At 39.2% G+C, this 144179-nt stretch overlaps 6 protein-coding genes across 10 annotated transcripts in view; 2 read left to right on the top strand and 4 right to left on the bottom strand.

The window, feature by feature from the left end:
- The window catches only part of CRLF2 (cytokine receptor like factor 2), a 14578-nt gene extending 14109 nt beyond the window's left edge, over positions 1-469 (bottom strand). Inside the window, exon 1 of the mRNA XM_071455192.1 lies at positions 361-469. Within this exon, the coding sequence (XP_071311293.1) occupies positions 361-469 (109 nt within the window). The remainder of the gene's footprint in view (positions 1-360) is intronic.
- Positions 470-29553: 29084 nt separating this feature from the next.
- On the bottom strand, positions 29554-42651 carry LOC139604163 (interleukin-5 receptor subunit alpha-like). Its single transcript, XM_071455203.1, has 10 exons — positions 42549-42651; positions 42057-42211; positions 41775-41922; positions 41115-41223; positions 40839-41026; positions 38667-38803; positions 37056-37200; positions 33139-33226; positions 31875-31962; positions 29554-29676 (listed from the first exon to the last, which is right to left on the bottom strand). Exons 1-10 carry the CDS (start codon positions 42649-42651, stop codon positions 29554-29556), a joined length of 1284 nt encoding a protein of 427 aa, XP_071311304.1.
- Positions 42652-58646: 15995 nt separating this feature from the next.
- Positions 58647-84012, top strand: LOC139604179 (granulocyte-macrophage colony-stimulating factor receptor subunit alpha-like). Its single transcript, XM_071455230.1, has 14 exons — positions 58647-58686; positions 63307-63436; positions 63529-63704; positions 64431-64570; positions 65184-65222; positions 65950-66091; positions 75001-75130; positions 75222-75397; positions 76726-76865; positions 79723-79761; positions 80741-80870; positions 82127-82223; positions 82728-82809; positions 83612-84012. Exons 2-14 carry the CDS (start codon positions 63309-63311, stop codon positions 83684-83686), a joined length of 1494 nt encoding a protein of 497 aa, XP_071311331.1. The 5' UTR covers positions 58647-58686; positions 63307-63308; the 3' UTR covers positions 83687-84012.
- A 3393-nt stretch (positions 84013-87405) lies between these two features.
- On the top strand, positions 87406-105728 carry LOC139604177 (granulocyte-macrophage colony-stimulating factor receptor subunit alpha-like). Of its 4 annotated transcripts, XM_071455226.1 has the most exons (12): positions 87406-87529; positions 92017-92134; positions 92306-92442; positions 93408-93528; positions 94830-94959; positions 95051-95226; positions 96157-96296; positions 97980-98012; positions 98910-99039; positions 99636-99729; positions 100372-100453; positions 103119-105728. In XM_071455226.1, the coding sequence occupies exons 1-12, from the start codon at positions 87506-87508 to the stop codon at positions 103179-103181; spliced, it is 1248 nt and encodes a 415-aa protein (XP_071311327.1). In that variant the 5' UTR covers positions 87406-87505; the 3' UTR covers positions 103182-105728. The 4 variants fall into 4 exon arrangements, 3 of the variants coding, with proteins under 3 accessions (XP_071311327.1, XP_071311326.1, XP_071311329.1); XM_071455225.1 differs by lacking the exon at positions 87406-87529 and having other exon boundaries at positions 91899-92134; XR_011683906.1 differs by lacking the exons at positions 87406-87529; positions 99636-99729 and having other exon boundaries at positions 91899-92134.
- A 64-nt stretch (positions 105729-105792) lies between these two features.
- SLC25A6 (solute carrier family 25 member 6) lies at positions 105793-109512 on the bottom strand. The gene is made up of 4 exons (XM_071455229.1): positions 109320-109512; positions 107658-108144; positions 106853-106993; positions 105793-106439 (listed from the first exon to the last, which is right to left on the bottom strand). The coding sequence occupies exons 1-4, from the start codon at positions 109428-109430 to the stop codon at positions 106282-106284; spliced, it is 897 nt and encodes a 298-aa protein (XP_071311330.1). The 5' UTR covers positions 109431-109512; the 3' UTR covers positions 105793-106281.
- Positions 109513-112678: 3166 nt separating this feature from the next.
- ASMTL (acetylserotonin O-methyltransferase like) lies at positions 112679-138190 on the bottom strand. Of its 2 annotated transcripts, none has more exons than XM_071455190.1 (13): positions 138023-138190; positions 136895-137026; positions 135061-135108; positions 134364-134428; positions 133308-133369; positions 131284-131392; positions 126999-127419; positions 123915-124077; positions 121995-122179; positions 120164-120293; positions 118931-119074; positions 118303-118425; positions 112679-113003 (listed from the first exon to the last, which is right to left on the bottom strand). In XM_071455190.1, the coding sequence occupies exons 1-13, from the start codon at positions 138113-138115 to the stop codon at positions 112789-112791; spliced, it is 1890 nt and encodes a 629-aa protein (XP_071311291.1). In that variant the 5' UTR covers positions 138116-138190; the 3' UTR covers positions 112679-112788. The 2 variants fall into 2 exon arrangements, with proteins under 2 accessions (XP_071311291.1, XP_071311290.1); XM_071455189.1 differs by lacking the exon at positions 112679-113003 and adding an exon at positions 115086-116124 and having other exon boundaries at positions 138023-138187.
- Between the last annotated feature and the right edge of the window lie 5989 nt (positions 138191-144179).

Here is a 144179-nt window from a genome sequence, read left to right as displayed (position 1 = left end):
TCTCAGGAACAAAGTATTGCTGATCTTTTCCCATAGTGTTCATTCTTTTAGAGTACTAAGTGCAGAAGTCTTACCTTGAATGTGTCTTATCCTTCTTTGTTCATTGAAGGGTATTCTTTTTTGGCTGCAATCTACTCTGTTAGAAAACTTTCATAGAAATCTGTTATATTTTGTTTTTCAGAGGACCACTTTCATTTCTGCTGGATATTAATTTTTGTTTGGTTCAATCTTCTAATCAAAAAAAGCACTGAATATTGTAACACATGAGGTAAAATATACACAGAAATATTGCTATAGACACAGAAATATTGCTAGCTGATAAATCAATTTATAAATAAATATATGGGGATTCGAACTTACCAGATGATTGTGACTGTGAAGCCACCGTGTTGCCTAGTATGAAGATCATTGAATATGCTTGAAAGATGAGTCTCATGGTTGGAATGACTGTGAAGAGATGAGTAATCATAATCTCTGGATTTACTATTTGATCACTTTATACCAGATGCTGGAGGGAAGTGGAGGAAATGACAACAGGAAATAAAAAATGGCTTATCTATAGCTACAAACAAATTAGAAGTGCAGGACCTTCTTAAAAAAAATATAATCAGAACATGAGTATCTCTTTTCCCAGCTTTATCTTCTCACAGCTGTATCAATCAGAGGAGACCATAGCCCTGATGCAAACCAGGATGAAGCAGCTGTGCAGAGGTGTGACCACAGAGTATCACAGAATCAATCACAGAGGCACAGAACAGGCAAGTTTGGAAGGGACTGCAGTGGGTCCATCTGGTCCAATCTCCCTGCTCAGGCAGGCTCATTCCAGAGTAAATGGCACAGGATTATGCTCAGGTAGTTCTTGAGTATCTCCAGTGAGAGAGATTCAGCACCCTCTCTGGACCATCTCTTCCAGTGTGCAGTCACATGCACAGTAAAGTTCTTCCTCATACTCAGGTGGAATTTTCTGTGCATCAGTTCCTTCCCATTGTCTCTTGTCCTATTTCTTGTCACCCCAAGAAGAGCCTGGCCCATCTTGTCACCATCCCTTCAGAAGCTGACAGACATTGATGAGGCATCAGGAAATGTACAGTAACCTTCTCACACAGGGGCTCTCTTGGGCAGATGATCAAGTCAGTCATGGTGCGTGTGAAGTGCCCTGGGCACACACACCACGCTGCCTGAGACCCCTGAACTATATTTTGCTGCAAATTTCTCAAGAGTAGGAACTTGTCTGGCATGCCTGGTATGGATGGCTGGGAGTACACTCAGAAGTGCTGCCATGATTTTTTTTTTTTGGCTTGTTTTCATTCCTCTTAGACCCCTACCTAAAATGTTCACAGTCCCAACAGATCTGTTTGTCCAATGAGACCTTTTTCAGCTTAGTCACATCATCAAAGTCTGCATGTCCCAAAAATACCCATTCAAATCTCAGTAATTCTTGGAAACCCCAGCACAACTCTCTGACATACATACAGTATTATGTTAACTGTCTGGTCCCTGCTGTTGATCAAGTTCCTCCAGGGACTCATTAATTCCTGGAACTAAAGTAACAAGCAACACAAACATCAAATACTAAACTAGGTCGTAGGTGACAGTTAATGGAAAGATAATATCACTCATGGTTTCCACAGTTGGCATTGCAAAAGTCAGTGAGATAAACAAAGGCAAAGGTCCAAAATCCTCTGGTTCCTCAGGAAATGGTGACCCCCACATGTCCCCCTTTGGGTTAAAACCACATTTTTCTTCCAAAAAATGAGTCTTATCTGTCCTTAGAGAACATGTGAGTGTGATGGAGCCAAATTTGTCCCTTTCTTCTTTTCACACAGGTAAAATACACTGGACTTCAGAGCTCCTAAGGTAGTTCATTGTTAGGAGGGAAGGGATAGAGGAAGACAACAAACAAAGAAAAGATATCTAAAATACCTCTTGGATTGTAATTATTTTGATTTTGAGACATTACATCTAAAACAAGGTCTAATTCTCAAGCAGCAACACCACATTTTCACTCACCTTTTCCTTCCACTATGTATGTTGGTACCACAAGTAATTATCCCTCCCACCAGTCTTCTTTTTCATATACTGAGGTCAAACAAAAATGAGCCCAAAATCTTTCCTTTTACTACTTTGGAACCCAAACCTAGGGCTGAGGTCCTGCAGAATAAAAATGACATCTAGGTCAAAAAAGCTGCTTGCATTAAGCTGATGCACTGTTGAGCTATTTTTGCTACTGCTGAGAGAAATATCAGATTTGGCACTGAGGGATGTAGGGCTTTGGCACCTCCCACCTCCCTCCCATGCTGGCAGATAGTGGCCCAACCACCTACCTTAGGTTCTGTTTACTGGAAACCAGCTCTGATTACCTGATTTGATTTTTTTTCATGATCCCAGTCCGCAAACTGAACAGCTGTGAGTGATACCATAAGATCTGTTCCCCTGGAGGACTTTTTCTGCCTGCCTGCAAGAGTGTGCTTGATTAACTTGCCCGTGTCCTCTGGGTCACTGCTCTCAAGAGGACGAGGACAGAGAGTTCTCACAATGTGGGCCCTCTTCAGGGCTCACACACAGAGCAGTTGGATTGTTTGGACTGAGAAAACAAGATTCATCCTGCAACTTCAGGCAGGAGTAGGGAAAGCAAATGGTTAAGGTGAGATGAAAAGTAAGCAGCCAGGGGTTCTGATGCTGACTGCTGGAAGAGAAAATTCTTATCAAGACACACAGAGGATGAGAGCAATGCAAGTAATGCAAGCAAATTAAAAGAAGCCCTTTTGACTTCATATTTCATTTTGGATCAAACTGCACAAACAAATCTTGGCCCTCTGCCAGCTCATCTACCCACACCAGCAGCTCTTGGGTGGCTGCACTTGCGAGCTGCAACTTCCAGCACCCTTGCTAACTGTCATCAGTTTCCTTCCTCTCTTTTTATTCCTCTTTCTGTAATTTCATTGGTGGTGTTAAATGAGTCTTGGATCACCACATTGTTCAGCAAAGAAAATTGTCCCAGTTTAGCTTTTTCTTCACTTAGAGCCAAAGCAATCAATAGTCTGTGAGTAATTTTCATTGATTTTTACTTACTTATTCATGGCCTTGCTCATAGCCCCCACGTAAAGCCCTGAAAAATAGCAAGATTATCTCTTTCTGCAGAAATGACCCCTCTTCATTTTTAGCAGTAACAGGATGTGATTTCAGTGTGCTTTGAGTGAATGGGATAAAGGGAACAGTGAACCATTTATATGAAATAGTGAGTCCCATCACTCCATGACAAATCAGTTTAGTCAACTGGAGACAATGCAGCCCGTTGTTGTGACAGGAGAACCTGATTCCCTGCCTTAATATGCTGCAAAGTGCATGTGTAAAGATCTCTGCTGCACACTTTGGACTCATCTTCTACCCATGGGAAAAGCCTAGGGGAGCAATCTTCAAGTGTTCCTGGAATTTTAAAAATTCACACTCTTATACAGTCACTTTAAAAAGTGCCACTTGGTGGTCTGTCCCTGTATCATCATGGCTTGGCCTTTCCTGTTTTTTTTTATGAATGACAGGAAAGAAATGAGGGGAAAATACCAAGTGAAGGTGGCAGGTGGCCACTGCATGGATGAGCAAGGAGCTCCTGCCTAAAATCAGACCAGAAATGGATTCTACACACAAGAGGTGGAATCTGGTTGATCTTTCAGGGTCAGGGTTAGAGAAGTCAAGGCCAGCATGGAGTTGAATCTGTTAAGGGATGTGAAAGGAAACAAGAAAGGATTCACAAGTGCATAAACACTAAAAGGAGGGCTAAGGAAGAAAGACCTGCTGCTGAATGAATCTCATGCTGTGCAGGGCCTTTGTCTACACAATGGAAGTTCTTCTCTTTGTTAATGTCTGGTATTGACATTAACTGCTCCCATATGCATTTCAAATCCTTACCTAAAAGAGTAAGCATGCTTGGTCATTACAAAAAATGTATCAACATAAATGTTCCATCAACTAAAAAAAGTAGTCTTTAAAAATAGACTAGAATAGAATAGAATAGAATAGAATAGAATAGAATAGAATAGAATCATTGGAAGGGACCTACGTAGTTAGAATGACCATCAAGTTTAACTGCCTGACCACTTTAGGGCCCACCAGAAATTAAAGTCTGGTATTTAAGGCATTGTCCAAATGCCTCTTAAACACTGACAGGCTTGGGGCATTGACCACCTCTTTGTAGAAAGAGTCTGTTAAGTGTTTGACTTCCCTCTCAGTAAAGAAATATTTCTGAATGTCAACTCTGAAATTAAAAATAAACAACAGAAATCTGTTGGCCGGAGTTAAGCATCTTTTTAAAAATCAGAAAAAAGCAAGAACCTCTAAAAAACTAATAATTGAATAGTTGAAGTTATATAGCACTGAAATGTAATTGAAAAAAAAATAATGGATAGTATACAAAAATTTGTTTATTGGATGGGATAACCTGTTTAATTTTAAAAAAATCTTTCATTAGTCCAGTTAATTATGCATGTTCCATTTTTTAATACATTTCTTTGTTGAATTTTATCCTTGTTGTACATATCCTTAAAAAATATTTGTAACAAGTAACACATTTTTTTTCTTTAAGTTGTGCTTTTGTTTTCTGGGGAAGGAAATAATGAAATTATAAATTCAGGGATGCATCCTCAATTTTGGGAGTATTTTACATCAAAAGGAAACCCAACAGTCATTTACACTTCTATTATGTTTCTCTTCTCCCACCTATTTATGTCAAGGTTACATGTTGGGTCCTTCAGTTAAAAGTCAAAATGGCAAAAGTAAACTTTACCATATAGTCTATAAAACAATCTGTAGAAGACACAGTAGTTGTGTACAAGTAAATTTATGAAGACCTCTTGATTGCATAATGCTTAAGACTATGTAAGGTTAGGATTCTCATGATTTAATATACTTTAATATGCATTAATAGTTAATAAGACTTTGTAATTACATAACTGCATTATTACAGTCCTGTAATGCTAGGAAAGATTAGAGGCCAAATATAATTTCTGTTTCAGTTACTCTTCTTTGAAGAAGTCTGCTGTTTCCATCTGCCATGATGGAGTATTTTAACCTATTTTTGAGATTTCCAATCCTCTGGCACATTCCTTTTCAAAACACCCAGCACAGCTACCCTTGGTCTTTTCTGGTAAAAGGTGGGGCTCCTGTTGTCCTGGAATAATTTTGCAGGTGAAGGGCTTTATTCATGTTCCCTAAAATGGTAAAGAACTGAGAGGGATGCAACAGGAACTGATAGTGAACATATATATGGGAAAAAAGTCTGAGTTATTAAAGAATATATAAGCTGTAATAGGTAGGAAATGATGGTAGGTTGCATGGAAGAAGACAAAACCTAAATATTCATTTTGGAATGCACTTCTGGAAGAAAACATATTTCACTAAAGTACATCATTCTATCTAGGTACCTTTCCCACACTTAAATAAAAACAGAAGACAACAAGAAACTTCAAACTAGCCACTGGTGTTTCCATTGCTAAAAAGAAAGAGCAAGTAATGGAGGCAGTATAAAGCCAGTAATCTTTCCTGCTCCCACCATAAAGCTACTTGATCCTTGTACCTCATTTATCCGTGAGCCCTCACTTGCTGAGTGCAGTGGGCAGGAGACCATATCAGGAATATGTCTGGGCATGTCCTGGTTTAGGGCAAATTTGGGAGAAAACCTCCCAAAGGGGCCCTTCCAGAAAGCAAGCCCGCATGGCCCCTCCCCGCAACTGGTTCAGGAAAGATTCCTTGGAGGGAAGTGGAAAGAACCTGTTTATTTAACAGGCACAGCACCCCCAGCACACAAAATGAACAATACCTGATGACACCACTCTTTCACTGCTCTGAAAAGAGATGACAAATTCAGAAAGTCTCTCTTGGGGGTGGTCGCTCTGTTCTCAGTCCCTCCGGTGCTGGGGCAGCTGCTGCAGCCACAAGGTGCAGACTCTTGGTGTTCCCAGGTCCCAGTCCAGAGCAGGTTTGAGTAGGTCCAAAAAGAAAAGGAAAGGAGAAACAGTCAAGGGAAAGATTTGGACTGCTAAGCTAAACTAACTAATGAGGAGAAGCAAAAAGCAAGAGCAAGCAGAAGCAAAGCAGAAGCAAGAGCAAAGCCAAAAGCCAAGCAAAAAGCCAAAGCAGAACTATGTACTGCCCCGTCTGTGTGTCCTGCCAGCCGTGGGGGAGCAGCTGATAGCAAAACCAAAACAAAATATTCACTCTTCAGAGCCAGTCTTGAAGGCACAGAACATAATATCTGGTATAAACAGAACACACAAATGGGGATACAAGCATCATAAGGTCACCCTAGGACCATTATTAAATCCTCCTGAGTTTGAACTCCTTTGGAATACATACAACAAAACATGTAACGCAAAGTGGTGAAACAACTCTTAGATATCACAGCATGAATGGAGAACAACTGATGGTTAAATAATGATTTCAAAACTGGATCATAGTCTCTCCCATAAGTTACTTAGCAACTGGGGATGTGCTGTGGAAATCGTGGCCTGTCTTTCAAATCATGAGAGAAATAGCATTGTTTCTGAAAATAAACTTTTTGTCCCACACACCATGCACTGACCTATCTATTGCAGAGATTCGTGGCTATCACTGTCACGTTTTCACCTCCTAGAGTCCATAGTGGCATTCTCTTCTCACATAGCAAACTTGCGTGAAACTTGACTCCAGTGGAAGCTAAGATGTTAGAAACGGTATGGGAGGAGAAGAACAAGATTTAGTCTTGATTTACTTCTGTGTTTGTAGAGACTAGATACTGTCCCTAAGGGTGACATGGGAAGGATAAGACTGCAAGGAAAGCAATTGACAGCCAAAAGGGTTTTCCCGGCAACAGGTACAGCATGTCTAGGCCACAAAGAAGATGGGGCACCAGGCAGGCACTGATTTCATGCTTATATTCTCTGAAGGTGTCAAAGGCTCCTGCACTTATTGCTGAGTCCCAAATGGTCAGGAAACTCCATGAAATGCACCCTGGGATTTCCACCTGGCTTCCCTCCCCCTCCTCCCCCAGCTGCTGCAGACAGCGATGGGGAGGAGATAAGGATTCAGTTTAAGAGCTCTTCCGGAGAAGCATCTGCGCATGCAGTTATATAGGAGATACTAAAGTAAGATAAGGACATTAAGAATGATTTTTTCCACAGTACTTTTAGTTTCTTATGAATGCAGTTACTTTCATATATTATGACTAAATGCTGTTGTTGGATTTTTCTGCTGTTGAGTGCCAAATTTGACATTGTGAGTCAGATTGTTGAAGCAAAACTATTTCGCTGTTTACAACTGTTTGGGATATTCCTTGGAAAAGGACAAGTGACAGGCTGTTCCTGCCGCCTCTTGTATGACTGCAGTCATGAAAGCTACAGCACCAGCAAACCAATGCAAGATGTTAATTTCAACATAGACTGACAGAGCCTTGAAAAAGCCAAACCGCCAGATTTTACCCATTGATGATATGTTGGTATTTCAGAAGCTTGCCAGGTGGAGGATGTGTTGACACAGGCTGAATGCTTTCCACACTTAATGTCTGTGCTCAACTCAATAGCAAAATCTTGTGGCATCTGGAGCATTTTTCTTTTTTTTTTTTAAAGGACATAATAGCGTGAAGTGATGCTAGATCAAGTAGTAAATAATCTCAGGATGTGCTGAGATGACTGCAGATTCTTATCTATGAAAAGCATTTAAATCCTTGTCTCGGGTATTTGTTTTGAAAGACACAGGTACTGCACTCATTTCATTCCTCAGACAGTTTATTGTGTTGACTTCTATATATTTTTTTAGATAAGAAAAAGCTGCCCAAAATTTACACCATACTAAGAATTCTGTTCTTTTGAAACTACTGAGCAAGGAATATTGGAAACATTGGATTTTAATTTTTGAACTGGACCTGATCTCTCTTGGTGTTTTCTTATTGAAAATTTTTATTTGTTTTCTCATATCATAACAATTCTTATCCCACATGGACTTTGACTGAGGATCATCACTTTTCACCTCTAACATGCCTAAATCAAATCACAGAAAGGTCTTCATTGCTGGTTCTTGGAACTGAGCCCTGTGAACCTGTGATATACTGAACAGTTCATTCTCATTTTCATAATGGATTAAACCTCTCATGAACTTTCTACTCCTGAAAACCCCCACATTCCACCTCTGTTGTTGGCACTGTCCTAAAAATATTCCAGACTGCAATTACTGTTTAAATATATTTAGTGCTCTCCAGTTTAATTCTTGCACAAAATATGATAAAATTAAAGACTTTTTGAACAGTGTTCCCTTTACCTTGAAATCAGGTATTGAATTAATTTAATTAAGATTAAAATCAGCAAATGTTTTAGACCAGTCACAGGGCAGTGCAGGAATCAGAATATGAGAGTAAGGAACCATGAAGGAGAAATATACAGGGAACAGTATCTCCTTATGCTGATATTGCTCTCAGGAAAAAAAATAAACCTCAGTCACAGCAGTGGATTTATACCCTTGATTGAATAAAGGAAATACAAACAGATCCTTTTGTGCAATGTGCTGAACAAGAAGCATTTGCCACAGGTGGCAAAAATCCTTAATTTTCCAGGGTGTTGAAGACTAATGGGTTTTGCCAGAGTATAACACCTGAGAAGGGCTTTTTAATGGTATTAAAACTCTGGAGGACCCTCAGAAGAGCTACAGATTAGCTGTTAAAGTTTATCTAGAATGAGTTTGCTCTGAATATTGTTATCTGCACTGAGCAGCAAGCAGGGAGCAGAGATCCCTGATCTTGCAGACCAAGGAGACACCCACAGCATGTCATCTGAAGAGAGAAACAAGTTTTGTTCTTGCTCTAGGAAGATCATATTGTTTATTTTCTTCACTTCTTCACCCAATTATTTTAGCAGCAACTATTTTGAATGTGCCCTCTAGAACAGGCACATTTCCACTTTAACCTTCCTTGTGTTTTGTGAAGGGTGGTTTCAATCTAACAGCAAGGACTTTTCATGAAAGCCTGCTATGATTCCTAAAACAAGCAGTCGAGGCACCCTAGCAAGTGCCCAGCTCTCTGAAGTGTTGCTTGAGGCTGTCCAGGAAGGAGCAGAGCTTCTTCTCTAGCAGCAGGCTGGTGTGAGAGCTGTCATTGCTGGGGGATCAAGGGAAATCACATCTTCCAACGATGAGCAATAGCTGGGAAAACCTCCAGCATCTGGCAAGATAAATGCTAGCAGGTTTGGACTCTGATGGGTCTCAGTGGGGCTTTAATAAATGAGAACTACTGAAAATTTGCCAGGTTTGATATAAACTAACTAAAATATCAAAAGTGAGGTTTTCTAATATTCACAAAAGAAACATGAAACAACTACTTTTTATAACCTACCCGAGAAATTGTCCCTTATATGTTAAAAATAGGATCTTTTAAGGCATCCTGAACAAGACACCTGTCTTTCCACATTGTATCAAGGTTGAGCCAGTTTTTAATTTGCAAACACACGTAATAAAATTATTTGTGTCTTACAGACAACAGAAGAAGGAAGACAAGCCAACCGTGCCCCCTGGCTTTGGGCTGGACTCCCACTGACCATTTCCTGATGGATTATGAGGGCTTCATTCTGCACCCTGTTTCTGTCTTTCAGCTCAGGGGCTGGTTGTCCTTAGATCTTTCTGAGTTCTTTCCTGAACTCAGTTCTGAGACTGAGTTCTTTCCTAGTGTTTTTATGTTCTTGATTATGTGTGTCTGTGTGTGCCCTCACACACACATCTGTATGTATAGCTCCTATATAAATAAATACATAAATACATGTGTAATCATATTCCATGACAGATTATTGCTATATAGACATATGAACATACTCATGTGTTTTATTATTTTACCCTGGGATGAATCAGATACTAATAGTTCATATTTCTGGATCCAATGAAATCAGATATCAAAAGTGATTTCAGCACACCCCTCACATCTTATACCCTCCTCTGTCCTGAAAGTCTAATATGGCAGGAGATCTGCCCTCCTGGCTCACTCCCACTTGTGATGTGGGAGTGTTGAACACAACCAAATGCGTTGGTTTGCATTTGTAAATTATACACACACATCAAGTGAAAGAACTCTCATAGCAGGTGGAATCACTATCCATGCTCAAGTGCCTTCAGATGATGGACTTTATACCATAAGCATGGCTAATTGGACCCAAAACTGGGGGGTTTTTCTTGGGTTTGACCAGATGTGAAGCATTAGCTGACAACAGTCCTGACTTACTGGCTGTGCCAGGTCTCAGGGAGGCAGTGCTGTCCACTGACACCACCTCTGTTCCTTGAGACCACAGCCAGTGTGGGGTCAGGGGCAGCTCCGCCTGGATGGCAGCTCCAGCTCAGCACTCAGGCTTCAAACTCAGCCTCTTCCACGGGAGGACAAAGCCATGGAACACACATTTTCGAGTGTCAGAATGGGGATGAATTGTGTGGGGATAAAGTCCTCCACAAACTCCTCAAGAGAACACAGAATCTGCTTAAATTAGTACTCTGCTGTCACTACTTAAGATGTTGGATTAATGAGTAGCAACTTCATGGATCTAAAGTATGGATGCTCTGGGGAATACAGGAATATAAGATGGCTTTGAATGCCTGAGTAGTGAAAAGTTGAAAACCAGATAAATTTTAAAAATAAACATTTGATTTCATGCAGAGCTGAGCTGAAAAGTGTGACACAGCCAGGCACAGGCATTGAAAAAGCAGAATCAACTCCAGCTCTCCCAGTTTAGCAACACCAGCAAAGCTACAGTTATCTGTATTTCATCTTGTTAAATTACTCTTGTGCTCTGTTTTAGTCCTGTATTTTATTTCAGAATGAAATGAAGCACAGCTTCCTTTAACTCATTCCATCAATAAGGGGTTCAATTTTTTTAACATTTTATTGTAGATGTTGAATTAGCAAACAAAATTCATACATAAAACATTATTTAAACTTATAAATTTTAAATTTTAAAGCATTTAAATCACCACCTGTGAAGCTTTCAAGTGTTAAAATGTTAATTTCTCCAAAGTTCTGATTTCATTAAATGAAAAAAATTAAATTATAATGGCAATAACAGATTTAAATGCTTTTTATTAAAAGAGATAGCATGTAAGAATGTCAGTAGATGGGAGGGCCAAATACATAGTCCTCAAAAATATCAACTCTGTTTAGAGAACACCTTCCTCTGCAGAATGTAGCCATGCCTGGATGAAAACAGTGCAGCCTTTGCTTATTGAAAATGCTAGTGTTCTTTGAACACACATGGAAGTACACAAGCGCCATTTAGCTGACACAGGAGGACTGCAAGAATTATTCATGGGAACAATCAACAATCTTTTACACACCTGATTACAGGACAGTGAGCTAATAAAAGCAAAAATAAATAGACAAACAGAAGTAAATGCACAAGAATTCAGAATAGCATCTCAGAAGGGAAACATTTTTAAAGGTGAAGGAAAAGGATTATTGCTTTAGAAGCTTATGTTGTGCCTCTGTTTTGCATTTGGGTTTCAAATGTCTTCCAAAATATACTCATGGTTTCATGCATAATTGGTGTGACATGAAATTACAGTGACTGCTGATGCAAATGAGGTAATTGTGCACGCCAATTATGTGTAATATGCCTGTTGCCTTGTTTAAATAAGCAATTACAGAATTTATAGAGACAAGCATGTTAACTAGGAATGCATATTAGGCACAGAATTACCACCACTTAATTCAGAAAATCAGGCAAAGTAGAATTTAGCTGGGGGAATGGTTATGAATCTTGGCATTTTTCCTAGACATAAAATTTTAGTTTCATTATATGAATTTCTTGCATTTATACCAGCCTATGGCCAAAAGTGATTTAGAAAAGAAACAAGCTCAGTAAAATTAGACACAATGCCTAGCTAAGCATATGAATGGTCATTCCTATTACCTTGGCACCCCTCAAATTTTCATGCAAATCTTGCGGAAGCAGAGCTATACGTGAAGAACTTTTAATTTTCTGCTGAGTTGTGGTGCACCCCTGGCAGATTAAACAGTCCCACATTCTGCCTGGCAGAGGAGGAACTGAAGAGCCAACACACTACAACCAAATTTTTAGCCAGACCAATATCTGATGCTTTTTACCTTTGGATTTTTGGCATCCAGTCTAAGATGTGCTGTCAGACAACCCCACAAAGTCACTCACAGAGTGGTGATAATAACTCTTGGATCATCCAGAGTCTTTCCGAGGGCTTTGGCCATTGGCTGATCCAGATAGATTCATTGGAGGTGTCCAAGTCTCAAAATGTCACACATATCTGAAAACTCACTTCTCCGTAGAATTTATTATAAATGAAGCAGTAATATGCATTTGTCAACTTGAAAAGCAAAAGCTTGCATTTAATTGTTCCTGGTGGTGGTTTTTTTTTTTTTCTGTGTAGTCTCAATTCTAATTAGGTGTTGATTACTATAACTCAAATATATCAATATAAAGATAAAATTCAGAAAAACTTATTTTATACTTATAACCTATTTCTATTTTCATTTTTTAAAATGAGTGTTTCACATTCTTTTCAAATTACAAACAAGATATTTTATAAGCATTTATATCTATTCCAAGTGATAAAATCAATAATTTAATACTCTTTAAAGAACCCACAAATGAAGGCCACAGAACTGGCAAAATATCTCTTCCAGACTCAATATCACAAATTTGTTTTTTCCCCACTGAGAATATGGTGGTCCTTTCAACTGAGCTGCTTGCATGTGTAGACTGTGTGTGCCTATCATGAGGATAAGCCAAGTATTTGGCTTATCATTTCTGGTAACAGGAAATTGCCTGGAGGTCCAGATTATAGCTGAACTGTTTCAGCTATTGGAAGTTTATATTTTTTGTGGTTTCTAAAACCAAAAGAATATGTTGACAAAAACCAAGTCCCTGGAATATCTAACAAAGTGTATGGATTTGGGATCAATCCTTTAACCTTCATGGAAAGCTCAGCAGAAACCTGAAGTATATCACCTAAGCTGTCCTGGTTTTGGCCCCTGGTGTTGACGCCATAAACTCCCACATTTTAGCACCAGACATTCATGTTGCATGATTATTTTTTTAATACTGGTGGGCTTGCAAAGATGTGGAAACAGTCTAGTTGTCTCTTTTTAACAAAACAAAGCAAACCAAAACAAAATCCCAAAATTCCCTGTTATCCTCTCTCTTCCTTCCCCTTGTCTCCCTTCCCCTGTCCTCCAAGGCAAACATGGTGGGTCTGATCAACCTAAATTCTAATTTCATTTGTATGCAAAGGAGTCACCCTGTCTTACAATTGTTTCAGAAAATGCTAATAATAAATGCTAATAAATGTTTTGTTTCTCCAAGAGTCAGTCTATTTTATTCATTCAAGTTCATATTTAGCATCAGTTCCCTCTCTGCGTGGCAAGATTTGAGACCTTATCACTTCCTCCTGTCTGTTCACTACAGCATTCTGATGAATATACTTAACGTTAAACCCACAGCAATTGTTTGCAGCCTCTGTGAAGCCTCAGTTTTCCTGCGTCCACTTCAAGTTAACAAAAGGTTGCAGTGTGTAAAAGCTTCTCTGTGATTTTTTTCCAGGTCTGTGACTTTGCCTTTCCCAACACTTTGTCACTACATATTCCTACATAGACTTAAAAAGTGCTTTTTAGTATAAAAATCTACCTGATAAAAATGGGAATATGACAGAAATCTTTTTTAATGGGTAACTGCCATTTTCTTACTTCACTTGCAGAAAAGTTTTTGGTTTTTTTTTGAAAGTACTTTGCATTGTTGTGGTTTTCACAAAGACAGAAATGTTTCAAATCAGAAAGATCTGATTTCAGGTAAACTTTCTGAACTCTTGTAAAGTGCCACTCTGGTAAGTGTGTATATACATTATATAGTGTTTGGGTTTGTCATTTGGCAGCTTTTCCAGACTGGGTTTTGGCTGGAGAAGTTCAGGCATCTATATTTACCCAGCAGTGCTGCCTTCATAAAAATATGCAAGAATAGCACGTAAACATCTGTGTCTCGGTTGTTGAAGAGCTATGATTAGTGTTGCTTTTAATCTGTGTCATATTTTAATTAGTTCTATATTTCTAGAAAGTATAATTTAGTGTAATAGACCAGCAACAACTGAAATTTTTAGTGAAACACATCTCAGTGTCATAAGGTTTCAAAAACCTCAGACTTCTGTTTTACATACTATTGGTTGATGCAGAATTATGTTGATTCATGTCAGTCTTGTGGTGTTTTACAACTTCTTTCATCTGTTCTCGAGTGAACCCATATATATAAAAGTTTATGAACATAAGATTGGAAGGGAAAGTTAACTTCATGCATTCCATCTTACCTCTGGTTTGTATTTTGAACTAAGAAATCCCAACCAACTGTAACCTGAACTGTTTCCCTTTGTTTCAGACCATGGTATCAAAATGCAACTTTTTCAGAAGATTAAAACTGTGATGAAAATTCAACACGAGAACTTTTTTAATGCATATTTTTTCTTGCATCGTCATGAAGAGTGCATTGCATACTAATACTATGTATTTTTAAAAGTCTATACTGTAATTCAAGATTTGTATTTTATGACTATGTGTTTAGTTATAATTGTTTTTTTTTATGTGCGTGTGTCATTTAATAAGATTTTGTTTCTTTGTTTTCTTTCTTGTGTGGATTAGAGGTGAATTTCTAGTGTAAAGTTCTCACATCTAACCTCCAAGACTTTCTAAGAAGTCCCATGTCATATTCATCCAAAGTTTTGGGTTCCCCAAAAAATAATTCTGTCTCAACAGTCAACAGATGGCACTGGATACTTTGTGAGAGATTTCTATCCTGCCTATCATTACCTTAGTCCATTGTAGCAGAATGGGATATAGTGGCCTGGGGAGAGTTTGGGTTCTTTGCAACTGCGGAAGACTTTGTAGTGGCAAAGGAAGCAGGGCAGGCAATGAGTGCACACTTAATGATACTCCTTTACACTGGACAAATGGCTGCTCATTGTCACCTAGCTAAATATGTGTCTACTGCCTCATGTCCCAACTTGCCTGTAGCTCTGAAAAATTGTATTAAAATCTCAAATTTCAGAAGGTACTTGTTCAGTTACTCTTAGGTTATTTGTGTTCTAAGTAGTACTGAAGATTTAAATCAGGTCTGGAGGCAAGAGCTGCTCAGGTGTGGAGGCATGAGTCAAGTGAACTATTTATATACTCCATTGGTGATCCTACAGTAAAGAGGATGGAGAGGCCATCCATCTCTCTGGAGATCTGGCAATCCCCTGCCTTCAGGGAAGATAATTTTGTATCCAGAAAGATGGTCCATAGTGTTCATCTTTTGTTATTTTAACTAATAATAACAACAAAATATTCTCATGCCTTTTAATGACTGACTACACTGAAGACTGCCTGAATTTAGAAGAGCAAGGATGGGAAAATACTCAAAGCAAGGCAATATCTTAGGCCACTGTGTCTAGGTATAATCTTTGTCCGTTTTTTTTCACAAATGCCAATTGTTTTGGCCTGGAGGGGGACTCTTCAGCCTGGAAATTTTCTTGCGTTATCTTCTGATCCAGCTTCAGTGTCTAGTGACTGTTGAGAAGAACCTTCAGTACAAAACTAACTGGAAATGAGCACAAAACAATGTTCTTAAATGGGTAAATCTGCTTAAAGAAGGAAGGAGAAAGCCAGTCCCTACAGTCATTTGCACTAGTAGCAGCTTGTTTTTTTTCTCTCAATAGCTCCCATTTTATTTTCTCTGTGAGTTGTTTTAAAAAGGAAGCAGGGCCCCTTCTCAGAATTGTAGCAAATATAATTGAATTTAAAATGTTGTTTTCAAACAAACAAACCATAGAAAAGTTGAGGATGGGGAAATATAAGCAAAGTTTTCCAAAATGCTCTTGTGCAGGCAAACACATGTTTTGAGTTAAGTTGAGCTCATTTCTGGTAACAATATTAACTTTCTGATGGCCATGACCAGCAGGCATATGGAAAATGGGGGGTGGCGGTCTTTATCAAATTAGATCTAAAGAGGAAGAACATGTATTTAGGGTCTTTTTTTTTTTCCCTTAGTATTTTTTTAGAAGGAAATCTGGAAAGGGCAAGTAGAGGCTGGGAGGGCTCATGGAAAGATCATATGTTTTGGAGCTGGAAAAAAGAATTCTGCTTTTGTTGAAGAACATCTTCCCAAGATTATACTTTCTATTTACTTCTGTTTAAAATGTAGTACTGGTATGGAAAATCAGGCTGAAAATTTGTATCTGCTTTTCCTGAAAATTTTCTCTTTTGACTTGGTGTTTGGGTCTGCCAGAATTCCCTGTGTACATGAAAGGAAGCAAAGTAATTTCTATGCTACATTGATATTTCATAATTAGATATTTCATAATTATATTCCATGATTTTCTTTTCTGAAACCCATTCAGCTACAGAGAATTTAATGAATCTATGGATAACTGAAATACTGTTTGACCCAACCCTTTGCCCAATCCCAGTCCCTTACTGTAGAAGGTGCTTCAGTGATGTGGAGTAGACACAAAAGCTAATTTTGGAGATTCTAACTAAAAAGGGCTTCCTGGGATCACACACTCACGAAAAGCTGGAATGTCACATGTCTGTCAGTTTGCATTACCAATTAAAAGCACTTCTAAAGCTAACTAAGAAGCACTTCTAAATTCTATCTGTAAGAGACTTAGAAGTTATAAGTACAGGATTCCCACCTCTGCCCCTCTCCCATATAAACCCATTTATGTTGCTTTAACAGAGTGGCTTTCAGAGCAGAGGCTTTCTTGGTTCACTTATGTGACAAGAGGACCAAAGCTCACAGATAAGGAAGGGTCAGGCTGAATGCTCAGTGTGTTTCAGCGCAGGCATTCATTCCCTGCACTTCTGCATGAGTGGAAAATAATACTATAATGGAATTGCTTCAGTTTTGTCTTACCTTACCCTGGTGTAAATTGTGGCCTTTGGCACAAGCCTATGAAGTGAGATTTTTCTGGTTTTCTCACCGTCCTTCAAGTTATCAACCATGAAACTATGAAAGACAATATTTTCATCAATGTTTTCACAATATTTTCATTTTTCTGATTAAAGAAGCCCACCTTGTGCTGCAAGCAAAGCTGTGGGTGGCTGCAACCCATCTCAGCCACCCCTCTCACCATGGATAGCAAACTTGTCAGTCAGGCTCATGATCTATCTCAGTTCTGTGCTGAAGTGCAACCATAAATTAGGGATGAATACATTCAGATTAGTAGGGATGATAAACTGGACAATAAGAAGTGAAACTAATAAACTCTGTTGAAATCAATGTCACATTAAGAAAGAGAAGCGAAGTTTAGTGACGTGCAATACAAACTACTTACAGGGAAAAAACCAAACAGATCAAGATAGAACTTTTTTCTTTTTTCTCTTATCTCAAATTTTATTATCTTCTTTATCAATCGGCAAAACAGAGAAAGCGGAACACATTGAGCAAGTTTAAAGTTTTGTTTTGAACAAAATGGATTCTGTCTGTACCACATTCATGCTCAGGCAGCACTTTTCTTTTCAAGGGGAAAGGAAGAAGGTAGAGGAGGGAGTCAAAAGATGAAATGTGCCCACTGTTTTTGGGTGATATACCTCTGAGTTCACATGCAGAGATGGAAGCTGTTGCAGCCAGTGATGTGCCTGCACCCACAACCCAGCAGTAATAGCCCTGCCTGTGTGGCCATTAAAAAGGGCTACAGAAGGTCAAGTGTCCCTGCCCAAAATCATGGATGGCTGCTCTTTATGACATTGTTACTGTGCCAGATTATATTTTAATGATCACCATTTTTAGGAACTTTCTACAGTCTTTCATTGCACAGGTTCCCGGAAGAAGATACAGGCCACACCTACTCATACTCCTATCAAAGGTGATAAGCCTATCTACACTTCAAAGACTGTATATTTTCTATCTCTTGCCAAGAGGTGTACAAGCAAAAAGAGGTAGGATCTTTGTTCCAAATCTCTTCTCTGTTCCCTCTCAGGGAAAGCATGGCTTTGTCTCCCAAAAGCCCACTCCTCCCCAGGCAGATGGGGCAGATCTTTAGCCCCTCCATATCCGGTCTGGAAAACTCCATGCCAAAGCCGAGGTCCCAGTACAGGTGAGGAGCACATCTGGCACTGCTGAACCAGCTGGCATACCTGGAAAAATACCTGGAAAAGCCAAAGCAAACATCTAAGAAATGTATCATGCAGCCTCCCCCTCTCTGGTTGGCTAAGAAGAAAAATAAGCCTATCCCAGCCAAAACCAGGACAGTAGCTCAGTGGCTTGTTGGGTAACAGAGGTGTGTTTGACAGTTGAATTAAGGCTTACTGTAGGAGATTTTTGAATCACCCTTTGAACCCATGCCCATCAACATCCATAGCACTCCTTGGAAAAGGTTTTTAATGATCAGTAATGCATGTTGTTGGAAGAGAAGTATCTGATTTGCTTGGTTTATAACCAGTTGTTTAGTTTATAACCAGTATAACCATCCTTCCACTAATTCTGTTCCAGGCTGAAGGATCCTAAGCCACATAGCTCTTTCTCGGTGCGAGCTGCTTCACATCTTTTACCTCTGTTGCCTTTCAATTTATAGATCTATTTTGTGCTTCTAGAATGGACAAACAAACCTGCAGTCAGTTTTTGAACCACTGTTACAACCTGAAGTTTTACAATGTTATTATCATGCATTCTGATTTGCTGTTTTTTACCTCAGTAATTCCAAGAGTTCTTCAAAACTAGAAAATAAAGCATACTCATACAACAACATCAGAAAAAAGTAGATAGACCATCAGTTTGTCATGACAGGATGTTTGTGTTATGATTCAACAAATCAAATTGCTGCTTTATATCACGTATCATCTGGCTTTGGAAAAAAAGAGGAAAAAAAGCAACAAAACAGAAATAAAACCCCAGACAACCAACCTCAGCCAGATAACTAAAACTCCTATACTTTAATCTATTCTACTATGTGATTCTGCATTATTTAAAATTTGTTTCAAGAGTTTCAGATTTGTTTTGAAGTAGTTCCTGCGTACACAATTATACTGGCTTTTTTAGCCAAAAAAATATATCTTCATTCTGATGTCATGCTCCAGTGCCACTTACCTGTCCCTCCTCCTGTGGATGAGACTGGACTCTGATATCAATTTCTACCTTGCTGTGCTAAACAGCCAGACTTGCTTCAAGAACTATGTGTACTTCCCAGTGTTTCAATGGAATAAAGAAATTCCATGCAGTCAGTGAGAATTTTGCTATCAATTTCTTTGAGAGCAAGGTTGGTGTGCCCTCATAAGGATTTCATAATTGTTTGATTTGCATTCAGCACAAGTGCAAAAATTATATTTTAATGACAAAGCTGAACACATCTTTAGGATTTGTGGAACCACAGTAATGAGTTACATGCTCTTTAAAACAGATATTTTAAAAAAACATGTTATTTCCAAGCAGCTCAGTGTTTATCTCATTTGGTTTCCTTGACAATTTCCCCATTTTAGATGCCTTGTAAAACAATTGATTTTGTTTCTCAGAGAGCCATTTCACTCAGCATCACTTAAGGAAAGACCTTATACAGAGTGAAAAAAATCAGCAAATTGTTTCATTCTTTACTGATTACAAAAGAAAAATTTACTCTTCAAAGCTATAAAGTATGAAACGTATCAATCAGCTCATTAGCTGGAGATTGCTTAGTATGCATGAAACTGATTTAATTGAGTTAAATAAATATAACCAGACTATTTACAGGTCAGATTATATGCATGTGTTTAGTATTTGGATAATTTCATTTTTCAGAATAGTAGTGTGTCCTCAAGAACTTTGAGCCTGATTTATTAGGTAAATGAAGTTGGATTGATCCTGCTCTGTGTGTATACAGACCTATGTCTCTCAGTCACCTCTTTTTTCTTAATCTTACTTGCCAGATTCAGCTACAGTTTGACTGAAAGTAAAAGACTGATAAATATTCAGTGTTCACAAACATTAAAGGAGTAGTCATCAAGGGATGGGGCAGACTGTGACAGTCCAATTCATTCAACCTTCATAGCCATGAGAGGGTCCTCGTAGGCAAAGAATGCAAGAGCTCTTTTGTTATGGAAGAGCTCTTTTGCTCTACTTCAGCAGTAAAACACCAAATTGAGCTTTTCATAGCCATTTTGGAACAAAAGATCCAGTTGATAGTTTGAAAGGATATAATTTTTGCTTATGACTGGATCTCATAGGTCAAATCAGCTTAGTAGCACATGCTCTGGTTCCAAGTAAGGCAAAGACGACCCTTGTGACACCAGGTCAGTCTCAGGCTTCAAGCAGAAAATGAGATCAAAATTCACCCACTTCTCTGGACTGACTTCAGACAGAGTCATAAATGACCCTTTTAAGCACTCAGGAGGACATTTTTGGTTTTGGTTATCAGTCTTGTAAGTTCACAAAAGAATTATAAAAATAACAGTAATGGAAAACTGGTGGGTATATATGGTAAGAAGACAGGTCTGAAGACAGAGGGCACCTGAGCCATTTCCTTCTTCATCACTATAATGTTTCCTCTATCTTTGTATTTTCTACACTTTAACTATGCTTTCTATTTATGCTGTTTGATATACTAACTAGTGCCTTTCCCTTATTTATTTTCAACTGAGTTTATGTATTGAACTAGAGGTCTTGCAGTAATAGTAGGAGCAAGAGTGAAGTCTTGCAAATCCAGGGAGAAAAGAAGAAAAGAGCCATCCTCATGTGGCATGAGCCATCCTTTGGTGATGTCTGCTTTCTCCATGGGATATGGGGGTGTTCTGATTTTCTAACAGATGCACCTTACCTAAGTGAAATTAATCTGGATATAGGTGTTTGCTTGTTACTCCACACAGGACAGCTCTTATCTTGGTAGAAAGTTGTCATACAAACATATTTAACTTTCATTGATTTGAGGAGCTGCTGTGGCCATCATGATGATGTGGAGCTGCAAAAGTACCCTGAAGTAAAGGGAACAAGAAAGTGATCATGGTAGGATGAGAGGCACAGAGATGAGGAACTCATTTGTTGTTGCTTCTTTCTATCACCAGGAAAAAAAAAATTCTAAAGCCCTGATGTGAGATCAAACAAACTAAATAAAATACAAAAGACCCAAACATAGTGATGATCTAGACATCAAAGAGGCTGGTTCTCCAGTCCCCTTGCCTTCTGCAGTGACCTGTGCTCAGTCAGGATGAGTGAAGAGTGGGTTGAAAGGCAACTGCTCTCTTGCCCTGCATATGGATTTACTCTCTCACAAAATACAGAGTGCTGAAAAATCCAGCTCTGTTCTTTTAGTCTCGAAGTTGTTACCTGCCTTCTCTAATGTAATGCCCTCAGTGGTCCTTGAATCTGTGGACTGGCACATGGAGAGGGCTACACTAATCCAACATTTAGTACTCCAGGATCAGACAGTCAAGATCAGTATAAGCCTAGCCACCTGGAATATCACAGGTTGGGTGAAGAAAATTGTGTATTATGGAGTCAGTATATCATAAAAGGCATTCCTCCTCAGAGGCTCACAGCAGAGATGCAGTAATTTTAAATATATGTGTAAAAGAATAAAGATCATAATTATAAAATACATTTCTTCATGAACTCTAGAGTAGGTTTCCATTCAAGCTACACAGTGGCATTGTCTTAATAGTTCAGTATTTGAAATGACACACATATATGATTCCAGGAAAGAAAGACATTTAAATGTGTTTCAAGAATAGGTAATAGATTTTTGGAGGACTGTTGAGATTACTGAATCAAACTGTAGCTGAAGAGATTAATAAGAAACCTCAATACCTGCAAAGTCAAATTGCAGAAACTGTTTGAATGACCCAGAGGATATAAGTGTCCTGACATGCAGTGGAGCTGTGAGCATTTGAGACAGGCCCATGTTGCAATCCAAAGGGATGTGTGCCCAAGTCACACAGCAGAGATATCCTGGATATCCATGCTGGGAGCTGGGTGAGGACATTTGAGTTTGGGTCCTGAGGCAGTATGTCTGTAGTCACACAGCATGCTTAAACAAACAGTTCCCTTTGTATATCATTACTCTACAGAGGCAGCTCTGTTATCAGCATCTCTTGAGGTACCAGAACACTAAAATCCAGATCCACAAAACTGGAGATTCTCAATGTGGAGGTGTTTTAGAGGCCTGATCCATTGAGTCCAGTGGCTCTTGCTGCAGTGTGACACTGTGAAAATTTAATGTTTGTTGAACTGGCAAAAGGAGCAATACTCAAACTATTGGCAACATAAGCATTTTTCTTAAAGAGCCTTCATCTGTCACAACAGCTTTGCTGCAGACATAAGTTTGTATACACCAATGATGCCCTGTGGGGAGCAACCTCCACAGGTCAGGATGGTTTCTCTTGAAACACAAGTTTTTTAGAAATGGTACAGAAGCTGACATAGAATGGGTGAAAGAAAGAGGAATTTATTGGTCACCTGTAACATTAGACAACAGATTAATGAGTATTTTATCATGACAGTGCAAATACAACAGAGTATTCAAGGCTAGAGTGTGCAAGGCTCTTTCTACAAAAGGGTTTTCTTTATATTTCCAGGCTCTGGGATCTGTCTAAACAGCCCTATAGAATAACTGCCTCACCTGACATTGGCACAATTGTAATTATTTAATGTGTACATTATTGTACATTATCTCTTTAAAAGTTTTTTCTGCCAAAGATGAATGTGCTAGAGCTTGAGAGCATGCCTTTGAGAGGTGACTGACTGACACCTAGTGTTTAAAATCCAGTCACACTTAAAAAAGAAATGTACACATACGCACACAAAAAGCAACCAAAAACTTTTATTTCTAGCAAGAAGGGCTCCCATTTGTTTCAAAATACCACCTCATCAGCATTGCTCCAGGTCAAGGGCTGAGATGTTCCAAAAAGCAGCATTTAAAGTGACCACATGACATACTGTCTTACTAAGTCCACAATCACCACGGTCTGATGATCATCATGTTTCCACTAATTTAATCATCTGAAGTGTGCTGCCTCTACCCCAAGTCTCCCTGTGCTGGTACATCTCACCCATTGCTCTAGAGCTGGGAGGGAAGCAACCTATCATTCACTGGTGGAGTGGCCCTGGCAAGTCCATGCTCCCACAAAGCCCAGCAGTGCAGGAAGGTGGTTTCATCAACACTTTTATTACAAGTCCCTGCGATAGAAATAGGGCAGGAGAACAAGAAAAAATCCCCAAACAAGTTATCTTGAAGACTCTTAGTTTCAAATTACCAGCACTAGCCTTCTCACCAAGCACAGGCCTTTCCTATAACAGATACTATTTTCAATTTCAAGGAACCCAAAATATGTGCAATGTATGAAACAGGTATTCTCTTACTTTATTTTTTACTGGTTTTCACAAAAAATAAATTGAAGGATATAAGGATGCAAATAATTTACAATTTCTGTATAACCCTCAAGACCTCATGCTTTCCAAATTCTTTAGTAAAGCAGAGCAGATCTACAATGAATCAAAGCTGATTGTATTAACAGTATAATGAGTATATGTTACTGTAAATTCTCCCCACCTGCAGACAGTGGGCACAATTTTGCTTGTGTCCCTCTCTTTCTATTGTTGCCAGATGTTGAAACAGGCCATGATATATACATGACTATTTCTTTTTATTAAATGTCCAAAAGGGATCAGGGATAAAGCTTTTCCATCCTGTGTGTTTTAAATAAAACTTTTTTTTTTTCTATAAAAAAAGCTTGTGAATCAAGATGCTACTGAAATTATGCAAGTGGATAAAGACCCTTGCCAAATTATCACTGAGAGTCCAGGCAAATAAAGTTTGCCTGGAAGATGAAGTTCATTAGTGGAGATGAACTGGAAGACTTTATGAAGCCACAAAGTTCTGCTGGTTTTGGGGTTCAGGTGTTAGCTGAGTGACAAGTTTTGCTATTCTCCTGAAGACAGAGGTTGCATATTTGGTTCCAACATGAGCAGTGAGCTCATTAATCCCTCAGTCTGGAAGCACACACAGTGCCTCAGCCATTCCTCCAGCTGCTCCAAAGATATTTCCAGCCTTGACCTGGGGTCCATTTTCTCCCAGGGGGTGCCTGTAGCAGGAGCCCAGGGAGAAAGCAACAAGAGGACAGCAGTATGTTCCCTGTGTCTTGCAAGGTTTGAACAAATAACCACATGAGTCAGAACCACATGAGCTGATATTGTATCTAAAAAGTCTTTGATGGATATTTTTTCATGGTTTTGTCAAGTTTCCTTTTGAGTACATTTTCAATATCCTGTAGCAAGTAGTTTAAAACTAGAGAAAAGTTTTCCTGCATAGTAGCCTTCTGCACAAAATCAAGCATGAAATGAATATTTGTTAGCTATTGTGGTCTAGAATATTTACATAATCACCCTATTTCTCATTTTTGTCATTGCTTAAAAAAAACAAATGACAGCCAGAAGCCAAAACAAACTTTAAAATGCAATTATTTTTCATCTGTATGAATGCAAAGTGATAGCTTGCTGAATCCAAACTAATTTTGTGAGTTAATAAAAACATAATAATAGTGCTGTATGGTCTTGAATAGTAATTCTTTTCATTCTTCCCCCCTACTTTCATCTATTCTCTCCTTCTTTGTGAATGTCTTGCTTTGCCTATCTATTACACTTTGTATTTTTTAATCCTTGCATGTTTTGATTTCAGCGGAGCTAGACACATATGATTGTGATTTCTTTAGAAATTTACAAAATTAGAGAATATTAAGAGGAAAGTTGAGTAAAGCTGTGGTAGTTTTTACTCAAAGATGTCAATTGCTTTGCTGGTTCTGTGTATTTCTGTGTATTTCTGTGTATTTCTAAGTGTATTTCTGAACTAAATACCAAAGTCATATTCTCTATTTATCCAATGGGTAGGGGTTTGATTACCTGCCAGGTTTCAGGAGAACCAGAGCATGGTGACAGGCTTTATATGCAATTGGCATTCAAAGCTGTGACCTGGAATTTTTTCTGAGATTACCAAAAATAGGCTGATGAGATATTCTGACGAGATGCAGTAATGCAACTCTAAGCACAACCCTGTGCTGCATCAGTCACCAAAGCATTTTTATCTCCCAATGTCACCTTTATCTTTAAAGTTACTTTGTAGGAGCCATCTGGTTCTTTTCAATGTGAGTAGACCAAGTTTTATCAGTCAGCTGGCACTGGCTAATCAAATGCCAGCAGATAACTTGCACATCTGCAATGGAGAAATGCAGGGCAGAATGGTAAGAGCACCACATGGCCCATACACTTAGTCCTAAAGAATATTGGTGCCATTTTCCATACAAACAGCATTTCCTTGGCCATGCATGGGTATCCACATACATACACCCTCACATTCCCATGCTCTTCATGTGTTTGATGCATTTAAGTATTGCATTCTCCAGCTTCTCTACTTGATAGTGATAAGAATAAAATTGTGAACCCAGGCTTCAGATTAAATACTGTGGCCCAAGTTTCACTGTCCTTGCTCATGAACAAGAATGTTTCTGATCAAAACTGCTATTGCTGGCTAAATAATGCTGGTCTGAAACATTATGATATATGAACTATGACACCTTTAACTGTGCTGGAAACTGTGCTGGTTGTACAGCCAAATGCAAAGGCTGTAACTGCCAAGCTCTTCTTTGGCCAAAATATCTCCTTTCACTAGGGCAGAGAAAGGCAGAATAATTATGTCAAGAAAATGTGGGCAGGTACTCTGAGTCTGATCATCATCTAGTGTCTAATAAGAAAGAGGTGGTCATCCTGTCTTGGACACCTGTTCTAGACTGAGATTACTGGAGATCTTCTCTCAAGATCCCAGAGCCATGGCCAGTTCTGTTTGATTAGATACCTAAACCTAAGGAAGCAAAAATTAGAATCTTGTATCTTGTAGTGCATCTTGTCACTAAAGGACAGGACTTCAAGTTAGAGCAAGAGGTGTATTTCTTTAATTCTCTCAGTGCATTTAAAGAGGTGTATTTCTTTAATTCTCTCAGACTTGCTCCAAAAACTTGCTTTGAAAACTTGAGGAACATTTCTGACTGGAAGTAGGTTGTTTGTAGAGCAGGTAGCAGTGTTGGGTAACCAGAGGAGACTTTGTGCTGAGTCCCGAGGCTCAAGGCTGCTTTGCTGACTCCCATCATCCTCTTCAAACTATTCTCCTTTATAAGCAAAGAGAAGGGGCTATTTTTCCTCAAGGAGCTTCAGTAAGGTGTGTCTGATACCTACACAGTCGCTGATGTTCAGGAAGAAACATGGACACTCAGTAATGCTCCTGGACCCGAGTTCATGTGTGCTATATGTCCTTTACTGAAGTGGGAACTTGGAGTTGAAAGCATAAAACCAGACAGCCATGACACATCACCAGGTTTTATGACCTCAGCAAAGGGCTTTTGACTCTGTACATGCATAAGTGGAGATTAAGAGCAATCTATGTGCAATGCACTGCCCAGTGTCTCATCGGGTCCCACTTCAGATCCAGAAGGTGAAATCTTACACACAGGAGTGTCATTCACCTGGAGCAAGAGCTTCATTCACAATGAAGCAAGAGCTTCATTGACAAGAGAAAGCAAGCCAAGCTGAGTAGGATTTTCAGATAATCATAGAATAATTTGGATTGGACAGGACCCCTAAAGACCATCTACTTCCAACCCCCCTCCCACCATGGAGAAGGACACATTCCACTAGACCAGGTTGCTCAAAGCCCCATCCCACCTGGACTTGAACACCAGCAGGGATGAGGCACCCTCAACCTCTCTGGGTAGCCTGTTCCACTGGTTGTTCACACTGATTTCCTCCTAACTGCTAATCTAAATCTACCTCCATTCCCCCTTGTCCTACCACAGCATGCTCTTGTGAAAAGCCCCTCCTCAGCTCTCTGGTCACCCCCTTTAGGTATTGGAAAGTGCTAAAAGGTTTCCCTGAAATCATCTCTTCCCCAGGCTGAACAACTCAAACCCTCTCAGCTTGTCTTCCTTCTTAGGACAGGTTCTTCAGCTCCCTGATCATTTTGGTGGCTCTCCTCTGGGCCTGCTCCAAGAGGTCCATGTTTTTCCTGTGCTGAGAGCTTCAGAAGTGGACACGGGACTTCAGGTAGGGTCTCACAGGAATGGAGTGGAGGGGGAAAATCACATCCCTGCTGTAGTTGGCCTTCTTAAGCCTCATGACATTCCCATAGGCCAGATGCTAGAGCTTGACCAAGTCCTTCCTGATGGCATCCTGTCCCTCAGACATGTCAACCATACCACTTCTCTTAGTGTTGTCAGTAAACTTGCTGAGTATTTTGTATAGACTGAGGTGCTTAATGCCAGCAATATACAATTTTTGCTCTCAGATCATTACCTTTCTTTATGTATGTATTGCAGATTAATCCACTATTGGACAAGATGTGTTGGATTTCTTTAGAATAATATTTTATTTTAAGGAAAAGTTATACCATTTGGGAATACGCTGGTCAAACATTTCTTGGAAAGTTCCAGATCATGGATTTTGTTTTATCAAATTTGCACTTTAGGATTAATTTTCAATACAACTGATATTATCATAATGTTTTATGTGATGTGTCTCTGGAGGCTGTCATGTTCATGTGGGCAAGCTCTGTGTATTGACCAAGGTCTCTTGTAAAAAAAGCAATTTTAATCAGAAAAAATTCTATTTAATTCTTCTATTTTCAGATAAAATAATAAAATTCCTTTTATCTTTATATTCTCTGTCTTATTTTAAATCCTGGCACTGCTTTAGGACTTCAAGCACTGCAAGCCAAAACTATATAAAATATATGTATAAAAATATATATTATAATGAACAATATAATATTCATTGTGGCCTGATTTCACTCTATGAAGTCTGCGTTCCAGATGTGAGTGGCCAGCGTAGTTCTCATCTACCCCTCTTACCTCACTTATATTGTGATTTTTTTTCATTTTATGCATCCTATATCCTCACCAAGAAAGGAATCTATAAGTTCATGATGCTTTCTAAGTGCTTCCTCTAATGATTTTTATCAGAAAGAAGGAGTTCTTTCCCCTCTTCTTGAGAAAACATGTCTGAACATTGGACCATGGGATAAATTGTATTGCCTACCCACAGAGATGGTGTCTGATCATCCAAAAGAAAAGTTGCTATGTTGACTGAGGGCTTTCCCCTCAGCTCTCAAGACAGAGGAGACACTCCAGGAGTTGTCTCTCTGAAGCTTGACTCAGTACCTGATACCCACAATTTATTTCTGCCTGATGATTTGTGTGGGCTTCAGACTGACGGGTGTGGAGGGGAGAGCACTGGTGTCCAAAGGTAAGAACACCCTTATCTTCTGTGAAAAGTACAATAGGAAATGTCACATTACCTTCTAAAGCTGATTGTTCTTTTGAGGTCATTAACTGATCTTACAGCAAAAGAAGTCATTTATAGTCCTTTTGTTGTTCAGAAATTTCTAAACTGAGCTTTCCACTTGTCACCAGCCATTCTTAATAATAAAGGAGAAACAGTGTAATATCCATTGTGGACTTTTTACCAAAACAAAAAGCACATTTAGGTGAATCAAGACTCAGCACCAAAGTATATCCTAGAAACTTTATATTTCAAAAGCACAAACAAAATTTTTATATTGTTATTTGTTCCAATCAATATTATGCTTACATGGAAAAATATTACCAGTAATGAAAGCAAGTAATTTTTAGGTATCTTCCAAACCTTCCAGAAAATTATGTCCATTATTCATTTGTATTTCCCACTTTCAGAAAAGTGCTTGCCCTTTCTTGCAAAATCATTTCATTCTCTTCTAGTCAAATAAACACACTCCCAGCTAAGAGTTGGAATAATCTGCTCTGATTGTATACATGAAAATGGACTAGCATAGGTCATCACGTCATGGAATCAGTAGGAAATATTCTTTGATAGGACAGGGAAAAATAAATAGCAAAAATGGTCAGTTCTGAACTTACAACTTCTCTGAATTAAACTTACTTTAAAAATCACAATACAGCAGAAAACTTTGTTTTCTTTGTCTTGTCTAAAGTTTTCTTGTTTTACTTACTTTACTTATTTTACCAACTGCAAAGTCCACAACATTAAAAGACCTTGTCTTCACACATATCTCTCCTTTCTGGTTGATGCGTGTTTACACAATGCAGTGACTCAGAAAGGAATATTTTGTTTTGTTTGGAGTTTTAGAAATCACTTGTGAGATACTCTTGCTGTTTCCAGAAACCTTTACTGCTTCCACCATTTCTCATGACCACTTCAATCAGATGTTGAATAGATAGTACGAGATTTGTATGAACAGCCAATCTTCAAAAAGTCTTGATCTAGCAGACAGGGCTTGGAAGCCATTGTAGCATTATGAAACATTAATTTCATTTTAACCCAAGTGGACCTCAATATTAGTTCATGTTTTCTGAGATGCTCTAATTTTACTGGTCTGAAGATCAGTTTTTTTAGAGACAAACTACAAGATACTGTTTTGTGTCTGTGATCCAAAGCTAATTTTAAGAGTTGCATGTTGTCAGAGCAGAAGTTATTTGGCTCAGACAAACTCCTATATCAGCTGTTTGATCTGTTGGAATATTGTCCACCTCATGGGAAGGTACACTTGCATGCAGATAAAAAAGGCATGTCATCTCTATAGGTCTTCTAACACGAATTCCTTCAAACATTTCTGCAGTCGAATGTTCTCATCTCTCCTCTCTTCTGGTGTTCCCAGAGTAACCTCTGAGTTCATCTCCATCGGCATTGACATATGTTGCTGTTGGATAAAAATTACATTATGCACAAAATGCACATTCACTGGTATTCAAAATTCTGTGCATTTCTACAAGCACTCAACTTATTTGGCATATATCTGGGATTAGGACATACTGCTTACTCTGTTGAACTGGAATACAAAGATTATATTAATTACTCTCTCAATCTACAAGTTACTCACAGGCAAACTTACTTAGTTGTTCTGAGCCTTAATTTTATTTCTTTTCACTCTCCAGGCTGATATGACCATTGTGCCATCAACAATTTCTTGAATCAAAAGACCACAGTGTTGTCTCAGTAATTTGTTGCTATCATGCAGACAGTAACTCCCCAGCTATGCTGAAGTCTTCTGTCAAAGGTTTATTCAGTGTTTGTAATAGTTAAGGGGCAGAAATAAATTCTTTCAATATCAGCAACATTAAATATAGTTTTTTGGTGATTATATTTTGAATACAAAGACCCCTACATAGCAGTTTACACAGTTCTAACATGAAGGGTGATACAGAATATAAAGCTGATGGTTATGATTCTTTGTTCTTCTAGCCCATATTCATAGCCACAATGGGTATTATCAATTAATTTGTTCACAATTACTGGTAAAAATGGGTGAGAAGGACTTCAGCACAGAAGAGGTGATAAATATACTCTTTAACCAGCTGAGCTCAGGGTCAACATGGCACTTTTAGCATCCAATTTGGTCAAATTATATTGACCAGAAGTGCCATAGAAATTATTCTGAATCCTGAGAATATGAGACTTGGCCTCAGGCCAGTTCTGGACCTCTTGAGCTTTTCTGAGAAGATGAGTGCAGTGAAGAGGAGGAGCACAGTCTGCTCTGGGACCCAGCCCAAGGCTTGTGGAATGAACTCCAGGGGCAAGTTCAAAACACTTCAATCTTTCAATTTGTCATTTGATTATATAGAATATGCACATAATTTTCCCCATAAATTCATTTTCAGAAGATAAGATTAAACAAAACAACCCATTCCTCTTGTCTCACAACTCAAATTATGATTCCTGGATTGAGATGATCGTGGTTACTGTCAATGATGTAGGTATATTATTAAAAAATGCCCCAAACCACAGTATTGGAAGGCATACATCTTTCTCTTGGGAAAGAAAACAGCATAAGGAAACACACTGGAAATTACTAGTTAAATTGCTGAATGCTCTACTAGATTTTGATATTGCAGTGTAAGTATAATAATATGGCAGGATAGAGTAAAATTTATAGAAATCCTGCAGAGGCTCTGAACAAATATTTTGAGCACACAGATCAGAGAAAATCCTCATTACAGTTTCCTTTTTCAATGGTGCTTTCCACCAAAAAATCATAATTTGGGCACACCTGTGCCTTCTCATGTGTTACCTTCTCAGGTAAGAAGTAATCTTACTGTCCCTTCTAGCACACAGTTCACTGTGTTGCTTTTCTGGAGTTACACAGATCTAAACTATGGCCTGACTAGCACATTTTTCCTTGCAACTCACACAGTGACAGCAATGAGAAACACTGAATGTGCAAGCCAAGGAGCTCCATAAACAACAGTCTCCAAATACTGTAAATATTTAGCCCTTGTTTTGCCAAGTTGACTAAAGACTTGTAATGTGGCATGAGATAAGCAAGCACCTGAGCTCACAGTGCATCAGCTCTTCCAAAGTAAACACCTCTGCTTGTGGCTTTGTCCTGAAGCAGGGGCACAGCTGTGGTAGATTACATTGCGTGCATTGTGCAGCCTCCTCCTTCCTGCTAGAAGAATCTGCACATTTGCTACTGCAGAGCCAATGACTTCCAGATCACCACAAAAAGTTCCCCTTGATAGCTGGCTGACATGCTTACATGTATAACATCCCATAATGACTATTCCTTAGGGACTCACGGTGATCACTCCTTAAAATGTTGTTCCACTGAGTGTGGATATGCTGAAACACCTTGGAGCACAAGGGACATTTCAGTCCCCTGGGGATTTTCTCCATCCTGTCTACTGACATCAGTCCTGTAACCTCCACAAGGTATTCCGTTCTCACAACAAATGCTGTACATACCTTTTCCCTCTTTTTTTGTTTTTTTTGTTTTGTTTTATTTTATTTTGTTTTGTTTTAATTAGATGCTGCTCTAAATGCAATGCTGTACTATCCAATTGCAAGTAATGTCATGCGTGTCAGTGTGGTGAGAGAAAAAAGAGAAACAAGACACCCTACCTGGTGGTGAGTCTCATCTGCTAACCACGCTTTGATATTATTTGAAGGATGAGGAACAGGTGTGGTTAAAACTTCCAGGCATCTGTACCTGCAAGACAGTGATACAGGCACGCTACTATTCTTGTCTGCAGGAACAGATCAGATGTTAATATAATATATATTTGTACTTTATATTCCAATTCCAAGACAGGCATCTACTATTTCTAAAGCCATTTAAACATTTTTTTCTTTCTTTTCACTGTAGACACTTTTTTCAACATTTTCACTAGCTCTTCTTTAGCCTAACTGGTTTTTAACCTGCAAGAGTTTTAAAAGGACTGGATATATATAAAAAAACCTATGATTTCTACACAAATAGTATTTCCAAGCAAAGTGAGAACTTGTGGCATGCTACTGTGTCTGTAGCTTAAAAAATTATTCCTATGTACTCTTTACATAGTTAAAAATTGATAATTTCTTTTATAAAAATCAGGAATAACGATTAGTCACTAATTAAATAATAAGTTTACTTTTATAGAAGCTCTACTTACATACTGCACCTTCCAAATACTAAGGTATCTTGAGTCATCATCCTATCCTGGACAGGTTTATTTCTCAGTTCAAGAAAGCCTTTGCTGCCACTGGCAGCTGTCAATAGGGAAGCTATGTTGCCAGGCAGAAAAGTAGTGGCATAGAGAGAGTTAGCAGCATTAACTGCTGGTGGGTGCAGGGCCACTACTAACCCTTTGCTCTACTATTGGTATTAATAGTACAGCAAAGGAAATTCATTCCACCAGCCTGACTTCCCTTTTTTATTTCTAGTAAAGTCTAGTTTAGAGTGAATGACTACTGTCATAACACCCATGGATTATGAAATGAAATTGGACAGCATGACATGAAGTTCATCTCTGGCCTGATTAATAGAGGTGGCCTTGAATGCAGAATCTGTGAAAGCATGGAGTAGAGTCACACTGAAGATAGAGTGGCAGTTGTCAGAGTAAGATTAAAAATGTCATTTATAGTTGCAGAAATACATCAGAGAGTAGAGTGTGAGACTGGATCTGTGGGGGACTGTGGTAGGAGCTGTAAGAGAAGAATTACAGGTGTCAGTATCTTACACTAGGTCATAACATCAAGCACTAGTTTGTTAGAACAATAGTTGGAAAGGAACAATTAACTGCTTCTTGAGAAAATCTGTGTTTGACTTTTATCCATTGTATGGTTTACTCTCATCCTGACCCCTCTTCCACCAGAAATTTATACAATCATCAAAAATGTACACTACCTTCTACATGCATATATCAGCAGACCTCCAAGGAAAACCAGAAGACAAAATAATGTGAGGCTTAACAATAGGATATCCACTGTCTTTTCTTAAAAAAAAAAGGAAAAGGAAAAAGAAAAAGAAAAAGGGAAAAGTAATGTTAATTATATGGGAGAGGCTAGGATAGTTAATAAATTGATGAATTGCATATGGACTGATAAATATTGCTCTATTTCTGCTATTCCTGAACTGTCACAGATTTAAAGAAATATTTCCTGGAGACTTTTTTAGGGGAAAAGGGCTTCTGACTTCAGCACTGTTCCTTCCTCCACTTCATCCTTCTAGCCCTCAGCCTTGCTGCTGTCTTTGACCAGCACTTCCTCTTGCTTCCTTCCATTGCCTCCTTTTCCTGGAATTCTGCTCTCATATCCTGGGCATGGCCTGTCCTGCCACTGGGTATTTCCACACAGCCTTGACTCCTCTGGACCTGAAACCCTCTGTCCATCTGCTCTTGGTGTTTCTGCTGCTGCTCCTGAGCTCCTACTGCTGCTACCTCCCATCTCCACACACCATGGGTCCCCCTCTTCTGCCTCCTCACCACTTCACAGCTGTAACTGATTTAAGGCAAGATGGAAATAAAAGCATTTTGTCAAGCAAAATATTCTTTTTGATTCTAGCAGCAGCATTTGGTTTCTATTATACTTACCTTTTTAACCCTGCTTGGCATAGTCCTAAAGAAATGGCATCAATACATATTTTTATTGTTCAACAAATACTACTACTCTGTACCTGGCATTTCTTCCTCCAAAATACCCAAAATAGCAATGTATTTGGTTGACTCAGAAATTATTTCCGGGAAATTTTATTTCTTGTTTAATATCTAGCTTCAGAACCACAATTAGTTTGGACTAGTTTTAACTAAGTATTTTGAAGAAAAACAGGCAAGGACAGTTCTTAAAATATTTATAGTCTGAGGCCAGTTAACCAGTGGTGTTAGGATCAATCTAGATTAAAAATCAAAGTATAAAAGAATGAAAGTTCTGAGTTTGAACCCATTTATTCCCACAAATTTCATATGAAACCAAGAAAAGCACTCAGAAACTTGTGGGCAGAATTTATAAGAATATGCCTTATCTTCTTTAGGTACAAAACTACTCTTTATTCACTTTAAGATGAAAAGGAAGTTACTTTCTTCTTGCTGTCTGAGGTGAAGGCTCAGAAAACTTATTCTGAACCACCTCTGGACTGTGTAGTAGAATTTTTTTTAGTTTGTGGTAATTTCTCTGCATCATTCTGCTAACCCTACATCGTGCACACACCCAGGAGAAGAGGAAGTCCTGTTCTTATCATCAACTGAACCACAAAGGGGTTTGCTTCTCCTGCTTTCTTACTTCTTGCACTTTGGAGAGCAGCAAGAAAAAGCACATATATTCTTTTGGGTAGACCATTTCATGGTGTTTTGTTTTTTGTTGTTTTTTTTTTCAGATGCAAATGCTTTAAGTTTGTCAGAAATAACAGAACTTTGAAACCAAAACTAGTGGCTTGGTTTGCAAAAATGCAGAGCACTTCTGATTTACTACAAACTTCAAAGTGATCTCTGAATGCTCATCAGCTCTAAAAATTAGACCAATTATTTCAAGTTTCTACATAAGAATAAAGCTGATTAAACATTTCTTTTTTTAGCAGAAAGTTTTTATAGTAAACAGCTCAGTTCAGGTTAAATTGTGAAGGTTTTTTTCGAGGGCATATGCTAATTCCAAAGGAGAATTAATGTTTTCCTCATGAGAAAATTAGCAAATTCTTTTCATGTCAAAGGAACATTTCAGAACAAATATTTTAGTTATGTTTTGAATTATGTTATTTCATTTTGATGTTTCGGCTTTTTTTTAAATGAAGGGGTTTTTTTTAAATTAAGGCTAAAATGCCTTTTTAAAATGCATTCTTAAAGAAATGTTGCACATTTCCTAGATGAAACAGTAGAATGTCAAGGAGAAACAAACAGAAAGCAGGTCATGCCATGCTTCTTCAAGAATTTCAGTAGAAAGAGATCCTGTAACACCAGAAAAATAGACATATTTCAAAACAAAAATATTGAATGGATGTGATTTTTTCAGGTTACTTTCATAATGTCCATTTATACATCTTTCCAATTAGAAACAGATAGAATAATTTCCACAGAATACAAAGTAAAATGGACAGAAAAATTTGTCTTAGCATGAAAGGAGGTATGTAAAGAGATTTGGCTGAGCACCTGACCCTCCAATGGAATAACTGCATATATTAATTTTATAAAAACCACTGATCCTTTCTGAGTAGGAAGGAGGGAAGGAGGGGAAATGCTGCACCACATGTGCAGCATGCTCCAGGATAAATCATCCTGCTGCACTGAACACATGCAGATATTACAGCTCATGTGCCATGGGGGTCTTGTCCATCATAAACTTTTCTGAAGTGGAGAAAACATGCTGTGATTCTCAAACCTCAGCAACAGCTGTGAAGGAAGCTGGGAAAGCAGCAGTGTTGAAAACAGCTAAAGGAGACTGCAGATGCTGAGAGAAAGGTTTGGTAAGCTGGAACCAGAATGGGTGACTGCTCAACTCCATTTCCTTCTTCTGCTGAAAGGCTGGCAGGGACCAAATAAATCTACATGCCTCCTCCCAGAGGGCCTCTTCTGATTTCCCCTATCTACACATCAGATGTGGCAGCCTGATGCCAGACTGGGCTGACCCCTCCTAGGCCATGCAGTGGTCTTAGACTCTCTCTGTCTTTAGTGAGAAGAAAGGAGAATCTCTAAAGAGGAATTCAAGACTCTTATGGCCTGAAAATTTCTCTCCTTCACCACAATGAAAATAAAGGGCAATTAAGGTTTCTCTCTCCAGATATTTCACAAGTGGAATGCTTTTGAAATTAAATGGAGGAATTTAGGCCAAAAAAGGTTTCAGCAGACCAGTGGGATACAATAAGGCATCTGATAGAGCAGGAATCCAGTATCCAGTAAACTCTATAACTGAATTTACGTTCAACCTATTTCAAAAAAATAACATCTCACCTGGCATTTCCTGTCCTCAGAAAAATAGGGATTTGAAGCTCAAAGATCAATAGGACATATTCCAAAATACAGTCTGTTTTATTAAATAATGACACTCACCTTGTTTTGTTTTACTACCCATAGTACTGTACTTTTTTTTTTGCATGCTGACACACAAGTTTTTCTGTATAAATACAGCCTCACACCACTGTACTACTTCCCCTCTGCCTACGCTGATGGTAGAAAGCTTCTGCATGTGGAGACATTTTTCTCATCATGGAAAGTACACCAGTGTTAGGGGTTTTCTTTATAGAGGTTGAAGGAAAAGTACTGCAATACTTTTGTTTACTTTGTTTTTGCAATGCTCTTGTTTACTTTGTGCTCGAGTGAAATGTTGGGGCCAGAGCACATACATTTAAATAAGAGCTAAACCATTTCCTATCACTGTCAGATAAGAAATTATTCCATCAGTGTAATAAGGGACATTTTGGACTTAGTCCTTAAAGACCATATGGTTTGATGAATGGTAGGACTTTTGTGGATTTCTTGGCTTACTAACTCCAGTTGAAAGTATTTTTAGACATGTGTGGGCTGTCCTTTGCAGGGCAAGGCAACAAGGTGGAGGGATGACGGTGTAAGGCCCTAGTCAGCTGCTAACCATTATTATTTCCTAAAGGCTGTCAAGAGTCAGGACAACAGTTCTGTAAAAAGCAGGGAATTAGAACTCAGACTAAGGACTCTGCTTCCCTACAGCAGAGCTGTGTGAGCCTGGTGTGTGACATGGACACTCAGGTACAGTTTTGCCCCAACACCAGCCTGGAGCAGAAAAGAGGCAATAATGAAGTAAATATATTGAATGGTAATAACATAACCCATGAAAAGAGTAATGAGTAGTAAGTACCTAACTTACCATCATGAATAAACACCGGTTCACTCCACTCACTCCAGATCTTGTTTGCTATGCAAATCTCTTTCTTTACCCTCACTTGTGCTGCACATCTTTTTGCTGGCTTATGAAATGGATACTTATAGTTCTCTGCAGTGACATTTGCAATCTATCAAGAGAGGTTTAGGGGATTGTTTTAAAATATTTTGCATTGCAGTTCAAACAGATATAAACTAGGGATGTCAAATACTACTATTTACATCTCTAACTAGTAGGAAGAGATTTTCAGAACAAGTTCTTATGTCCAGATACAATTGACTCTCATCTGATGTGTGTTAAAACTCAGAACTGAACATGAAAAGAGACTGGAACTGATAAGATACAAGGAGGTATCATTTATGGCAGGACATTAGGAATTTGAAAACACTGATTCCCCTTTCATTTTTTATCACACCACATATAGGATAAACACAGTAACTATGGAACTGCAAGTTTCAAGATTTTGGTGTGGGTAGTCTGCTACACTTGCTTCTCTGTTAGAATAAAATCTTTCATTTTTCACCTGAAGAATATCCATTGTTTTTGTGGCTATCCTGAAATATCTTTAATTGTGCCTATGAAAAAAAAAAAAGAACATCACTTCAACAGATCAAGCCCAAACATGGAGTGGTGGAATTTAAAGAAGAGGGATCTTTAAACAATCCCTAATCACTTTTAAATACTGAAGCAAACTTCTATAAATAAACAATGTTAGAAATTTTAGAAGTAATAAGAAAGAGAGAAAACTCTTGCTTATAGAAGTTAAAAGTGATGTTAAAAGGCTGCAAAGAAGTAGAAAGTATGAATCTCATACAAGGAGAAACATGGAATCTTTGCTTCCTTGTTGTTAGGAAAGCATGATCTGTTCTCTTCATACTGACTGATGTGGTGTGGATTTGACTCTGTGCACCGTGTCAGTTCTTTCTCTTCCCTTTAAGGCTTTTCCAGTTCTGGTGTCTATTAATATTTTGTGGTACCCAAAGCACAATATGAAACTTCAGGGGAAACCCAGCATCTAGACGGGCAAGTTAGTCACAACCTGCATCTTACATGTGACATGCTGGTCATATACACTTAAATAACATTTGACCTTTGCCTAACACAAAATGGTTGACTTAGTTTGTGGTTCAATGCAATCCACAGGCCTTCTTTCTTCTGTGATAACTCCTATATTTTAATTGCTTGTTTTGTGTTGACATATTTGACCTGAATTTCCTAATCATAGGATTTTCCTTATTACTGAGATTTGGCTTGTTGATTTCAGACTTAACCAGAATTTCAAAGTCTAATCTTGTTTTCCATGGTACTTGACAACCTTTCCTAGCTTTCAGACAATATTCTTTTTCTATAACAAAAAAAGTCAATACAGTCTATGTGATAATAGTGTACAATTCAAATTTAATATAGAAGACAAAAACTCCTTCACTTCAATGCAAGCCTGACTCTGAAAGATTTCATAAAATGTATTGATTTTTCATTTTTCTCAGAAAGACAAATTGTATTGTTTATTAAAGATAATGGGATTTCTTTAAAGTTTGTTTGAGATTAAATTCTGTTAAGTTTGAGGGATGCCTTGTTTTTGTGGAAGTTGATTACCTTATGATCTGTTATTTTCACTTGGTACAAAAAACACTTCTTCCTTGCTGAACCAATAGTAGGTGGAGGTTTCCAATGAATTTTAATACTTTTGTTTTCAAGGGAAACTGAGACGTTGATTGGCGGGTTCAGCTTTTCTGAAAAATAAAGAGTGCAGAGAGACCTTCTGTACCTCATGCTTTTTCTTGTATTGATACAGATGTAAAACAAATGAAAGTACATCAGTCCTTAAAATACACAGCTGAGTGTTATGGAGTTTACCACGCCCAAGGACATTCTAGCGAGTGACACATTTTCTTTGAAATTGCAGTTCAGTAAGTACCTCAAAATAAAGGGACGTAGTTGGAGTTTCCCATGTATCTTTCTAGGAAAGGCAGAAAGAGGGAAGGAGAAGAAGGCCCTCTCCAGAGTCAGTGTTGGTGTTGAGGAGACCTTGAGGCTGCTACTGGCTCCACGTCTTGTAGGATACATGTGTTTTGTATACCCTCAGTCCTTGTATTATTACTTTTAAAAAATGGAATTTCATGTCTCAAAGAGGGGTTACAGAGGGGACACTTATAAAGGCTTCATAGAATCTTAGAAGGGTTTGGGTTTTAAGGGGCCTTAAGGACTACCTAGTTCCAAACCCCCTGCATGGACAGGGCCACCTCCCATTACAGCAGGTCGCTCAAACCTCCATTGAACATGTCCTTGAACACTTCCAGGGATGGGGCATCCACAATTTCCCAGAACAACCTGTTGCCCAGAGAATTGTCTGATTCAATACGTGAACATTTCTGCAGATGCCTAAGAAATATCTCTCTTTCTCTCTACTGTAGAGGAGCAAGCAAGCACTTGCTGTGGAGGAAGTACAGTATTGGACATTTGAGTCCCCAGGATTTCAGCTCATGTATATATTCACCTTATATCTGGACTCATATAAGCAAGCCTATAGTTATTCTTTAGCATGGCAAGTGTTAGAGCACTGCTGCTGAGTGTGTGCTCAGTACCCAGGCATTCTCAGTCCTTCTCAGCTGCTGCTGGATTTCTATGAAAGGAAGAACTCCAGCTGGAATTTTCTGAAAAATCCCTCCCAGCAGAGGCAGAAGTGCATGGCAAGCTTCTGCAGACAGGGTCGCTGAGGTCTGGGGATGACAGGGCTGCTCTCTGAGAAAAGCCAGAGAGGGTGAGTGGCAGCAGAGCGGGTCCCTGCAGCTCCTGTGCTTGCTCTAGCAGCCTTTGAGGGTGGGGGCACACCATGAGCCCTAAAGAGACATGAGCCATGAGAAGAGGAAGAAGCAGGGGTTTTATGTTTAGTCTCTAAAATACTGCTGCCAGACCATTCTCCCTTCTGTAAGGATGTCAAGAATAGGCAGCAATTTCATTTCATCCTTTTGTCATATGTCAGATTATAGCTGGCTCTGATTGCAGTGAAAAGCAGTGAAAAGCTTTAGGTAAAGCAAAAAATTTTAATGTCTTAGAAAAGGTTAGATGAGATCTAACTCAGAATAAATATTTAGAGTTTTAAATTAAATTTTTATCATCCCTTGAGCTATGACTGATTCCCAGGTTACAGGTCTGGAAGACAATCAACATGTTAAAGACTTAAAAGGCATTTGAATCTGCAATCTTTGCTAAATTTCAGGTGAATTTCTTACCCATGAGATTAATTCAAACTTCCCAGAGAAGTTAGGAAAAGTAATTTTATATGATCATTCAAAACTGTTGATAATTAAAAATAACTGCCAAGATATTTTTAACTTAAAAAATAAATAAAAATTCTACTAATGTTTGAGAATATTCATGTTCTTAAATTCAGGTTATAAGTGAGACTTGTGACTATTTCTGTTCTTTTTCTTAATCACACTTGCTCAGCATTATAAAAAAAGGATAGAAAAGAAAAAAATGGAGAAACAAGGGTGCAATGCTTATAAATTGTTTCCTCACATTAGCCTATCTTTTCTTTTAATTAAAATTATAGATAAACAATGTTATTAAATCAGACAAAAAAATTTAAAAATACTTCAGCCCTAATCCATTTTGTTTTATCATTGTGCAACATTCACACTAAGATGAATGCCTAAATAGTAAGAATTAATATTATGACTATGTCACACCTATTTCCTTTTTTGCTTTTCGTGAAGTAACCAATAAATAAAATTTTCATAATATACAATAATAGACAATATTTACCTATTTTCTGAGGTGTGAAAGCTTTGAAATAAGACAGTCCTCTTGAACTATTTCTCAAATTTCTCACAGTTATATTTAAATTTATTTTCCTTGATGGTTGGAAATGTATTTCTTTCATATAGCATCCAATATTTTTCTTCCTTACATTTTTTATATATTGCTGGCATGCAAAAACCTTTCCTACATGTCTGTGAGAAGGAAATATAAGACTTTTTAAAATCAAAGACTTAGGTCCAAAATCATGGTTTCATACTTATTTTGCTAAACATCCTTTACCTGTATGAGGTAAAGACCTGGATATCTTCAGGAGCTTCTGCTTTGATGTGCCAGGTGCAATTGAAAAAAGAAATGTTATATATGATGCATGAAAGATTCTGAATGTAAACTGCAACAAAGAAATGGTAAAAAGAAAGAGTCATGTTGATTGTACATTGATTTCCTAATAACAACATGATGGTTGCCTTTACAAACCCATTATATTGGCTTATTTCTAGAAGCATGAAAAAGTACTATCTGAGAAAAAATAGGCCTTTCTGCTTTGTAGACTGTGAAAATTGGGAAGCACATCTACTACTGACACCAAAGCCTTACTGACCCACTTAAAAACAAATTAAAATCTCTGATCTTTTAAGAATTGCTGAAATCATGTGATACAGAAGGCAATCTTTATGATACATGAGTTGCTAGGGAAATGAAAAGAGTGTTTGGGTCATACTGACATCTTGCTCAGCAGAGCTGGAGTTTTCTGAATCTGAACATATCTAATAAAGGAAATAATTCTGCAATATCTCAAGGTATTATGAACCATATTCTTAACATATCTGAACAAAAACATAAAAAATAGCAGAAGATAATAATGAGATTTCAGAAATTCTCCAAGACAGGAAATTATCATAAATGCTTGGATATCCTAACAACAAGCAGGAAATAGCTGACCTGGAGGTGCCTTGTAAGTAAGTTCTGTCCAGTCACTCTCCTTAATTATGTCTTCTCTTTCTTTTGCAAAAAGTTGTGTCTTAACTTTAGCATTAAAACCAGAGTGTAATTGAAGATGTATTTTCTTTTCCTTCTCTTGCAGTCTTTCCTAGGAGGGGGAAGAAGAAACTCCGTGAAGGTAGACAGTTCTAAGTATTGAAAGGGAAATTATGCAAACTTATCTACAGAATAATATGATATATTATTTCACTTTACACTATGTGCAACTTCTGAAGGACTTACTTTCCTTTCCTTAGTGGTATTGAAGAACTTATAACTCAAAATATACTTCACGGTGTATTTCTTGGTTTCTTCTTTTGTCAGGTTATTGTCCCAGGACAAAATAACTCTTGAATCATCCTTGGTGGCCCACATAACATTATGCAGCCTAAGTGCATCTGCAATTACAATGATATTACATAGAGAGAGGATCCCCCACTGTGTACACTAAGGAATTGTTTCTCAGCAAGGCTTGCATGCCCAGTAGCTCTACCAGGACTTCTGTTCTTGCATGGAGAAGGAATTTCTGAGCTTGGCTGAATATGACTTTCAGCAATTTGAATCATGCTGCTCTTTGCAGCTCTCAAAATTAATTGATTCACTTTTGCCTGTCTTGAACACCTCTCCTACTGCAGGTCTCTGTTTCTCCCTACGGGCCATAGAAAGTGCCTTGACAGGTTCAGATTGGAGATCTGGGAAGGTTAACATAGGATGAACTGTTAATAGCCTACTTACCCTTTATGTCTTCTTTTCCACTTGCCAGGATTGTGGAAAACAGTTTCTTATGTTGGAAAAAGCTTAATATCAGCAGGACACGAATGACTGTCACATGTGCCATAGCAAATGTTTTGGGCCACAGGTCTGAGGGAACTGGAGAGTCTTTAGTTATAAACTTGGTTGAAAAAGTAGTTAGAACATGATGTTTTCATTTTGCACCTGTGAAATATTAGGAAAGGGTCACCTAGATGCTTAAAAGGTGTCTAAAGTACAAAAGGTAAATATGAAATGACATCTCTTTGACAGGTCTTGTTGACTGGTGCCTGCTGTTGCCAGGATGTTTGTACTCAAGCCCACTCTTTGACAGGGAGCCAGGGCCAGAGAGAATGTGTGCCATAGAGCACTGGTTCTGAGTGACAGCACAGCTTTGATTGCAAGCCAACAGCACAGATATGACACTACTGACACTGCAAGCGTTCAGGCAGGGCCCCCCTGACATAACCATGGCTTGATTTAAGCCCAGCAGCTCTCCTTGTGTGTGTTATCTGGCCTCTTGTGACCATAGAGAACTGTCATTTCTAGACTGTGACTTGTGTTACCTGGTTTGGGAGGATATGAACCATTAGAGATGAATCCTGCCATTTGAAAAAGTATCAGCAAGAGAATTTCAGGTGATTGCTAAATTTGGAATACAGTGAGCAAACAGATTCAGACTGATCAAAGTTGGTTTTAGCAAGACAGCATTGTTATTTCTCTGAAGGGTCTCATTCAGAGGTTGCTTTAATGTAAAACAACATTTGATACTCTCTGTGTTCATATGCCTCCATGTTCAGAGACTTTCACTCACTAACTGATTTATCTTGGCTCTGATTGTTTTCACTTTTAAATTCTCAGACATATTGTGTCCAGGGATCAGCACCTGGAGCCACATCGAAAGGTTCACAATACATTGACTAATAAGTGGCACTGGTCATGCAGAGGAAAATGTGTGAATGTTCAGCAAATCAGAAAAATCTACAATGAGGTTTCCTGGAAAAAAAGAAATACACATACACTTAAAATTACATACATATACAGATTAATTTATGATGCTCTTTTATCACAATGCAGTGAATAAGAGACCCCTTAAGGAATGCTGCCCTTGTTTATGAAGTGCTGTGAAAAATTCATAATAGAAAGCTGTGAGGCAGAGGTTTCCCCATTCTGTTCATTCTGGAGTGATCTCAGCTGTAGCACCAGCAGCAGCTATACTGTGCTAGTCACACTATGCACATGGCCAGCCAAAAAAAGAGTAAATTCTGCTTGGTGTGCCCAGGTAAGAAGCCAATTCCAATTGTCTGGACAGGGAAGGCATGAGCTGTGCCATTAATTGTGCTCCTAGAACAGTATGGTGTGTGGTAAGAGGAAAAAGTCAGGAAAATATAAAATAAAAACAAGGAAATTTTGATGGTTTACTATTCAACACCTAATGGCTCATCCCTCTCCATGGAATGGAGCAATGAAAAACAGTCCTAGGAACATGTAAGTACTTTATTTAAATTAGCAGAAAGGGAAAAATGAGGATGGAAAACACTAAGCAAGTTAAAATACCTGTGGCTAATATTAACATGATTTTTTTGAAAAACACAAGTCAAAAGGGGATGTGGAACAGGAAAAGGAACAAAATAAATCTTACAGTAGCAACAACTTTTGGTGTTAGAAACAAAAATGGACATAATTTGTGCAGCAATATAAATGCATTTATAGTTGGAGACAGGGCACACAGGGGCAGACAAGGAAGACTTTTAAAGTCTGAACAAACTTAGAAAAAAGCCAACCAACCTGAGTCAAACAAAGGCATTTCAGGTGAGAGCAGTGCTGTTTCCCCAAGGTGAGTTGCTCCTAGGAGTACCTTTTGTTCAGGGCTGAGAGGCACCTCTGCACTCAGTGTGCACTGAACATGGACACCTTCTCCCACCAACGCTGCGAGGCTGCACAGGGCGAGCAGGCTGCAAACAGGACCAGGAAAATGCATGGAAATCAGGTACATGGAAAGCTACCAGAAAAACTATTAGAGGGCATGCACAAGCTCACATCCCTAAGCCAGCAGCTCTAGGTGCTGGGAGAATACTTAGGGAATGGGCTGCAGGAGGTGGCCAGAGTTGGGGATTATTTCTGAGTAACATCTCCTGTTCTCACTGCTGCAGGCAGAACAGAAGAAGGACAGCTGGTCTGACCCCACAGGGTATTTCTTATGTTTATATACAATTAATTAGTCCACAAAAAACAGTAAAGTGAAAGCACTGCAGCATAATTACACCCAAAGTGACCAGGAGGGAACAAAATCTGTCCATACATAAAAAGCTTTTGAATCACAACTTGTCAAAGAACATGCATTTTCATTTATGCCAGCATAGATGAGTTGAAAGACAGAACATTTCTTCTCAGACAGGACTCTGTGCTCCTCATCCTGTGTTACAAAGAGGTTTGAGTTAGCATATGGTGCTGAAATTCAGTCCATGATGTGCAAAATAAAATTCATTGCCTGACAATTTTTTTCTAATAAGATTCTCTGCTCTTTTGTCTCGAAAAAAATTGCATACTAGCCAAATATACTTGCATACAGTCCAGTTAATATAGTGGGACAGAAATTATCTCAACAATCTAAATCATCTAAAAAATAACAATAATGAAAAAAAAACCAAACAAACAAAAAAAACACCACAAAAAACCCCAAATTCTTTCCAAGCCATATCCTGTCAAAAATGGGGCTTAAAAAAAAACCCCAAACAGCTATACATATTTTACCACTTCTTTTTTTTTTTTTTTTATTTTATTTGTCCCATCTCTTTCACTTCTGAGTTTCAGCTACAGCTAATACCTGTTGGTTGGTGCCCAGCAATGTCTGGGTTACAGTAATGCATTGCTGGAGTAAGAGAAAGGGAATAGAACTGACAGGAGCTGCCAGCTCATCCACCACTGCAGCTGCAGAGGCTGTTTGTACAAAACCCACCTGCTGAATTTGGGAAGCAGACAGAGAAAGAAAAATTAAAATAGCTAAAACAAGTTTCATAAAACTTAAGCGCTGTTAGTTCAAGTGGCAGAACATGAAACTATTAAATTCTAAATCTGCATTATACATGTGTTTGAATAAAGCTATTTTTGAAGAGTTTCTGGGGCTGATTATTATATCCTCCAAAATATAAAAGTTAATTTTTTAAGAAATAGTTTTTATATACATATGTTTTCTTTGAGAAATAAATTGTAAAATTTTCAAAAAAGACAGTTTCAGGTGGTCTTGAAAATTATATTATGCCAAATTTGGAAAGTAAATTCAATCATTGAACAATGAAATCTTTTATTCATTGTTCTAATGCACAGTTTTAGATGAAGGGAATCACTGGGACTGTTTGTCTGATTAAGACTACCTAAAACTTAGACTTAATTAAAGGTTTTCAGGTTTTCAACACTCCCCACCCCCAACCCGTATTTAATAGTCAAAAATGTAGAAATTGATCGATGAATGATGAAATAAGCAATATAGGTCAAATAAAGTTTAAATCTCTTGGTAGCTGAAGAGTCAAATGTACCATTTACATTATTTTTTTCAAAACTTACCTTAATTTTAATGCTTGTTAAACCCTGGGTACCTATGCATCATTTGGGCTGAGAAGTGGGACAGATCAGCCCTGGAGAATGTCTTGGTTTAGGACTACAGTGAGAAATTGATTCAGGAGACTTCCCTTTTCACAAGGCACTCCCTCAGAAAAGCCCAATGCAAGGGCCACTTCCCACTGAGGGGCTGAAGCACACCTCTGAATAAAACAAACACTGCCTGGAACCTTCCCCAAGGCCTTTGGACCTCTAAGGAGACACATGTCTGCATGACTAACTCAAAAGTCAAAGCTGTCACTACTTTCCCCTTTTTGTACATGGAAGAGAAAGGTTTCAAAACTTTTTAATGTATTTTAATAAGCTTTTATCTTTTAAGAAGAAGTCAGATTAAAGAAGAAATTAAATCACACAGTTCAAGTGTGACCTATGAAATTAAAATCCCAGAAAGATCCTATCCTAGTCACCATTGTTCTGCTGGTTTTTAGTGGCTAATATGCATCTTTCAGTGTGCACCAAATTAGGAAAAAAAAAAGTCACAGAACTAATAAGGACAAAGAACAAATAAATGTTGCATCTTGAACAGGTAGGACTATCTGTTTAACTCTTCATGTCTGAAGGGTTGCCCAGCCTGAAATTGTCTTTTTAACTGGCTTGCTTTATAAAGTAAGTTAATTTACAGTTATCACAAATACAATTGCAAGACACACAGACAGCTTATGAATGTCATTCTTGGGGGAGTTGACTGACTTGATAATAAGTGGGCTTGAAATCAACAATTTTGTTCATACACACTGATATTTTGCATTCCAAGATTCCAGCTTTCCATGTTAAGCTGAATTTGGAGGGGCAATAATGAATAAAAACTGTGGTGATTTTTTGGGGTTTTTTATTTGCCTGGGGGGGATTTTTGTTTTTTGTATTTTGTCTTGGAACAGATATGACACATTGTTCACATTAAAAAGTTTATTCACTAAAGGATCTGACCCCAGGTTTTGGTGCAAAAATGAACTTAAGGTGTCAAGACTGCATTATTTATTGCCTTTTCAAAAACTGCCGAATTTGGAAAAAATATTTCACAATCCTTTCTATAAAGGGCTGAGAGGTCAAGTAATATAGTTTTTATCATTTGCTGGCTGGTGTGATCTTTTCCAGAGCATGGAAACAAGCTCCTCTTCTTTGCTTTTCCCCATCTTTGGGTACTGGACACAGCAGAGAAATGCTGAAAAATGAAGAATCCCATAAAACACCTTCAGTGCTTGTTCAGTGAAGTGCTAGAAACCTGAAGATCTTCACTCTCGTCCCAGGCAGAGGCTGTTACAGTTATGTATGGAAATAGTTTTATTCTTTCAGTATGTGTGTTAAAAATACATGTTTCAAAGAAAACATAAACAAATGAACAAACAAACAAAAAAATCCAGCTGTAGAAATGTTGTAGAGAAGATCAACGAAATGTTTTGGGTTGTTAATAGTAAAGTCTTAAAAACAGCTGCTTTGTCTTTTGAGTGCCTCTTTCTTTCAATAAAATATTTTTGGCAGTGATTACTCTGAATTATATCTAGATTTTCCTGATACATAGATTCAATAAGCTAATCTTCATTTTAGATTAGAAAAGGCTATATTTAGATCTGTGTGGGGTTTTTTTTTGTTTGTTTGTTTGTTTGTTTTGTTTTGTTTTTTGTTAAAGCTAGATAGTACAATTCAAGGTAAGGCTAAACCAACTTTACCCCAAGTGCTTTAAGCCAATTGCTTCCTTGTTCTGGTGTTAATCAGACATGATCTTATGGTGGGGATGTACAAAACCCACATTTTTCTAATGATGAACTGAGATTAAGGAAAGTAAATGTTTCTGGAGAACTCTGGCTATATTTAGAAGTGTGTTTTATTTAAGTGAGAGGAGTGTGACTTGGAATTTCAAATCCAATGGTAATAGTGGCAAACCTGACCAAAAGCCCAGTACTCAATTTTTAAAATATAGAAAACTTCATTCCCCTTGTGTCTCCTGTTTATTAGAAAACCATGCCAATTTTGTCTGGTTAAGGTGTGGTTTGTACTTTGAATTAATGGCAGCACCTCAACAATTGCAATATGTTTCTTCCTCTTCTTTTACACCATAACTCACTTCCATTACTAACTTCAGAGAAAAGAAGTTAAGTACTTTGCAAACATTCTTTGGAGCTCTCTTAAAATTTTAAATAAATAAAGATTTTTATTTTATTTTTCAAATCTTCATATGTTGTTAATTTATTCAGGAAAGTAGGAATGGTAGGAACTCAGCACCTTTTTTCCATCCTTAATAGACTCTCACACTGAGTTGTGTTACAGTTTCAGTCCATCAAAGCGATGCATTGGAACCACGTGTGGATTTGGGCTGATCAAAACAGCAAATCATGTAATTAAAAATATCCATAAATCCAGTGCACTGTGCAGTTGCCTCAGCAGGGTTTAGGTGCCTGTGGAAAGGAAGGACTGCTCACACTCCATAAAGCCTGTGCTCTAAGCAGTGTTTAGTACTTGACAGCCCTTTCTGTCCTTTCTGTCTCAGTCCTCTGAACCCTGTGTGGGGCCAGTGAAGTCCCAAGCTTGTGACTAAAGGACAAGGTCTTTGTGATTAAAGGACAAGGTCTCTGTGACTAAAGGACAAGGTCTTTGTGATTAAAGGACAAGGTCTTTCCCTTGCCACAGTCCCTGCAGTCTAGTTTGTTATGTCAACACAGCTTCTGCAATCATGTGCTGGGGATATTTGAGGAGCTCTTGAGTTCCACCTCTGTTTACACCAAGGGAAGAAGAGGGAAAACCTCATCTTTTGCTTTGTACTGAAGTGAAAATGAAGTTTCAGAAATTTGGGCTGTTAGTAACACATTTCACTGCAAAGGAGTAGTGAGGCAGGCTTGAAGGATAGCAGGGAGTGTCCTGAAAGTGATACTTGCTTGTTAAGAGAAGGGAACTTTGAAATCACAGCTTTCTACTGCAATGACTAAATTTCCACCATCTGGGTATCTTAGTTCTGTTTTAAATCTGATCTCATGTTTCTGTTTCATGTAATAGGGATGGCAGTTGTCATGCAGCCTTCTACCCTGCCTCTGCAGTTTCAAAACGTAACATTTCTTTTGTCATGGATTATTTTGTAATACTTTTCAAACTATGTGTATGTAATACACCAAAGTGAGGCTTGAGAAGAGATCTCCTGGAGGAGACATATCTTGGTTTTCTGAAAATTATCAGCTGCAACAAATAGCCAGCTGTTGACAGTGAAAGTCAGCCTTAGATACAATGCCTCTGTTCCAGTTTCTCTCGAATCCTACAGGCAGAGATTTATGAGAGAGCAATGTGCAGGTTTTGGGTACACTGTACGGTATGGCAACCTTGCATTGGGATGAGAAAGAGTCCTATAAAACAACAGATATATCTGAAATAGCTAATTGCTACTATTCTGTCATTTCCATTTTAAATTTAATGAACTACATAAAAAACTCAACACTGGTCAGAAGCTGATGTCTCATTATGCACACAGATTTCCTCTGGGGTGATGGTCAGAGTACAGATGCATCACAATAGTTGTGACTACAAGCAGCCTAAGAGAATAAAGCTTGAAAGAATTATTTGTCTTTCATCATTGGAACAATAGTTATGCATCCTGAATATTTCTAGGAAGAGATCCTTCTGTATTATTTCAAGGGAACTGGTGAAACATAGCCTAATACAGAGAAAATTCCCAGGCACTTCAGAACATATATATCATCACCTGATTATTAATTTGTGCAACTATTCCTGATCAGATATTCAAGTGCTGACAGCAGAATAGTTAATGTCAGCTCCCCCTGTTAGGATAAAACCTTTAAAACCAAGCAAATTAAAAAAAAAAAAAAAGAGATGCTAAACAAGAAAAAAATTCTCCATTCTACTCCTTTCATGAATCAATGTTAAATTATCTCCATGCTGCATCTATACAATTAATAGAAGAAGGTCCTTCAGAATTATTCATTCTATTTCCCTCCCCTGCTGGTATGCAGAAAACATTTCAGGTACTCAAAAAAAACTCCCTACAACATTTTTAAACTTCAGGTTCTAATTTTCCTAATAATGCCACCATCAAGAACTAGGACTGGCACTGGCAAAGTGTCTATTGATTTACAAGTAGTTACTAAAAATCTGCTTCCTGTCTAGATTTCTGATATTAAACAAAACATCTTCTAGTGCTCATATAGGGTGCTTATGGCCTAAACAAATATGACAACTTATATGAGCAGACGGCATTCTCAGTGAACACAAGTATGTCAATGTCCCTTATAGAACCAAACATGGAGAAGAAAAAAGGCTATCCACCTGCCATAGCCATCATTCTGGGAAAAATTTTCTTACCCTTGTAACATTCCTCCCTACCAAACTCTATCTGCCCAAGAGCACAGCAGTGAAGAGCAGCATTTAACACTCAGTTGAAAAAAAATTGACTCTCAGCCAAACAGTCTGGTGATATAAAATTCATCAGAGACAGGCAGAGGGGAAATGTCCATCCATCTGCTAAGTGAAAGTAAGTAAACTGCTTGTTTGTGGAACAGCTTTTGCTCAGTTTCAAAACATGTCAGCTTCTTCACAACTGAGCCATCTAAGAAAATAATTCCTCTTAGTGACTTCACCCAGAGAGATATTCAGAAATTCATTCTGTATTAGAGAATGATACATTTTTAGGCACTCTTCTCATCACTATTAATTATTGGTCAACATTGATAATTGTGCTTGCTCAAATTCCTTATTACTAACTTGGACCTCATTAATACAAATTCTTCCCTTGAGTTCTTGTGGTGCATCAGCCTCTGCTCAGGGCCAATACACTGAGAAAGAAAGCCCACTGAAAGGCAGATTTGAGAGAATGGAATGTTAAAATGGTTAATGACTCAAAAAACTGGCCATTTGCAAAAGCTGCAGGTGCTTTACTGACCATGCTCAAAGTAATCATCCAGGTGCAGAGAGGGTTCACCACTACCACCAGAGGCTGCAAGCTGGGGTTTGAGCCAGGTAAGGGGAGAGGCCTATAAGAAGCAGATGGTGTGAGGTGGGGTAGTGCTTTTGTCATGTCCTGTGTTCTCCCTTACACAAAGGACTCAGGAGTGAAAACTCCCTCCCAGGTACTGGGGCATTCAGATGTGGCCTTAAGACATTCATCCCTTCCGAAGGGCCATAATTGGCTCAACTAAGGTGAAGAGGGAGGCAGTGAAGTGTCTTAGAATGTGCCATAAACCATCAAAGACCCCTTACTGCCTTGTGATCCACCGTCTTGCCTCAGACAGTAGAACACACTCTGCCCCATGGGTGGTGTCTCAGTATCCTCACCAAGCCTGAGCATATATTAATGCACTGAGCTTTGTGGTTTTCTGGTTTCCCCCATCCCCAATGGATCAAGACCATGGCCATCACTTCGACCAATGGGCATCAAGGATACTGAAACTGCAACAATCAAGTCTAGTTTTGGGATCAATGGGTGGTGATATCTTTCTACTCTTATCCTTTCTTTCTTTCCTTGCTCTATACATTTTCTTAAGTGTTTTTTAATGCTTTTATATTACTATGGATAATAACCAAAACATGTACACACCTGCTTTCCATTGCAACCAAATTGTTCTAAAATAAACCCTGTATGTTTATATTTAAGTTATATTTATATTTAAGTTATATTTATATTTGTATTTAATTTATATTTCATTTATATTTATATTTGTGTTTGTATCTGTATTTGTATCTGTATTTGTATTTATATTTATCTATCAGTCAGTGTCACTTCATGCTAATCGGCCCCCCACAAAGAACCCTGGCTTACCCTCATCTTCTGGGGTGGGTTGTAACAGCAATGAGCTTTGAAACAACTATATTCTCACCTAAAAGATTGACCTATCTACAGACACTGTTGTTTGTCATCTGTAAAAAAAAATAGCCAGGAAATATTTTGATAAAGTCCTAAAATGTTACATAGTTAATAAATCAGGTTTATTCTAAATTTTAAAAAGATTTGTAATGAGAGCCATCTGAAATCTGTACCTGTGCTTCAAAATAACTTGAGAGTGCAGAGTGGAAGCTATTTTTCAGTATCCCAGTGAAGGGTACTTGATTTTTCTGACTAAAATATAATTTTTTGCTTGAGGATTGATAAAAAACAATGAAGGTGGAGGAGAAGCTTGGTTTAAGTCTGTCAGACAGAGGAAGGCTGCTCCAGCACAGAGAAATGAGGGAGGGTTCCTGCCTCTGAAAACTTGAGAGAAGCGGGTGAATTATGCAGACATTTTAAAAAGGAATGTTGTTAGGACTTACCTATGGAAGAGGTTCACAGTGGTTTCAGTCCATCCATGGTTTTCAGTGCCCCAGGAAGGACACATGCTTTTCTGATGGAGAAGATGAGAGAATGAAACCCTCTATGATGCTACTTCAACTGTGAAGCTTGTATAATTCCCCATTTAGTGTTCTGGGGAGTCCCAGTGTGACATACTCTTCACTCTGAGATGATTTCTCAAAACTCTAGCTTCCACTATGGATCAAGCTTGCCTTAACATTTTCAAAACCTTTCTTGCATTCTGTCCAATGTTACTTCCCTTTTCCCACAGATCAGCTTACTCACCTCTCTGTGCGCAATCAGATCAGCTAACCGGTAAATCACTCAGATCTCTGCCCTTTCAGTCACAGAGATCTGACTGATAACTGTGACTGAAAGGGCAGAGATCACTTTTTTTTCCCCCAACCCTTACCAGTGCACTTTATCATGCTAGTAGTTCCACCAGCTCTATTGACATCAGAGGTCTCATGTCTGCCCTGCTGATTCAGGATTGTCATCACTCTTTAAACTGTTCCTTGCATTAGGCTGAGTCACACTAATTTTGCCACTTCCACTTCATTTTTATCTGTCAAGTGTGTGTTGCTTTTAAACCATTGCTCCTTAGTTTCACAAGGTTTTGTTTCTGAGGAATGATAGAATCATAGGATGGTTTGGGTTGGAAGGGACCTCAAAGATCATCTTGTTCCTCCCCCTGCCATGGGCAGGAACACCTTCCCCTACACCAGGTTGCTTCAAGCTCCAACCAAAATGGCCTTGAACATTTCCAGGAGTGGTGAGCCCATAACCTCTATGGACAGCCTGTTCCAGTGATCACCCCTCTCTCAGGAAATAATTTCTTCAAACGTACCCAATCTAAATCTGCCATCTTTCAATTTAAAGCCATTGCCTTATCTCACGTAGGTTTACCAGTACCTTCAGGAGAACTTGCTAAAGAGGTATTTTTCTCTCAGAGCCATCCCTTCTGCTGGGTGAGATACTAACAATGATTATCTCCCATTAGATCAGACCTATGATAGCATGGCTGAATTTTGTACATGTCCTTTGAACAAAGAGATTAGCCAAATTAGGAAAAATTGTGGTCAACAAGTCAGTAAAGAAGGCTGCTAAACCTGAAAAGGACATGTCAATGTGGCAAAGATTGACTGCAGACAGGGATCTTTTCTGCTTCCTTTACAGCTAAAACCAGAGATGCTTTAATAGAGTGACTGCCCTTAATATGGGTTCAAAGCATGCTAAGAGCTATTCAATATTTAGGGTTTTAAGAGCACTGTATATTCTGTAAAAATCTCATAGGAATTAGAACAGATTGAAAAATGCAGGGCAAATAGTTGTTAAAAAGACCTGAAAAAAAAAAGAAAAACAGAATTTTCTTGGATAGTGTATCTCACAAACTTTGACAATCAATGAATGAGGTACATCTAAGAATAAAATAGCTCAAATGCAAATATTTACTACTAGAACATGATAAGCCCACGTCTTCTACGAAGTACAGAAAGGCAGAGGAAGCACGTAATTTATTTACTTCCTTAATATTTTCTCACACAAAACTCAGAGTAGCCTAGACTGGAAGTGACTTTAGCACAATTCTCTCTGAGAGAGAGTACAGTACTGCGTGGGAAAGAAATGCAAGTATTTATGTGCTGTAGAACCACAATTTCAGACTGATGCATATCATCTTTCTAGGAAAGATCATCAGGTAAATGTCATTGTAACTTGAAAGGCAAAGAAATTCTGTAATAAAGAATTTTCAATCTTTTCCATAAGGATATTTTTATCTACACAAATTCAGCTATCATTATTTTTAATTAAAATAAATACAGCACCATCCTCACCCTGTTCATTTTCACCCAGAAAGAATCCATTTCTGTTCACAGTTTAAAATTAGCATGGAATCTTGTAACTAAATTATAGGTGAATACAATATGCAGCTTTAATCTACACTTTAGAAATTAATCCCATCTTTGAAGTCTTGTTTAACATCCACTGTATGGAGCTTTAATTCTGGAAAAATAATACTAAATATTAAAATGAAATAAATGAAATAAATTACTAAAATAAAATCTAGGACTAGGAACGAACGATATCTGTAACTAAAAACCTTTATTTAATCTGATACAGAAATTGGCTGGATAGAAACCTTCTAGCACAGTTTTGAGTATTAGAAAGCAGGCATTCTATATTGCAGCATGCTGGTCACCCTGAGGATATTTCCTCTAATCAAGTGTGCTGAGCATCAGCTGAACAGAGATTGTACCATGCACACTGATTACATATTCATTAGATCTCCCTACCTTCTTGATTTTATTTTACATAATCACACCCCTTATGTTGTTCTTTGGGCTCTGTCTTCAATGCCTGGTGTCCTTTTTAGGTGGCTGCTCCTCAATCCCCACGTTTGAGCAAGCACAATATCATTGCCTTGCATAACTTCTGCTTTGTCAGCCTTGCAGAGCTGAGCTGGCACCCTGCTTGCATTTTGCATGATTTCTGCCTGCCTAAGTTATACCCTTTATCTATTTCTTCAAGGCTGTGTTTTTCTGTTATACTGTCCTTGATAAGAGTAAGATGTTATTCTGTTCTACTGTCCTTATCAAGTGAGGAAAATGCTGTTCTGCCCGACTGTCCTTATCAAAACGATTTCCAAATTTCCACTTTTTAAACAATTTGTTGTACATCAAGAAAAAGCCTAAAATGAAATATTAACACCACAATAAATATCCACTTTGGCTGGAGACTGGATTTGGGTTTCACATTGTGGTGGACTCCAACTCCAATGTGGATTATTGCCTGATAAAGTGCTCTGACAAATAAACCAGTTTGGTTCTGCAATGAATATATCAACCACGTAGTTTCTTTAAAATTTCTATTTCTATCATTGCATGAATAAAAATGAGTCTACTATAAGTACCTTTACTTGGTGCAAAGTTTTCCTTCACAGTATAGCCTTGTGTGACCTGGACATCTCTGTTCCTACTCTGACAGCTGCAAATATATAGAAACAGATGTTTCCATATCTGAGTCACAGTCTGAAATACTAACTCAGATGCTTTGGAGAGTGTTTACTGCAATCATATTCTATAAAATACCAAAATCTAAGAATTCTTTGGATTAGAAGAGATATTCAAACACTGTCTAGTCCAACCCTGCCCCCAACCTGATCTTGAACACTTCCAATGAAGGAGCATCCACAGCTTCTCTAAGGAAACTGTTCACAGAGCTGGGGATTGCCCCAGCTCAGGAACAGGACATTATTAATTCCATGAAGTTTACATGAGCCTGCTCCTCAAGGCTGTCAAGTCTCAAGTCTCCCTCTGGGCAACATCTCTTCCCTCTAATGCAACAACTGCACCACTCAGCCTGGTGCCATCCACAAAGTGAATGGTGCTGAAGGGTGCCCTTGATCCCACTGGCTGTGGCACTGCTGAAGAGGTAAAATAGTGCTCAACCAAGCATGGACCTTTTTGAGACAGCACTTGTTACTGATTTCCACTTGGGCATTGAGCACTGACCCTAAGTCTTCGGATGAGCCCATCCAACCATCTAACCATCCATATGTCAAAGTGATGTCTCTCCAGCCTAGAGGCAAGGCTGCTGAGGGGGACCATATCAGAGGACTTACAGAAGGGATTTACATGGGGACGATTTGAAACTGAGTTTATGAAATGTGTGGGTAGAAATGTGGTTTAGAGTTTAATGCATGGAGTGACCCAAAGCTGCTACTTACAGAAAAATTTTCCTTCTGAAATTAGAGTGTGTTTTTTCAGTGTTTACAAGGGGGGAGAATAAAAGCAGAGTAAAACAGACACAAACCAAAGAATGGAATGTCTAAATAAAGGATGACTGAGTGCCATCAAGAAGGAAAATTATGCCCTCAGAAATCTCCAAGTGGCCTTCATCTTGTGTGCAAGCAGTGCCCTGCTGCTTTCCAGGCTCAGTGAGTAATCAGCCTTTGTTTCTGTTACTTGGAAGATTCTCAAAGTGGCCACATGATGGTAGCCTAGGATCAGGTACAAACATGCTAAATCAAGAAAGTAAAGGAAATAGGGAGGAAAACTAATACTTGTAAACTAAAACAAATGTCTGGATGCATCATCCCCACACAGTGAGGACCTGAGCTTCAATTCAGCTTTCAGGTATTGTAATATCCAGAACAGAGCTGCCAAGTGTACCTACTGGATAGCCCTGTCCTGAGAGGTGCTGTGTTTGGAGCTCTTTGGTCCTTTTATAGACAAATTCATATCTAGCAAACTTCTGCTTACACTTTCCTTCCTGTTTCTAGATACCTCACATAAAAGGTGACTGGTTTAAAATAGATTAAACCAGAGCAAAGAAATCAGAAATTAAGCAAATATACTATTTTGATTATTAACCTCTTCATTACTAGAACTGCAATATTCACTCTTGCCATTAGCTATGAAGAAGACTAAATGCAAATTGTTGAATTCTTATGTTTTAAATTAAAGGCTACAAAGCTATTCAATATTAAAGTTGTACAGTTATTCTGGTTTTTAAAAGGATACGGATTGACCCAAAAAGTCTGTGGTAAAATGTGCTGGTCTTGAAAAGGAGGCCTTTAGATTACCCTGGCATGCAACTCCCCTCCCTTTCATTGAGCAAATCAAATCAAATCAAATCAAATCAAATCATCCTTCAGACTGCATAGCAGCTAAGGAGAACTTCATCATCAGGTTGCCTGGCTAGGTGAAGTCATCCATGTCTAGGTCAAACACTGCTATGAAACACTACTTGACAAGACTGGGATGCCTGTGTAGTACCCCACATCCTCTGCAGAGGTAATCTTGGGTATAATCATGAAGTCTTACACTCCATACAATTAATTAAATTGCCTACACTGAAACTGATAGAATGTTGTTTGCTCTGTATAAATACTGAAGATTCCAACTTTTCCAATCTGTATGAAAGAATTTATTAAGAAGAATTACGACTCTCATTCCAGCTCAGCTTCCAATAACCTAATTCACTGTAGCAGTTACACCATCACCCAACTTCTCTAGTACTGGGACTCAGAGTTCCAAGAATAATTCTGTTCTGAGAACAGAACAGGGTCCAGTTTCAAGAAATACAGAAACTGAGTAGTTACAAAAGTCTCGGCATTATTGCAGTCCTCCAGCAGACGTTTTTCAATTCCTCTACAGAGCAGCAATCAGAAGTCCTTATTTCTGCAGGTCCTGAAATGAAATGTCATAGCAGGGTATACGATAGTGTCTTGCTGTTTACTCTGTGAATAAAATTGAGGAATTGAGATGTAAAGAAGAGGAAATATCTCAAGAACCATCCCCTACCTATTCCTTCTCTGCCCAGAAGAACAACAAGAACAAAGACTGATGGGAGTGAAGATGTACAACACACAGACAAATAGAAGGAGGACACCGATTTGATATGATTTACCAGTCTTCCAGTGAGATATAACACTGAAAAGCAGTGCATTCAGTGAACATTATAAATAATGAGATTTAAATGTTGTTGTCTACTTTAATAACTTCATTTTTCTGTAAAAAATATTAAAGATGAAGAAGACAGGGGGCTCTGTACTCAGACTGTACTGTGGGGTACATGAAGAGGCAGGTTCTATGCTTCTCAGTTCCAGGACACCAGCACAGACAAGTGACATACTGTTGCTTTGGTACACTCAGGACATTTCATACACACAGAAACTTTTCCTGATCTGTGCATTGAATTTACCCAATCCAGAAAAATGTGGACACAAAGCAGGAAGGCTGTAAAGACCAGTGAGATGGTTTGTTACCCACCTAGAGGGAATGAGGCTGGCTAGGGCAAAGCTGGGAGCAACTCTTCTGCAGGCCAGAGCAGAGGGCTGATACTCCTGTACCGGGCAGCATCCCTAAGCAAGAAGCAGAAAACAGTGGCATGGCTTGAAGCAATCGTAGCTGACCTACACCCGAGCCAGAAGGAAGACCCATGTTCATCTATCTTTCAGGTGGTCACCTGTGCAAAAATTTATATGAAAAATGTGTGACAAATTACTGGAAATTCTATGAATCAAGTAGTGAAGAGAGTGTCCCTCTTTTCTGACCTTTGTCCCAAGGCTGAGAGGGACCCTGCTGCTCCCCATGGTTTAACGGAAGTGAGGATAAGGGAAATGAGGCAATGAAATCACATTGTCAAAACATGCAAAAATACACCAAGGCAAAGTCATAGTTTCTATCCTTCTTGTTCTGCATTACTGTAAGCACCAGAGGGAAATAAGTTTTCAAGGACAAGGTAGGTTTAGTATTGTCTGGTTTTCTTTTCTAATTTCTTTTCTGTTTCTCCTTTATTGTACTACAAAGCAGCTTGGAAAGAAATATTGAATTTTGTCATTTCTGCCAGTTTTAATGTTAAAATAACTGTGAGGGTTGGATATAAACTACCTCATAACAAAGGCTGCTTTCCTCTGATGAATGTCTTAGCTAATATTTTGACGGCATATTTTTTCTACAATGTGAAAATAATTGTATGATTATTTTAAAATTTGCAGTTTCCAGGGTTACTGGTGTCATCCACGTAGCAGTATTTTGTTTGTTAAGTTAAACTTGAATTACAGAATTGGAGAGCCTGTGTTACTTTCTCTTGAAAACACAGTCAAATTGGAAATGTTTGGATTTTTGGAAATGTTTGCATCCATAGAGTAAAACCACTAAATGGAGTGAACTCTTTTAGAGGTACTGCATTTAGGCACCAGTAGAATGAGGTATGTCAGTGTCTTTTCTCTTTCATGATTTTAATACTTTAGAAGATTTTATATACACAATTGCCTGAAAATGATGCAGGAACTCAGGCATAATCTTACCCTCATATCACATCCAACATGGGAGCAGTAATTCCATTTCATATTTTCCAGCTGATAAAAATGTCTTTCAAAACCTTTCAGGAGCAAAGCTGGGAAATGAATCTCAGAGGTCTAGTTTAATGTACTATACTCAACACAGACTTTCCCTTAACAAAATATAGTCATATTAAAACAAAATATAAGCTTTGGTTTTTTGTTTTTTTTTAAGTTACAAACCTTCCTTTTCATTGGCTATAAAAATCATAGTGGGATCAAAATATGACAAAATATATGGCTTTGCATTACTCATAATCAGCAGGTTACTGGACAGTTTTTATTCTCATCTAATCACCTTTCCAATCAACCTAGATGAGAGTAGACACTGCAGCAGCATTTCAGCTTTTGAATCCCTGACATGACTATCCCCTGTGGAAGGGTGTTAGGGTTCAGGCTTCTCTGAGAAATAACTTGTGCTGTAGCACAGAGTCTAGCAGTAGCCAATTTTCATAGAAACTTTATAAACTGCAGTACAGAAAGGAAACAACTTCACATAGAAATACTTTGATTTTCCTAAAGATTTTCATCAATAATCTGCACAGGAACTATTTGAGCTGTGGAAGGAAGTTTGAAACATTTCTCTGGGGAAAATAGTACTGCTCTACTGCAAATGTTCTTCTAAAGAGAAGCAGCACTGATACTTGCACAGGTGTAAGAATGAGGAGAAAAAGACATTTTAACAATAAATTTTCAGTTGAGAAAATAATAGTGGCAGTATTTTTGTTTAGTAATTACATGTGAATTACAGATGATGTAAGAAAGGAAAGGAATGAATCCTCTTGGATTTATCTGTGGATAGCTCAGAATTAGAGAGATTCCTGTGGGCTATAGTTTTGGTTCATTGCAAAAGTAAATACGGTGAATCCTTCATTCATATTGTCCCAGTCTAGATTGAATAAACTGGTCTAAAGTAGCTGTTTTTTGGGTTTTTTTCTAGGCAGTGTTAAGGCAGTATAGAATTACTGGTTCCCTTGTGAGCATCTATACAGCTTTTTGGTAGGTTTAGGAAAGACAAACTCTACCTCATACCTAACAGCATCTTCAGAGTTAGATTGAAAGGTTAAAGTAATTTAATTACTTTTTAAAAATTTTTAATATTTTTATTTCCAGTATCAAGTTTGTTATTTAACATCTTTTATAAAGTATCTGGTCAATTATGTCTAAGATTCAATATTTTATGCATTTTTTAATTGAAGAATGACTGAATAAAAGTAAAAATTCTCTTGGGCTCAAGACTCAAAGGTGAGATCCTGTCCTTCCCTGCTAGCAATGTTGGTAATCACAAATGGTCGCAGAGCCAAATTTTCTTCTCTCATTTTTCTGAAGCTAAGGTGCCTACATTGTTTCTGATGTCTGCCCAAGAGATGGAGATAATCTAAGTTGACAAAATAGAGATAAACAAACAAATAAATAAATAAAAACACTCTAGGTATTTGAAACAGTGGATTGTTATACATTTGCATGCGATCATAATTTTCACATCTCAGTTGAGTGTCTTATCTCTTTCATGAAAAGAATTTCAAACATTTCAAATATATCTAAAGACAGTAAAATATGTAAAAATGAGTTATTTGTGTCTGAAATAAAGTATGCTTCAGAGGATAATAACATACTTGCATATGTATTTTACTATCATCATCAAATAATATAGGAGGCAGTTCAGAAGGATGAGTACAATATAAAGAAACTAAAATGGTTTTTACATCACAGCTCACAGAAAAGACTAATAAGAATATGGTCCTACCATTTTTTAAGGAAATAAACATATGCAAGTGACAAATATGGGGCATTTCAAATAGGTGTGGTTAAGGAAAAAGACACTAGAAAAATTTAGCTAGTCCTCAGTATAAACTGGAGGCAGAAAAATATCAGTGTCTCTGAAATAATGTGGGTAAAAATTCTCATGAAGGTTTAGCTCTATTCCAGATGTTGCTAAAAACAAAAAGGTAACGGCTGACAGTGTTGGATGAATAGAGTAGGCTCAAAAATAAACCTTACAGAAAGGGTAGTGGTGTTTATATACTTTGCTAGATTCTCTTTGGCATAACCACAGAAATATGAATAAATAAAAAATGAAAAAAAATGCCCTAAAACCTTGGAAAAAATGTCCAGTCAGCAACGGGTATGGAGAGACTCATATGTATTCACAGCATATGCCTGAATATTTCCTTTGTCATTGAGCACTTCAACTGCTTGTTGGCCCTCACAAGAGCCAGGTTGTGAACTGATTTAAAATCAGAATAACTCTTTTTTCTTTAGATTTACAGCATTGCTAAAGGCTTGAGGAAGCCCATCTCACTAAGACCCTTGCATGGCAGCTGTGATCATACTTCAGACTGCTGCATTTACCCAGCCATTTCTTCATGGGAAGAAAATTTCTCTATTAGTTTTTTTAAATGAGGGAATGAAGTGCACAGACTTGGTTGGCCGAGGGTCATAAACTGAATCTGTAGCAGAGAACTGATCCAAGCTCTCCATCACCTCATCAAGTACGGTAATGACTGGACTCTCAAAAGTAGTTTGTTAAATATATATAAACTTACACATAAATTGGATGTAAACAGCTCCCTGCTGAGAGCTTTGATACCTCTAGTGACTAAGTATGGGTCAGTATTTATTACAGATAGAGAAATAGCTTAGACAGCTTTTCTTTTAGTTGCTAGCCCACACTCTCATCTCAGATGAGCTTGTTCCACTATTTCTGATAGAAGATAAAAAAAAAACCAAAAAGAAATAAACTGCTGAGAGGAGCATTAGTTGTAATGATGATCAATTGTTCAAACCTACTCACTACAGGACCCCACAAGAAGTGGCATTAGCACAGCCAGGGGGGAGGATGGAATCAGGCAGGATCAATGAAGGATGGGAAAGGACAGGGCATGCTTAGGCCAACACTGCCATTGAAATAAAAATGCTGCTGAAAAAAGCTCTTGAAAAAGTTTCAAGCTTTCTCTTGGAAGAGAGAAATATTTCCAGAAATCCAGTAGTACTTTGACAACTTTTTCATATCTTTAAAAATTTCTCTTTATTTCCAAAGATGTAAGAATCAGATGTGGAGTTTTAGGGCTAACTAGAGAGGTAAATGCAAATGTTGTATGTGTGGTGCTTAAACTCAATTAACAGTGGTTGGATTAGTCTTGGAAAGCTGTGGACCAATCCTTCAATTCACAATGATAGCTGTTGAGGTACTGAATGTTCACCATTTCCTGTTGGAGATCTCACCTTTTGGTGGGGGAGAAACACACAAGGAATTAATTCAGATTGTAAGTTAACTTAAGCAAGGTGAAAACTTCTGCTTCAGCTTTGTCTTGATTTTACACTAATTATACAGATATTCAGGCCTGTTTCTGTCATGTTCAGTGCTAATAAGATTCTCCCTATCCTTGAATCCAAGGTACTAGAAGAGATTAATAGCCAGTTTCAATTCCTAATTGAAAAATACATCATTCTCTCTTCAAACATGCAACAATTCTGCGGGGATTATCTTCAGGAAACAGTCTCAGGGTTAGGTTGTAACCAGCCAGCTGTCACCCAGAAGAAAGTGGTGGACATCTTATTTAAATTTTTAGTGCTTTGTAACCAAGGGTCAGAGCACTTAATACAAGCGCAGCAGAGAGAACTTTGCCACCCTGCTCATGGTTGTAGAATTTGCATTCCATTGTAGACTGGGCCTCAGTTAACTGGGGGTCTAAACAAAGGACACCATGGTGACTGTCTCTGTTATTAACTTCCACTAAATCCCATTGTTTGAGTTGATTAAAGACTCAGTTAAATTCCAGTCACATCTATGGCTTCTGGAACTATGACAGATAATCCTCATGGCTCAACAGAAATAAAATCATTGCCATCTTCAAGTAAGGACAAAACTACAAGACCAAAACTGTGTACAGTCAGATTTGCCAAGCAGGTAGCTAAAAAAATTGCTAAACGGGCATGCAAAGATCTGTCTGTGTTATTTGAGGAGTTATTCAGTCTTTCTGCAGAGTGGACATGGGGTATTCTTTCTGTGTTTGCAGGCATGAATGGAACAGCCATTTCAGACTTTGCCTGTGTCATTTTTAATGTTTCCTTCATGAATTGCACCTGGCATGTGGGCAGGACTGCTACAGAAGACACCCAATATTTCCTGTACTGGGGGCCCTTGAAGTAAGTAGGTCTGCTTGAATATTGGGAATTTTGATTTGTGGTTGGACATGTGACATTGTAAATGTTTTATTGATTCAATATTTCATGTAAAGGAATGAAAATGTCACAGAATGCCAAAATTACATCAAAGATACCTGTGGAAGGCACATAGGATGTCGATTTCAAAACGTGACAATAAAAAATAACATTCCTTATTTCCTGGTAAATGGGTCCAGAAGCGGACAAAGCATCCAGTCATTTGAGAAGAGACTAATGCTATACGAAATTGGTAAGCATTTTTTAAATTTAATTTCCAGTTATATGTTAAAAGAATAAAGAATTCATCTCTGGGAAAAAGCATACATTTAAAAAAGAGTTCTCCCCATAATAGTTTTGAGGTTTTTTCACTTTTTCTCAACCCTAAAGTACAAGAATGGTCAAAAACTAACAAATACAGAAAAAATCTGGAATCATAGGTCAGAAAATTTTGAACATTTCTATCAAATACTTATTCTGAGAGAAAGGTGTCATCTTTTAGAATGAACTAGCTAAGGATCCCTGAGGGGGACTATCTAGATGTTGGTCTTATTATCTCGTAATGCTGTTCATCCACATAGTGAAAAGAAACAGTTACCTTAATGCTGTGAGCAAAACTCCCATTTTTTAATGGAAGAATGTTAATTAAAAAAAAATCTGTTTAATTTGAATATAGTATTTAAAAAAAGCCCTTAAACCCAAGAAATAAAACTAAACCTTCAGAAATCATATGCTGAATTCAGTAAAATGTAATAAATGGCTTGTGTTTTTAGTTTTCCTTACTGTTTCAGCTGGTGGTCCAGACCTCAATTGAAATGTTAAATCAGGAGTCCTGCTTAAGAATATGGGGACAATATAGAAATTCTGCTAAAGTTGCATCTTTTTAGATCAGTTGCTTGAACATCTACCTATATTTTTAAAATGACAGAGTGAAGAGAGCTATTACTAATCAACAGTATTTCTGGTTATATTATTGTAGAAAAACTCACCCCTCCATTAAATGTCACAGTGAACTGTACAGAAGCTTCTCGTAGATGTAGTATTTGGTGGCAGCCACCTCGCACAAGTCATGTGGAAAACATGAGTTGTTTCAAATATGAAATTGTCATAGAAAACAAGGTAAGAATAATTGTGACATTTAACAGCATTTTGTTTGTCTCTATTTCCACACCTGACACCATACAACCCTGTTCTCATCCCCTCCTTTTGAAAGCTTGAATGAATATAGAAAGTAATATTGCATCCTTCAAAAATAAAGTTCAAAATATTTGTGAGCTTATTGTGTTTCAACAGTAAAAAAATTTAAAAAAAGAGAAAGGAGACATAACTTAGCTAAATTAAATGTTTAAGAATGCAAAATATACACAGGCAAAAAACAATGGAAAAAACATCGTTTGAGTTCATTTGTAAATTTTATATCCTTTGTTTTAACAATTAAAACGTAAACATTTTGTCAACCTGAGCCTTTTTTTTCTTTTGTTTAGTGCTTTGATGCTCAATTCTGCAATCATATTGAAATGGTGCAATATTTCAGAGCATCAGTGGAGAGGAAAAACCATTTAGTGGAAGAACAGCCTAAATTTCACAGTTTAAATGCCTTCTTTAAAAGAAGGCACTTAAAATATTACATACATTTTTTCTTTCTGAAAATCAAACATCCATGAGAGAAGACCCTTTATAATATAGTAACAAAAGAATAATCTTAAAAATTAAACTTTTCTCTTCTTGCTAGGCTGATGCTGAGAAAAACACCAAAACTGCATCTAAAATAGTAAGTCTGTATTAATCTAAGATATTGAAATTTCTTCTGTATCAGAGCATCCCCCAACCAAATTGGTTTGGTTTCACACTACCTGTTTCAATGTACTGCGCATGCTTATATTTGATAAGTTTTCTAAATCTGAAGTTTTAAACTGTTGTTTATAAAACTTGATACAAAAACACCTGCACATGTGAACTTTGACATTACTTCACAAAAATCTTCCATTTTACATTCTTTTTTACTTCCTAACAGATTCATATATATGTAAAAATGGATCATGATTCTGTGTAACACAAAAAGTGTGGGGATTTTTTCTTTTATAATACTTTCTGGAAAGAATTGAGATGTAAAAGGCAAGAAAATATTACCTCAAAGATTAGGCCAATATAAAGATGGCAGAAAAAAATATAATCTGGCTATCAAACTCTACTTCAATTTTGAAAATACCCACTGCCAGATCGTAAAAGAATTTTTATCCCTAAAGTCTCATTGCTTAGCAGAGTCTAAGGAGACAAGGAAACATACAGCAAATTTCATCTTCGTATTACCCAATAACAAAAATATTCAAACAAGGGGAACTTAGATGAAACAATCTAACTTACTAAGGGATATTTTTCCACTTATTATTTCACTCTAGTCTGTTCACAGAAACATTATATAAATGTAAAATTTAAAATTGTATCATAATTATATAAAAATAATGCAAAAAATCTCATTCTACTTGTTTTCCATTTAGACAGCAATTATTGAAAATGACTCCTACCTATATGAAAGCTTCAGCTCAGAAAAAAGGTACAGCGTCAAAATCAGAGCAACAGATGCAGGCTTTTGTAGAGTAAGCTCAAACTGGGGAGAGTGGAGTACACCTGTGGAGTTTGGTAAGAATAAAAATACTTTTCTTGACCTTGCTCAGTTGTTACCTGTCTGCCTTATTTTTACTTCATGCTTACAGAGGGAAACACATTGATAATTGCACATTAATTTGGTAGGACCAAAGTTAGTCGAAGAATTGCCATGTCGCTTACTATTGGGGGTTCTCCAATCATTCTTGGGAGGCAGTGCTTCTTGCACAGGGACAGTGAATGAAGCAGACCTTTTTGAAGTCTCTTGCCAGCTGTTTTACTTGTTCCATCTCTGCTCCTGACTTTATGATCTCCTTTTTCCTGCTATTGCTCTCTGCCACCTTGGATATTTAAATACTCCGTAGGACTCAGTTCCTCTGGTTTCCAGTTACTGTGGACACTCCATGTACTGTTCAGCCATTCTATTGCTTTGCATGCTCCAGGGCAATGAGGTCTGAGCTAAAGAAGTCATCCCTTCACAGAGTGTTTGACACCCTGATGCAAAGCAGATTGCACACAGCTGTGCAGTCATTTGTGTCCTGTGATGCTAACCAACACTTTGATGATTGCTTGGTTTTCAGGAACACAACAACTTACGTCTACTTCATCATATATGCTGTTTCTGATACCAAGCCTGGCAGCAGGACTCACATTTTTCCTTTGCATGACAGTGTAAGTCTTATTCTTGTGCAAAATTTTTATTCTATAGTTAAAATAATACTTCTTCCTCCAACAGAAAATTTCTGGCTTCTTTTTAAAGGAGACAAGGTAGGGAGAAAATTGACACTGAGCTATACTAGGAATCATCTGCTGGATGTTCCTCAAGTATGCTCTATACTTCTGATTCCCAACTTTCTTATCCATTTGATTAATGTAATACAATGCTTTCCAATACTGGGCCAAGGCCTTATATCAGTACCTCTTTCCTACCATCAGACCCTGCAATGTAGAGGGGTGGTACATGAAATTTTTTTCATGTTTTGACAACATTTCCTTTTCACATACTTAAAAAACTACTTTCCTATGAGTCCTTAGGAAGTCAGAAAATAAATTATTGTTGTCCAAATTCTGAACAAATAATTATAATATTGTATTCAGCCTATGTAATTTTTAGCTAATTTTGAATTAGAAGAATACTATTTATGTCTTAGAGAAATAAAATAGTACCTCAGGAGCATGATTAAATAGTATGTGTTCATGTGTTTGCAAACTAAGCCTTTTCTTTACCAAACCTTTTTGTCACTGTAGAAGGGTTTATTTCAAAAAAACATCTGCTACAGTACCACAGCCAAGAGACCCATTCCGTGAGCCCTCTCCAATGGACTTCCAGGTATGCTTTCTTTCCATTTGCCTGAAATTTAAAAATTTAGTGTCAAGGATATGACCTAACTGCCAGAAAGATGCACACAAGCAAGAATAAATTTTCTTTCTCCTTCTTGCTCTTGGGATATGGACAAAGAAAGTCCACACACAAATAACTTGTCTGTTTTACCTTTTCCATTACGAAATAATTGTCATCTGTCTACCTGGAGCATTGGGGAAAATGCAGTTTCACCCTGCTGTCCCTATAAGCCATATGCTATCACTAAAACAATGCTGAGCATAAGTTTCTCAGCACAATAATACTGCAGCAGCAGGCAGGGAGAGAAGGGACAAAGAAATCTTCATTAGTTTTGCCATGCTAGTACTTGGCAATGATGCTAAAGGAGGTAAAAGTTTCTAGGGTATGGTAAGCAAGAAAGTAGAGCAGAATGTTGAGAGGTGCTAACTTATGTGGAACGCTGGAATTGACTTGTGAGAAGCAACAAACAGACAAACACTGCAGGAACTGCCCTTCTAGAGAGCGTGTTGCAGTTTGCTGCAATTTGCAAAGTTTTTAGGTTGGCTGCAGGCAGGTCTGGAAGACAAAATTTGTCTGCAGTGATACCCTGAATTACTGCTGAGCCTTTATAAACACTTTTATTTTCTCTTCCTTCATCATGTTAACTTTTCTATATTTTAAAAGATAATTTTTCCAGCTTTTTAGTTGAAAAGTCTTTGCTCCTCTTTGGGAACTATATGGAGGAATCATCCAGACATGTGTACCTTGGTCTTCTAATTTCATTGTATAAAACCTGCTACAGGTTTTATACAATAAATAACAAATTTTAATGACAGGAGATTCATAAATCTTGTGACAAATCTCATGCATGAAAAACTAACAAAATATTATATTCTTCCTTTAATAGCCAGAATATATGAATCTATTAAAAAAACAAGGAACTGAAGAAATAACAGATATTGAAGAAGTGTTGGAATGCAAGTGAAATGAGCGACTTGATTTTTTCAAGCATATATACCTTATTGGCAAAAATCAAGAGGTTTTTCATATTCTCTCACTCCTGGAAGCAGGGAGAAGAGCATTGGCCATAAGGACAATTCCCCAAGATCTTATCTCTAAAAACCTCCTTGTATTTGGTTGCATTTTCTATGAACAGTAAAGTTTCTGTTTTTTATTATGATGAATACTACAGTATTTCAGAAAAAAATACGTCAGTATTGCTTTGGAAGCTATTTTACTGCTTTTCAACAACATGCAAAAGAATAATTAAGAACAACTAAACTTAAGGGGTTTATTCAGGATCTCCATTGGTTCAGTGTCTCAAAAAAGGTACAGCCATACTGAGATTGTGATCAGGAATGAAATTTGACATCTGTATGAAAGCTCACTGTATGAAGCCAAGATCAAACCTCTTACGATTACTTGCTCATAAAAAGGAGTACTGTTAAAGAGTTCTGGATACATTCTTCCCATCCCTTCCTATCTGTGTTAGATGAAAAAATTACTGAATATATGATTGCTAACAGGTAGCAGATGTTCATATGTTTATGTACTGAGTGGGAAATGTTGGAAATTGAGCATTCGAACTCTCCAGCAGAAACCTGTCACTTGCTAATTGTGGTACAGGAAAGTTGTGTGTTTTCATAACACCTGGATGAAACAGAAGCATAACAGCCTGAATCTTTCAGCTAATAAGGAGGTAAGAGAGAAAGCCCTCAATTTGGGTGCTAATCACATATTTTGACTTTCCATTTTGCACGAAATTGAATATGAGTCAGTCCTGCCCTGGCAGCCAGGAGGGCCAACCTTGTCCTGGGCTACATCAGGCACAGCGTGGCCAGCCAGGCAAGGGAGGGGATTGTCCTGCTCTGCTCTGCTCTGCTCTGCTCTGCTCTGCTCTGATCTGCACTGGGGCAGCCTCACTTCAAGTGCTGGGGGCAGTTTTGGGTGCCACAACATAATAAAGATAACAAGCCATTAGAGAGGGTCCAAAGAAGGGCTGCAAAGATGGTGAAGGGCCTTAAGGAGAAGCTGTATGAGAAGTGGCTGAGGTCATTTGGTCTGCTCAGCCTGCAGGAGACTGAGGGGAGACCTCATTGCAGTCACAGCTTCCTTGTGAGGGAAAGCAGAAGGACGGGTACTGATCCATTCTCTCTGGTGACCAGTGACAGCACCCAGGGAATGGATGGAAGCTGTGTTGGGAGAGGCTTATATTGGGTATCAGGAAAATGTTCCTCACGCAGAGGGTGTTTGGGCACTGGAACAGTTCCCCAGGGCAGTGGTCACAGCAGCAGCCTGACAGAGTTCAAAGAAGCATTTGGACAACACTGTCAGGCACATGGTGTGACTCTTGGGGCGGTCCTGAGCAGGGCAAAGAGTTGAACTCAATGATTTTTGTGGGTCATTTCCAACTCAGGGTATTCTATGATTCTATAATTCCATCAAGTCTCAAGACGGTTAAAGTCATCTCAAGTAGCTGAAATCCTAGAATGGAAAATAAAGTCCTTTCAGTGATAAAATTCCACTAGACCGGGTTACTCTCAAGAGACCATCTTTGGAACTAAATTTTTCTATGGTTCTATGTTTCTAAAGGAGCTTTAAATAAAAAAATATTTTTAATGTCCTTTTAAAACAGAACCAGAAAAGGATCCTTCTACTTAGGATCCTTAAGATAAATTGCCAAAAGATAAAAGCATCGCATTAAAACTGAAGCCAACACTCACTGTAATCTAAGGACAATTAAACAGATACAGTCTACTGGATCCTCTCCATCTTGCTTTGCACAGAGTTGATCATGGCCATAGGTGCACCCCTTACATCCCCACTGCTTTCACTGTGAGAGCTGCTGAGATGGAAAAGTCATTAAGAGAACTTGTTCACGACCAGCACACTAATAAGAAAACCATAAACCATATCCATGAAACAGTGGAGGTGGTAGTAGGTGTGGGACTAAGGTATCACTTTCCCATCCCTGGGCAAAGACCCAAAAATCAGTGGGAAAGGATGGTCAGGCTTTAGAATCTTTTAACTAAGTTCCTTGGATGCTCACACAGGAACAAGTCCTTTATTCTGGTCTCCTATGGCTATTCCTCTGTTCTGTGCTAAAAACTAGAAAGTTCTTGATGCAAGGAAAAAATTAATGGTCTTGTCTACCATTTGTATTGTTGTGACATATGCAAAAGCTGCAACACACCAGTACAGCAAAACACCAGACAGCTCTTGTGAACACTCCTGGTTTTGTTGGAGCAATAAATTATTCTTCAAGTTTATCTGAGTTCTAAGAAATGTTTGGTTTGATACTGTTTCTGCAATGACTTCACTCCCTGTCGAGCCAAAAGTCTGTAAACAGCCCTAGTGTCTCTGCCCACATTTTTCTTCTCTCCTTTATTCTTTTTCCTCTTTCTCTTCTTCTCATTTTGCTTTCAACTCCTGGGTGATATCAAGGCCACTCAAGTTGTCTGGTCTCTGAAAGGTGACAGACTTTGGTAGCACCCTTAGTAGCACCCTTTTTGCTTGGAAATTTTTAAAATTTGTTTAATTTGTTTCCACTTTTGAAAGCCTTAGGTAAGGAGTTTGCTTAAATATAGACAAGAAAAGAAATCCCCTGGGTAGAACAGTTCCCTTTTCTGCAAAAAAGCCACTGTCCTTCTGGGCTGTTTGGATTGTTCTGCTGCAGTAATTCCAGTTTAAAGACAAAGTAGCCAATCAAAACCTCAAACTCCACTCTTCCTCACTGTGTTTCAGTGATACATAATCTGAGAGAGCACGCAAAAACACAATGCTTCCCTGCTTGCCTTCTCTGCAGGCTCAAGGGATCTTCAGAGTGGGAGCATGGAAAAGCAGGCAAACAAAAATTCTGACTTCCTTTATTTTCCGGAGTACCATTTGACTCTCCATGACATTTCTTATGGCTCTGATTTTACTACTTGGGTACTTGTCACTCCCCTTCTCCACGAAACGCAGTATGTTACTGCCACAAAATTGAGTGCTTTCTTCCAAAGATGAGGACACAACTGTGGGGTTTTACAGTTTTTGTGATCCAAAGTCCTTTCTTCTGTCTTTACAGTACAGTCAGTGTTCAAAAAAAAACATGCATGGTTATGTATGGAATTTATTTAACCTGGAAGTACAGTGAAACTTCTGAAGATGGGCAGCTTTTACCTCTGAACAACTATCATGGGCTCAGACCTGATGTCCAAGCTTTCACTTGCTTTGTCTGTTGACCTCTATAATGTGATAGGAGTAGTCATAATGATTCTCACCAAAATGACCTGCCTATTTGACTAAATCTGCTTTTTGGTAGAATATCCATCTATATATACATGCTTGTCATTCCCACCCTTTGACTCTAAGATATGCTTCAGAAAAACTTTGTCACATTTTTGTTCTCTACTAGCATATGAAGAGAGTGAACGTCCATGAATAGGTCCTTATAGAGCCAACATTGCCTTAGATCATTACCACTCAAACCACAAAAGACCAGGCAAGGCTCTCTTGATTCTCTCATGATTATTGATTCTGTGGATGACTGAAGTTCTGGATGCTCAAAGTGAGTTGTTCATCTCCTCAGTTAACACCGATTATTAACAGATGTGATTAAATGCATGAACACAACCACAGAGTGCCACATCAGTTCTTCAGTTCTTTTTTCATGCCTTGCTCAATGCTTTTAGTACTGCATGTGAGCAGAAGTGAGGTAGGTTCTTTTTCTTTTTCTTTTTTTTTTGTGGTAGAAAATAATTTTGCAGTTAAAAAGTTTCCAACATGATGAGTAGACTTGCTTCACTACACCTGTTCACTTTACACTACATGTGTTGAGGAGAAGAAACCAAGTCAGATATCCTCTTGGTGGTGCTGGCTGGCCTCAGCAACAACTCAGTATAACTAATATTTACAATCAACATGAGATAATGAACCCAGAAAATGACTGCCCACTTCTAGCTCATCAGTCACCAATCTCATACTTTAGCCAGAATCCAGAAAGAAGAAATACTTATGAGCCTGGGCATTCCTGGGTCTCTAGAAAGGAAGCTCTCTTTGTCTCTAGGGAAGACAGCACTGAGCTACCTTTGGCTTCCTCTCTTGGACATAACTATATCCTCCTAGTCATCTGTGAATAGCTGATACATAAGAACTACTGCTGATATGGTTAAATCATTCCATATGTCAATAAAGAATAGGATTGGAATGACCTCAGCATTTTGATAAAGGCAATTTATGTATTTTATATATATATATATATATATATATATATATATATATATATATATATATAATGTATTATATATATTATATAATATAAAGGCCATATATAGTAGCCAAGAAATGGAAGTGTTAGAGAAGTACATGGACTGCTCTTTCACACAAGTTTTTTAACTCCAAGCAGAAAGGATCTGCATGTTTTAAAGAGGAAAATGTTGACATATCTTGATGTTTGAAAAATGTCATATTTTCTAGTGATGCTTCAATTTCAATGTGAAGAAATGAAATTACTTTACATGGATTTTAAATCTCCATATTAAGCAAATTACATTGCCTTCTGTGAAACAAAGCCTTTCAGGGTTTAAAGGAGCTTTTGATGTTTTATACTGTTTGCAATAACTCTCTTTAGAAAATGCATGACTGTGACCCAAGAAGGTAATAAGAGCAGGGCCTGGAGTGGCTGTTTGTAGTTGGATGCTTATTACCTGCAATTTTTTTCTGTTTTAGTAGCAGTCTGTAGTTTGGCTGTTTTCACATCAGGAGAAATGAAATGAGGACAAACACATGTCACACTTTCTAGTAGTGGTATATCTTATCTGAAGATATCATATCCAAGATTTGAAATCCCCTTTTTCCATCTGCTTAAAGAACATTTTTAGTTTATATTCTCATTTCCCTGGGAACCCCCACTGACCTGGTTGTCCCTGCCCAGTCCCTGGAGCTTCCCCCACCATGCCCAGAGCCCAGGACCCCACATCAGCCCCATGGATCCTTTAGCCCCTGCCCAGTGGTGCCACAGCAGGGCTGGTCTCCAGGTTCCCCCAGCCCTGCCCTGCCTGGACATGGCCCCTGCCAAGCTGGGCCCACCCTCATGCCCATGGCCCATCCCAGTCGCCCAGGACGTGCCTGCTGGTCAGGGCTGGGGCTGCCCTGGGCCCACAGCTGCCCCTGATCTGGGCTGGAGGTGGGGTGGGCTGGGACTGCCAGGCCTCACCCTGATGCCCTCCATGGAGAACCCCCATCTTCCATCCCCCAGAGATGGTTTGTATGGAGACGTGCTTTTTACTCCTCAGTATTGTTTAGAGCTAGAGACAAATACCTGTAAATTTAAGCACTTTTTGGATACCCAAACACGATCATACTCTGGTGCAACAAAAGGGGAAATTTAACCAGCTAACTTCTTGTTCACGTTATAAGAAATCCTGAGTTGGGCAATTACAAAATTTGCTATGAATCAGGGGGGAAGTGATGAACATTTATTTTGCAACACTTCCTACGCTAAGATGGTTCCCCAAAGCACAAGCAGCAAGGGAGACAGACCTATTTATAGTTATACAGCCTTTTAAAATGTAGTCTTTCCATCTTCTCTGAACCTGAAGATTGTAATAGAAAGATAAACGAGGTAAAGACATTTTGAAATAAAAGGTAGGTCCATCTTTTTCTTTCCAACTGTTTTGTTTTCTGAGGTATTTACTGAGTCTCTAGGAAGTCCAAGACTGGAGGAGTGTCTGGATGTCTGAGACAAAATCTAAAAAGCTGTCAGAGGAATATACAGAACTAAGTTAAATGATTTTTTTTTTACAAATAAAGTACCTGCTGCATGCTAAGAAAGATCCTAGACACAATTTTGAATTTTACTGGGTTTGATACTGAATTTTTAGAAGTGAGACACTGTTCCTCAGTCATAGAATCATATTCACTGAATGATTTGGGTTGGAGAGGACCTTGAAGATCACTTTGTTCCAGCCCCTTCAGGATGTGCTCCGGTACACCTGAATGCTCACTGTCTCACCAAACCCAGCCTCCAATACCTCCAAAGATGGTGCATCCAAGCTTCTCTGGGCAACCTGTTCCACTGCCTCACTGCCCTCACAGTAAAGGTTTTCTTTCTTGTATCTGATCTACATCCTTGAAAGCACATGAACTAACACCCTCAGCAAACTTACCACATTCAGCATTGGGTAACTTGAGTTGATGGATATTGCTGTGACCTATTTTGATATTTTCTGCTTGCAGCTATTTACCCACCTGCCTGACATCTATTCACCCTTGACTTTGTATATAGCAGAAAAACAATCTTTAGACCTTAAAATAGCAGCCATCCAATGTAAGTCTATAAAGTTTATGCAGTGCTCCTAAGATCACCAGCTCTTTTTTCCACACACATTGTTTTGTTGCAGCTATAATCACATTTTGGGGGGATTTATCCATAAAAAAAAAATTCTTCATTGAATCTATCAGGGCAAATATCTTTCAGTGTTAGAAAACAAAATGAAATAAGTGATTCCTTTCAAACCAAGTCATTCCATTCAAACCAAGCAATAACCAGCTGGAGTCTAACATAGCTAAGTGTGTGCCATGATCCTCCAGCTTGGAGGAGTCACATGATTTTTCCTCACCATGGATATTCCTGTGTTTGCAGGCATGAAGGGCTCAGCCATTGAAAACTTCTCCTGTGTGATTTATAACATCTTCCTCATGAACTGCACTTGGCAGGCAGGAAGGGATGCTCCAGCAGACACACAGTATTTTCTCTACTGGCAAAAGTCAAGGTAAGTAGGTCTGCTTGAGACAGGAAAGTCTGAATTCTCATTCAGCACATCACAGTGCCCATGTTTAACTAAAATACTTTGCTGTATGCAGAGATGAAGAGGAGATGGAATGTGAGCTTTACATTAAAGATGAAAATTGCAGAAATGTGGGATGCATCTTCCAAAACGTGAGCATAGGGATTGAAAAAGCTTACTTCCTGGTGAATGGGTCTAGCAAAGACTCTCTGATCCAGTTCTATGATGAGTACATTGACCTCTATAAAATTGGTAAGTCAATAATTTATTTCAGCTTTATTTTAATTATTGTATTTCCTTCTCAGGCATTTATCCCTGAGATACCCTGTCAACCTAGAGTTGAGAGTAAGACACTGTGGCTTCCTTAAGAAAACCTATTCCCCAAGCAAAAGACAAAGAGGGGAATCAAACAGGAAAGCTCACAGCTGCATTATCTCCCAGGTTCTTTAGCAATCTACCCTTATAAGTTTTAGGTTTTTCTCAAGCAAAGTCCACAAGACTTAAAAAACTGTACTTCCCCTTGCTGCCCTGTCAGTGATGGCCAAACACCTCTCAACAGAAGAGAGAGAAGACTTTTTAGAAGTTTATCTGAGCACTAATTTCTGCTTTTTTTTTGCCAGTGGGGATGACATACAGGACACTGTACCCTGGAGTAAATGAATTAAGACATGTACAACATACCTTAGGCATGGGTGCTGTACTTGAAAGCATCCTGTGCAGTCACTGTTTCTGCAGCAGAATCTCACTGGAAATGTCACACTGATTCTGGTATTGTGCTAAAATATTGAACAGAAAAGGTTTTGTTCTAAAAGAAGAAACTGAGCTGTAATGTCACTCATGGCAGATAAAACAAGATTGTTCTTTGACCAACTAGCCCATCACAAACAGGTCAGGCCTGTCCCTAAAGACTGAGGTAAAGTAGTATTCTAGCTCATATTAAACTTTCTTCCATTTTGTCACCCTTTCTGCCATGAGTGGCTGTTTTCTGCTGTTCCAATAATCAAGTCATTGGCAATGATCAAAATATAAAGGTGCTCATACTTCTGCTTACATCTGTGAAGTGAGGGAGAATACATGAAGAAACTAGCTAGACTATTAAAAATTGAGTGTATTTCTTAAATTTTGTACGGCTATTTCTTTTGAAAGGGGGGAATAAACTGCATAGTTCACAACAGATTGAAGGCAAAACCTTCATGTCACAAGCATTGTGAGGAGACCTAGAGAAAAAAAGATCTTTAAATGTCTTACTTTAGGGATAGCAGGAGCTAGTTCATCCACAGTAATAAGTTCTCTTAAAAGGAAGACAGTATTTTACCTTACTCCTCTAGAAAAAGAGGGGATTGTGTCTTTGTATGCTCCTATATCATGTTTGCTGTCTTAGTCCCTTTTCTTTTCTTCTATGATCCTGTGTACATGATTCAGAAAACATTGGTCTTTATTTCTAATAGGTCCTAAGGAAAATAGATATTAACAAGTATCTTTGTTCATAGAGGTGTTACCTGCAATTTCACTCTCTTTCATCAAATAAAAAAGAGATCAAGTGATTTTAATTATTTGAATTCTTGGTTATATCATTTCAGAAAAGCTCATGCCTCCATCAAATATCACAGTCAACTGTGATGAAATTAAAAATGATTGCATAATTCAATGGCAACGACCCCAGATAAGTCATTCTAACAAGGACATGTGTTTTAAATATGAAATTAACATAGAGTATAAGGTAAGAATGTCTTCACTTACACTCAACATTAATTCATATATTTGCATTTATCAATAAACATGAGTGAAAAGGCTCTTCTGTGATGTAGCCTTCCCCATATATAGCACCTTATTCTTTTGTGACTGCACTTTTCAGGTCCATACCAAATCCTGCTCTACCATACTGCCCCATTGTTTGGGGTTTTTTTAATCCCTGCCTCCTTGAGTAAGACACTGCTGGAGATACACTGGATGTCTGGGACAGTCCTAGAGGTGAAGCATGGTTAATCAAGATTCAAACACATCACAGCTTTGTCTGTGACAGCATTTAGAAAAGGCACTTCTTTCACTAACACTTGTTGGAGTTGCCCTGGACTGGGAGTATTTCCAGTGGAAACTGGATCTCTGTGGAAGGCCAGAGCTGAGCTTTAAAGAGTGAAAAGGGAAATGTGCATTCACATAACAATTTTGAGTTAACAGAAATGAATTAATTTCTCCATGTATGAAATGCTTACCCAGATATATGCACCACACCTGTTGGTCCAAAAGTTGAAGGTTTATAATGATGAACAAAAGGTAAATAAATGTGAGAGGAAGCAGAAAGGCAGTGTGATTAAGGACAGGTGAGTGGGGGGTGACCTTGGCTTTGCAAGTTTTTTGGCAGCAGCAGGGAGGCAATGAGGTTGCTGTGCTCCGCTGCAAGGGCAGATGTAACCCCTGCGGCAGAACTGCACCGAAACGCCACAGGGTGGCAGACAGAGACTACAAAGGAAAAATCTTCCTGAGCTACAACCAGATTGGGCCACCTACTTAGTGGCTGATTGAAGGTGCTCTGGAATTTGGAATTTCTTAGTCTGGGTTGGGTTTACTATTTCACAGACGAATCTTTTTGCAAGCCCAGCTAACTGCTGTGAAACAGCATTACTTCTCTGAATCACTGGGCTGTTGTAACAAAGAAACATTATTGAAAAATCTGCCTGACATTGGAATAAAATCTATTGTAGTAAAGCAATACATACTTTTTAATAACCTTTAATATATGTAACATTCATTTTATAAAGAATACTCAATTCATACTTTATCTGAATTTTCTAGCTATTTTTCATCATCATTAGCAGTTTTCACCCAGCTAATTATGTCAAGGTACAGCAATTATTCCACCAATTGAGCACTGTAGGTTCCTGTGACATTTATCAGATGCAGCTATAATCATATCTTTGGAAGATTTACCCATAAAAATTTCTTCTGCCAAATTTATTGCTTTATCACTGACAACTCTGCTGATCTGTCCTCTGATGCCTTGTGAACACACAAGTTCTCTAACTGGTTCATTATTTATCCCAAGACAGAGCTCTGTGCATACAAGGAACTCCTTTATACACAGTAGAAGGCCCAGTTGCCCAAATCTGTTTGCAAGGACACAATCCTCTCCCTTCCTTGGTGAGATGTATCCCATTCCTGCCCAGTAGCCCCTCTTTATCAAAAAGGATCCCAAGGCCACAGCAGACAAAGCCCTGCCTGTGACAGCAGTTATTCAGTTATTCAACCTGCTGGATGACTGCGATTCTGCTCAAGCCTTTCCCTCTCACTGGAAGGCCTGAGGAGACTCCATCTGGACTTCCTGCCCTTCACCTTTCCCCCCAGGGCTCTGTAATCACTTTACTCAAAACTTTCAGGTTACCCCTGCACCAATAAAGAAGAACAAGGCGTTCATTGGCCAGATATTTGGCCTAGATTGACCCCCGTGCATAATTTAGCTCGAAGAAGGCGTCCTGGACAACAGCTTGCTTTATGCAATCTTAGAATGGCTTGGGTTGGAAGTGACCTCAAAGACCATCTAATTCAATCCCCCTGCCATGGCAGGGACACCTTCCACTGGACCAAGTTACTCAGAGCCCCATTCAGCCTGGCCTTGAACTCTTCCAGGGACACCCACAGCTTCCCTGGACACTCAGTCCCAGTGCCTCACCACCAGCACAGTAAAGAATTTCTTCCTAATATCTAATCTAAACCTACCCTCCTTCATCTTAAGGCCATCCCCCCAAGTGCTATCAGTACATACCCTTGTGAAAATTCCCTCTTCGGCCTTCCTGAAGGACCCTTTAGGTGCTGGAAGGTGCTGGAAGCTCTCTCCAGAGCCTTTTCTTCTCCAGGCTGAACAGCCTCATTTCCAGGTGCCACACGAGCATGCATGCAATTATTTGAAAAAATAAGTCTGGATTGATTGAGTTTTGCTCTAAAATGGTGTATTGCAAAATAATTACAAAAATACCTAACAAGTTGTCTAATGGAGAGGATATATTCTGCAGTCATTAGTTGTGTGTGGTCAGTACATTTTGTGGTAGTTATTATGGCTATTCAAACAACATGAGCAAATTTTATTCTACCTATCAAAAATGTAGTGGAGGACAACCTAAAATATATGTGAATCCATGCCAAATATTTTCATCTGAAAGAAAATCAAATATTTATATAATATTTGCAATTACATACAGTGACATTTATTGCAATATTAAAACATTAGATGTAAAAGAAAATGTTTATGTTATAGATTATTTCTTTTTTTTCTTCCTGGTGTCTATAAAAATAAACTTATAGTTTTCATTTAGGTCTGGTTTGCTTTGCGTTTCAATCTGAAATTAAATTTATACCTCTACTGTGATGAAAAGGAAAACAAATATCTTTCAGTAGCAGAATTAATTACTATTTTAAGTTGGCATTGTAGATGAATTAGATATTAGATACTAAATGTTAGACAAATCGCTAGTTTTAGAATGCAGAAAAATGGAACAGGAGATAAAAATTAATTATTATTGAAACATAAAACAATCAATGATAGAAATAAAGTTAGTTGCTTTTCTTTTTCTTTCAATTTACAGGATAATCCTAAAAGAAAACCCATATATACTTCCATACAAGTGAGTCTGTTTGTTTATTAATCAGCAATAAATGTTCATTTCATTGTCAACTGTGAAAAGTAAATAGTATGGAAATACCTTTAAATCAGTATGTGCTCAGTATCCTATGCTTTATGGGAACCTTTTCAATGGATATCATGAATACATCAAACTGCTAAATCATCATGACATATGCAATTTATTATACATTCAGGGGCAGAACTTTATTGCTTTTCCGTAAGTATTTTGAAAAATCTCCAATTTTACATTTTATTGTCCACTCTCCTTCTCAAATATTTGGAACAGACTTTGAAGTTACACATCACTGACTACAGAGAAAAGATAAAGTATCTCCTAGGAATTCAATTTTGTTTATGAAAAACATAGACCACAAAAGTTCTTTTTGGATGGAGGCTTTTCATCCAGGGATGCTGCACCTCCTTTTAATCAGTGCAGCTTGCACATCCCACCTCTATGCAAAAGCCACCAAGTGCAAGAGTATTACATTAAATTCTGGTAACACTGAGTATTGCAGTCATCTACTTATTTTACAGGTTTGGCTGGAAAGTTAAGCTTTTTTCTGAAAATTCATAATGCAGAGACTGAGGCAGGTGCACAGACACCTTATTCCTCAAATCACTCAGTTCAAGCACTAAAATTAGATGGCTAAAGAGAATTTTCTGCCTCTCTATGTGCTATGGGAAGTTATCAATAAATCAAACCATATAATAAGAAATCACAGGTTATACTTTTATAGTGTAAAAGATGAAATGCTTCTAAATGTAAAAAGTTGCACGAGTGTCAGGTTATTTTTGAGATAAATATTTGTTTATATATTATATAAATAATAATGATTTTTTTTTTCTCTGTAACAGCAGCCTTCTTTAATAACAATGCTTTCATAGCCTCTTTAAAGTTCCACTGGTAAATGGCACATACATATTGCCAACACAGGCATGGAACAAAGAAAAGCAACTCAGTTTTTTGGGTGTTTTTTTAGGAAGCGGGAAACAGTAACATATTTCTAAGATCAAATACAGGAAAGAAGTACATCTTGAAAATGAGAGCAGCTGGCAGTGCCTGCCTTGTGAGCCCAGCCTGGGGGGAATGGAGTGCACCTGTTGAGTTTGGTAAGAACAAACCCAAGCCCTGGGCTACTCTTCCCCCAGGGATGTCCTGCCTACCTCACACAGTGTCACACACCTGTGGACACACACACATGTAAAAAGGATTGGCAAACGTTTTGTTTCACACTACAGAGAAGAGTGGGAAGAGACTTAATCGATTTCTTAACATTCTAACACTGGAAATAACATTAAAAATTACACCTTTGCAGCTGTAGTGAGCTCCTGCTTACTCCAGGGGATGGACAAATAGGATCAATGTTAATTCTTCCCATCAGACATTTCTGCTAAAGTGGTAAATGACAGAATTCATTTTTATACCAAGTGAAACCCTTCAGACTGACATTCACCACAGTCAGTGCCCACAGCAGATGTTTGACACAGCATGAAGTCCAACAAGAGCAAGTTCAAGGGGCTGCACCTGGCTCAGGGCAGCTGCTGGTGCCAATACAGTCTGGGGGATGAAGGAATTGATGGAAGCTTTGCTGAGAAGGACTCGGGGGTGCTGCTGGATGAGAGGCTGGACATGACCCAGCCATGGGCACTCACAGCCCAGAAAGCCAAACGTGTCCTGGGCTGCATCCAGAGCAGCGTGGGCAGCAGGGCCAGGGAGGGGATTCTGCCCCTCTGCTCTGCTCTGGTGAGACCCCACCTGCAGTGCTGCAGCCAGCTCTGGGGTCCTGAGCACAGGAGGGACATTGACTTCTTGGAGCTAGTCCAGAGGAGGGTCACAAGAAGGATCAGAGGGCTGGAGCACCTCTCACAGTCTGAGAAAGTTTGGCTTGCTCTACCTGGGAAAGAGAAGGCCCCAGAGACACCCTCTTACACTTATCCAGTACCTAAAGGGGCTACAATAGAGCTGGAGAGGGACTGTGCAAGGACATGTAGTCATAGTTCAAGGGGGAATGGCTTTAAACTGAAAGAGTGTAGATTTAGGTTAGATTTTAGGAAGAAATTCTTCACCATAGGGGTGATGAGGCACTGGCACAAGTTGCCCAGAGAGCTGTGGATGCCCCATCCCTGAAAGTGTTCAAAGCCAGGCTGGGTCTCTAAGCAATCTGCTCTAGTGGAAGGCGTCCCTGCCTGTGACAGAGTGGCTGGAATTAGGTGATCTCTAAAGGTCACTTCCAACCCAAACTATTCAATGTTCTGTAATTCTATGATCTATGCCTCATATTACGGCTGCTAATACTACTACTACTACTACTACTACTACTACTACTACTACTATTGCTACTAATTTATGAATGTTTCTCTTTCAGGAAATGAGGAAATTATATCTTCTTCAGTATGGATTTTACTTGGGGTAGGAGTTGCAACACTCTTAATGGCAATCATCACATTTTTTTTCTGCAAAAGGTAAACCTAATTTATGCATTTATTTTATTTTCTCTCTGTGTGTGTAAGACCTAAAGTTTTTTTAACAAATAAGGTGGAGGTGTCTCTGTAGGATAGGTAAAATAAACCCCATAAGTGAAACAGAAATGGAAAGAAAAAGTATATTCTCCTGTATGATGCACTTTGCATAGAAATATGCAGTAATTCAGAGAAGATACAGCTCTCTCAACTTGTCAAAACTTTTACCCCCACTTTTCACTGTTTGTAGTGAAATAGCAGGACAAATTTCTTTCTCTAAGAAGGAAATTTACTACTAGTAAATCTTCAATCAAAAAATTTATCTATTACCTTCTAAATTCTTAATGTTTTCCTGATATACATTCATTCTGTATTGAGATTATGTGTATTTTTCAGTTTACTTCTAAGAGTGAAGAGGAAGATAAGAGCAGTTTCAAGGATGCAATGGTGTTGTCACATTATGGTTATACAATTTTAATTTTGTATTCAATACGTTTTGATTTCCAGGACTGGCTGTTGGAAGGCAGTATTTCCACAGATCCCAGGACCAAAACCTGCTTTTTTCACACTGGCTGATACAAATCCAGAAGTATGTTCTCTTTCTATTTTTAAATTAAATGTGTGAAATACACACAAGACTCTACCAGCTGAATTTTTAAATGATAAGGAACTTATTACAGAGGATCGCTCTTCTCTTTGCCATATTCTGAAGAAAAATAAAAGAAAATCAGCAGGAGAGTTTTTTAAGGGAAGTCAAATGCAGTGCTCCTCCAGCACCACGGGGTTTCTCCCATTCCAGTCTCAGAGGTGCACAGGCTGATGCTCCCATTGGTAGATCCAGGCAGCAGGAGGGGCTGTTCACTTTCCCAAAACAAAGAACATGGACAATGACACAACAGGGCACAGTGAGGCAGCCAGAAACAAAACCAGCACAGCTGCCTCTACCAGCACCTCATCAGCACCAGCAGCAGTCTCTAAAATAGGGTCCTGGACATCACAGTCCCCTTGCTACCCCCCAGCCGAGCAGGGCTGAATTTGCCAGTGAGATTAGCACATCTCCTGACTCTCTTCATCTACAACCACCATAAAGTTCCTCACACCTGATCCCAGTGTCTGAGCCCTGTGTCCCCCCAGGTCACCCTCTCCAAGCTGTCCCCTTGAATCCCTCCAGGTGCACACCTTGCCTACTTACCCACTAGCAAGTTACATGTGCAGGAAATAAAATAACACAGAAACACAGAAAACAGTTCCAAACAGGATTTTGTAAGGAAACAGGACAGACTTTGTGGACACACAGCGAAAACAGGTGAAATACTCTCAGAATTGTGCATAAGTAGAGGCTAACCTAACATTTGGTATAAAACTGATGGAAGTTTTTATTTTCCTTTCAGCTGATGGAGAGCAAAATACAGTCAACAACATCTGAAAATGAAGAGATAGTATTAGTTACTGACATCGTGAGATAACCAAGAAAAATGGAGGAGTCTGAAAGTGCATTTCTTAGACAATTGTATATCCCTGTGGAAAGTCTGAAATAATATATAGGCTTTCTTTACTTTCTCCTTTTTCTTGTATAAAAGCATGATGCAGCCAAGATAGAATGATACCTTATATGCAATCTTTTTAAATGCCATTGTATTTGCTTTTAGTTTTGGCTAATTTTAACTGTTTGGGTAAGTTGCACTTATTGGATATCTTCTATTTTGTAAATATGATTGGAATATTTTATTCAGCAAGTTTTAGTTATGTTTTAATCTTAAGAAAAAATAATTGTGTTTCTGTCTCATATTAAAAAGATTAATGATTAATTTATTGAGATGAATATTTTTTTTTAAATTCTGATCCCTGAATTTCATTGTTTTACTGTCAAAAATGGGTCAGTTCATAATAGAAGTTTCTTTGGAGTTCTTCAAGTACACATGGGCAACTAAAAAAATGAGATTCATTCAGATTTTTACATTAGACATTTGAACATTGCTGTTGGATTATTAGACTAATTTTATAATGGTACTAGATGTTTTATTATTAGACTAAACATTCCTGGGACTATTTTCTTGCACAGGGGCCAATTTATATATAAGAGTCCAGACACACTCTTAAATCCCTAAATGAAGTGGACACATGCAAACTACCTTTAGAAATTAGCCCTGGCCTGAGCTAACCTCTGGACTATGTCCAGGAGCTGTTCAGGACATTATTTGTAAATCCTGGCTGAACTAATGCTGGGAACAGTTGTTCCTGGACATGTTTCAGTGCTGGGGAGCAACGCTGTACTTTCTCCAGCTTATACCGTGGCTGAACACAAACAGCTCTTGGCACACCTATTGCCTTTGACACAGTTAATGATTACATTCTGGTCAAAGACTCACCTGGGAAGCTTTTTGCAGCAGGTCAGAGCAACAAAACAAATTTCCAAAAGAGGCTGAATTCATGATGGTCACACTTGCAAACCATTTATGTATTTTTCCCAGTATGCAGCAGTGGTCAGAGTGGAAATGCTCACAGTAAATTGCTAAAAGGGTGGTGGGGCTGTAACAGACTGCACTGGTTTATATAACCTTGCACAGCAACTCTCCTCTTGGGCAAAACTGCCAGAGTGAGGCATAGTTTGGCTCCAGTCCACCAAACCTAGCCATGATCTATGAACAACCATTCAGTGGCTCAGCCTGCAGAAGGGAATAGTAAAGCATACCAAAAGTATCAAGACACTCAAGAGATGGCATGGGGGTCTTGTCAAGTAGAGCCTAAACAAACTTCTCATTTGTTTTCTTTTTTCTCCTGGAGATGGATAACATATTCAACTGATTCAGAAATGGTGTTACAGATAGAACCCTGATGAAGTAGTCTAGGCTACAATGCAAAATCCTTGAATCACAGAATGATCAAGGTTGAAAAAGCCCTCCAAGATCATTGAGTCCAACGCTTGACCTAACACCACCACCTTTTCAACAAAGCCATGCAACTCAGTGCCACATCCAGTCATTCCTTGAACACTTCCAGGGATGGTGAGCCACTCCTCATATAGCTTACAAATGGATCAGATAAAACTAATTCAGCCACTGTTTGGGCAGCCTGAAGGTACTGGCCAGGTGATACTGTAATACCATCTTCACATCACCCTAAAACCTCACCAGACACAACAGCATGCAAATCCCCTCTCCAAAATTAATCAGGCACACAGACACACACCTTGCATCACAAATATGTGTGACATGGAAGGATGGTGCTTCAGAAAAGTTATTCAAGTTTGCAGTGGCCACTGAGGAGAGTGGTGGTACCCAGTAGAGCATAGTTGATGAATAGACAATTTCAGATCACATTGAACTGGGACTACACATGTACTAGATGTGCTTTTTTTAGGCTGCATAAAATAAGTAAATTAAATCCTTTAGTGAGTAGAAAATTTGAAACATGCGTGTCCTGTCCCCAAGGTACTGAAAAAGCTGACAAGGACTGAGCCAATGCCAGTATGTGGTTCCAGAGACAAAATTCTGCAGCTGTGCCCTGCCTCACACATGCTGTGACTAAACTTGTTGCAGTGTGATGCCATTTCCTGTTTCACCTGTCCCAACCCCCCCAGGTGTGCCAACCTCTCCTTTCCCCTCCCCCTGTCCCCGGGCTTAAAAGGAGACGGGACCATGCGGTCGGGATTCTGTTGGGAGCTGTTACAAGATTCAGAGGTCTGTCATCCTGGAATAAAACTCTGCATTAAAACTCCGCGATAGAATCCTCTCCTGTTTCTCTTCACCGTCACCTGAACCTTTTCCACCAGAGGTAAACTGAGTTCCTACTATGCCTGGATTTGTTCTGAGTGCCCAGCTGCAGCATCCAGCCGGCCAAAGGTGTCTCTGAGGTGAAACACCACAGCTGCTGCCTTTGGCCAGCAGTGAGGGTTAAACGAGCCCAGGCACATCCCACCCGGTAATATTGGGATTATTATTCCATATAAACTGTTACTCATTCCACTTACCTAAGTGTTTTCACCCAAGGATTTGAAAAGGAAAATAATATTAACATGTCCTTCTAGTGGGAACCGCTTGGTAAAGGTGGGCAAAACTGAGCAGAGTGAACTGAAAGGCAAAGAAGTTTAAAATTTGAAGTCTGTAGTTTGCTATTGGTGGATCTGGGGGTGTACACTAGCAAAACAAACAAACAAACCCACCCTATAATTTTGGTTCAATGATACCAGGGTTAAATATAGTTCTTCCTTTAGCAGACAAACTACTAAGGATCCTCCCTCACACCTTAGAGGCCTAGGGAATTCTTCACCTTCCTGCTATTGTGCCTGTGTTGGGAGTGGAAGGCAGGGGTTAAATGAACTCCTTAAATGTTAAATGTTTGCTAAAAGCATCCAAGAACAGCAGGAAAATAAAAAAAAAAAAATCCATTACATGCAGATTACATAACTGTATGTCAGATGTCATGTAAAACAAATGGGGAAGTGACTAACAGTCAGAGCCACATCTGAAGTTGTTGAAAGTTAAAGCAAATAAAATGGATTATGCCTCTCATACTTACATGACTGCAAAGATTTTTGCAAATGTAGCATTATGCTATTCGGTAAATGCTTTGGACATTTTCTTTTAATTTCTGCAGTCAGGCACCTTTTCACCTAACATGATATTGTAGCCTAAGATGAACTAAACAAAAGCAACCCATAGTCAGCACTGAGAAAGTTCAGAAATTTGGGTCTGGTATTTTCCTTGGCATTTCTTTGCCTGCAAATGTGCAAGACAGAACTTTCTTGGCTGTTTGTATATACCTGCTAAGGACTGATCTTCCTCAAAGGAGAAACTGGGCTTCTGCAGGGGCCAGTACCAGCATAGGCAGGCAGTCACTTTAAACATGAACCAGTCACACACAACTGCTCTTATCCCCAGAACATATTATTTATGAAAATCTGTTCATATACAGAGGTGGTACTTCTATGAGCATGTTGATCTACTGTGACCCTGCTGAGTATTTATGTATTTTTGGTAATGTGTTTGCATATTGTGACTATTAATGCTTAGTTCATCAGATATAAGAGGAAGGAAGAGTTAGTTGCATGATCTCTTCGTGTGAAATTGTTATCATCTGCCAATCAGGAAACTTAAGGAAGCTCAAAAGCAGTAAGGGAAATGATAAAGTGACCAGCTTTCTAACTTGCAGCATTTGTTACTTAATACTGTCATGCAGTAAAACAAAGCAAACTGGCAGAGCAAAACATTTACAGATTCCTGTATGTGACTACAACTACACGTTAAAGTGTCCTTGCTGCTGCGAACCAAAATCAAACAAGATAAATGAAGAGAGTTTTTCAAGAGGAGGTATGTCTCTCTATGTTCTGTGTTGATTTTTTTATGCCACAGAAGATTTTTTGCAGGATACAAATATTTTCCAGGGATTGTTATGTACAGTCATATTTGCATATGTACAAAATATGGATCAGTGTCCTTTGAGTTTAAGGAATTCTATAGAATATTTTGAGGATTCTTTTACCAATTTGATTAAAAGTATAAATGTGTAAATACAAAATTTGTAAAGATTTCTGTAAGATCCAAGGAAGACTATGAAATGTCTGTGATATATATTGCACTATTTGACATTTTTTATCTGACATCTATTTTTCAATAAGTGAAAGAAATGCTATTTTCTGTACCCTTTCTATAAATTAACTAGAAATAGGTAGATTTCTATTTCTTGGGGGGAGAAAAAGGTAGATCACAAAATCATGGGATGGATGAGGCTGGAAGGCACTTCTGGAAATTGTCCTATCCCAAACCCTGCTTAGAACAGGGTCAGCTACAGCAGGTTGCTCAGGGCTTTGTCCAGCCAGTAACTCCAACATTGGGGACTTCAAAGCTTTCCTGGAAAACCTGTTCAAGCAGTTGACTACCTCACAGTTAAAGGGTGTTTTCTTGTGTTTAAATGGAATTTCCATGATTTCAGTTTTTGCCCATTGCTTCTTGTCCAGTCAGTTGTCACCACTGAGCAGAGCCTGGCTCTTCCTCATTCCCCACAGCTGGGTATTTGTACACATGGATATCATCTTGCTGAGTCTTCATCTCTCTGGGATGAACAACCCCGGATTTCTCAGCCTCTTCTCATGTGTCCAGAGCCCTTTTGCTGGACTCCCTCCTGCAGCTCCATATCTTCTCCTGGGGGTCCCAGAACAAGACAGGGCACTGCAGGAACACCTCCCTTGAGCTGCTGGCAGCACTCTGCCTCGTACAGCCCAGGGTGCCTTTGATCTTCTGTTCTGCAAGGGCACACCATTGGCCCATGGTCAGCCTGTGCTCTTTGCAAAATGCTTTCCAGGTGGATCTCAGCCTCTGCTGGGGCCAGGGGGTATTCCTCCCCAAGCAGAGGACTCAGCACACCTTCCTTTGCTGAATTCCAAAAGATTCTTGTCATCCCATTTCTCCAGCTTCTCCCGGTCCCTCTGAAGTAAAGATAGTCGCGTAGCACCCACTTCTCCCAGTTTTGTAGCATCTACAGGAATCAGAATACTGATCTAAAAACTGGAATAGTTGCATTTAGGCAGCAATTTGATAATAATATTGCTTGGTATGCATTGTAAGACTTCTATTCCTATTTCAATGCTTCCAGGAAGGTTTAGCCAGTGTATGATATTTCCCATATCTTGGCAATGTATAAGTATCCATTTATCCTCACATTACCCTATGAGTAAAATACAGAGTTTCATTTCTGGAAGAGTGTCATGGGCAGGTGTAATTTTCCCAGAGACACTGAAGCAAGTAAGTCACTGGTCTCAGGTGACATTTTCTGGTGCCATCCTGTACTCACAGCCTAAGAGCAAAGACAATGGACTGAGAGGGTAAGAATTGAGAGTGCTTAAGTCAATATTTAGTGCCTGCTTTCTGTAGAAACCACTACAGGTTACCTGACAGTATTTCACTTCTGACACACTGATAAGGTGGATAGACTGGGCTTATTACAAACTGCCCTGGAGAGAGCTAGGGAGTGAGCTAAGAGTTGAGGAGTCTGGAAAACAGGTGCTTGAGTACCCTTGGGGCTCTCCCCTGTGTAGCAGGATAGACACACACTTCTGAGGCTGGCCAGGGGAGAAAGAGGAAAGAAGAAAGGCAGAAAAAATCATCCAGTTTGGGCATTTTCATCCCAATAAAATCTATTTTGATGAAATATGAGGAAATATTGCTTACAGCAGAATATGTATGGTTCTTCTGGTCTAATCCTCCAAATAACACTCACAATCATTTTGACATGAGTGTTCTTTCTGGCACCTTCAGTACTAAGGTGACTTCAGACCAGAGAGAGCTTTACCACACCTGTCTGAAGAAGACCAGTCTGGGAGAGAATGGAGGTCCTGGAGGCAGAAAATTCCTAAAAATACGATTGGAAATTCCTAAAAATATTATTGGAGCCACTTGTTTGGACACTGTACAGAAGGTCTGGATTGCTCAGCTGAATGGTTCAGGGCTCACCACAGCTCCTACATTGCCCATCCTGCCTCCAAGCAGAGAAAAAACAGAGTACCTGGCTATGTGTTGGGGCATTCAGCCGGGGTGATCATTTCTTATGAGGAAAGGGAATGCTTACAGACCCTGCTATTCCCACTGCATGTCCAATGAAATGTCCAGAGTGTGGAGACAATGATGGCAGCAAACACTCCTCTAAGCAGACAGGGCTGTGGATGATTCCTATGGCAGTGTCCCAGATGAGCATTTCCATGAGAAAGCATGAAGGGTACCTGCAAGATGGGGCTGCACTCATGTGTAGGAAACCTGAGGGAGATTTTGAAAGAACAGGAGTAATCAGAGCAGAGAGGGAGATCTCAAGAAAAATGAAACAAAGAAAATAAAGGAAAGGAGAGCAGACAGTTGCCAAAGAAAAGGAAAACAAATGCCTAGAAAAGGAGCATGAGGAAAGGAGGGGGAAAGTGTTGAGTGACTGAACAGAAGGGCCAAAACAGAGAAAATATGATTAAGAGGCTAACTGGAAGGACAACAGGTCTCAAGGTTCTCATGTGCATTGCTGGGGTGGTCCCTGGGAGCATGGGAAAGTGGAAATAACTGTTGAGACAATATCTCACAGAGAATTCAATGGCCAGTCCTCCATACTGCTTGTACTTGAGATTCTTCAGTATCGCTTCCCAGCAGCCTTGCCACATCCTAACTGTAGCATGGTGATTTACAAATATGGATGCTGCAAGAGATAAGCAGGTTACAGTGAAGAGTCTGTCTCTGTTGCAACCCCAAGGCCCAGCTTCAATCCTGAGGACGTGATGGAAATGTCACATCAAGCCAATTTCAAGGAAATGTGACTCGCCTTCTCAAAATATTCAAGATTACAGAATGACTTGGAACATCAGGGTGGGTTTTTGCTTTCACCACAAGTGGAGTCAGTTTGAAATCAGCATCCTGAGATGACCATAAAAATTAATATAGAAGGGCTGATTAGTAACAAAATATTACCACGTTTCTCTTTTTCTTGAGTTTGTAAGAATTTAATTCAGTTTTAAAATTATTCTTAGTACTATCTGTAATCAAGAAAATTGCTGCTACAAAGTTGCACTGCTAGGCAGTGCTAAAGCAAATGAAAATTTAACCAGAGTTGCTTCTTCATGTAGAAAAAAAAAAAAAGCTGGGAATAGAGAAATCTTTTCCAAAGAGTTTTAACCTCCTTGGAGAAAAGGGAAATTGTACATAAGATGAGAAATGTTTGACAAGAGCTGACACCAGTGTTTGACTAACTTTGCTCAGTCCTCCATACCACATGAATGAATGTAGAGTCACCCTTTGCAGATGCTCACACTTCCTTAGAAATTTAAATTGCCTACAGTGATCTGGAACATCTGACTCCTTGGTTTCTGACACTGAAGCAAGATAAAATTTGAAGCAGACTATTCTGTATGGATGGAAACCTCTAAGACCAGTGGGAATTATGTAGTTTGAAAAGTGGAGACCCATTTGTGACAGGAATAAATACTGTGGTGCCCTGACCTTGGTTGGCCACCAGCTGCTCACCAAGCTGCTCTCTCACCCCCCCCCTCTTCCTTATTCTCTACTTCCCCTCAGCAATATCCAGTCATTCCCTGGGAATAGGAGCTGCAGTACACATGGCAGTTGCTTTAGAAGTCAAATGTCTGGACAAGAAATGCCTCATCCCATCTCAATCCTCCTTCCTCCCAGGTTTTATTGCTGAACATGATATGATATGATACGTTATGATGGGAACATGATATGATAATATGGGAACATGATATGATATTATATGATATGCCATATGATATGGGATATCCCTCTAAGCTGGGGTCAGCTGTCCTGGCCATGTTCCCTCCCAGCCCCTGGCTCACCCCTGTCCCACTGGACTCTGCAGAGTTGGTGGGATGGGGTTGGAGAGACAACCCTGGTGCTGTGCCAGCACTGCTCAGCAGCAGCCAAAACACTGGTGTGTTATCAACACCATTCTAGCTGCTAATAAACAGCACAGCATTGTGATCTCACAGGATCAGAAAGCAAGAAAACCTGACTTTCTGATGGTACAGTTAGGATAGATATGTGGAAAAAAGTAATTGTCAGTCATGGTCTCTGCACTGAATACAGTGAGTGTATTTATCATCATGAGAGTCCATGGCCTCTTTATCTCAACCTACTTTGTTATAGGCAGTATCATGGCTATTCAGTTAGTTCAAAGAAGAGGTGCCTGAAGCACCTTCTCTGCTTGGCTTTTCTAAAGGATATTTTTAAAAATTAAGTTTTGCAAAACCAAAGTACACTTCAACATGATTTTCCTTTATTTTTTTTTAATATTCTCCTTTTTCTTTCGGAAGGTTTCATTATCTCTTTCCAGAGAAGGAAATATGTTTGATACTCCTGGACTCATTTGTATGATTTTGTGGTATATGATGCTATTTCATTCCTTGCATGCTGACATCCAGTGTATGGAGTGTAAGTACGTTTTTGCAGATATAATCTGAGAAACAAGGTTTAACCCTTCCTTTATCAGAGATACTTGCAATGAAACTGGCAATTGTTATCTTAAACCTGACAGATACCATCCTCTGTATTCAACAAAAGCAATAGCATATCCTTACTGAACTTATGCTGCAACACTTTCAGCAGACACACAGGAATCACCTATTACAAATGTGAATGTGGACTGGAGAAAAATGGGACTGTCCTGGGAGAGCAGCAGGAATTTCTCCAAGTACAAATGTATCATCATGGACAGAGGCATGGAATATATAGACACAGAGGTAAACTTGCTATTCATTGAGAGAAATAATTGTACCTTTTATCAATTTCATTTACTCTGAAAAAAAATGAATGTCACAGATAACATCTGACATGTGGCTGTTTGCAGTCTACAGCTTGATCTCTTAGGGGCTGTGGAAAGCCATCAGCAATGCCAGGGTGCATTTACTGTGAGATGAGCACCCAATGCATACTAAAGAATTGAAATTCTGACACCAAAGTAGAAAGAAAGTGATAGCCTGAACTGCAGCTATGTTGAATCATGAGCAGGGATGCAGCTGCTGAAAAAAAGGGGCATTGAGATTGAGACCTCTAGAGACTTTAAAGAGACATAGCAAGAGACCCCCCACAAAAAAAAAAATCCCAGAAACACTGCCATGGATTATGGTAATCCTAAATTCTTCACTTGTTTCCCAGTAAACAGGATCATGCCTGTAGCACAGGCTGTGTTATAAACCCACATTATCAAAAGAGGAAAATAGGAAGCTCAACGGAGATAAAGATGGCTTATTTAGCCTAGCAAAGTAGGTGCCTTAGAAATACACAGTACAAAATACATCACATCTTTTTTGAAGATTATATGTATAACAGCACAGACAGTTTTTAACCCCTGAGCAGGTCAGATGAGGACTTTTGTTTTGCTTAATCCTTCAATTAAATTCCTTTGTGGCTCCCCTATGTATTAGCCATCTTCTGTTATCCCCCTGGGCTACTATTAGTTTCCTAAAATAGTTGCACACTAGTGTAGTATCCAACTCCTGAGCTGCAAAGTTTTTTGTGTAGTTATGTCTTTGATCCCTCAGTTCCATTCTATATCACCCTTGAGTGCTAAAGGAGAGAGCTAGTTTTTGAACCAAAAACATACATATACATGCAATTGCAGTCCTGAGTTGCACTTCCATAGCCAGCCTCATCTAACATCAGAAGAGGAAAAGCAGAGAAATAAAATACCATGTTCTCTTTACAGGTGGATAGTCCACTATGCAGCTTTCCAGTGGAACTACACATGCCTATGCACAAAGGGCTAACCTTTGTCATTGAAGTGCCAAACACAAACATCTCAAAACAATGCAGCTTTCTCCCTGGAGGTAATGTATATGATCTGGCTAAGGTTTTATGCATTTGCAATCTTTTAAAGGTAAATGCTGCCTTAGAAAACAGTTACTTACATAGTAGGCAACTGCTCTATTTTCTATTAAAAGCTTTTTTCCCCAGATCTGTTAAAATTATTTGCTCTGTAATAAATGTCTCCATCATTCTGCAAGAGATGTATTACAACAAATGTATCCATAAGTGCATTATTCTCTTTTATACTAAGGCTCCAAAATGCTAAGAAATTACAGTGGTTTAAGGGTGGAGTCAAATAACACTTCTGGCTGTTACAAATTAAGATGTTAGTACTTATTTATTGAATGCCTTTCTACTGGGCTGTTGATGAGTTTGTTGTGACCCATTTTTCCCTTCCTTCTCAGCTCAGAGTTCTCCATTAAAATTCCCTGTCCACCAGGGGTGCAGCAGTTGTGTGTAACTGGGGTATTTCAGACAGGACAGAGGTGATGGATCAGCAGCTTTCTCATGTCTGAGCACGGAAAATGCTCGCTGCTCTTCTCTTCCTGTAGATTTGTCAGCGGAAACATTCATGGTGACTCTCAAAATATAAGCCAGAATACCCAAAACTTCAGTGTGTCTCCCCTGCTGGTGCTACCTTCCAAGTGTGCAGCTTCCTCAGAGGATTGCCCTGTTCTCCCATAAGGTTGCCCTCTTTATTGGGCACTGGAGAGGGATGGAGTCAGTAGCACAGGAAGCCTCCATGCTTTCACTGAATTTAGGACATAGCACAGTAAGAAGCAGAAAAGTGGTTGAAGAAGAGAGGAAGAGGCTGAGCATGCCTGCACAGCCCAGCCAGGAGGAACCTCTAAAACCAACGAGGTTCCTGTTTCAATGTGCTCCAGAAAAGCAAAAGAACATGTCGCTGTCACCCACATGAAGGTGGAAAGATCTAAGGATGAGCCTGCTAGATTGGAGAGCAGGAAAAAGTCCAACCTCACTTTAAAAGTCTCAGCTTTTTAAATCTTCTGTGTAAACACATCAGGAGTAGTTTCCTGGATGTTAATTGCAAAAGAAGAAATACTTATCTTTGTAGCAGCATGGATGGTATTAAAAGGCAATGTGCCTTCCTTTACATGTGGAATGCTTCACTGACAAGTTTCACAGTTCAGAGGCAGTTAAAGTGGAGTGAGAGTAGAGTTTTCTCTCAGTTGTCATTCCTAACCCAAGCAATAACTAGCTGGGCTTGCAGGTGTCTAACACAGCTAAGTGTGTGCCATGATCCTCCAGCTTGGAGGAGTCACATGATTTTTCCTCACCATGGATATTCCTGTGTTTGCAGGCATGAAGGGCTCAGCCATTGAAAACTTCTCCTGTGTGATTTATAACATCTTCCTCATGAACTGCACTTGGCAGGCAGGAAGGGATGCTCCAGCAGACACACAGTATTTTCTCTACTGGCAAAAGTCAAAGTAAGTAGGTCTGCTTGAGACAGGCAAGTCTGAATTCTCATTCAGCACATCACAGTGCCCATGTTTAACTAAAATACTTTGCTGTATGCAGAGATGAAGAGGAGATGGAATGTGAGCTTTACATTAAAGATGAAAATTGCAGAAATGTGGGATGCATCTTCCAAAACGTGAGCATAGGGATTGAAAAAGCTTACTTCCTGGTGAATGGGTCTAGCAAAGACTCTCTGATCCAGTTCTATGATGAGTACATTGACCTGTATAAAATTGGTAAGTAATTGAGCATTTTGCTTTATTACTGTTTTATAAAATAAGGAAGTGGGGAATTTTTCTTGAAAAGCATATTAAAACAAAGTCTGTAGCTGTTGCAGGATCCTGCACTGCAGGGCAGACTTAGCTTCCAACAGCTGACAGAATACAGCTCCAAAACTTGACTAAAACAAGCAGAGGCAGCCTGAAGAAAACTGCTGAGACAAGAGGTGTGGACATAGTCATGGATTCCAAGTAATGCTGGTACCTTCAGCACCTCAAGGGCTGAGAGGCACCTACTGCTTCACAGCAGGGAGCCCTGATGGGTTGGTTTTCAATGGTCAGATTTTCAAGGCCACCTTTCCTAAGGGCTTATTTTTCCATCCCTTAACTTCACACCTCTCTGAGAGCCACAAGAGCTACATGTCCTAAAACCAGAGTGAGGTTCAGCTTCCAAATTAGGATGGCGTTAGTTAAATATGTGGGTACCTCTGTGAATTAGGTATTTAAGCCCCAAGAGAAATCAGGTCACACTGAGTCAACTATATTATAGGCACTCCAATTCAGATGTCTTGAATGCATCATGAATAATACCAAAAACACAAAAACTTCCTTCCTTTTTCCTATGGAAACTTGCATTGTCAATGTGAGGTTGGAAAACAGATGTAGAAGAAAATGGCACTCTGCTGATTGCACTAGTGAATTACACAAAATCTTTCATACCTTTTCTTTACATGAACTTCATTTACTTCAGTTGTCCAAAAACTGCAGTGATATATTCTCAAGTTTTGGTTAAGTATTTTACGGCTATTTACCAGATAACTTCAGTTAGCACCAGCAGCCCACAGTTGTACATCAGCTGCCCCACCTTCACATGCATTTTGCTGTGAAGGCAGGAGTTGTGACTGTTTACTGACCATGCCTATATTAATTATTCCATTTTTCCCCCAGAAATACTCACTGCTCCATTAAATGTCACTGCCCATTGTACCAGAGATCCTATGAGTTGCATAATTACGTGGCATCCACCCCTTACAAGTCATGTGGAAAACACAAAGTGTTTTCAGTATGAAATTAGCATACAAAATAAGGTAAAAACAATTTCTTGGTTTGTGTTTGGTACCGTACCTATGCTCATGCATATCTATAATATGTACATTTCTGACTTTATTTGTTAATTTGTCTCTCATAAGCTGTAGTGTCCTCCTGCTACAGTTTTCCTGGTCTCATATCCTAGCTGTCATCAACTTCTGCAGCTCAGAGGCTTACCATGGTAGCAACTGCTCAGCCACAAGACCATTACAGGAAAGATCAGCTAAGGGTTAAACATAAATCTACAACTACAATAAAGCAATACATCCTTAAATCTCATTTGTTTATTAAAAACAAGATCAACAGCTTGCAGGCTGTTCGGATTATCTGGATTTTGTATCTTTCACGCATTAATAGTATCTACCTTGGTACCTATTGGTACAAGGAGCAATTGCAGCAATGCTGCTTTCCAGCTGGTTGGCATAATTTGACAGTAAGATCTTGTGTGAAATGTTTATGAAGTTTTACATAAAGATATAGATCACAATATAACAATATAGTCAAAACATTTATTTGAAAGAAATACACGTTAACTCCTGTTTCCTGTGCCACAATCAGAATGGGTGGGGTTCAGTGTAGATTTCTACATTTGAGTAGGAAATTCATCTCCTAGGCTGAGACACCGTAATGCAGGTGTCTGCAGAGGAGCACGAATATCTCCTGGGGGTCACTGCCACCAGGGCTCCCTGCTGTGGAGCAGTAGGTGCCTCACAGCCCTCCAGGTGCTGAAGGTCCCAGCAGTACTGACATGGAGATGGCAGCTAGAACTCACACCCTCCAGGAGAGACCAACAGAGGTAAGACAGCTAAAGCAGCACCACACAACTAAGGTTTAGGCAACTCATTTGCACCCTGCTCATTCCCAGCACAGGCTGATGACTTCCCTCACCTCCTAAGCTGAAAGCACTCAGCTGACAGTGAGTGATGGGGAAATGCTAGGCTTCTTTACAGTTAAAGACACACTGTGGGTGTGTTTTCTGTAATGAGACATCCCTTCCAGTTATACCCTTCTGACTTTTCCATAATGCTGGCTATCCTGATATTACATGTGATAGATGTTTCCAGGACCTCAGCTTTTTGATGCTTTCTGAAGTCATTGCTAAAAGTCACTGCTGTTGAATTTGTTCACTCATTTTTGAACCTATCCCTTTCTTCAAAATGTTCAGGTTCTTTGATCCAGGTCAATGTTTGATTCCAGTTAATTAAGTTTTGATTGCATAGGATGTGTAAGCAGCTCTTCACAGATAGCCTCTGAGCATGGATAAGTCTAACAGAGACTTTGACAGGAAGGAGGGTAAATTCGCTATTCACGTCAGTTTTCACAAACTATTGTGAAATCACAGCTTCCAGATCTGCTGTGTTTGTAGGATGATGTGATTGCTTGCGTAATTTGGATATGGATGAGAATGCATAGTGTGTATAAAAATACCCTTAGTGGTAAATACATCTTCTCACACCTACTGATAAATAATTAATATTTCCTTCCTTTCCTAAAAGGAAGCGTAGGAAAACAAAACTGAATAAAATGCTGTTATCCTGGGAGATTACTGGAGAATTATATCTGATTGATTTTTCAGTTCAAAATAACTTATGATCTTCAAAAGCAAGAAAATGAGAACAATCTAGAGAAACATTTGATTGATAAAAAAATAATAAAAATTAAGATTTGTCATTGTTTTGCAGGATGAGCCCACAGAAGAGAAAAAGCTTCCTCATGTAAGTATTCTTGTTACATACGAATTTGTGCTTTTGCCTCCTTAGGCATATAAATACCATTACAGAAAATACACTTATAGAAATACAGGTTTTGTATCAATGTAGCAATGAGAATTCAGAAAAATATGTTCCTGTGATATCTTTAAATGTAAACTGAATATATCCACTTTGGATGGGGTAGGCAAAATTTCCAGTGCATTTCACAAAACTTCATACATTCCATCTATTGCACAAATAGATTTTGTTCCTGACAGATGTGACATTTTGCTTACTAAAAACCTGAAATACTCTTTCTCATTGGAGTAATACCACTGATAGCTCAGGACAGCTAGGCAAAGGGAGCACAACAATCTTCAAAACCTGGGGAATTTAATAAATACTGTCGGTCTTCCCTCAAAAAATGAGTGGTCTTCTAAGCCTTGGAAGGGCTTGACAGATTCCAGACTTTGTATAAAGCAAGATGAGGCCAAATATAACTTATCTGTTATTGTATTGTCTCAAGAACATTAAATCTTTTTAGCAATGAGCGACACCATCCATACATTTTAAACCCCATTAAGATTGCAAGGGGAATTTACAGGGTGCTTCTCCAATTTCTGCTTTGTGTCTTTCAGATTTCTTTAGGGTCCACAAACAAGGACACACCAAAAAAAAAAAGTGTTCATAAAGCATAATAAAAGAAATCAAAGACAAAATAAACTTACAAAAATTTTAACCTTCAAAAATGAGATAGTTTTGCAGGCAAGATAGTGCATACCTAAAAAAAAATAATCATACAAATCTTTTTTTAGAAATTGTACCAGAAAATTTACCCACAAACTTTAATATTTGACTTTAATATTGACGTTAATATTTGACTATGAGGTGAAATGCAGAGTCTAATCACTTTCCTTTTAGGTAAGGAATGATAGATATGAATTCCAAAATTACAATGAGAAAAAAAGATACACTCTGAAAATCAGAGCACGTGGGAAAAACTGTCTTGTAAGCTCAAACTGGGGGGAATGGAGTGAACCCATTGAGTTTGGTAAGACCACGAATTTTTTTTTCAGTATTACCTTGTTTGCTTCCTTTTCTTCCTTATAGTCACATAAATTAATAAAATCTTAATTTTGACCCAATTACATGGAAGGAACTGGATGGATTTTATTAATGGGAGGAGTAGCTCCAATAGTCTGGCAGCAGAGCCTTTGATTAGCTGGCATTGTGAAGGCAGCAGTTACTCAGATGCCAGGGCCACAGAAACAGAGACAGACCCACTCTTGTCTTTGGTCTGCTGTGATGAGGCTGCCTCTCTGTTCTCTTAAGTTTTTATATGAATATCATCCTCTTCCTTCTGCATCTTTCTCTTCACTAATTTTGCTCTATTAATTGTTCTGTAAGTCAGTTTATTCTCTTTTTCCAGAACTAAAAAAAAAAAAAAAATCTCTAATTTTAAATATCTGAAAAGGTTTAAAATGTATTAAATCCCTCTGCATTTTTGGACGAAATTCTATAATGAAGTCAAGTTGAAGTCCTTCAGAACATTAAAAAAATGTAGTGAAATTCTCATTCCTTACATCGTACAGTCACAAAGGCAGCTTTTTACCATGCTAAAATATTTCTCTCTCTTGCCTGTATCAGGTCAAGGGAAAGATTACTTTATTTTTGTGATTTTATTTCTGATTGCACTTGGAACAATCTCAATTACACTTCTCCTGTATTGTCTTCTCAAAAGGTAAATCAACTTTTTTTCTGTAAACACTAATGACAAAGTATTATCTATATGAAACACATTCCTACAACCTCCTACTTTCCTAGCTGCAAATTAAAATAATCTGATTATCAATGTCATGAACTATTACCACCAGGATTGCTGTGAATGGCCCTTTGGCATGCAAAATCACTAAGTGGAAAAGGGGGAAAGGATGTTGAAGTTATTAAGTGATTGATTCTACCAGATCCTACAAAAGCTTTTTTTTTCCTATTTTTAAGCATTTAACATCCAGGTAGCTTTGAAGCCATTGGCTATATACAGTACCAGGCAAAAGGGAATCCAAATTAACATATTCTTATTGTGAGAAAACTTCTCACTCAGGGGTGAAAGTTATGTCACTTGATTTATTCAAAGTAATTTATTAATAACTTATTTACTGTGATTTTAATCACAAAATAAAGTTTAATCACCCAAATGTTAAGTGTAATAATAGTTACCTACCAGTTACCCCACTGAAAATATTTTATTTCTCATTTAATTTGTAGAGCAATAGATACTCAATCTTGAAAGTAAAAAATGTCCTTAAGTTACACCACAAAATGTTTGTGTGAATTATATTAGCAGTATTTTCAATTTCTCCACAATCCCATTTTCTACCCAAAGGTACTGCAGTTTGAAGAACCTATTTCCTCCCATACCACAACCAAGAGACAAATTCAGTGCATTAACTGATGAAGATATCCAGGTATGATTTCTTCTCAATTCAGTCAAATTTGTTAACTACAAACCACAACAGGCCAAAGACTAGAAGAACTGACTTATAAAAATAAATGTTAACATTCAGTCCAAAATTAATTCCTGTCATGCAAGCTATTCTGCTTTGAAACCTGAAATGCTCTATGCCAACACTGAAACAAAAGATTGTCCTGAAGATATTTGCAGACATATTTTAAGACCAGAATTTACACTTTTACTGAGTGTAAATTTACTGTAATTTCTGTGTGTACCAGCTGTGCAAGGTTGCTGTTCATACTTTAAAAAGACCCAAAGTGAGGATGCATTTTCTATTAGCATTTTCAACCACCAATGGTCATAATATAATGTGAATATGTATTTCATAAGCCTGACCTATACCCATGTAAAAATCCCGTCACACTTAGTGTAAATCAACAAGGCTGGAAAGGCTTAACAGTTAAACTTCCTCTTGCTTCAACAAAGGATTTGCAATTTCAGTGTTTTGTACAAATTGTATTTGACCAGTTCACTGTAGCATCCCTGTGCAGCCTATTCTGTGTGTTTATTTAACCTTACTTTTAAAAAGCCTTTTTAATAGCTTGGTTTAATGCACCTAAAATCCATTACTTTTTACCCTTATTCCTTTCCTGTTTACAGTATCTTACACACTTGCACACTGTCAACAGCAAGTAACTCTTCTCTCTTTCTACACACATGACGACAACCAGGCTTCAAACCATTCATGCTTGGCTAAAGCAAAGACATTCTTGAAGTCAGTAAATCAGGTTAGTCATTAATTGCCTAAAATTCAGTGAGCAACACCACGCATTCCAATGAGGATTCCAAAAGTGACACATATATTTTCCTTCAATTGTTTACAAAGAATCCCCAAATCTCTCACTACTAAAACTCTCCAGTTTTGGTAACTGTATACCAGCTTGCTGTCCTGTTTAATTTGTGCTTGGTCCTACCACCTTTGGCTTTCACAGAAAGTAGGTAGGACTGTGACTTAGATAGGTTTCTTCATGCACCTTAAGTCATAAATACCCGGTTTCTCACTTCCTATCAGGCAGCCAGAGCTAAGGCTACAGAGCAGCAGCAGTCCACAGTCCATCACATTAAATAATATAGCTAGGAAAGTAACAAGCTGTTTTTGTAAAATTGAAAATTGAATAGTGATTGCTTGCCTTTCCTGAACTTGAGTGGCTTTCAAATTCCTGTGCACAGACACTACCAAACACACTCAAATCACTCCACTACAACCCAGAGGCCTTTGTGGATGAGGTCTGCAAACTGTTGCTCAGGCACATCCATGCAGGGAGCAATGCAGCAGCAGCTGCCAGAGTTAAATGAAGCCCTCACATTACCTAACACTTGCCAACCACTGCTGTGAAGATAATTCATATGATTTTGACATGTTTAAACAGTTTGATCTACTCTTAAAATCTAATTTTTTTTTACCTCTTCTCTCCAAACTCAGTACCTTTAACACTGATTGAATGTTGTAATTCTTCAAAGTTATTAAAATAACACAGTACAAAAAGTACATTTTCAAAAGCTCTCCTCCACTGAATACCCAACACTCTCCCTGACATTTAGTGCTAATGGGTTTTTGAGCTGTTTTGAAACCTGCAATATCCTTTGCTAATCACACCTATTTAAAGTTTGCATTTCCTCCTTTTCCCTCTGTTTACTCAATGACCTTTCACATTTTCTAATTCTTTTCTCCTATTACACAATACTTTTTCTGAGATAGCTGGAAAAGCTCATGATTAAAAAAACCTAACTCTCTGCACTGCATCCTTAAAACAGTCACGTTAAAGAACTGCCAATTTTATTTGCTGTAAGATCCTACCAACCAAATCATTTAGTGCATCACACAACTTGCACTCCTCTAATCCATTCTATTTTACTCATCTTACTACAGACCAATGACTTTCTAGTCACTCTCCCCATATGCTTTCCTCACCATTACCGAGTTTTATCGCCTCTTGCTTGGAGTTAAATATATTCCAAGAACTTGCAAGATACACTCTTTGTGCATTTTCCTTGGAGAACAGTAAAGTAGCCCAAAACACCATGACCACAAAGCCCTGCAGTGCTTTACCCATTCTTCAGCTTTCCTAGAAAAGAAGTTTCCAGAACACCCTGGTTTGATGTTCCACAACATACCCTCGGTACAACAGCAAGCTTGCTTTTTTATCTGTTTTCCCCATCAGTACTATCCCTCCCATTTTTTTTTAATTATTTATCTTCCCTCAAAACTTTAAACTCCAAGTGCTCTATGAGTACTACAATCTTACCTAGCAGTAGGTACTCTCCTAGAACTCTAGGTTAGCCAATGTAAAAATGTGTGATAGCAACCAACATATTTTACCTGCATGCCAAGCAAATGCCTACATATGGAAAATTCTGAATAAATTCCTTCTATTTTCTCAGCCAAGGCTGTCCAGTGTCTAAACCATCTTCTGTTCTTTCTCCTGCTGACAGCAAGTACTGCTCAGATACATTGAAACATTCCTTAACTGTCCTTAAAACTGTTTTCTCCTGCCTTGCAATCATTTATTAAGTATTAAAAGACCAAGATGGGATGCCTTTGGTACTGCTGAAACTAATGTTCAGAATGATACCAACTTGTAGCCTACTGCATGATACAAAATTTTCTTTCCCTTTAGACAGAATATGTAAATCTATCAACGAAAAGTCACGCTGAGAAAATAACTACAGTTGAGGAATGATCCAACTTTCCAAAAACACACCTGATTCCCCAACATGAAAGAAAATTACGGATCCTGCTGACAAGTACTTCAAACCAATCTATAGAAGAATATAATCACCTATAGAACTGTTTGCCTCCTTAAAATCCACTTAAATGGAGCAGATAAAAAAAAAAGGGAGAAAAATCAGTGAAATTTGTTCTTTTCCTTTTGTTCAAACCCACAATGCCTGGCAACTAAGCTTTTCTGCAAGCACCTACTTTGAAGAAGTGCTTGAATCTTGCTAAGAGGTTCTTCACAATGTGAGACAAGCCCTCTTAACCAGAATGAAGCTGTTACTTTTTGTTGTCATTGCTATGAAGCTTCTTGCCTCTCATTATAATGATTTCCTGTAGGCTGACAGCCTTGCTGTATAATGCCACAGCAATTATACTGTAATTTTTATATGCCCAGTTATTTTCTAAAGCACAAACCAGCTATTTAGAATGTGTTAAAATTTGCTCTCTGGTCTTTCAATCAGCACCACCAAGCTATCCCAATATGTGCAATTAAGTTTATGCAAGAACAGAAAATAAAATTATTTGTCAAATATAATTACTTATACTGGTCTCAGTCAGCCATTTCATGAGCTCAGTATTGCAACTGTAAATAGACCTCTGCAACACTGTGATCCTGTGCAGTTTTAGTATGTACATCAGTAACACAAATAGCATTGAAAGCCTTCAAAAAAATCCAACAGTTGTTAAGAAATGAAATAAAATTTAATAGCTAGATCTTAAATGTAAAAATTCCTCACAAACACATTTTAGTTTCTCCCTTCAAAGGGTGCAAATGCTACTTCCAATGCCTTTTAAAAATAATATAGGCTTTAGATGCCAGTATTTTCTTTTACAAATGCTGGATGTTTTCCTGTTTATACTATTCAAAATGAATGAATTTCAGTGTTTCAATAAGACAGAGAACAAATGGTTTTTTTAAAAGACTCATTTATTGTTTGCCTCTTACATCCCTAAACTGCATCACACACTGGAAATTGCTGCTGCATGACTAAGGGAAGCCATATATTAAAAATAAAAACAAACCTGAACACCACAAATTAGTTCATATTCAATGTACATCATAGGGAAATTGCAGTTCGTGTCCTGGTTTAGAGCAAATTTGGGAGGTTTTGTATCTTTTCCTATTTCTTTTGGTTAAACCTTGTTCTGAAGGAGAGATTGGGTGTGAAAGTCCTGTCCCTGTCAGGGGCTGCTGAAGTAACCACATTTGGCTTCTCTCACAAAGCTTGGACTCTCTCACAGGGAGTTATCCCATCATCATCTCTACCCTTGCAAGGCACTGATACAGAAAGAAACCTGATTAATGCTTTTTATAGACAAAATGTCTTCCCCTGCTCCCCCAGAGAACTGACTGGTAGGGTTAACACCAAATGACCTGCCTGCATGAGAGGGAGCTGCTACTGCCACACAGGATGTAAGAACCACTTGCAGTAGGTACATGAAGTTTGCCAGTAGCCTGCGTACAAAGTAGCTGTGTAATGTCCTTACATTCACATACAGATGTTGAAAGCAGTGCTTGTGCAACAGTGAAAGGAAAAAGTACACTCAGGAGGAAGGTAATAACCAGCCAAAGCCAAGCAGGTAATTTAAATACTTCATCTTGAATAGCAATCTCAGAAGGCACACAGAAGAACTCAAGACAGCTCAGTCAGCCTTCAATGAGTCATACAGTGACACTTTTTCTTTCTCAAGATATAGGGAGAGCTCTTAAAACGTGAAGATTAACACCTTGGTTTCCTCTACTGGTCCCTCTAGGATGTCTTTGCAGATTACAAAGTACAAAAGATTATATACATATGAAGAACAGCACATAGGTATTACATTATCTCAAAGAGCAGTTATGAGAAATTACTCAATCTGGTCTTCTGACCATCCCTAAACAGCAGTCAGTTAATACTGAAGGCTGACCTACTTTTACTGATCTATTATTTTACAGCTACATAGAAGCACACACATTCCTTCCCCCACAACCCTTTAACTTCACCTATTAGGCTGCAACTCATTTCAGATTAAATTCAACCTTCCACAGAGCTACTGACCACTGCTGCAGATGAGGCCAAACAGTGCCTGAATGGCACTATCAATATTTCCAACCCGCAGCAACAATACAATACATAGGTCACTCAGAAGTTGAAGGCATTTACTGGGTTCCTGGGTTTTTGCATGAATGCCATGATGCTTTCCATACTGATTTGACAAAAAAAATATTTATTTTAGGCTGTTTTACCAAGGGCAAGAGCATTACTTTTCAACAGTCCTTGGTACTTTGGGTTTTCCTAGCACTACAACCCCCAACCCCATAATTTAAGTAATAGAAGTTGTAAATCAATTTCTAAGAATCATGCAAAAAGCCACTTGCAGCAGCCCATCATACACTATCAGGCACAAAGAATAGGAGTGGTTTCTATTAGTATAACCCATGCTTGCCCACCCCTCCTCTCTAAAGATCTCGCATTTAATAATTTTTTTAAAAAGCTTATTTACGTAAAGGTATCAGAGGACCCATTATCTGAAACAAGTTTTGAAATACAAGAGGCTTTTCAAAGGCTTTTATGTAATAATTTCAACACAGACCGAGTAAGTATGTTTATTGTTTTACAGCAGAATGCCCCAATTTAAGAACAAAGTTGCTAGATGTTCAGCTGTGCAAAATGGTACATAGTGCTTCAGTACAAGTGGAAAAAAACATGATTTGTTAGCAAATGCTTTCAAATACAATTTTATGGTCCTATAAGATAGGACTTGAAACTGAAGACTGATCCACAGGCAAATGATAGTTTTTCTGCCTAAATTGGACCTAACAACTTTGGACCCAGAACCAACGCCACTCATTCCTTACTGCTGTAAAGAAAAACTGTCACACTGAATTGCCAGATTCAGTGTTTTCATGCATGTTACAGAGAAGTGGATCAGCCCTCTTATGTCAGTTTCTAGCCCCATCTACAAGTATAATCTGGCTCCGATAAATAAGACTCACAGGAATTTCTTGAAGGTCAATGGTCCATAATGGTAGTTATTCTACATGATCTGCTCAACTTGATTTCCAATTCTATTTAGGCTGTTTAAATTACTTTCTTGAATTCATCATACAGCACAAGCACGAAAGCACCCCCCATGCCTCTGAGAACATTAGACCATGCACCCTTGAAGAAGGCCTTTCCTCCTTCATCCCTTGCAATCTTCCGCCAGCAGTCAATTGTTCCAGAGTACATGATATCAGCTGCAGGAAAAGAGCAAAGAATTATTCTTAATTCCTATTTCATCTCAGGTAATTTTAACAACTGCCCTGTTTCACTTAACTGCTTTGTGATGTCCCAAACCACAATTTAAAACTGTAACACAATACTTACTAAAAATATTTTGCCCCCTTTTTAATATCTTTATTTAATCTAGCAATTCAAACAGGCAGTCCATTTTTTTTAATTTCATGTTCCATAATGAAAAATCCTCAGCATAAATCCTGATAATCTCAGGTTGAGCCTTACTGCATTTCCTCACTGGAGTACAATATAATAAACCAGATTTATGGAACAGTGAACTGCAACTCTGAGGATAGCTACTAGTAAAAAAACAAGTCCATCTTGTTAATGCTGTTTCACACAGCATTGACAGCTCTGTGGATCTGCAGCCTACCTCCTTTGCGTCCTGACTGCATCATCATCCTACGCCGCACTGTATCGAAAGGGTAGGAGACCACGCCAGCCACAGCAGTCACTGTCTGGGCAATCATCCAGCTGATAACAATGTGAGTATTCCTGGGATCTGGGAGCATGCCTGCAGTAAAACAAAAACAGCAATTGGCTTTTCACCTTGCACATCCTCCTCTGGTTCACTTCCTGCATGACAGCTATTTTACTAGATGAACTAGTATGAAACACTGTAGACCCATACTCTAAATTCACAAACTTTAAACATAGTGAAGCTGTACTTGCAAGACTTTTTTCTCAATAATCACAGTAGGTTACAATTTAAGCACAAGCATTCTTTTTAGACTGGCATGAGAAGACTTGACAATTCACTCTGCTTTTATTAAAGAAACATCACTAAAGTAAGTTGCTGTCCCTGTGGATATTTTTAAATTACAAACTAGCATCAATGGTTTATTTCCCCAAATGTCAAGCTTAAAAATTACTTTGCAAAACCACTGCTCAATCCCATTCTGCTAAACACACTTGGACTGGTCCAGTGTAACTTCAGTATGCACTAAACAAAAAAGAAATTATTCTTATTGTGTCTGGTCACCAACATACTCTCTGGCGTTAGGAGCAACTCCTGAAGTACAAAACCAGTACTTGCAGGTAACGCTGCTGCCTTTAACAATGGTTTTCCCTTGTATACAGCAGTGCCACAAATGTAGCACTAATATGCCCCTTCACATATCCAAAACAGACAATACAATTCTAAAAACAGGCTTTTCAGGTCCCCTCTGAAATATTACCTTTTGCTGTATCATAGATCCCAAAGTAGGCAGCTCTATAGATGATGATGCCTTGGACAGAGACATTGAACCCTTGGTACAAGCCACGCACACCATCAGACTTGGTGATTTTGACTAGACAGTCCCCGAGACCAGAGAATTCTCTGTCTGCACCAGCTTTTCCAACATCAGCAGCCAGACGGGTTCTTGCAAAATCCAAGGGGTAGACAAAGCAGAGGGAAGTGGCTCCAGCTGCACCACCAGATGCCAGGTTACCAGCAAAATACCTCCAGAACTGAGTGTGCTTGTCTACACCTCCCAAAAACACCTGCTTATACTTATCCTTGAAGGCAAAATTAAGAGCTTGAGTTGGGAAGTATCTGATGACATTTGCCAGATTTCCTCGCCAGAAGGACAGCACTCCTTGTTCCTTTGGAATACGCACTACACAATCGATGATACCCTTGTACTGCTTATCAGCAGCAATCTGTTTACTCGCATGTTGCACCTGCAAATAAAATCACAAATATTGATCACTTGCCTCGACAGGTCTATGCTGCAGCTAGGCTTAAACCTGCTTCCACTATAAAACAAAAGTTGTTAGTTCTGAGTGGCCATTGTTGTTATTTTAAAGAAAAAGACTTAAAATTGCTTCCAAGCTTTCTCAGAAATCAGGACTTTACAAAACAAGAATATAAAACTGCTAGCAATTCCTATATAACTTCCTGAAAGGAGACTGCAGCAAGGTGGGGGCCAGCCTCTTCTCCCAGGCAATTAGTGACAGGACAACAGAACACAGACTCAAGCTGTGCCAAGGAAGGTTTAGGGGGAACTAGGGGAGGAATTTCTTCAGAAAAAAAGTGATTAGACTTTGGAATGGACTGCCTAGGGACGGGTGAAGCAGCCATTCCTAGAGGTGTTTAAGACTGGACGTGGCACTTAGTGCTACAGTCTACTTTAAATTAGACTACGTGGCATTAGGTTGGGCTCCATGATCTCCCTGAGGTCTTTACCAAACTGATTCTGTGAGGTACAAGGGCAAGCATAAGACAAATACATCGGGCATACGTAGAGGTGAGAGCCTTTACTGACAAAGACAGGCCTGTGGTGGGAATCGCCATGAAGAGGCGCGTTAGGAGACAGAGGTGCCAGCCACAGGGACAGGGGCTGGAGGCGAGTGAGGAGCGGCCAGTCCCACGGCCGGGGCCGGCGCGAAGGTCACTCGAGTCACCTTGGGGCGCCACCGGGTCACGCCGGGCCGCGCGCGCCGGCCGCGCCCCGGCTCCGCCCCGCCCGCGGCCCAATCACGGCCCGGGCGCGCATCACGTGAAGGCCACCAAGATGGCGGCGGAGAGCGGCCGCCCTCCCCTCCCTGCCGTGCCCTCGGCGCCGGGAGCGGGGGCGGCAGGAAGTGACACCAGCGGCGGCCGCCCCCCTCGGCCCGGCCCGGCCCTCCTTCCCCTCCCCGCCCCGCATGGCGGAACCGGCTTCGGCTTCCCCGCCGCCGCTCACGTGACCTTCCCGCCAGCTGCCGCCGCCTCGCTCGCGCCCTTTGTCCCCGCAGGCCGCGGCCCCGGCCCCCGCCCACGCCCACGCCCGTCCCTCTGTCCTCGCCCGGCCCGGCACCCGCGGGGGCAGAGAGGGGCGCTGCCCACGCCCCCCGTTCTCGCCGACGCCGCTGACCTGGAGCAAGAGCTTGACCCGCTCGATGGGCGCCACCGCCGTCTTGCTGATGGCGGCGGCGACGCCGCCCGCCAGAAAGTCCTTGAGGAAGGAGATGGCCTGGTCCGCCATGTTCGCGCCGCGCCGGAGCCGCCGGGAGGGAAACGCTGGTGCCGCTCAAGCCGAAAGGGCGGGAGCGCCCCCGCGCAAGGGCTTAATGCCGGGCCGTGCCGGCCACGCCCCCCCGCCCCATTGGCCAGCCCGCAGCGGGGGCGGGGCTTGGGAAGAAAGGGCCCCGCCCCCGCCCCTCCCCTCGCCCTCCGCCCCGCTGCGGCGCCAGTGTCGCAGCGTCGCGTCACCCGGGCCGGCCTGACCCGCTACCGCCACCGCCCCGGCACCGCCCCGGCACCGCCCCGGCTCCGCCACCGGCCCCGCCACCGGCCCGGCCCCGCCACCGGCCCTCCGCCGGGCAGCCTGCGGGTCCGCCGCTGCCCACACAAAAATCCGCACACGATCGCCTTCCCAAGCGCTCTCCGCAATCGCTTTGTGCCGCTGCCAGTAGCGCCCGCCCCAGCCGGCACAGCACCCGTATCGCCCCGCACGCAGGCTCTGCAGAGGGGTCTGGACGGGCTGGACCGATGGGCGCTACTTGTATGAGGTTCTACAAGAGCAAATGTCAAATGCACTTGAGTGACAACAACCCCGTGGCAGACTGGCTGGAAAACTGCCCCGCGTAAAAGGGACGGGGGTGCTGGTGACAGCATCGGAAAATGAGCCAGCGTGTGCCCAGGAGGCCAGAAAGCCAGTGGCATCCTGGCTAAGAGGAGCAGGGCAGTAATCCTGCCCCGGCACTCAGCACTGGTGTAGCCACTCCTCGAGTACCGTGCCCAGTTCTGAGCCCTTTAATCCAGGAAAGACAGTGAGGTGGTGGAGCGGATCCAGATAAGGGCAATAGTGCTGGTGAAGGGTCTGAAGCACAAGTCCTGTGAGAAGCGACTGAGGGAGCTGGGGCTGGTTAGCCAGGAGAAAAGGAGGCTCAGGGGTGACCTTATTGCTCTCTAGAACCACCCAAAAGCAGGCTGTAGCCAGGTGAGAGTTGGCCTCTTCTCCCAGGCAACCAGCAACAGGAGAAGAGGAAACAATATTGAGCTGTGCCAGCGGAGGGTTAGGTTGAATGTTAGGAGGATTTTTTTCACAGGAGTGGTGAGACATTGGAATGGACTGTCCAGGGAAGTGGTGTAGTCAAAGTCCCTTGGTATATCTAAGGAAAGAGTAGATGTGGCACTTGGTGCCATGATCTGCTGACCTGGTTTTGGGTCTGAGCTTGTACTTGATGATCTGAGATTTCTGTTCCTACATAACTGATTCTGTGATTCTGATTCTGTTGAGTGTGAGCTGCTGGAGCACTGACTTTGGGGTATGGGTCTGTGGGCCCAGGCAGAGTCAATGAGCAGCACAAGCAAGTGAACTGGGAGGCTCTTTCTGCAGCAACTGCTGGAAGCCAGCCTAGGAGGGACACACAGCTTACTGCATGGGGTCCCTGTGGGGCAGCAGCAGCTGTCAGGTGGAAGGGAGCAGATTTCAGGCACTGTCCAGGCACTGTCAGTTTTGCTCCATGCTCACCACCCTCTGGGTAATGCTGATCCATGACATATCCTTCTTCCCAGGTTCTGTTCACACCTCCTTCTTAGCACTGCCAGTGCCAAGGGTCACATCACTGGACTTTTCTGTATGTCACTGAACTGATCCAAGACAATGGACTTAGCTGCAGTTTCCTGTGGGACAACAGAGGGACAATAGGACAGGGTAATTCCAGCTTCTTGTATGGGCACTTGAAGTTAGATGCTGTGAAAACCTCCCCTGCAAGCTGTCACAGCAAGCACTCATGGCAGGGACTCAGGCCCTACCAAGACAGGCCTGGTTTCCATCAGTAACTTTTCTTATTTTACTGTCTGCTAAAATTGATATTTTGAACCTGTCAAACTTCTGTCTGAAATGATACCTATTCTTTCTAAAAGCATTGAAATTGTTCTAACTGGAGTGCATTAGTTCACATCACCTGCTTTCACTTTTTGTGGTTGTTTCCAACCAAAGTCAACAAGGCCAAACCTTTTTTTTAAACAGATCATTGTGAACCACAAAGCTGTAGTAGCTGAGGTGCTAGTAACCACTGCTTACACATGTATGTACTTAGCAGGATTTCAAAATGAGCATGTCTCTCAAGAGGGCATGTTGTGAGAAGAAAAGGTGCTAGGCACAGCCTTTGTTTCTGCTCTAGTACAAGATATGTCACTATACTTTTTTTTTGCACACCAGAAGATCAAAAATAAACTGTGTGCTCTCCTGAAGCATAATACAGACTGAAGTGACTCCTGTGCTCACAGGGGTTTATGCACATAGGGTGTTAGAAGGCCATATTCTGAATGTAATTTATGAAATGCTGTGGTACATTCATTCAGGGAGGCACACACAGTGTGGTAATTTTTCCTTTAAAAGAAGCTCAAAACTGAATGTTAATACTCTCTTAGCACAATACCTTGTCTGCGAGACTGAGATTTTGTTCACCATAAAATTTTCTATTGATTCAAAAAGAACTTCATATTCTAAGACTTTAGAGTATCATCAGTGCAAAAAATGAAGGTAAAAGGCACAGAACTTGTAATGGGGAACTTTTTCAGTCTGTAGTTGTCATGTTCTGTTCAGCTTGGGAGCTCACCTGCATATGACTGGGGGAAATCCTTTTTTCTCCATCACCATGCTTTTTCTTCTGTTTCTTCACCTTTTTTTTCCTCTTTATCTCATATTCTGCTATCCACTTTTATAGGTGCTCACAAATTAAGTAGGGCTAAAAAGGTATAGGATGATGTTCTTGAAACAAACTTGATGCCCTCACCTTTAATCTCAAATTACAATCACAGAGGAAACTTGTACTTTTATATAATTGCCTTTTTTTTGGAAGCCTCTCTTAATGCAGAGCAGCCTGTCTTGACTCTCTCAGGAAGCTGCTGCTCCAGTTCTTGTTTCCAATCTTACACCATTGCTGTAGCAGTTTCCAGAGTTGATTGGAGTGTGTTTATTTACAGTAAAGGGCGTAACATAAAATGATATTAAAATGGATAGTGATGGAGCATTAAAATGATACCAACATTAACCTCCTGGAACAGGGGAAAAGCAATGTGTGCTGGTCTAAAAACTCTACTATTCTAATTGCACCAAGGAGGAAGAAAGTGACTTCTCAGCAGTGTGAATGCTGCCCTTGGGCTGATGACACCATTTGTGTCCTACGCGTGTTGTGCAGCCACAGAATCTCCTGGCATCATTCTGTTGAAGTCTAAACTAAATGAAATAAACTTTATAAAAGTAATACCACAAAGCTGGCATTTCTTATTACATTTCTTGTTTATGGTATTGATGGGAAGTTGAGAGTGTATTTGGATAATTACAAAACATCAAACACAAGACATCCAGACTACTGCTTAATACATTTTTTCTAAGTCTTAACACAGAGAATGACATCTAACAAATTTCCTGTTATTCTGATTTTGACATTTTTGAATCCATGTTGTTCCAGCAAAGCTTGATATTCAGAGCCACTTCTCTCCTTTCCCTCTGTCTGCACAAGCATGTTCAAAGACTGCAGCAGAGCTGTGCTCCTGTTCTTCTTTTCATCATCCAACACCATTTCAGCCAGCAAAATTGCACAGCCTAATTTAAAAACAAATACATGCAACAATTCTAATCCATTATCAGACAAGAAAATTTCTGCTGCCATATAGAGGGGTGCAAACTACAAGACGTGGGTGATTTCCTTTATCATTTATGGATTTTCTCTCCTATTAAATGACTAATCCACTATTAAAGGAATAATCCACTCCTCTCACAAACCCCAGGAAATTCCCTTTCCCAGCATGGAGTGATCAAACACTCACAAGTCAAGTCACGTCTCTGTTTTCAGGGGAAAAGGGGACGACTTATGTAGACTTGGCATGAGGACTATAGAAAACAGTAAGACAGGAATAGAGTTGCATCTCTTTGGGATATACTGCTGCTTCACATTCAGGTTGAAATGATGCCAAGCAGAGAGAAGAGTGGATGGCAAGCATTACAGAAGTAGAGGAGAAGTCAATATTTCTGTTCAATACATTCTGTACGTTTTTTCTGTAGAACCCCAATTCTTTGTGGTGGGACTGACCTAAAGATGAAAGCAGAACTTAAATGATGTGATTTACAGAGTCTTCTTCTCCATATTCAGACCTGTGAGGGGGAAGGGAAGCCAAGAGAGGGCTACTGACAAAAGCATTGCAATACATACTTGCCTTTTGGCCTGACACCAACTCAGATCAAAATAGCAGAAGTTCAGAGTGATTTTATTATGAAGTGCAGCATAACATTCATACCTTTCTGACTTTTAAGACAATCTCCTCAGAGCTATTCCAACTTGTACAGCTCAGACATTCAATAATCATCAAAAATTTTTAAAACTTAACCCCCCTCATTCATCATGTCAGGAAAATTTTCCTCAATTATGTACATTGCTTAGAATCTTTTCAGTGTTAGACTATTAAATCCACTCCTTCTACCAGTCAGCAAAAGATATTCAGAGCAACTGAAGAACTTAATTTGTGTATTAGTAAAATGAGCTTATAATTCCTCAGGTGACCAGGCTGCATAACGTGATTGTAGAGCACCTGAGCCTGAAACAGACCACAGGAGATCTCTAGTTCAGCCTCCCACTCAGAGCAGGGCAGCTCTGCAATCAGCTCAGCTTCTTCAGGACTGGCTTCACACATGGAAGCCTCCAAGGACAGAGATTCCACAACCTCCCTGGATCATCTGCTCCAACACTTAATTATCCTGAGAGTGCAAAGCTGTGGTACATGACCAAGACAGCATGCCCAAGGGACTAATGCTTAGTGTTGTGCATTAATCACAGAGTAAATGAAGGCTGGGTGCTAGCCAAACACATTCTATTCTAATTTTACAGTCAGAGACATAGTACTTAGGGGCACAGTTTTAAAGTCTGTAACAGTTACAGGTGTGCCAGTGTTAGGATTTGATTGTTTCTGACTCAAACAGCTTAAAGCAGCTTAAGGAACAGCATTATGAACTTCATGAGTAACTATGAGATGAGACACATGTGATTGCCAGAATGAGTCTCTCTCAACATACAAACCTGTTAAGCTAAAAGCAAGCTTCATGTCAATGTGGAAAAGAAACATTTTAAATTTATTCATTTGAATATTCCGCCTTATCCATTTTAAATGTCTGTACAGATAAGATCAGTGAAAATTCCATTCATAGAAACCTTCTGCTAAGAATTAAAAACCCCAATGTGGTAAAGTCTGACATTTCCCTGATTTTGTACACCTGAAATGCTCTGTAGGAAGCCTGTTTCTCCTAATGAGTTGAGCCACTGTGGCACTTTTTCTTTACCCATTGGTCAAGGAGCAAAGTAACTCCTGATTAACTAACATCCAGGCAGATGCACTCTTAACCTTCCTCATTAACTCTCTCTAATTTGCTGAGGTTGGTAATTCACTACTGGCACAGCCTCTTGCACCCTGGTTTATTTGGACTACTGCTGTACAAGCAACAGGCAAAAACCTCACAAATGATAGAAAGAAAGCTAGTCTGAAAGTGTAATTAACTTTAATTTCCAGAAAGGCTTCCATTACACTTTGAAAAGAAAATATAATTATCAATGAAGTATCAGGAGAGAAACATTAGGAGAGGTGACATTTGTGACAAATTACTTGAAGAGATGGGATACAGTATGCAGTTCTCCAATTAAAGACTGAAGCATAAAGAAACTTTTATTTTTTGAAAGTTTCATACAAGGTTTTATACATAAATCCTAAAACTCATCTCAATTAATGAGACAGAAAGTATATATGGCCATTCAACCATATTCAGAAAACCCCAGAAGTGACAGCAAGTAATATGAACAGCTCTCAGCTGCAGCCTGTGCAGGTACACACTGTGGCTGGAGGCCAGAGGCTGCTGAGTTCCTCTGTGACACTACAGCTATTGTAGGAGCATGTTTGAGGTTTGTTCTGTTTTCACCTTTGCTTGTAAAAGTGCTTTGAAAGACTATATATGAGTTGTTTTTGAGTAAAGTCCCACACAGCAGTGAAAAAAGAGGACTATCATGCCCAAATTCAGGCAGATCGTACAATATTAATTTTTTTTTATTTCTGATAAAAATAAGTAGTAACCACTGAATACACTGCAGAGGGAGAACTCTTTAATTTTATGGCTCAAGAAAACTAAGATATTATTGTTCCTCAGTACAAGCTTCCTCAGTACAAGCAGTTTTTAACCTGACATGGTATACACAGCTATGCCAAGTCTAAGCTTAATACAGAATGCAGAATAACTGGACATTAAGGTATTTCACATGCAGGAGTTTCAGCCTGCCCCAGACACTTTTTAAAATGCACAGAATCCACTCTGGCAGAAGCTGCATTCCAACTTGTATCCAAGGCCTGTAACAGCTGTGCTTCAGACAAAGGGCCAAAATGATCCTCAACTGCCAATAGGAGCTGGTTGATGATGGGTATATTGCACAAGGGGTGAAAATTCAGCATCCCAGATTGGTTGTGGGCACTCTACAGTGACAGATTCTTCTTGAAGCACAGAACAGCATCTAATAAGTTTCCTGTGATCTTAATTTGTACATCTGTGAATCCATATTTCTCCAGTAGCTGTTTATATTCTGAGCTGCTTCTCTGCTTGCCTTCAGTCATACTGAGGGATTGTAGCACAGCTACTGAAGGGTGTGTCTTCTGTTCATCAAGCACAGTTTCTGCCACTAGCAAGGCACTTCCTGCATTTCCAAAACAACCAAAAGTGGTTCTGTGTAAGTTCAACTTTAAAGTGCTTTTTCAGAGACAATTACAGAGATCCCCTCAGACTGACCTTTTTAATGGTCTTCAGTGAAAATTTACTTTCAGCAATCTCTTCCTGGAAGCAACCATTTAATTGTTAAAAAGAAGGGAGAGTTTAGAGCACTGTCTCCAGAAGTTCAGATCACTTCCTGCCTATGCTCTTAAACTCTGCCTTGCTTTCATTTGAACCAAACAATTCCTGTGAGCATCTGTCATAACCTAAACTTTGCATAAGATTGTCACCCAAAATTTTCTTTCATAATTTATAATCAGGATTATAGTTTATGGGCTAAGTCTTATTTTGCATTGTCTCCTCTGAAACAAATGTCAGACCTACACTTGAATTAAGGAATCATGCTTTTCTGCTTTTTGTCTTCTTTGATCTTTAATACTGCCTGAGTATGAGTCAGCAGTGTGCCTAGGCAGTCTAAAGGGACAGCTGTGTTCTGGGGTGCATCCAAGCACAGGATCACTAAATTCTGTGATTTAGTCAGATGATCACTAAACAGGTGATTGTCTCACTTTACTCAGTGCTGGTACAGCCTTGCCTTGAGTACTGTGTGCAGTTTTGGGCACCACAATATACAACATATATATATATAGCTATCTATACATCTACATATATATATATATATATATATATAGATATCCATATCTCTCTATATCTATCTATCTATATATATATTAGGCTAATAGAGACCATCCAAAGGAGGGCCACAAAGACAGTAAAGGGTCTCAAGGGAATGCCTTATAAGGAGCAGCTGAGGTCACTTGCTTTGTTCAGCCTGGAGGAGATTGATGGACAACCTCTTTGTGGTCCTCAACATCCTCACAAGGGGTAATGGAGGACAAGTACTGATCTTTTCATTCTCATGATCAGTGACACAACTCAAGGAAACAGCATGAAGCTGGGTCAGGGGAGGTTTAGTTTGGGTATCAGGAAAAGGCTTTTCACCTAGAGGATGGGTGGGCACTGGAACAGGCTCCCCAGAGAAGTGATCACAGCACCAAGACTGTTGAGTTCAAGGGGTGTTTGGACAATGTTCTCAGGAACACAGTGTGACCCCTGGGGCATCCTGCATAGGGCTAGAGGTTGGACTTGAGGATTCTGATGGGTCCCTTTCAACCCAGCATATTCTTTGATTCTGTGGGTAATTTTGGGTGCCTCAGTTTATGTGACCAAGATGGTGAAGGGCCATGAGGCCAAAATTCATGAGGGGCAGCTGAGGTCCCCTGATCTGTTCAGACTGGAGAACAGAAGGCTGAGGTGTGACTTCATCACCATGTACAATTTCCTCAAAGTGAGCAGTAGAGGGGAAGGTGCTGATCTCCTCTCTCTGGTGAACCAGTGACAGGACACAAGGAAATGCAATGAAGCATCAGGGAAAGTTCAGACTGGACATTTGGAAAAGATTTTTCACCCAGAGGGTGGCAGGCACTGAAAGAGGCTCCCCAGGGAAGTGGTCACAGCACCAAACCTGCTGGAGTTCAAGGACCATCTGCATGACATTCTTAGTCATATCAACTAGTTTTAGTTAAGCCTTCAAGAAGCAAGGAGTTCAATTTGACGATCCTTAAGGGTCACTTCCAACTTGAGATACTCTGATGATTCTATGATTCAAATGTAGTAGAAAGTCAAAGGGGCTGCATATTTCTCAGGGTATGTGTGCATAAAGTAGTACTGAACTTCAGCCAGTTTACCATATTCTGGACACTACTGAGATAGCAAAACAACAGCAAAACAAACTGCTGCTTCTTGATTTACCCAAAGGAATTTAGTTAGGCTAATTTTATGTACAGAAATAGGCACATGCTTACTTAATTGATGATACAGGGCTTAGGAAGAAAGACTGGGCATTACAGAGACTGGGGATATGATAGAGTTGTACGTCAAGCCTGCAGCTATAGTGAAAGTTTATTATATATAGTTTTATTTGCAGCTTTGTTTCCTTCTTTTTCTTAGTAGGCATTATCATAATGCAAGCCTACACATTCAGGCAAAAGCTACTATGATTGAACAAAAAATATCCTAAGTTCATACTAGAAAAGCATTAGTCAGTGCTCATTAAAGGTACATTAACATGCACCTGTAAGTTCACAAGATGAATAAAACATACCTGGTCTGCAAACAGCTGATATCTTGCTTAACAGCACGTGTATCTTTTCATCAGGCCAGTCATGAAGAACACGTGAAAGGATGTAAAGATCTGCTTCTGGAAGATTATCCTTGAAGAAGTCACCTGTTGGAAAACAGAGTTAGTACATTCCTACAGAAACCACAGAGTACATACTGCAAAAACAAGGCCCTTCAGCAGAGTACAACAGTAACAAGAATGAACAGGTACAGTATGCCCTGATTTGCAGATAAGGGAAGTGTAGTTAAAGAGCAGATCATAGGCAAGAGTTGTCTAACAAAAAAATAGAGAGCAAACATAAAGCAAGGAAGGAGACAAAGTTCTTTGTAGTCACCATTTTGATCTTGTCTAGAAATGAAATACCTCAGACAAGCACATGCAGCCTCTGCTTCCAGTGGTACTCAAAAAATTACTAATTCATACCTACTTAGCCACATTCTCCAAGCATTTTTTATCCCCACAGTCTTGAAAAATACTATGTCCCCATTTAGCCTGGAGGAACCTATATTGCCTTGTACTAAGATATGTTTGGGGTTGGAGCAGCAGCAAAAGAGCCTGTTTGTGCTCAAGAACAAGAGAAACCAGAAAAATGATCATGTGCTACATTTACCTGACACAAATGTCACTGGAGCAGTGTGCTGTCCTGAAGGCTGAAAGTAAGAGGTGTTTGCAATGACTTCTGGAAGGTCAAATACTGTGACCTTGAGATTAGGGTATACTTGTACTAATTCATAAGCCAGAGCTCCAGTGCAACCTGTTAGGAGTTTAAAGAAGTCAATTCAATTATTTTCTCCCAGAATTTACAGACATTTTTAAAGACAAGGCTGTATATAACATTGTGAAATAGAGACATCCAATCAGAACCAGAGGTAGACAGCTCAACAATGAACAAGACTTCCTGGTTGATAGAGCAAGGTTTTAAAGCCTGTGGAATGCAGGCATGACTCCTTACTGACATAGAATTGCAAATGTGACCTTTGATATCAGTACCTCAGGGTTTTTCTGGTGAGTATCAAAATGTAAATGAAAAGGCAAATACTTCTATTTGCTGAAGAAGAACACCTCTAACTGTTTAGCATTTACAAAGCACTGATAAAGGAAATTTGACACTCTCCAGCATAGTAAAGATTGTGAGGTTCTGAAGCCTCTGCACAAGTGGCAACAGTTGTACCAGTATTGGGTTAATTCCTCTAAGACACTGTCCACCTCCTCAGGCACTAAATAAATTATTCTTCCTTCAGTGGATCTTTCCCTATATAATAACACTTCCTCTGTGCAGGTCCAAGCACAGGGTTTCCTATAAAAAAAAAGGAGTGCTAAAAAGCAGAGTTTCTTCAGATATATCACTGGTCTTCAACATTTTGATGGATATATTAGATATTAATAACTACAACAATACACAAAATAAACCCACTAGAAAAGAATCAAAACTTTTGTTTTAGCAGTGCAGTGTTTCAAGTTTGACACCCCAATAGTGGTGGTTCACTACTTGCATTACTTTTAAAGATCTTGGATGTGCCTAAGGAGAGCAACAACACTGCTGAAAATTACACTCCCACCTCAATGCTGTATCATCTGAGCCACTATCTTATTTTCTGCCTTGAACTGTGTAACTGATTGAGACAAACATTCACTAATCTTAAGCTATTCTAATACCATTTAGGTAACTCTGCTTTCAATTAGCTGCACTGCTCTTTTATCCTGACATTGCAGTATCAGAAAAACAACAGATAATATTACTGCAGTTCTAGTAAAAATATACATGTCTTTTAAGTAATAAAATGCAGAACTGAAATCAAGCATTTCCCTTTAATCTGTATACAAGTTCAATTACAAGCAATACCTCCTAAATCACAAGCAGATTTAAACTGTGAAAGATCAAACGCTGTAGCCACATCTCTTGCTGTCAGGTGAGCAATGCTGTGCATGGCAGCCATAAAACGTTGCTTTACCTCCTGGCTGTGATAATAATCCTAAAAAGGGGGAAAAGCAGCATAATGAAAGTTTATTTTCAGAGTTAATTAAAACTATGTACAAGCAAGGCAGTAGGTGAACATCAGAATTCCATTAAAGGTCCATTAAAAGTGCCACCGACTATTTGCTCATCCAAATCCTTTGCTGTACTAATAAACAGATTTTTGCATCCTCTCAAGAATTCTGATCACACAGACACCTTGAAAGGACAGATTTAGGAGAATGAAAGAAAAATTCTAGTGCTCCTTCTTGATAGCCTCAAAAATTGCTTTCATTTCACTCAAACATGTACTCTCCCATGATGGAAAAATAACTAGATAATTGGACTATACCATAAAACAGAAATGTTAAAGATCATTCTGTTTTTTTTTTTATTAGGGAACAAGCAAGCATTCAGGAGCAGAAACTCATACCTTTACCTTTTCAAGGACACAAACACACAAATCCCTTTACCCTTCACCTTTGTACAGATTTCACCAGTTATGGCTGGCTTTGCAACTACCATGAAGTGGCAGTATCTCCATGTTGTGGTGTACATAGTGCCACAGGCAGCCCAAAGATTCTGCTCAGGCACACCATCCTGTACACATATGGAGGTCAGGTCCAAACTGGACACAAGCATCACCCAAGCAAAGTTGATAACCCAGATGTTTAACAAAGGATGTGTTCCAGTGGTTAATTAAACCACTTAATTTGTATATAAATCTAGACATCTACTCCAACAGCTGTCCTAAAGAAAGTATCTTAATTCCCTTTTAAAGACCCTTTGAATGATTTCTAATGTAGTTTTTGTCCTCCAGTTATTTAAGTACTAACATGAAGCTAGCAGAGCTTTTAAGCCTCCAGAAGTCCTTATTTTTTTCCATCGACAATACATGAGGGATGTAGACATGTCCTTCAGGAGACCGCCTTCATCACCATCTTGACGTTTAATACAAATTAAGGACCTCAGAATGTAGTCTGAAGTACAATTTAAGCCAGCAGTGCTGGCAATGACATTCTCCTGCTCACACTAGCAGCTCTCTGCTTACACAGGCACAAATATTTATGCCTCTCAACCTGCTTCACCACACAGGTAACTGACAAGTTAGGCTAGTTACACCCCTAAGTGATTCTCCAGTCTGATCACATCCACTTGGGCTAGCATTGGGAAAGGAATACCACAGATTGAAACAGAAGGCAGAAGGATTACAATTTTATCAGTAATAGATATCAGCTTGAAGCTTATACAAAACTATACAACATCATAAAGGAGATTAGATCCCTTGTCCACTGCATCAACACAAACAAGCTTTGACTAAGCAGCACAACCTAAATTGGATGCACATCACTATCAACTGACTGGCATGCAATATGAAGGAGTACATGTGTGGTAAGGTACTATCTGGTGTTATAAAAGGGACACAAACTTAAATGAATCAGGCCCAGAGGTTGTTCTGAGAGTGTGTCCGTGGGATGGGCAACACTTCATCTGGAGAATTTTTGTCAGCACTCAAATTTCCCAATATACTCTGTGATTGCTCCACTACTTCACAGCCTAAAGTTGAAGGGAACAGAAGCCTGGGACTGGTGAATTGCATTGTGTTTCTACCATTCCTGAGACTAACAAACTTTCTTCAGATAGAGCTATCTCCATTTGTCCCTAGATCAGTTCTGGGCTCCAGACAGCTGATTTTGATACTAGTAAGAGTTTATATTACCTTAAACAGGTCATCTGCTTTCTTTCCAAAGGCTCGATGATGCTGCCTGCTCCCTTCTTTGACAGCAGACTCCAAGTTTGTGAAGAGAGGCCAAAGGTGGTCATTAGAATGGATAATGTAGCCATGAAGTGAGTATTTACCATCTGAGGTCAGGTAGGTATTTGCTGAGTCTGTATTACTGTAACCTTATGGGAAGAACACAGTTGTAACCAGTTTTGTTTCAGTACTTTGCAACTGTTGTTTAAAATCTGAAGGCATGTTTTCCTTCATAAATAACTAGTAATCCTGATCTTAAGATCTATTACTAAAATTTTTGCACAAAAAGTAATTCTCAAAGTCTTGTCAATCTTAAAGGAGCAAGTACTTAGTTTCAAAAAAGAATTCAGATGCTGGAAAATATAGATACACACTGATTTATTTTTTTTATTTTAAACCCAAGCACCTCAGTTAGATACCTAATATTCAAGGGACAGTATTAGAAGTTCCTCATTCTTGACTATTTTTGTTTAGATTATGACTGCTTCTTTCCTGAATTTAAGCTTTCTCCATTTTGTCTTTGGGTCTTTTCATTTGTCTTGTCCTCTAACAGAGTTAGAAAGACTCCTTTATTTTCTTTTCTTTACACCTAATTATTTTAAGTCCTGCTATATAAATGATACACATGGAAACTTAGAACCACATAGTGTTGATTGGAAAAGTTAATCCTAATACTGACTCCCTCCTTTACATACACATTCATGGACTGTTCCAATGAGGAGCACTAAAATTTAAGTTGTTGTCCACAAAGAGGGACAGATTGCAGAACTCTCCCCATTAAAAGCCTGATCCCTCTGCTGAAGACTGAGGGCACTGATGCAGCAGGAAATGGAATTTGACAATCATTTTAGATAGAAACACAGAATCACTTCAATGGAAAAGCCTTTTAAGGTTATCAAGTACAACCTTTAACCCAGCACTGTTAACTCCACCACTTAACCAGGTTCCCAAGTACCACATCTACACACCTTTTAAATACCTCCAGGGATGGTGAGGCAGCCACTTCCCTGGGCAGCCTGTTCCAATGCTTGGAAATTTTTCCTAATATTCAATGTAAATCTCCCCTGGCATAACTTGAGGCTATTTCCTCTTATCCTGCTGTTAGTTACTTTTAAAAAGAGACCATCTCCCACCTGACTACAGCCTCACACGCAGTTGTGGAGAACAATAAGGTCTCTTCTGACTCTCCTTTGCTTTATGTTTAACAGCCCCAGCTTCCTCAGCCACTCCTCACCAGACTTACAGTTCAGACCCTTCATCAGCTCCATTACCCTTCTCTGGACACGCTGCAGCACCACAGTGTCTCTAGTCACGAGGGGCTCAAAACTGAACACAGGATTGAACTGAACTGCTCACCAGTGCTGAGCACAGGGGCACAGTCACTGCCCTGCTCCTGCTGGCCACATTACTGCTGACATAGGCCAGGATGCTCACTGGGTACCTGGGCACACACTGGCTCATGTTCAGCTGCTCTTGAACACCTCCAGGTCCTTTTCCTGGGGCAGCTTTCCAGCCACCTTCCCCCCAGCCTGTAGTGCTGCATGGGGTTGGTGTGACTCAAGTACAGATGACAGATCTGAGGTATTACACTGTTCCCTGGGACTGTCCATGCAATCTTTTCTTAGAAATTTGGTCAGTATTATGTCCAGAGAGCAAAAACAATCTAAGGTTTCCATAAAGGAGACTTGAATGTGTTCATTACATAAAGCCTTCCACCACATGAAACAATTCCAGCTACTAATAATGAAAGCAAAGGAATCCATTTCCCTCTGCCCCAAATCCAAGTTACCCACAAAATCAAGTCAGAACCTGTGACCTTAAAAGCATCTCTTCCAGTCCTGCCTGTCTTTTAGTATATACAGTTGCAGAGGGTAAATTAATCACCTTGTGGTGTTTTCTCCAGTAATCCAAGAGAAGCACATGCATCAAGGAGTCTTTCAGTTCCACATACAGAGGTTCCAACATCATTTGCAATATCCACAGCCTTCGTTGGACCTTTATCTTTCAGATGATCAAATATCTTCAGCTTAGAGGCTACAAACAGAGCCTATGTGTAGGTAAGAAATTGTTATCATGCTGTGTTTAAAAGACTGCAATCAGAAAACAGAAGAATTATATTGTTTGCCTACAATTATTCTACACAACTACCGTTAAACTACTGCAACACAATTTCACAAACCTCCTAAAAATTGCTCCCTGCCTTCTCAGAGGGTTTCAGTATCTTGGCTAAGTAACAGAACTTTTAACAATGGTGTTTGGGAGAGAAGGGAACTCACAGCATTCTGGAATACAGCCTAAAAATTGTGTATGAAGACCCACTTTATTTATATATTTAGCACTTGCCCATCTATATGGCTGTTTGACGTAATGGAACATTCTTAAGCATATGAACCAATACCAAAATTTGATAATAAAAATTATTATTAAATAATGAAAAATTAAATTTGATAGACCCAAAGCATAAGGAACTCAAAAGTCTCCACTAAGATAGTGCAACAGCTTCAGTTACTAAAATACAGGTCTTTATTTTATCAAAATTAAGGAAAAAACCCAAAAAGACTTAAGAACAAAAAGAATAAGACTTCATAGGACAACTGTACTACAAGCACACTTTAACAGGATGTGTACAGATGGGGACAAAAGAACAGCTAGTGCTTCATGGTGAAGAAAAGGTCATGGGCAATGGCTGCCTTAAATTGAAATCCTTAGCTGAACTTTTTTCAAGATATGCTAACCAAACCAGAGAGTAAAGTTAATTAAATATAGTAATATATACCTCTCCATTCAAAATTAACTTGCAATTCTACAGTTTCTGTATTCTGAAGTATTCTGAAGCAGGTAAAATACCTAAAATCAAGGAACTTGTGGAGAGCACAACAGTGGAGGCAAATGCAGCAATCACAGAATCCATTTCTTTACAATTGCAAGCAACTATAATGCAATTTAAATCTAAAGGTAATTAAGGAAAGAAGCGCCTTGACATTCTGTTTAATAAAAATCAAAGAGAGAAAAAGATTAACTTTGAGAGGTAGGTCTGCTACTGCATGTATTTATATTCTATAATCTTCACATCTTTTTATTCTATTTTATAACAACTTTAATAAGAACATATTGCTGGGATTTATTATAATTCAGGCTTTCACAATACTGAGCCAATCACACCTAGTTTACAACCAGATGGCTTCTGAGATTTGCCCAGTCTTTGGACTCATACCAACTGGAAACCATTAGAACAGGAAAAAGAAGGTGAGAAGATAAGGCAGAAAACTTGGCTGACCAGCCCATCCAGTAATTCTCAGTTAAAAAAAAAAATAATTAAAGAAGAAAAAATGTAAAAGATATGAGTACAGATCAGACCATGTAAATTTTGAACATAGTAAACTTCAAAGATTTTTAACTTGCAAGTATTTAACCCCAATCTCCTCCTTTCTGCAACAGAGCAGTTCACAGGAAAATAGGCAGCAATGCCTTTACCTGTGGGAGATTTTACTCTGCTTTATAAAAAGTTCTTGAAGCAACACCCAAGAATCAAGATGAAAAAAACTTGAGTTTTTGTGGAAATAAATGCTTTTGTGTACTTATACCTATTCTGCAAATGGAAACATGATGAGTTTTGTCAGATTGCAATTCATTGCTACTGGTAATTAATTTTACAACGATCCATTTAGTGGGAAAAAAAATCCCACTAGTTCAACATGTGATTCAGTACCTCATACTATGACTTTACACAGGAGTAGTGAGAAAGTAGAGTTGTTTCTTTTATTTCCAGCTTCCACTGTCTTTCACTGCACAAAACTATTCAGCGTCACATCACTGTAAACAGTAAAAGTAATGTACAGCCACATGCTGATGATTATCCATATTTGTTTTTACTTAAATGGAAGAAATGCTAAGCATCATCTCACCCATTCAAATATGTCACTCCCCATAGGTACACAAGAAGTTCACAAATGCAGCACCCTCAAAGCCACTTTATTCCAAAGCTCTCAGGACAGCTTTGTATGCCTACAAGCAGCACACCCACAGAACCACATGATCGCACTACAGTCTTCCTTCAGAGCTGAGCACAACTCTCCACTGTTTCAGCAAAACTATTGTTCACTGTCTGGTGTGCCCACCTCCATTCACCTCCGCGTTGCTGGATCTTTAGCTCCAAGTTTGCATTTCACTGCCACTTTAGCAATTTTTTCCCACATCTTCCTAATAACTTGGAGACCAATAATCTATTAGAATGATCACTGTTCATTTCTTCTTCCTCTTCTTTACTATTATCTTTGCCACACTGGAACTATGTAGAAAATCTGGCAATACTTAAAATGTCCAGTTATGCATTTCTCATCACACCTGGCTGAAACACAGAGCATGTGACCTTGTTTGTGAGCTGTTATGAGTATGCCTCCATCAGATACAGCATGGATATTATCAGTTAAACACATCCAGAACATGAAACAGGTTATTAAAAACAATATTCTGAAGAGGCAATAAAAAATTAACATCTTCCACAGAATTCTAATGCAAAGCCTTAAAAGTTACAAAGGAAATATAATATATACAATTCTTGTCACAGTTTTAAGTCAGGTGAGTTAATCACATTAAATTTTTTTTTTTTTTTTTTTTTTTTTAAGAGTATATAATTCCAGCTTGGTTGTGCTCTTCTGATCAGTAAAAAAAGAAAAATCTGCAACTTCTTTTCCCTCTCAACTCAAAGGATAAAATTATCCAATAGGCAACTGAAATTTGATAGAACGCATAAAAACAAATACAAAAAGACAAACCCAACAACGTTTGCACAGCACCAGAAATTTCAGCTATCTTAAGATTCTCCAGAAGTCAGTGGTCCTTTTTTACTAATTATTAATGCATTCCTTCCCCAGCTGAAATATTTCACAATACCTGTTACATACTGAAGTCCAGTGAAACAAATGTATCAGACAACCATGTAATGAGTAGTTTTATTTTTTCCCTTACCTTTGAAGCTCTAAAACCATCCATCAGCTCTAGAATTTTGGATGGAAGTTTTGATGCACTCTGTGACACTCCATTCTGATTTTCCAAAGGTACTGTAAAACCAGTTCTGACAGCAGAAGTATTTTCAGAAGTGTAAGCAGCTCCTGAGGAACGCATCCCACTGTGGTCCAACTTACTAGCAATTTTGTGCTCTGTGAAATTTGAAGATTCTCCATCACTTAGGTTCTCAAAAGTGTCCACAGAAGGGATAGAGTCATACTTTTTATGTTGTACGTCATGTTTAGAGGGCGGATAGTACAATTCTGCTAGCTTTTTGCAGAAGTGATTCAGAGGAAATCCCACCACATTCAAGAAGTCTCCATGGACATACTCAACTAACATCCCACCAAGGGCCTGGATACCGTATCCACCAGCCTTGTCCCTGAGGAAGAGAAAGGAAAACCAACAAAGATCTAATTAAGGTTAAGAGCAGAGATATCACAGAACACTAATAATACACCAGAACTGCAGAGGCTGGAATAAAAACTAGTGTACCTAAGTTACAGGCAGATTAGATCTACTAGGTAGGCTCAACACTTCAATTTGTAAATCACAAGATAAATATAAGGATCAATATTCCTACTAAGGGTGAGGAGCCAAAGGTCTTGATGTTGCACTTGCACTGTCGGAAGCAGTCACCTAAGCAGCAGGTGACTGCAGTCAGTGTGTTGTCATAGGTTACCAAGTCGTGGATACCAAAAAGGTAACAGTGTTACCAAGAGCAACACTGCCACCGGGTCACCAGATGCATAATGACCCTCACCCAATTCCACAAGAGGCTGGAAACCCTTTAGGCTCAATGAAGATGACCTTTTAGAACTCAAATTATTACAGAAAGCATCTTGCAGATCTCAGTCATAGGAATACCTAAAATGGGGATCGGGAAGACAGGACTTCCTTGGAAAAGAGCAACCCATTCAAATAAGATCCACTACTCTATTTAGCCCTATCCATCCATCTCTTGTGCAACCATCTGAGACCGAACAGAGTTGTGGTTCACAACACTCTGCTCTTGGATGTCATGGTAATACTGACAATTTGGCACAGGAATGTACAGGCACAGAAACTAACCCTGGAAATCTAATTTGTCTTTAGGTGTAATTATGCAAATTCCACAGATTGGAATGGAAATATGTACAAGTCAGATAAGCTGCAGGAGACCCAACAATTTTACTGTTCTCATACAAGGAAGAAGGCAGTTAAAAGTACGTTTCCTACATAACAGCAGAATCTGAAAGCCTACGTCAGCAAGCTTAGAAACCAAAGGTCAGTCAGTCTCAGATCTATTAACTTAAGGTAGTATGGAATTACACAAACTGCTTGAGAAAGAAGATTACTACACAAAAAAATTATTGCTAATTTTTTCATCTTAGATTTGATCAGAAACAGCTCTTTATTTTTAGTACTTGCCTCCAGATTCCCTTTCTAATAGCATGCTAAAACAATCAGAAGAATCAGTATACCAGCAAGTAGGATTTTCTGAATTGCTAAATTGTGAATAGGGATTTTCCTTTAATCTTGCATTGTCAGCACTACCTTATAATTTGTCATTGTTTAAATTATTTTTTCTTTTATAGCATTCTTATGATTTACATCAACTTCATTAGGAATATTATAATGACTAAAACGTCCTCTCATTTTTCAATGAAGCTATAATATTGGTACATGCTTACAGGTAGGCAAAAAACATTACAACCATCAAAAGCAGCAGTATCATACTCCCAGCAAGAAGATTAACAGAAATGGCTACACATTTATTTTTCTACAACACTTTATGCTCTGGGATTGGATCCTGAAAAGAATATTTATATTCTGTATTTTATTCCTTCACAGTAAAATGTAAAACTGTAGAGTTGAAGGCTCTTTCATCACCTCCTTCCCAGACTGCAGTCCTTTGGTTTCAGTGCCATCAGAGGAGAGCTACTAAAATCTCAGCAGTTTTCAGGCTAGCAGTTGTAAGCAGAGACAGATAAAGTTGTTCATAAGGGAAAGATTACAAAATAAAAAGCTGGGTCAAAGTCTACTCATTATACAAGCCCAAAACAGTGAGGATTACTGTGGTACAGCCTTCTTTCTACAGATACACAGAAAAAGAAGGAAAGAGACAGTGCCTGCAAGGAGAAAATCCTTGGTTAGAAAGAGGAACAGGAATAAAACCAAAAGGAAAACAACTTTCTGAAGCCAAAAGTTGAGGTTTTTATAGCCTCATCACAGACTACCTTGAGACAGCAATTTCACCTCCTTCCTTACCCATACTTTACATCAGCTATGTATTTCTAGTATTACTCTCTGACACCAGAGATTGACTTAAATACTATAGGCCAATTTTCTTCCTCAGTCCCATCAAGAACCATCGCTGTCATCTTCCTGTCACCTCTCAAGAGATGACAAGATTATTTCAGACTCCTGCAGCTGGAAGTGGATGAAGGAAGGTGCAATAAAGTATTGCATATCTAGGTATGGACTCAACTGCATTTGGTACACTTTTTCTTGCTAGAAAAAGAACTCCATTTATCCCACAAGAGAACTAGTCATTTTTCTTTTATTTTTTCATGTGATTATTAAGTCTTGCATTATTTCAGAAAATTATTTTGCCATGTAAATTTAAAAAAAAGGAATGATCACTTTTTGTTTAGAAAAACCTATATGCATGGAATCGTGTAACTGTATGGGTGGACATGGAGGAGGGAACAAAAATAACCAAAAGAAATGTTGTGAGATACTTCTTACTGAATTTTGCAAAATTTATAGGACACTGTGTTTAGTAGTTCCTTTGCAAAGTCGGAACAAGTGCTTCCTATTATATAAACATATCAGGAACATATATAAACAGGATTATAGAAACAAAGATCAATTTTGCTTCAGCCTCAGAGAACAATAAAACACATTCTCTGAACCTTTGGTCCTTGAGAAACCCTTGATGTCACACTCCTTTTTTAGGAGAATGAACAGAACAACCCAGCACTGCTCGTGACCCATTTTGGTGCAGCAAAGTACTGCTAAAGCTATTTGCTTCCAGAGGAAATATTCAGAATGTTCCAATATAATTTTCAGCCTCACATTCTTCCTAAAAATCCATGGTCACTTCTCCTTCAAACTGCAACTTTATGGCCCACTAAATCTAAAGATCATACTAACTAGCATAGTAAACATCACCTTCCAAAAACCTATGTTGGAATTTATTACAAGCTGCAGTCTTGCCAAAACATTCTCTCCATATAATCCAATTTAAAAATCAGTCTGTTCAATAAGCTGTGAACCTTACATGATCACAAAGTACACCTCATTTGCACATAAGCATTGAAGTATATCCAAAGTCCACAGTGCTTTCTTTTCCCCAGTAAAACTTGGCTTTATTGTTTTATAGCACAAATGAGTTTAAAAACCACCACAATTTCTTACATGGTCAGAATTGAAGCTACAGGGACAAAAGTTCACATCAGATCACCTGATATGCAGTCCATAGTGCTAACTATGCCTTCAGGCAGGCCCAGCCAACACAAAAAGAAGACAAATTCCTTTCCCTTGTTGTCTCCAAATAAGTACTTTTTTTTTTTTTTTTTAAGCAATCTAGTGAACTTCATCTTAGGACTAGTAAATAGGCATTCTGTTCTCATCCTATTTCTTCCATTGAATAACTGCTGTCTGGTATATTGTCTTTGCAAATGTTGCCTGTATAGATCAGTAACTATATTACCAGTGTAGCAGAAACGATAAACTGAGGGACAATTTTGACACAGCAACACACAAACTGCATTTTCACTTTTCACAAGGATAAGTAAAAACTAAGCTGGTGCTCCTTGCATTAGAGCAGTGATTTTGATAAACTAAATACACCAAGTTCTAGCTTTCTCCCAACACAGTTCAATGATGCCCTGATTATCCAACACTTTTTTCACCTGTTTGTAATGAACTATGCATTGTCTTGGGCATTGATGATCCCTGAATGCCTCTGCTAACAGAAAGATAATTGTATATTGCACAAGTGCTTGCTTAATCCAGAGTATTTCAAGTCTTCACTTTTCAAATTCATTAGGGTTCTAAAGAGGTAGCTCACTTTCACTGGACAAATGACAGCTTTACACAAGAACAGAAGAGTAAGTGCCCTTGCATTACCAATACTATAATTTCTCATACACATAGAACAAAATTTCACAGAACATGAGACAATGTTTTACACTGGCTTAGTAATGTACCCTAAGGCCTATTCTCAAGTGTTGTGTGGTGGCATCAAGGTCTTACTTACATTGGCTCCCCACTGTGAATGTACTCCCATAAGAGCTCTTCAGACAGCTCAGAAAATTTTACTTTAGTCTCTTCATAGAAATCAGTGATTTCCATCTCTAGCTGATTGTCTACAGAAAGAAAAGGGTCTTATTAGAAACAGGAATTGTAGTTTAGAGAGCATAACATCTAGGTTGCATTTCTTAATCATTTGACAATTTTGCTTGAGAAAAATTAAATATATTGCACAGATGTATGAAATGACTAATAATGTTCTTCAGGGTAAGTGGACTCAACTTTCCCAAAACAGTAAGAGTTTGCATTTTCAACCTCTGCAGTCCTGTCTCAGCGTTAACAGACTGCTCTTCCTGTGTGGAATATACTCTTAAATTACCAATGCTTACACAAAGCTATTTATGGATGCTGGCACATATATCCAGCACTGAGTACAAAGAAGGTTACAGCCACCCTTCCAACTTTATGAGTGTTGTCAAAGAACTCTTAACAACATATCAGGGTTCAACATGTAGCAGTCATAAAAGTGGGTACATGCAACTGCACCTGCACTTCAGACTTGGTATCCAGCAGTCCCATCAAGAACCACCACCATCATCTTCCTACCATCTCTGAAGAGATGACAATATTATATCAGACTTCTGTAGCTGGAAGTGGATGAGGGAAGGTGCAATACATACTGCAAACCTGGTATGGACCCTGCTGCATGTGGTACACTGTGACTCCACTGTCACTGCAGACAGAGGCTTTTCCAAAACATGTTCAAAAGGTAACAGCCTTGCACAGATGAGTGTGCACATTGCAGATTATTAGCTCTCTCTACTCTTTTCTATAAACACCAAGCATCTCCTGCTACCACAGTTCTGGTAGCAGTGGCAATGCTGGAGGAGGAGTAAGAAATATCTACAGTACAGGCCAAAGAAAGGATGCTAACCAATTTCTAACAGTGACAGTGTGAAGCCCAAAAAAAATAAGAAAATTGGTGCACATGAAGACAGACTACCATGTCTTCCAATATTGATAACAAATTCTAGCAAAAAAATTCATCTTTAGCAAGTTTAAAACCACAATATAAATATAAACTGTAAATACAGTTTATAGTAATTCTACAGAATTGTTGTATTGGTTGCATCTCTTGGGGAATCTGCAGACTAAAGGTATATTGCTATTCATCTGACTGTGACGCATTTCAAATTTGTACACTTCAAATGAGATGAGTAGTATCACTTCTACAGCTGGGTGCACTTAACATTCTTCCTAGAGTAAACAGTTAAAGGCGTTAATTACATTGCTGGGTTGCTCACAGGAACACGCCCTTGGTATCATGTTTTACTTCTTTTGCAGCAGCTCTCCCTCTAGCATATTAGCAGTACTGCATCACTAACTTTAATTCCATCTTGCAGGAGTTAAGAGCAACCATTCCAGAAAAGATTAAAAACTGTTAATTTGTGTACAGAAAGACTATGTCCAGTGAAATGTCTGCAAAAGCTCTACTAAAAGACTATTGGCACAATTATCAGACAATGCCCTTCAAACACTATTAATGGTACAGTTTCCATAAAAATTACTCACTTTCTCTATAAATTATGTGATAAGGAACATTGGCGTATCGCTCCCTACAGCTTCTTAGCAGCCTGAGGCATTAAGCCTCAACTGGTCTAAGCACAACACAGAATGAAGCTGATATGGATCACACTGAGCTCAATCTCACAGTCTGTAGTACCTTACTTGAATTTAATTTAGAATATTCCACCACTTCCACTGGCCTTTCAATTAGTCTCACAGCTTTCAGACACAGTATTTCTGAACTCCATTGTCTTGTCACTTTTCCTTCTGTGTGAAAACTGAATACAGGAAGAAGGTTGGCTTTTGTGGGGAAGACTTTAATTTATATTTTGATAAGGTAGTTCTTGAGCAGAAAACCAATTCCGACTGTATATGAAACATTTTCATCCTGTTTCTTTACTTGTACAAGCTATCATGAGAGTAATTTTTAATACTAATATTGGGTTGTAATAAAATGACACATACCTTTACTGTGGCAGTGTATAATAGCCACACCTGTGAAAACACTGTGCTCTTTCCCATTTAACCTGTCAGGCAAAAAATGTCCATTAAGCAACAGCCTTATGAAATATTCTACATGATCATATTGCTACAGCCTGAGATGCAGACCATTACATTAATGTATCACTCAATGGATCTGACATGCCTCCTAAAGAAATAAATTTTATTTCAGTATTGCTGAAAATATAATGGCAGAACACACAAAGAAATAACCACATAAAAAACCCCTACCAAAAGCTGCAGTCATTTCAAGTCTCCAAAATACCACTTGTATAAGAGTAGTCCATGGTATCAGCTCATTCAGTGTACATCAGAAAAGTGACTATTTCAAATGCATTAGAAAAGCCCAGTTGGCATAAATCCTACTGTTAGGGCCATCTTCACTGAAAGCTGGCAATAAATAGCTAGGTGATGTAACTCAGACTAAACATGTAATAGGGAACTAATGCATATGTTCTCATTTCATCCAGACTGGTCCCCAGAGATCCCATGGCAAGCAGAGTGCAGAGCAAGAGCCCAGATTCCCTTACTCCTGGCTCTCTCCTCCAGTGGCTCCAGAGTGCCACGCTGTGGCCAATTAGTTCTGAGGACTTTATTATCTGCTGTGTAAGCAACAGATGATAGCAAGGGATTGAGAACCTTTGAAGAGACTATTTAAGGAATAATCTTGTAAAGACTAGCCAGGATACTTTTGGATGAGATCAGAAGCATCTCACATGCTCTGTCCCCCACGAGATTCCACATCAAACTTTAAGGTGAAACTGTGAAAATTTTCACTTGACACCTTGGATATGTGCAAAGATGCATCATCTTGCCTGCCTTTTTTTCTGGAGTTATAAAAAGCTAAATATTAAGTGCTTTTCATATCCCTAATTAAGAGATTGACCTACTAAACTTACAACAAACAAAACAAAACCAAAAAAAATTTGCTTGTATCCCTTCTGTGGAACCCTTTTAAGAATCTAAGTGATGGAGAAAAACTGCATCTTCAAATTTCATATCTTACTTAAAACTACAGACCTTGATAGCATCTTGTAGGCATCTTGCTTATCAACTGGTTTCTCCAGGATCTGCTCATCCACAGACTAAAACAGAAAAACAGAATGAGTGTGCTGCTTTTTCTCACTTTTCAGAAACTGAGGTCAGAAATGATATTCATATAACAATTTCAGCCAGGGCTTCAAACTTGAGTCTATTGAGTAGAGCAAGAAGCACAAATACTTTGGTAGAACAGGTAATTTAGTGTCAAGCATATGAGTGCCATACTCTACCCTCCAATGGCTGCACCTCTCAAATAAAAGGATAATTCAACTTTTTCTGCCCTTAACAGTTCACTGTCTCTGTGAAGAGGTCAGATACAAAGTGACCTCCTCCTACAAGGCACAGCACAGAACTGTTCACATGATCTGGACTTCCTAACAGACAAGTCACCTGAGAACAAAATTTCCATTACATATTACAAGATCCAAGGCAATATTTATGGCAGTATTACTGTCCCCAAAACCAGCAGCAAGGCTTCTAGCTCTCCAGAGTTCAAAAATTACCTTGTTGGGGAAAAAAAGCCCTAAAAGCCACATCAACACATCCCAAAAACATGTATCATAATGCAAGTATAACTTCACAGTGAGGGCAGTTTTCAAACTTAAACCTAAAGATACAAGTATTTTCTACACTAGTCATAAATTAAAATAATGCTAAATCACTAAAGAATTCTTACCACAATAGTGTCTGCTCCTATGACAATATCAGGTGTTCTCATATGCTTCTGCAAAAGCATAAGAAGGTATTTGTCAGAAGATGCAAAGAGAACAAAATCTTTTAAGACATAAGGTGAGACAATAGCAGTTGACTGGTTTAGAAGTAGGGCTCTACACTGCCCTGAAAACAAGATGTTATTTCTCCTTTTGCACTGTTTGCAAAATAGTAAATGTTTATATCACCATAAAAATGAGGCTTGAGCACACCATTCTCAAGCCACAGATTTGCCCAAATATGTTATTGATGAATAAATGCATTAATATATGTTACTGATGATTAAATGCATCTAGGAAATAAAGTGCATTCTCAAAAGTCAATCTGGTCTTCAAGGTGGCAACCAATTCCTTTAAAGTGCCTAGTACGTGGAAGCCAGAGAATACAGCCCTCGAGGATCATTTCTCCAAGCAAAATTTTACTGAAAAGTAAATCCCTTTTTTTTAGCTACACTTAGTGTTTTTCTCTTATAAGGGAACACAATCTACTTTTTAAAATATGAGAGGTAGCGATATATAAAAATTCCTTGTAAACTTTTCTTTGCTTTAAACAGTACTTGTCCTTATAGCAATGTTTTGATTTACCTGCATATTATAAGGCATACTGCTGTTACTTATCATAGCATGACATGAAACCCATCTGTGTGACCATTATAATAAAACATTTATAGAGAAGCAATTCTTCTAGACAAAGACTTGATGTGCTCTAAATTGTTTAATGATATCTAGAATTAGTTCTACTAATTCCTGTATGAAGAAGCATTTTGAAATCCACTGAACCAGCATTATCACCAGTACAGTGTTTTGCAATGAAAGCCCAAAGTAAGTAATTTACTGAGGTTGGGTTTAAAATCCATTCTCCTATGCTGTACCATTGTCTGGAAGGTAGTTAACAGAAAACTGGGTAACGATTTACACTGGAGATCATGCAATATTTGCTTTGAAGAATGGTGACATCTGGCAACACTGTTAAAGTGGTCAACATTCCTTTTCTGCTGCTAGAATAGGAGCAGCAAACACCTCTCTCTTTCAGAGCTATATTATTAAGAAAATATTATGGTCCATTTTGTGAGATTTAATCTGCTCATCTGCTCAATAGGTTCTGGTAGCAAGCCTTATGTAGCAAGCCTCTGGTGAGCCTTATGTGTTCAAACAGTGATCACAGCCAAGGGCATAAGTCAAACACCACCAAAAGTGTAAGTTGCATCACTGGTTTCGATAAAATTTAGGATACAAAATGGATGCCTTGTCTAACAGAATCTAAAATTATATCAACCTCTCCCTTCTTAAAATTAGATGGGCCAATTCTGTTTTAAAACACTCCGGGCAAAGAAAGAGTAATTTTTTTCTGCTTTCCTTCAGTACCTCTATACTCACAACTCCTGAGCTATTCTTGTCACTCCTTCAGTGAAAGCACTGGAAGCACATCAGTGTTTTTCTGTGGAGTCTGTCTCCACAATCAACAAATACATCAAATACGTGGAATAAGGTCAGCCACACACCCGACTGTTCAAAAAAAAAAAATGGAATATGCATCACACACAAGAGTAGGTATGATGCTGACAAAAGATGCAGGCCACTTCAGTTTGTGGAAAGCCTGAACTGCAGGCATTAGACTTCTGATTAGGCAATTTCAAGACACCATCTTTCACAAATGACAGGAAAACATCCATTAGCCTTCAGTGGAGAAAAAAACAAACCTCAGGGATCACTTAAGCAGTGCAAGCAAATTAAGTCACAGTAACAAGTAACATGCACCACCTAAAGACAAAAAGCTCATTGCAGCAATAGTTAACTTACTACATGCATTCTGTTTGCTACTTCAAGAGCTTTCTGTTTTGCTGTTTCCACAGCATACTGGTAAGGGGCTGTAAAAGATGACTTTTCTAGTGTCTCCTTAAACCAGGATGGAACCACCTCAAACCGCAGGCCCTGTAACACAGGAAACTGATGCAGTCAATCTGACCTCATTATTAAACATTGCCCCCAAGGCATATTAAGCGAATACCAAATTTGACATCTGCTTTTTACATGTTAACACGCCTCCCTCCCCCAAACATACACGGAAAAAACCCCCCAGTGCTTCTATCAGAGTTTAGTGCATACATATCTCTTAGAAGGAATTTAAAACAAAACAATCAGAACTTTGAAATTGGTGTGTATATTTGATTTTGCCCTTATTTATTAGAATCTAATCACATTTGTAATTTCATTATTCTTTTCATATAAAACCTAACAGTATAAGCTTACACACTTCATAAACAGAATAAAAAACATACTACTGGATTTTTATAATTGAATTGCATAGTACTTTACCCATGCAACAGCAGTGCACATTCTTACAGGAGCTTTACTGCAGTTCATGTGCCCTTACACACATGATAAAAAGAAAACAAAATCAGACAATTTTTGTTTGGTGTCATCAAACAATGCCCAATATTCTTCCAACTTTTTGCCTCTAGGCTACACTTGTACATTTACTGCACTCAGCAGGCAGGCTATGTTTCTAATTAACTTAATGCACAACTGAACCTCGGTGCTTTTCCACACATCCGAATTTTGAAGTTTTTTCTTCCGCTGAAGTTCAATGTATCGGGAGAATTATTAAGAACAGTAATACTAAGCAAACTAAGTTCGACAGGTAATACCCAAGGGCTATTCAAAAGTCCACTGCAGCCCGCCCAGCGAGGCTCACACGTTCCTCCGCAGGGGCTGAACAGTCTCAATGACAGGTTACGGCCTCCTTTGCTCTGCACCAGTGCATTTCAGAAAGGACGCATCTCCTTTATTGCCCGCTCCCCTCCCACTGCTCTCACGGAGCGGGCGGGCCGGGAGGCGTCGGGCCCCGCAGGCCCGGCCGGCGCTGGCGGCCGCCGCCGCCCGCAGCCCCCGGCCCGTGCGAGGCCAGCGGCCGCCGGCCGCACTCACCACGTTGGTGAGGATCTCCCGCCGGCGCGGCGAGGCGCTAGCCAGCACCACCCGCTTGCTGACCAGCTTCCCCAGCACCGGGTTCAACACCATGGCGGCGGACGGCAGCTCCCAGCCCTTGCTCCGCGCTGCGCGGGGGCGGGGAGGCGGCGGCGGCTGCTTTATGTGGCGGCGGGGCCGCGGGGCGGAGCCGGGCCGGGCCGGGCCGGGGCGGAGAACATCGGGGCCAGATTGCTGCGGCACGGGGCGGCTGCGTGTGGGGAAAGTGGCTCGGAGGCTAACCTGCCGTGAGGGAAGGGTTACAGCTGTCCCGGTCATCCCCTGCGCACCAGCTGACAGCAGCCTTGAAATGCAGAATCGGCCAGATTGGAAAGGACCTCTGAGATCGAGTCCAACTTATGACTGAACACCACCAACAGACCATGGCACTGGTCCAGCTTTTCCTTAAATACCTCAAGGGATAGTGACTCCAATTCCTCCTTGGGCATTCCATTCCAGTATCCAATCACCCCATCTGTGAAGAGATTCTTCCCTCTGTCCAACCTAAATCTTCCCTGGCCCAGCTTTAGGCCATTTCCTCTTGTCCTGCTGCTGGTTGCCTGGGAGAAGAGGCCGACCACTGCCTGGCTAATGCCTCCTTTCAGGTGGTCCCAGGGAGTGATAAAGTCCCCCCCCAAGCCTCCTTTTTTTTCCAGGCTTAACTACCCCAGCTCCCTCAGCCGCTCCTCACAGGACTTGTGCTCCAGACCCTTCACCATTGCCCTTATCTGGATCCACTCCATCACCTCAGTGTCCTTCCTGAATGGAGGGACATAAAATTGGACACAGTACTTGAGAGGTGGCCTCACCAGTGCTCACAAAATGCTTAACATCCCATCCCTTCTGCTCCACTAATGCTGGCATGAAGTGTTACGAAAAGAGGTTCTATCACTTTTTCTTAGCTCAGAAGGAACCCTAACATAAGAAGGACATTAAAGTGTTGGAGCAAGTCCAGAGGAGGCCATGAAGTCAATCAGAGATGGAGCACCTCTGCTATGAAGAGGGCTGGGAAAGCTGGGGCTGTTCTGCCTGGAGAAAGTTTCATGGAGACCTCATAACAATCTTTTAGCACCTGAAGGGTGAAAACAGGGAAGCCAGAGAGGGACTTTTCACAAGGGCATGTAGTGATAGGATGGGACATAATGGGTACAAACTGAGAGAGGGAAAATTTAGATTAGACATTTGGAAGAATCTTTGAGGTTCCCTTCCAACCCGTAGCATTCTATGATGCTGTGACTCTATTTTCATCATCACCTGTTGCATTTTCATCAAACTTTAAATGTTCCCTATCTGGCCTTTTAAGTGAAAAAGTAGTAGAAAAAGAACATAAAAACTCAGATTACTTTCAAAAAGTGTGATGCTGCATGCTTTCTCAGTTGGCTTGGAAGAAAGTGAAGTCATTAAAACAGCAGTTTGCATTGCATATTTGGATCTTTTGACACCTGTCTCATGGACCATGTGTCTCATTTTTGGAGCCAGGCTCTTCTCAGTGGTACCAAGCACTAGACAAGAGGCAATAGGCAGAAACTGATGCTCAGGAATTTTCACCTCAGTATGGGGAAGAAGTTTAATGTGCGGTTGACCATGCTCTGAGACAGGCTGCCCAGAGAGATTGTTGTGTCTCCCACACTGGAGATATTCAAGAACCATCTAGGCACAATCCAGTGCAAAGTGCCCTGTTTGAACAAGGAAGTTGGACCAGATGATCCCTTCCAACCTTTCCCATTCTGTTCCATGGTTTGTGTTAAGGGTTGCCAAATCTGACAGCCCAGTGGAGGTGAGACTGCCACAGCCCCATGCCCCAGGTGCCCCCAGCAGCAGGGCTGAGCATGAGTTCCATTGCCATCATGTAAAGATTGACATGCACACACTGCATGGCACGTCTACTCAGAGACATGGAAACCACCTGGAGCAACACGGACAGGGACACTAAGAACTCACACAGGCACAAACACCACCAGGAGTCTCTTTGCTCGCCTCTGGCTGATCTGGATGAAAAACTTTTTTGTATGCACACACATTCCCCTACCTACCTATCATATATGTTGACCCCCCAGTAGCACAACTTATGACAGGGCTCCTGTGGCACCTGGAGGGGTTGGGACAGGGGACTCTGTTGGCCTCGTGGAGCTGCTGGGGCTCCCCTCAGGCTTGGGCCTTCTGCTCCTGTCATGGTGCATGGGTATCAGCCATTTGTCACCATAACCTGACAGGTTGTATATCATCCTAGCTACCAGGATTTAAAGTTTGAACTTCAATTTTTTAATTTTTTTTTTTTAAGTGGTGATGGTGACTTGAGAGCAGAATTGAAAATTTAAAGACATTTTTTCTCAAGTTATTACAAAATACAATGAACCTAGGGAAATTATGCTGAATTGGAAACAGAAATAAAATAATTAGATTAAGTACACCTGTGAATGTAGACAGCTGTGCTCTGCATATCCATAATATTGAATATAGTTATGAGATATCTGGAGAGTCAGCGAGGAAAATAGGGTCTGTGTGAAAAAGGAATAGTGTATGCTTGTCAGAACAAATTCACTGTTCCTTTTTCAGGGCTGTGAAGTGTGACACTGCTCCTTGCAAATGACAGGTCTGAAAGATATTGCAGAAATGAAAGCCATAGTATCTTTCTTATGATAGCAATATAATTTTTGATGGAATAAAAGGAAAAGGATCGCAGAAGCTTATGTTTCTTGGCACACACCGGAAAAGAGTTATTCTTCTGGGAAAAAATATTACAACTCTGCAAGTTTAAAGTAAATGTAAATCTTAATATATGTACATCTTTAATGTGACTGCATTACTAACCAAAAAAGGGAAATTGCAATTTTATGGGTGTTCCTAGAACCTGGGACATATTTCTTATCTAGTCATCTTTCTATATTATGCCTTGCTTTTGCTGAATATAAGCAAGCATAATAAACTAAAATCAGACACTCCAGAGGACTAAGATGATAAGGCAAAGGTTTATATATCAAATTAACAAGCCAAATTTTCTTTTCCTCATTTTATTCAGTCTTCCAATATAGTTTGGCTATCATAGCAACAGAGCAGTGAAGCTGTGACTCCATCCCAATCTGTGTGTATAAGTAAAGGAAAGACTTGAGATGAAAGAACAGTTGCTCCTGGCAGCTTCTTTTGAGAGAGAGGAACAAAGACAGGTGTCTCTAGACACCTGTAGAGTCTTTAGAGATGCACCCAACATAATTCCTCTTTCTTAGGTGTGGCATCCCATTAACTCAAGAGTAAAACAAGCCTGATATGTTTATCTTAACTAAATTCTGCTTTGCACAACAGACTTTTTGAAAATTAAACAAATAAATGGGAAATATGTGGATTTTCTATATGTTTTCCATGAAAGTTAAGAAAATGTCCAAAAACTAGAGACCCCCAAAAGAGTTTTTTACTTGAAGAAAATGAGATGTGGCCCTTGGATTATTATTTTTAAGGAGTGGTAATTACTAAATCTGTCATTCTGTTAAACTTACATGGCAAATGGTGATTTTGTTTATTTACAAGACAAAACCACAAACCTGCTGAAATACATATTTTCATTTGCCGTCTTTATGTGTTATTTCTGCTGGTCCAAATGTCAAACTAAAGAACCCTGTGAGAAAAGCGAAACCACATCACATAAGCTGCCACAGCTAGGAGAGGTTTGGCAGAGAGGTGTTAACTGCTCCCCTCCGGCCTCGCAAGCCAGGCACAGCGAGTGTGAGGCTGCAGTGAGCTGACCGAGGGGAAGATCAATGACACCAGCAGTTATCAGAAAAGTTTGTGTCATGGCTGACTGTGCTAGTCAAAGATTAAGCTTGTCCAAGGTTGGTTATGAAACTATTGACTTTTTCAAATATCCAAAGTATTTTGAGCAGAAGCAAAACAGCAGTTAAAGCTTTGAACTGCAGAGACCTCAATACTTTCGTTCTGGACTTCTCTGCTTTTCTGTCTATGCATTTACTTGGTGGCTATGACAGTAACACCTTCAAGCATGTAAAAAGCACTGTGATGATTAAGTTCTTGTGCCTACTTTCGTGTGTATTGTGATGAGTGTATGTATTTCAACCCAGATGTATTATTTGCCTAGGCCACCTGTGCAAGCACAGGATCATCTTGTTTGGGGAACAATGCATTACCATTGTGAGGAAATTAGTGAACCCTCAGGGCTTAGCTATAAAGTTGCTATAAAGGGAATGAGCATTTCACCTTTCACAGGGCAGCTTGACTTTTCTAGGATAATCTCATCAATTCAAAAAGCTCACACTTACATTTTTCAATGGACCTTTTTCTGCCAGCGAAATCCTTGCCATAGTATAATGTGTCTGCATAACTTGTGAAATAATTAATACATCTTGTTTCTTTTACTGTAGGGGAAAAGATCTTTAGTTGTTTGCAGATGGATTTCATCAGCTAATCATCAGTAACTGTTTAAAATCATGGTGTCATTTAACAATCCCCGTCCTATGTTTTGTTTTTGTCTTTTTATATACAGCTTGTATTTAGCCAGCAGAGTTACCTGCTTTGTATATTTAAGATGGCTTTACATGTTCAACTAGATCTTTGGTTTATGAAGGGGTATTCTAGATTTTTCCAGACTCAGGGAGTACTTTCAGAGCAGATGCCCTAGATTTCTTTCACAGTCTTATTGCTTAGCTCTGTGTTCTCATAGGCCATTTTTAAGAATCCCTATCAATTTGTCTGCTCAGGTCCAAATACTCCTTCCTCCTCTTCTGTCCAGCTTGGAAGCCTGTAATATCTCAATGTCTTTAGGTGACCATTTTCCAGAATTTCCTTTCTATTTGTAGTAGAGTAGTACTGCAATCATATAGAGACATTTTGTGGAGACCACAGGAAGTCAGATGAAATAAGATTTAAATACACCGTAGGGTAAAGGCTGTATCCATTGCTACATGGATGTAGCAATGCCCAGGGGGAGGACATGGCCATTCACAAAGCAACTTTTAACAACAGAAATCATTATCCAAGCCCCAAAGAGTCATCCTTGGACAGCACATTTAAATAGTGTAAAAAGTGTCATTCCAAGAATAATTGAAGAAAGAATGTTAGGAATTCAAACTAACTACTTTGCTTTTGGCCTCTGCCACAGAAAACATATTGTAAATTGGAGAAACCTAAAGCCTTGAAAAAAATTTCAATGTGAAGACAACTAAATCCTAGTAAGAGGAGCAGAGTATGACAGATTTTTTGCCTGTGCTGGCCAAGAGGGTGAGCTGCCAAGTCCACAGCAGCCACACAAGATAGAAGAAAGAAAAGAATGCTTCCTTCCTGCTAGTTTCTACCTGATATCAAATAAGTGCTATATCCTCCTCCAGTATAAAGTGGAGTGCTGCAAGCACATCCTGATTTACACGACATAGAAACATCATTACAGTTACACACAGTGCCAGTGCTGACTTCCCCAGCCGTTGCCACAGCCAATGTCTGCTGTGGAGAGCAGCTTCTGGTCTGCAGCTTTCTTTCTCCATGCTGTGAGCTTGAGGCCAACAAGCAGCCTCAGAAGGGAAGACTAGGCAGGGTCTAATAACCCTGTAGTCCCTGTGACAGGAGGATAAGTGTTTGCTGACAGCATCCCTAGATATCTGTGTGTTTGTGTGTTTGACAGCCAACATTATATTGAATCCATGAACCTCTTGAAGTCATATGTCTGGTTTTTGCTGCACATGCAAATCTAATCTCAGCATTGCCCCAATCTCACTTCAATTAGCACTTACATAGCCTCTAGACAAAAAGAAGCTATGTATCAGACTATAAAAAACACTGGTTCTGTGTTATTTAAATTTGAAAAATACATAAACAAGTACATAAAATATTTTGGGGGAAATGTGCATATACCTAATATACCTATTATAAATGCATTATGCGCATGTTATCTATGTGTGTGTGTGCTTATTAAAAAAAATATATGTACACAAATGTGATGTAAGATACAAATATATAGTTGCCTAAGACTGGAAATAAGTCTTCTGTCTTGTTGTACAGTATAATGACAGCTGCAAAGACAACGGCATGAAATTAGGGAAACTTAAAATAAGGTGAAAAGAGAATATTAATTGGCTCACTGTAATCCCAGTTTTTCCAGAAAAAAACTTCCAAGGCT

Source organism: Agelaius tricolor, unplaced genomic scaffold (assembly GCF_023055355.1).
Source record: "Agelaius tricolor isolate 1412-34295 unplaced genomic scaffold, bAgeTri1.0.p SCAF_45, whole genome shotgun sequence".
Classification (NCBI taxonomy): domain Eukaryota; kingdom Metazoa; phylum Chordata; class Aves; order Passeriformes; family Icteridae; genus Agelaius; species Agelaius tricolor.
The sequence above is the reverse complement of the archived record's forward strand: the minus strand, read 5'-3'. Positions and strand labels throughout refer to the sequence as shown.

Excerpts from the sequence above, each read along its gene's own strand:
- LOC139604163 (XM_071455203.1), bottom strand. The coding sequence starts at position 42,651 with ATGGCACATGTGACAGTCATTCGTGTCCTGCTGATATTAAGCTTTTTC. Across the intron at positions 41,923-42,056 it reads ATACCACTAAGGAAAGGAAA|GAAAGACTGCAAGAGAAGGA; the intron begins GTAAGTCCTTCA and ends TCCCCCTCCTAG. Across the intron at positions 31,963-33,138 it reads CTGATATATGCATGTAGAAG|GTACAGATGCCTGGAAGTTT; the intron begins GTAGTGTACATT and ends ACTGTCTTGCAG.
- LOC139604179 (XM_071455230.1), top strand. The coding sequence starts at position 63,309 with ATGAATGGAACAGCCATTTCAGACTTTGCCTGTGTCATTTTTAATGTT. Across the intron at positions 66,092-75,000 it reads GAGTACACCTGTGGAGTTTG|GCATGAAGGGCTCAGCCATT; the intron begins GTAAGAATAAAA and ends CTGTGTTTGCAG. Across the intron at positions 82,224-82,727 it reads ACATTTTTTTTCTGCAAAAG|GACTGGCTGTTGGAAGGCAG; the intron begins GTAAACCTAATT and ends TTTGATTTCCAG.
- LOC139604177 (XM_071455225.1), top strand. The coding sequence starts at position 91,969 with ATGATTTTCCTTTATTTTTTTTTAATATTCTCCTTTTTCTTTCGGAAG. Across the intron at positions 92,135-92,305 it reads TGACATCCAGTGTATGGAGT|CAGACACACAGGAATCACCT; the intron begins GTAAGTACGTTT and ends CAACACTTTCAG. Across the intron at positions 99,730-100,371 it reads CTGTATTGTCTTCTCAAAAG|GTACTGCAGTTTGAAGAACC; the intron begins GTAAATCAACTT and ends TTCTACCCAAAG.
- SLC25A6 (XM_071455229.1), bottom strand. The coding sequence starts at position 109,430 with ATGGCGGACCAGGCCATCTCCTTCCTCAAGGACTTTCTGGCGGGCGGC. Across the intron at positions 108,145-109,319 it reads GGGTCAAGCTCTTGCTCCAG|GTGCAACATGCGAGTAAACA; the intron begins GTCAGCGGCGTC and ends TTTTATTTGCAG. Across the intron at positions 106,440-106,852 it reads GCAGTCAGGACGCAAAGGAG|CTGATATCATGTACTCTGGA; the intron begins GTAGGCTGCAGA and ends CTTTTCCTGCAG.
- ASMTL (XM_071455189.1), bottom strand. The coding sequence starts at position 138,115 with ATGGTGTTGAACCCGGTGCTGGGGAAGCTGGTCAGCAAGCGGGTGGTG. Across the intron at positions 131,393-133,307 it reads TATACACTGCCACAGTAAAG|ACAATCAGCTAGAGATGGAA; the intron begins GTATGTGTCATT and ends TTCTTTCTGTAG. Across the intron at positions 116,125-118,302 it reads ATCAGCTGTTTGCAGACCAG|GAAGTGCCTTGCTAGTGGCA; the intron begins GTATGTTTTATT and ends TTGGAAATGCAG.